Source organism: Leuresthes tenuis, unplaced genomic scaffold, assembly GCF_036924035.1.
Source record: "Leuresthes tenuis unplaced genomic scaffold, fLeuTen1.0.hap1 SCAF_20, whole genome shotgun sequence".
Lineage (NCBI taxonomy): Eukaryota > Metazoa > Chordata > Actinopteri > Atheriniformes > Atherinopsidae > Leuresthes > Leuresthes tenuis.
This window is the reverse complement of record NW_027325374.1, coordinates 888,155-1,013,214: the sequence shown is the minus strand read 5'-3', so window position 1 is coordinate 1,013,214 and position 125,060 is coordinate 888,155. Positions and strand designations below refer to the sequence as shown.

The following is a 125,060-nucleotide window of genomic DNA, read 5'->3' as shown; positions in this document are numbered from 1 at the left end:
TGGGCAGAAGCCGTCTAAATACAAATAATCAGGTTCTAAAGATACTTCTAAAGCTGCTGAACTTGATGATACATCAGTGATAATAGTGGGAAGGATTCCATTAATCTTCTCTCTGATAGAAACAGTTTTATTGATAAAGAATCTCATGAAATCATCACTGCTGAGAGTTAAAGGAATACATGGCTCAGCAGAGCTCGGACTCTTTGTCAGCCTGGCTACAGCGCTGAAGAGAAACCTGGGATTATTCTTTTTCTCTTCTTATATGTTCTTAGAGTATGATTAAGGCAGTGAGTAGGTCTGTGAACACTTTGAGAAAATCCAATAGAGTCTAATATAGAATTAAAGTTGATATTTTCAGCATCTACATGAATATTAAAGTCACCCACTACAATGACTTTATCTGTACTCGGCACTAACTGGGATAAAAACTCTGAGAATTCAGACAGAAACTCAGAAAAATAGAGTTTACAACATAAAAATGAACACAAACATGTTCACCACATTAAAAACAGTGTAAATAATCAAAGTGAACAGGATTAAGAATTAAGAACAGTGTTTTCCTCAGTCTGTGCTTCAGAGAATGTGACTGTGAGGGGATAGTTTCACTCGTTTCATCTCTGTCCAACTCAAACTTTCCCTTCTTATATTTGCTGTGTTTCTGCAGGAGATAGTCTGCATCTTCACAACGGAATGAAATTCTCCACCTTCGACAAAGACCAGGACATCTGGCCTGGAAACTGTGCCAAGTCATTCCTGGGGGGATGGTGGTATTGGAAGTGTCACAATGCAAACCCCACCGGAGTTTATCGCTGGGGGGCTGATAAGACCCTCTTTGCTGTTGGAGTGGAGTGGAAACACTGGAAGGGACATGACTATTCCCTGAAGGCCATCAGCATGAAGATCCGTCCTGTGAAGTAACTCTGCAGGACAAACTAACAGAACATCAGCACAGGTTGATCTGTCTGTTCTCTCATCTATCATGTAACCCAACACAATCTTTGGAATTAAAGCATCAATCAAAACTTCACATGAACATTTCCAGCTTCAATAAAAGTCAAATGTTGAGTGTGAACAAAGTTTTCTGTTTGGAAAATACTGCTCTGTGAGATCTTTAAGATGTGATGGAGCTCGGTCATTAAGAGCTTTATATGTGAGGAGAAGAATCTTAGATTCTATCCTGAATCTAACAGGGAGCCAATGAAGAGAAGCTAAAGCTGGAGAAACATGATCTCTGCTGTTAGATCTCATCAGAACTCTGGCTGCAGGGTTTTGGATCAGCTGGAGGCTTTTCAGAGAATCTGTGGGACAGAACAATAATAAGGAATTACAGTAGTTCAGTCCTGAAGGAACAGATGCATGGAGCATGAGTACAGCTGAGTCTTTAAGACAGGCTTGTAGTCTGACCAACCTGTTGGTTTCATCTGGTTTCATAGATAAGTACAGCTGAGTATCATCAGCATAACAATGGAACTTTATGCCCTGCTGTCTGATAATGTTACCTAATGGAAGCATGTATAAAGTAAAAAGAATCGGTCCAAGCACAGAACCCTGAGGAACTCCATGACTTACTCTGGTGTGTGAGGAAGATTCTTCATTTACAAGAACAAACTGGAATCTATCAGATAAATATGACTTAAAGGGTAACTCCGGTATTTTAGACCTTGACCTTATTTCTGGCATGAAATACGTTCATCTACTCACCGAGAAAAGTTTGGCGAAAGTCGGCGTCCTTTGAAAGCTATTTAGAAAACTCGCAAACGGCGTATATCCACATAACGGAGGTAATGGGGCAGGGACCATGCAATAAGGCATTATCTGTCTTTATTTCACCAATACTTTAAGAAGAATGAATGAACGAACGTGTGCTATAGCTCTGTTAGCTCATAGCTGCTGTTATGTGGCTATGTGAAAAGGTATTTAGAGACCTTTGGAGGTGCAGGTGCTCAGAGTCAAAAAAAAAAAACGGTGCACAGGGAGCAAATTCCCTCTATAAACGTACATGCAGGAAAAACACTGCAACTCACAGAGTAAAATCATACATCTCTCCAATGCCCAAGACAAAAGAAAAATAGAAAATGAGACCAGGAGACAGGTGAGAATGAGACCAGGACACAGGTGAGAATGAGACCAGGAGACAAGTGAGAATGAGACCAGGAGACAGGTGAGAAGGTGAGAATGAGACCAGGAAACAGGTGAGAATGAGACCAGGAGACAGGTGAGAATGAGACCAGGAAACAGGTGAGAATGAGACCAGGAGACAGGTGAGAATGGGACCAGGAGACAAGTGAGAATGAGACCAGGAGACAGGTGAGAATGAGACCAAGAGACAGGTGAGAATGAGACCAGGAGACAGGTGAGAATGAGACCAGGAAACAGGTGAGAATGAGACCAGGAGACAGGTGAGAATGGGACCAGGAGACAGGTGAGAATGAGACCAGGAGACAGGTGAGAATGAGACCAGGAGACAAGTGAGAATGAGACCAGGAGACAGGTGAGAAGGTGAGAATGAGACCAGGAAACAGGTGAGAATGAGACCAGGAGACAGGTGAGAATGAGACCAGGAAACAGGTGAGAATGAGACCAGGAGACAGGTGAGAATGGGACCAGGAGACAAGTGAGAATGAGACCAGGAGACAGGTGAGAATGAGACCAAGAGACAGGTGAGAATGAGACCAGGAGACAGGTGAGAATGAGACCAGGAAACAGGTGAGAATGAGACCAGGAGACAGGTGAGAATGGGACCAGGAGACAGGTGAGAATGGGACCAGGAGACAGGTGAGAATGGGACCAGGAGACAAGTGAGAATGAGACCAGGAAACAGGTGAGAATGAGACCAGGAGACAAGTGAGAATGGGACCAGGAGACAGGTGAGAATGGGACCAGGAGACAGGTGAGAATGAGACCAGGAGACAGGTGAGAATGAGACCAGGAGACAGGTGAGAATGAGACCAGGAGACAGGTGAGAATGAGACCAGGAGACAAGAATGAGACCAGGAGACGGGTGAGAATGAGACCAGGAGACAGGTGAGAATGAGACCAGGAGACGGGTGAGAATGAGACCAGGAGACAGGTGAGAGAATGAGACCAGGAGACAGGTGAGAGAATGAGACCAGGAGACAGGTGAGAATGAGACCAGGAGACAGGTGAGAATGAGACCAGGAGACAGGTGAGAGAATGAGACCAGGAGACAGGTGAGAATGAGACCAGGAGACAGGTGAGAATGAGACCAGGAGACAGGTGAGAATGAGACCAGGAGACGGGTGAGAATGAGACCAGGAGACATGTGAGAATGAGACCAGGAGACAGGTGAGAGAATGAGACCAGGAGACAGGTGAGAATGAGACCAGGAGACAGGTGAGAATGAGACCAGGAGACAGGTGAGAATGAGACCAGGAGACAGGTGAGAATGAGACCAGGAGACAGGTGAGAATGAGACCAGGAGACAAGAATGAGACCAGGAGACGGGTGAGAATGAGACCAGGAGACAGGTGAGAATGAGACCAGGACACAGGTGAGAATGAGACCAGGAGACAGGTGAGAATGAGACCAGGGGACAGGTGAGAATGAGACCAGGAGACAAGAATGAGACCAGGAGACGGGTGAGAATGAGACCAGGAGACATGTGAGAATGAGACCAGGAGACAGGTGAGAATGAGACCAGGAGACAGGTGAGAATGAGACCAGGAGACAGGTGAAAATGAGACCAGGACACAGGTGAGAATGAGACCAGGAGACAGGTGAGAATGAGACCAGGAGACAGGTGAAAATGAGACCAGGAGACAGGTGAGAATGAGACCAGGAGACAGGTGAGACTGAGACCAGGAGACAGGTGAGACTGAGACCAGGAGACAGGTGAGAATGAGACCAGGAGACAGGTGAGAATGAGACCAGGAGACAAGAATGAGACCAGGAGACGGGTGAGAATGAGACCAGGAGACAGGTGAGAATGAGACCAGGAGACAGGTGAAAATGAGACCAGGAGACGGGTGAGAATGAGACCAGGAGACAGGTGAGAATGAGACCAGGAGACAGGTGAGAATGAGACCAGGAGACAGGTGAGAATGAGACCAGGAGACAGGTGAAAATGAGACCAGGAGACAGGTGAGAATGAGACCAGGAGACAGGTGAAAATGAGACCAGGACACAGGTGAGAATGAGACCAGGAGACAGGTGAGAATGAGACCAGGAGACAGGTGAGAATGAGACCAGGAGACAGGTGAGAATGAGACCAGGAGACAGGTGAGAATGAGACCAGGAGACAGGTGAGAATGAGACCAGGAGACATGTGAGAATTAGACCAGGAGACAGGTGAGAATGAGACCAGGAGACAGGTGAGAATGAGACCAGGAGACAGGTGAGAATGAGACCAGGAGACAGGTGAGAATGAGACCAGGAGACATGTGAGAATGAGACCAGGAGACAGGTGAGAATGAGACCAGGAGACAGGTGAGAATGAGACCAGGAGACGGGTGAGAATGAGACCAGGAGACAAGTGAGAATGAGACCAGGAGACAAGTGAGAATGAGACCAGGAGACAGGTGAGAATGAGACCAGGAGACAGGTGAGAATGAGACCAGGAGACAGGTGAGAATGAGACCAGGAGACAGGTGAGAATGAGACCAGGAGACAGGTGAGAATGAGACCAGGAGACATGTGAGAATGAGACCAGGAGACAAGTGAGAATGAGACCAGGAGACAAGTGAGAATGAGACCAGGAGACAGGTGAGAATGAGACCAGGAGACAGGTGAGAATGAGACCAGGAGACAGGTGAGAATGAGACCAGGAGACAGGTGAGAATGAGACCAGGAGACAGGTGAGAATGAGACCAGGAGACAGGTGAGAATGAGACCAGGAGACATGTGAGAATGAGACCAGGAGACAAGTGAGAATGAGACCAGGAGACAGGTGAGAATGAGACCAGGAGACAGGTGAGAATGAGACCAGGAGACAGGTGAGAATGAGACCAGGAGACAGGTGAGAATGAGACCAGGAGACAGGTGAGAATGAGACCAGGAGACAGGTGAGAATGAGACCAGGAGACAAGTGAGAATGAGACCAGGAGACAAGTGAGAATGAGACCAGGAGACAGGTGAGAATGAGACCAGGAGACAGGTGAGAATGAGACCAGGACACAGGTGAGAATGAGACCAGGAGACAGGTGAGAATGAGACCAGGAGACAAGTGAGAATGAGACCAGGGACCAGTGGGATCATCTGACAGAGAACGGAACAAAAGGCAGCCCACATCCAAAGAAGAGCTTTGGGATGTCCTTCAAGAAGCCTGGAGAACTATTCCTGAAGACTCCTTAAAGAAATGACAGAAAGCTTGGACAGGTTCCACATACTGTGTCCCTTTTTGTTTTGTCTGAACATGTTTCAGTAAATCACTGAAATCAGGAAATATTTCCTGTTTTTATATGAAGAAATGAGGGGCGGTTCGAGGCTTTTGCACTGATGTAACTCATTATGATCCGTTGTTATTCCCTTCATTCCTCAGCCTCTTCACATCCCTGTCAGTGGGAACCTTCTTCACCTGAAGAACGAGTAAAGTTGCCTGAAACCACAGAAAGCTGCTCACTGAGTTATCATTTCTGCTGTTTCTCCTCCCTGCAGATAATTACTGCACATAAACAGCCTCCTTCCTGTTTGTACTTATCTCTCTGCTTCAAACATCAGATCCATCTTAACAGGAAACATCCCTCTGGAAAATACCTCCTGAGTCCTCACATTGTATCCTTCTCCTCTCCTCACTTCTCTCTGTTATTATCTCCCTCTTTCTTTCCTCTTTCCTTGGGTTTTCCACACTTTCCTTTTCCACTCTCCATCCCATTTATATTTTTGCTCCACTTCATCGAGCATTCTTCCTTACTTCCCTTCTTGTCTCCTTTTTCCTTTTTTGGCCTCCTTCTCTCCTCATGCCTCCTTTTCTGTCTCCCTTCCTTCTTTTATTCCCTTCCTTCCTCCTTGTTTCCTTCAGTATTTTAATCATTCCATTAACTCAGATCAGTCATAAAGTTCATTGTTTCCTCCTCTCTACATTCCTCTCATTTGTTTAATCCCTCTTTCCTTTCTCCTCCCCTCCTTCCCATTATGTGTAAACAGTTAAAAACACGCAGATGGACAGAGTTAAAAGAGTTTGGCCCTCCTTCCTCCCCGTGCACACATAATTGTCCCCTGGCGGCTGAGTGTGAGTCAGAACAGAATTGAGGCTCGGCCGCCTCCAGATGTGGGACTTCATGGGCGTCTGTGCGGTGAGTTAACCGCAGTGAAATGTGAGCCTGCTCCGGCCTGGCTGCCTGTATTTTGGGATGTTTTACATGGGGCCGGACAAAGACACGTTTCCAGGCGGGAGCCTAGCCTGAGCAGATGTTTCTGCCCTGGGAAAAGAAGAAGAAGAAGAAGAAGAAAGAGGAAGAGGAGAAGTAGCGACATTGTTTCTGCAGAGGAAGGAGCAGAGAGACGGTAAAGTTTTGCTGTTTGAAGCTGTGGAAGTGAAGAGCAGCTGGCTGCAGGAAAAGGAAGAAATGTTTGAAAAGCTGCTGGTTTTTGCATGAAACTCGCTGTCTGTGCCGACATGATGCTGACACGAACCGTGACTGACCGACTTTAACTCTCTCAGCGGGTAAACGTCACTTTTAAAGATTCATCTGCCACAACAGCAGCCACGTGCGGTCTGACTCCTCTGACACGTTCACATCCGCCTTTCTCTGTTTATTGATGACGTTTATGTTGAATATCGCTCACAAAGTATCTTTTTATATATCGACTAACTCCGGGAAACGTCAACTTCAATCCTCCATGTTAGAACTGCAGGTTACCATGACAACAGTATGTCTGCCTCTTTTTCACTAACTAACAAACTAAGCTAATGTTAACCCAGTAGCTCCATATCCAACGGATAACCTGACTAGTTCTCCTCAGCCAACAACTAACCGAGGTTATAACACCAAATAATCAACAAACATTTCCCAAACCAACTAATTTCACCCCCAAACCAGTGAATAACAGCTAAAATATGACTTTATGCCGCCAGCTAGTCACCTTGCTAACTTACTGTGATTGTTAACTATGTTACCTCTCAGTATATCTCATTTTAATTTCTTGGTTTCAGCTAGCAAACAAGCTAATTGAACCAGTGAGCAACTAGTTTAAAAAGAAAGCTTCTGTAACCAGTTAGATAACCAACATATCTATGTAACTAGATATGCTAGTTAGTTAACTAAACCAGCTAATGTGGCAGGTAACCACTATCTGAGGTCAGCTCACTGACAGCATGTCACCCTGGAGTTAGTTAACAATTAACCAATGAAAAGATGTGATAACCAGGTTAGCGACCACTGAACAACTTAAGAGGATATTGTTGCCCCACAACTAACTAACTCAAATAACTACCAGCTAACTTATTAGGGGATAACCACCCAGCCAAAAGGCATGCGATAGATACTGTAAGTTTTAATGTAATGCTAACCAAGATAATTCAGTTTAATTAACTTTGCTCATGTTGGGTTAGTTAGGATTAATCAAGAAGTCGTGCTTTTTAGCTTAAAACGAACTTTTAGTGGAACTGAGGCAACATTGAGTTGAGAGTAGCTGTGTGATGTGGGCTCTGGACACATGAACTCCCCCCGGGTCACAGCAGGGCTTTCTGTGTCCTCTGATCTTCACAGATATGGCTGAAGATGTCTGTGGATTCTGATAACTCCTATGTGCTGCTGTCATCACGAGACTCCAGGACTTCCTGCATCTTCCAGACCGCCGATGAGAAAGATGAAATCCCGGGACTGGGAGACGAGAGGTAATTGGACCGTGAGTTGTGTAGAAGGGGGGCATAAAGAATCAGATGTACCATGAGTCTGTTGTCTCCTCTGTCTGCTCCCGCCCGCCTCCCCCCCCTGCAGCGTTCTGGAGATGCTGAGCTACTCCAAGTTCTCCGACCTGGAGACATGGCTGTGTATGCCGTCCTCTCTGCTCCTGCCCAGGTCTCTGGACTTCACCCACACATCCTCCTCTTCCTCCAACCTGTCCTCCTCGCATGCATCCAACCACTCCTCCAACTCGCCGCCTTCCTCCCGCCGCTCCACCTGCAGCGAGCCGGGCGAGACCAGCGCGCTCCTCAGGTAAAGCCTCAGCATTGTAGTCTCAGATGGATTCGCATGATGGTGCAAACTCAGTTATTCTCTCCTTACTTTCATTTAGTTGAATGTGTCATTTGAACTGGAAGGAAAAGCTCGTGTTCATCTTATTGATCGGGACCGGGTGGTAATGTCTCTGAAGGTTACAAAGCAGAATATCTATTGATTGATGGAGTAATTAAGATAGCTGTATCAATAATCCATCACCGGGTTCCAACTGTCAATTATTTTCTGCTTTTACGTGATTGTAAATGGAAAATCTTTTGGTTTTTCTTTGACTTTTGGTTGTTGGTCATTTTGTTCTTTCTTTAGACATTCAATCTAAACTATAAATCATTATATCAATAAATGGATTAATGATGATATAGTCTGACCTGTAACCCATAACCTTTGATGGTCTGCCCATGTCACGTTTAGTTGAATTTAATCCTTATTTTTGTTTTTATCGTATATTTCCGGGCGATGAAACAATTAGATGGTGATTAGATTTCCGTTGGATGCATCCTAACCAGAGGAACCACCTCAGCTGACTCCTTCCTATGTGGAGGAGCAGCTCTACTCTGAGCTCCCTCTGGATGGTGGAGCTCCTCCTCCTCCTCCTTCTGATCCAATCAGTCAGATCACTGAAAGTTCAGACTCGCTTCACGGTGACAAATAAAGAAAGAAATAAGTTGTTTTAAATGCTGCAGCTTGTTTTAAACCTTAAATAAAACAGATCGAACTCATGACTTCATGGGGATGTTCGGAGCTCTTTTAGCTGCATAAAGATCCTTTAATTCCCCGAAGGATTCGTGATGATGATGAGAATTTGATGTTCAGAAATACATGATGAGGCTGTGATGGTTACAGGAAGTAAACACCGACCTCTGATCTGCTTCTAATTTAAAAACAATAATCTCCAGTTACATCTTTCCCACGATGAACATTTCAGTCGCTGAACTTCCCTCCTCATTTCTGTTTTTTTATAATAAACCGTCCATCACTGGACAGGAAAAGCATAAAATCCCCATCAAATTACATCCGTTTCCTTTTCAATTCTTATTCATGTAGTTTTGAATCAGTTGTTGATGATGTTGTGGCAGCTTTGTTGAAACTTCAGCTCTGTGACTCGTCAGAAGCAGCCAGAGGTGCGAGGCTTTGGGATGGGACCGCCTCTGTAGAGTCTGGTCAGAAGCAGCCAGAGGTGCGAGGCTTTGGGATGGGACCGCCTCTCTAGAGTCTGGTCAGAAGCAGCCAGAGGTGCGAGGCTTTGGGATGCGACCGCCTCTGTAGAGTCTGGTCAGAAGCAGCCAGAGGTGCGAGGCTTTGGGATGCGACCGCCTCTGTAGAGTCTGGTCAGAAGCAGCCAGAGGTGCGAGGCTTTGGGATGCGACCGCCTCTGTAGAGTCTGGTCAGAAGCAGCCAGAGGTGCGAGGCTTTGGGATGCGACCGCCTCTGTAGAGTCTGGTCAGAAGCAGCGAGGCTTTGGGGTGCGACCGCCTCTGTAGAGTCTGGTCAGAAGCAGCTAGAGGTGCGAGGCTTTGGGATGGGACCGCCTCTGTAGAGTCTGGTCAGAAGCAGCCAGAGGAGCGAGGCTTTGGGATGGGACCGCCTCTGTAGAGTCTGGTCAGAAGCAGCTAGAGGTGCGAGGCTTTGGGATGGGACCGCCTCTGTAGAGTCTGGTCAGAAGCAGCCAGAGGAGCGAGGCTTTGGGATGCGACCGCCTCTGTAGAGTCTGGTCAGAAGCAGCCAGAGGAGCGAGGCTTTGGGATGCGACCGCCTCTGTAGAGTCTGGTCAGAAGCAGCCAGAGGTGCGAGGCTTTGGGATGGGACCGCCTCTCTAGAGTCTGGTCAGAAGCAGCTAGAGGTGCGAGGCTTTGGGATGGGACCGCCTCTGTAGAGTCTGGTCAGAAGCAGCTGGAGGTGCGAGGCTTTGGGATGGGACCGCCTCTCTAGAGTCTGGTCAGAAGCAGCCAGAGGTGCGAGGCTTTGGGATGCGACCGCCTCTGTAGAGTCTGGTCAGAAGCAGCCAGAGGTGCGAGGCTTTGGGATGGGACCGCCTCTCTAGAGTCTGGTCAGAAGCAGCCAGAGGTGCGAGGCTTTGGGATGGGACCGCCTCTCTAGAGTCTGGTCAGAAGCAGCCAGAGGTGCGAGGCTTTGGGATGCGACCGCCTCTGTAGAGTCTGGTCAGAAGCAGCCAGAGGTGCGAGGCTTTGGGGTGGGACCGCCTCTGTGGAGTCTGGTCAGACTGAAGGTGATGGCTCCGATGGCCCCGTCTTTGTAGTAATGACTGGCTCCAGGAGCTGCTGCTGGAGCATTGTTCCCCGGTGGTTTTTGCTCGTAAAGAATTCGTCTGGCACCATGGTGATGGCAGTTATGTAGGCAGAGATAAGCCAAGGAGCAGCAGGGAGGAAACGCTGGTGTTTAGACATGTGGGGGAATGTGCTGGTAATATAAGGAAGTGCAGTCATTATGATTATGTATGTTATAGCCGGAGGGCTCTGCAGACAGCCTATAGGAACACATCTCTGCTGTGACCTGAGCATCAGACCCACCCTGGTTCTGTTGAACGTTTCCTTTGTTGAATGAAAACAACTTTATTTCACAGAAATCACATTGAATCAGCTGAAACTCACACAGAGCCATATGAGGAACAAACACATGAAACTTCATGCTGTCTTAAGCTCATTTAACTGAAGATAAACTGGATTTATTATAGAACATTTCTCAGTTCATCAGTCGTGTTTCCTTCCTGCTGTTTTAATGCACATTTTCAGTTCCAGCATTAAAAGAAACAGAAAACTAGAGAGAAACTTGTGGTCGTACACATTTAGGTGCTGCCCTGACTGTTCATGGGACGCCATGACAGTCAGGAAGCCCCGCCTCCTGATGCATGAAAGTCCACGAAGGTGGGGTCTATATCCACGATAAAATTCGACCAGAACTCTGAATTTATCTCACCTGACATCTTAAATCTGTTTATCTGCTGGCTGTGCAGAGCTTGAGTCTGATAGGACAGTTTTATTAGAATAAGTTGGAATAAACAGCTAATAATAAACTGTGTGCTGCAGAAATGAGCAACTTTAACTTTAATGTAAAAACAAACTGAAGCTGCAGATTCACAGTCTCAGGAGAGGCCTGGAAGATGAAGCTGTGTTAACTTTAAACACAGTGAATAACGGCACATTTGGTGCATGAGACGGGAAGGTCAGACATCCAATGACGCATCATTTAGGAAAGAAAATGTGCAACCGGAAAATACAGCAACAAAGAAAAACGAATGATAAAATAATGAGAGAAATGTACCCAGATCTTCTGGTTCTAGTCTCACAGTCATGCTGTTAATTAGAAGTGAAATGAACAATGAAATAGTTCCACGGGCCCCTTCCCTCTTATTCTGTGTAACGAAGTTCCACTGCAGGGGATTTCCTGTCTTAATGTGACTCTGGCAGCTTTTTGTTAGAGTTGAGTTTTATCTGTCTGTGGATCTTAGTTCTGATCCCTAGCCCCGCCTCCTGATGCATGAAAGTCCACGAAGGTTCAGTTGGATTATTGCAAACTGAAATAATGACACCTGTCTGTTTCTCCGTCCCTTCACTGCAGACTTTGTATTTTACGTCGGAAACGCCACTGATTTATCGCTGAGTTTTCTGCTCTGCAGGTCATCAGAAAGAGAATCCAGCTTCCTCTCAGCTGCAGGGAAGGACGTGACGTTCCTGTCCACACCCCTCCTGCCCATCCTCTCCTCCACCCCTGCCTCACAGCTGAGCTCAAAGACCGCGGCGGGAGACTCCGCCTCCCAGAGCGGCGTCAGCATCAGGAAACGGCGGCGACTCGCTGGCAGTCCTGGAGGACTCCACTGGAACGCTGCAGGTGAGAACGTTCTGGGAAGTCTTTCCATAAGCATTACATCAGGGAGCAGATGCAAACACATGTATGTTCAACAAGTATCTATGAAGGGAGATCTCAGTGTGTGCAGGTGGAAGGCTCCGCCCATCCCAGGGAGTTCCCCAGGGATCTGACCTGGGGTCACTTCTCATTTTGAACATCAGCAGATATTCAAGCTCCACTTTTCCTCTGATAATACTCTTTTGTGTCCACACCTCATCAGGCTCTCAGATAATCAGGGCAGCCGACTTTGTGCTGGTCAGCACATCTGGCTACAGATGTTTAGGTTCATTGTTCCTACTCTGAATTATGTTTGAATGTTTGAAGTTTTTTATTTTGATTTGAACATACAAACTTACATAATTTCCAAAGAAAAGGCTTTCAGGGTCTTATCCGACCATCTTCTGCTGCAGCATCACTCAGTGAAAGCTGTTCTGGAGCCAAATAAAGACAGAAAGTTTATAGAATCTACAGCAACAGCTTCTGGAGCTTCTCCAAGCAGCAGGTTACCTGCTGCCAGGTGAGGGTGTCAGGATTGGGTATAAAAGCAGCTTCCACCAAAGGTTCAGCCTCTCCAACAAGGATGGGTCGTGGCTCACCGCTTTGGGCCAAACTCCATCAGAGAATCATCAATAAGTTCAGGAAATATTCCTCAGAGTCAGACTGTAAAGAACTTTGGTCTTTCAGCATCTACAGAGCAGGATATTGGGAACAGATTCAGGGAGTCTGGGGAAGTCTCAGTGTGGAAAGGCCAAGGACAGAAAGCCCTGCTGGATGAGCTCGGAGCCCTCAGGCAGCACTGCAGGAGAAAGCGTCAGGCCACCATGATCCATACAGCCACATGGGCTCAGGAGGAGCTGGGAAAAGCATTTCCACTCAACACAGTCCACGGCTGCATCCAGAAATGTGAGCTGAAGCTGCATCACACCAGGAGGAAGCCATATATCAGCTCTGAGCAGAACCACGGCCCAGTTCTCTGGACTCCAGCTCATCTCAGAGGGACAGAAAGACAGTGGACACGTGTTCTGTGGGCAGATGAGTCCACGTTTCAGCTGCTTCTGGGAAAAACTGCTGAGAAAGAGCATCCAGCTGTTCTCAGAGGAAGGTTTAAAGCCAGCGTCTGTGATGGTCTGGGGCTGCAGCAGAGTCCAGGGCATGGAGGGCTTCATCTGGGTGAAGGTACCACTGATGCACAGCTGGATGTTGGAGTTCTGCAGAGACAGATGCTGCCATCAAGGTGCCGTCTTTTCCCGGGAGGTCCGTGGTTATTTCAGCAGGACGATGCCAGACCTCATTCTGCAGGACTTCCAGCAGCTTCAGACACACAGAGTGTGTGAGCTCGGCTGCTGCCTGCAGTCCACATCTGTCTGCTGCTGCAGATGTTGGAGCATCATGAAGAGGAGAACCAGACAACCAGGGACTGCTGAGCAGCTGGAATCTGGGATTCAGCAGGAATGGACTCAGATTCCTGTGAAAAACTCAGTTCAAAGCATTAAAAAGAGTCATTAAAGGAAGCTGAAGGAGGGAAACATGAGTCTGGAGCAGCTTTTGCTGAGTGGTTCTGCTGCAGGTTCTGGATCTGGTTCTGAACACTGAAGCTGGTCGGTGAAAACTCTGAAGTTCTTGTTGACCTTTTAAAAAACTTTCCATCAGTTTGTGTGTCTGCGTCGGAACAATCGTCACATTTTAAATAATTTAAATCAGTTTTTATTCAAGAAACAAAATCAGAAGAAGAAAACGTTCAAAAATATGAGTCAGAAAGTCAGAAGCTGAAGTAAAACAGCAGAATATCTGAAAAAGATTAGATTATTTTCATGATTCATGGCAGATTTTTACGAGCCTCCATCAGAACAAAGAGAAGCAGAGACGGGCCATCGGTCCGATCAGTGATCAGTGATCAATGAGCAGAGCAGCTGGAATCTGGGATTCAGCAGGAATGGACTCAGATTCCTGTGAAAAACTCAGTTCAAAGCATTAAAAAGAGTCATTAAAGGAAGCTGAAGGAGGGAAACATGAGTCTGGAGCAGCTTTCACTGAGTGGTGCTGCTGCAGGTTCTGGTTCTGGTTCAGTTTTTAAATACAAAGAAGTTAGTCAGAGAAGATGCTGAGAATCACTTCTTTGTGTCTGTTAAATGAGTTCCCTGAACGTGACTCAGGGATATTTGATCCAAAGAATCTGGAACGGGCTGTTTTGGATGTTTTTGAGTCGGACTCAGCACCACTTAGCTTAACGTGGACCTAACCTTAACCTTAACCTGAGATCCAGACTTATAAGAGTTTACCTGCAGAACGACAGCGTTGCATGAGTCCGTCTGTGTGACCCGAGGCTGCAGGTGGAGGTGAGAGGACGGCGTGAAGCTGTGGACGTGATTTCCTGTCAGGAATGTGTCTGACTGTTTATTCTGAGCTTCACTTCCTGTGGGAGTCTCTGTTCTTTGGCTCCACCCTTCTGGAGAGCGATAACGAGCTTCCTGTTGAGCACATCGCAGCAGAACATCCGTCAGGTGTTCGCCGCGGTTCAGCCTTTAAGTTCGTGTGAGAGCAGGCTTTGTTTTCCCCCTCAGACTGTTCTGTTTGGATTATTTTCAGACGTCTGATGGAGGTAAATCTTCCCGACTCAGCGCTGAGGCCGTTTTACCCCTCTGGGGTTTTCAGTCAGTAGTTCAGCCTCAGTGGGATGAATGCATGAACCCAGATTATAGAAGCAGGCTGTTGATCCTTTTCAGTGTGTGTGTTTGAATCTCTTCATTATTTAGCTCAGATTCTCTCTCTCAGGTCTGTTGGTTGCTTCACATGATGCAGAATCAGTATCAGTTTCAATCAGACTGGGTGTAGTTTAACTTCTGACCACCAGAGGGAGCCGAGACTCCAGCTGCCAGCCCTGAGCGCACACAGGACAGAATAATTCCTGTTTCATCAGGTGTACAAACCTGTTTGACCAGCAGAACTTGTGCTGACAGTCTGCATGAAACCTCTGAGGCAGATTTAACCGACCACTTGCTCTTTCAGCTCGCTGCATGTTGATAACGCCTCTCAGGATCAACTCAGAGCAGCAGGTGGCAGAAACTCAGAGCACAGTGTTCACACTGAGACGATAGAACCTGTAATAGTGGTCATGGATGGAAGGTTCTGAGGCTGTTTCTGCATCTGAGAACAATCCTGATTGGATTTGTTGGCATTAAAAGTGTCATCGTTATCGGAGAGATCCCTGGACTGAGCCCTGAGGAACGCCTTCATTACTCTGAGGTGAACCACCTCAGAGCAGGTTTCTGATGAGTTTCAGGGCTGTTTGTTCTGGACTCTGCATGAAGACAAACAGCAGCTTCCTCTGTTTCTGTCCTCATGTAGTTTTAATGCAGCAGCTCAGGTCGGCGGTAACCTGACACACAGAGAAACCTGACACCAGCCCACCTGGTGCAGGGTTCTGAGACCCCGCTGTGTGCTTTTATAGTCCAACACCCAGCAGAGCGCGACAAAATGAACCGTCAGGCAAACAACTCAACAAATGTTTCTGTAATCTGCAGTTTAATGGACATTCAACAGCGTTGAGCTGCCATTAAAGCAGCTAATCATGGTCATTAAAATGAGAAGGAAACCTGTGACTCAGCGTGAAGCATCAGGTTTTAATGGAGGCTGCAGAATAAGACCGATGAGAAGCATCAGGTTTTAATGGAGGCTGCAGAAACAATGCAGAATAAGACTGATGAGAAGCATCAGGTTTTAATGGAGGCTGCAGAAACAATGCAGAATAAGACCGAAGAGAAGCATCAGGTTTTAATGGAGGCTGCAGAAACAATGCAGAATAAGACCGAAGAGAAGCATCAGGTTTTAATGGAGGCTGCAGAAACAATGCAGAATAAGACCGAAGAGAAGCATCAGGTTTTAATGAGGCTGCAGAAACGATGCAGAATAAGACTGATGAGAAGCATCAGGTTTTAATGAGGGCTGCAGAAACGATGCAGAATAAGACTGAAGAGAAGCATCAGGTTTTAATGAGGCTGCAGAATAAGACTGAAGAGAAGCATCAGGTTTTAATGAGGCTGCAGAATAAGACTGAAGAGAAGCATCAGGTTTTAATGAGGCTGCAGAATAAGACTGATGAGAAGCATCAGGTTTTAATGGAGGCTGCAGAAACGATGCAGAATAAGACCGATGAGAAGCATCAGGTTTTAATGGAGGCTGCAGAAACGATGCAGAATAAGACTGAAGAGAAGCATCAGGTTTTAATGGAGGCTGCAGAAACAATGCAGAATAAGACTGATGAGAAGCATCAGGTTTTAATGGAGGCTGCAGAATAAGACTGAAGAGAAGCATTTCAGCTGCCCTGTAGAAGCTGAATATTAGGATAAAATGTTCAGGTGTGAGTAACAGCAGGCTGTCTCCGGTTTCTCTTGTCCAGGTTCGGTGCAGCGCGACTTCTGGTCACCTGATCTGTCTCCCGGCTCCAGGAGGAGTGCAGCAGGCGGAGGGGGCGGAGCCAGAGCAGCAGGTGGGGGTGTGAGGAGCCCCCCCCAGTGCGAGCGGGCGGCGCTGAGGAAGACGGTTTCAGTGGATGAGCAGCTGCTGCGTCCGGCGGGCGGAGAGCAGCACCACCTGAAGCTGCTGAGCCGGCTGGAGAGAGGACGCAAGAAGCTGCGCAACATCCACGTGAGTTTGTGCTCGTCCTCTGCAGGGCGCCAGGGTCGGCCCGCTGGGCGCCACACGGCTCCGTCCTGGAGCCCTCTGGCTTTAACTCTGGTTTAAGCAGCGCAGCAGACGCTCGGTGTGGACGGATGAAAGCGGGTTTGTGCTGGCAGAAGCTGACCTGGGAGCAGGTTCGTCTCTTCCTGTGATGAGCTGCAGCAGGAAGAGCGACTCGAGTGTTTGCTGTCGGTGGAGCAGCTGATGAGCTTTGTGTGGCTGCTGGATTAGAGGCCCGCTCCCCTCGATGTTAAACTGTGTGGGACCTGGCTGTTTGTCTTCAGCTCAACTCGTGTAACTTCTCCAGTTTCAGGCTCAGGTTGCAGCCACTCTCCCGTCTGTCAGATGGACGCATGACTCAGCTGAAATGAGGAAGGAGGGGCCGTGTGGAGCTCCTCAGGGCAGAGGCCAAACGGACCCCTGTCCTCTGCTGATCATGTTTACCCGGCTTAGTTAGAGCTGCCACAGCAGGAGGAGAGTCCCTGAATATCTGGCATTCAGAACAAGGTCTGGAAGCTTCCACATTCATCAGATCAGAACCAGAAAACTTTGTCCTGACAGAAAGTCGTCTTGGCTCCACAGCTGCAGGGGGGGGGACAGTTATTTATGCTTCCTGTTAACAGAGGACAGAAATAAAGAAAGTTAGCTTGTGCAATATCAGGCTGTCAGATATTTCTAAGTCTTACTGTGCAGGGTGAACAGGATCTGCTGTTTCCTTTGGCAGCTGCCAGGTGAAGGAAGCTCTGATTGTTCAAACTGAACCAGCATTCATTCTTTCTGCTGTTTGTATGAAGATAAAATGTGTTGGAACTCGACCTGAAACACCGAGCAGTACCACTGACGGCCACTAGGTGCTGCTCCAGAACATCTTTAATGTGAACTTCTTCCTGTGGGGGAAAACGTTTAAAGATCTTTGCTTTTCTGATGCGTTGCATGTGAACAGGTTCCAGAAACCTGCGGAAACACAGATTATTTATCCAGAAGAGCAGAACCGAACCAGAATCTGATCAGTTCACTCTCACAGAACCGTGAAACTAAACAATTCTTCCCTTTTAGAAACTCAAAGGGTCACAGAAAAAGCTGAAAGCAGCTCCATCAGTGGCTGCAGGAGTACCGCCCGGCCCGTTCTGGGTCATTATTAACTCATTAACTGTGCTGTTTGGCTTCAGCTTTTCACAGCAGCTGAGTGTGGAAGTTTCTGTTTTAGCTGTAATTTGGCTGAAGTTGATGAGAGGAGGAGGAAGAACAGGAAGGTGTCAGCCAGTATTAACTCGTGTTGCTGCTGGGTTAGGGTCAACCCTACCCCTGTAGGCAGAGAGGAGGTGAAGAGGGAGCAGCTCCTGTGGTGCTGAGCAGGGGAAAAGGTGACATGAGCCGGGGATTCGATTCAGGCTGCGTGATGGTAGAGATCAGCGCTGAATGGCGGCAAAAGTGTCTGAATTTACATTAAAAGCAACAAAATTTACATCTGAAAGTCCTTCAGTTAACTTTAAAACTGAGTGGTGAACAGGAAAGTTTTTGATTTAAAACACGAGTCGATGCTGAGCTAAAGATTCAGAAATAAGACCAGCAGAAGGTCTGAGATGAAACCAGTTAAAGCTTCAGAAACCAGTTAAAGCTTCAGGAACCAGTTAAAGCTTCAGGAACCAGTTAAAGCTCCAGAAACCAGTTAAAGCTTCAGAAACCAGTTAAAGCTTCAGAAACCAGTTAAAGCTTCAGGAACCAGTTAAAGCTTCAGAAACCAGTTAAAGCTTCAGAAACCAGTTAAAGGCTCAGAAACCAGTTAAAGGCTCAGGAACCAGTTAAAGCTTCAGAAACCAGTTAAAGCTTCAGGAACCAGTTAAAGCTTCAGGAACCAGTTAAAGCTTCAGGAACCAGTTAAAGCTTCAGAAACCAGTTAAAGCTTCAGGAACCAGTTAAAGGCTCAGAAACCAGTTAAAGCTTCAGGAACCAGTTAAAGCTTCAGAAACCAGTTAAAGCTTCAGGAACCAGTTAAAGCTTCAGGAACCAGTTAAAGCTTCAGGAACCAGTTAAAGCTTCAGAAACCAGTTAAAGCTTCAGGAACCAGTTAAAGCTTCAGAAACCAGTTAAAGCTTCAGGAACCAGTTAAAGGCTCAGAAACCAGTTAAAGCTTCAGGAACCAGTTAAAGCTTCAGAAACCAGTTAAAGCTTCAGGAACCAGTTAAAGCTTCAGAAACCAGTTAAAGCTTCAGGAACCAGTTAAAGCTTCAGAAACCAGTTAAAGCTTCGGAAACCAGTTAAAGCTTCAGAAACCAGTTAAAGCTTCAGAAACCAGTTAAAGGTTCAGAAACCAGTTAAAGGTTCAGAAACCAGTTAAAGCTTCAGAAACCAGTTAAAGCTTCAGAAACCAGTTAAAGGCTCAGAAACCAGTTAAAGGCTCAGGAACCAGTTAAAGCTTCAGAAACCAGTTAAAGCTTCAGGAACCAGTTAAAGCTTCAGGAACCAGTTAAAGCTTCAGGAACCAGTTAAAGCTTCAGAAACCAGTTAAAGCTTCAGGAACCAGTTAAAGGCTCAGAAACCAGTTAAAGCTTCAGGAACCAGTTAAAGCTTCAGAAACCAGTTAAAGCTTCAGGAACCAGTTAAAGCTTCAGGAACCAGTTAAAGCTTCAGGAACCAGTTAAAGCTTCAGAAACCAGTTAAAGCTCCAGAAACCAGTTAAAGCTCCAGAAACCAGTTAAAGCTTCAGGAACCAGTTAAAGCTTCAGAAACCAGTTAAAGGTTCAGAAACCAGTTAAAGGTTCAGAAACCAGTTAAAGGTTCAGAAACCAGTTAAAGCTTCAGGAACCAGTTAAAGCTTCAGGAACCAGTTAAAGCTTCAGAAACCAGTTAAAGCTTCAGAAACCAGTTAAAGCTTCAGAAACCAGTTAAAGCTTCAGGAACCAGTTAAAGCTTCAGGAACCAGTTAAAGCTTCAGAAACCAGTTAAAGCTTCAGAAACCAGTTAAAGCTTCAGAAACCAGTTAAAGCTTCAGGAACCAGTTAAAGCTTCAGGAACCAGTTAAAGCTTCAGAAACCAGTTAAAGCTTCAGAAACCAGTTAAAGCTTCAGAAACCAGTTGAAGCTTCAGAAACCAGTTAAAGCTTCAGAAACCAGTTAAAGCTTCAGAAACCAGTTAAAGCTTCAGGAACCAGTTAAAGCTTCAGGAACCAGTTAAAGCTTCAGAAACCAGTTAAAGCTTCAGAAACCAGTTAAAGCTTCAGGAACCAGTTAAAGCTTCAGAAACCAGTTAAAGCTTCAGAAACCAGTTAAAGCTTCAGAAACCAGTTAAAGCTTCAGAAACCAGTTGAAGCTTCAGAAACCAGTTAAAGCTTCAGAAACCAGTTAAAGCTTCAGGAACCAGTTAAAGCTTCAGAAACCAGTTAAAGCTCCAGGAACCAGTTAAAGCTTCAGAAACCAGTTAAAGCTTCAGGAACCAGTTAAAGCTTCAGAAACCAGTTAAAGCTTCAGGAACCAGTTAAAGCTTCAGAAACCAGTTAAAGCTTCAGGAACCAGTTAAAGCTTCAGAAACCAGTTAAAGCTTCAGAAACCAGTTAAAGCTTCAGAAACCAGTTAAAGCTTCAGAAACCAGTTAAAGCTCCAGGAACCAGTTAAAGCTTCAGGAACCAGTTAAAGCTTCAGAAACCAGTTAAAGCTTCAGGAACCAGTTAAAGCTTCAGAAACCAGTTAAAGCTTCAGGAACCAGTTAAAGCTTCGGAAACCAGTTAAAGCTTCGGAAACCAGTTAAAGCTTCGGAAACCAGTTGAAGCTTCGGAAACCAGTTAAAGCTTCGGAAACCAGTTGAAGCTTCAGAAACCAGTTAAAGCTTCAGAAACCAGTTGAAGCTTCAGAAACCAGTTGAAGCTTCAGAAACCAGTTAAAGCTTCAGAAACCAGTTAAAGCTCCAGGAACCAGTTAAAGCTTCAGAAACCAGTTAAAGCTTCAGAAACCAGTTAAAGCTCCAGGAACCAGTTAAAGCTTCAGAAACCAGTTAAAGCTTCAGGAACCAGTTAAAGCTTCGGAAACCAGTTAAAGCTCCGGAAACCAGTTAAAGCTCCAGAAACCAGTTAAAGCTTCAGGAACCAGTTAAAGCTTCAGAAACCAGTTAAAGCTTCAGGAACCAGTTAAAGCTTCAGAAACCAGTTAAAGCTTCAGAAACCAGTTAAAGCTTCAGAAACCAGTTAAAGCTTCAGGAACCAGTTAAAGCTTCAGAAACCAGTTAAAGCTTCAGAAACCAGTTAAAGCTTCAGAAACCAGTTAAAGCTTCAGAAACCAGTTAAAGCTTCAGAAACCAGTTAAAGCTCCAGGAACCAGTTAAAGCTTCAGAAACCAGTTAAAGCTTCAGAAACCAGTTAAAGCTTCAGAAACCAGTTGAAGCTTCAGAAACCAGTTGAAGCTTCAGAAACCAGTTGAAGCTTCAGAAACCAGTTAAAGCTTCAGAAACCAGTTAAAGGTTCAGAAACCAGTTAAAGGTTCAGAAACCAGTTAAAGGTTCAGAAACCAGTTCAAGGTTCAGAAACCAGTTCAAGGTTCAGAAACCAGTTCAAGGTTCAGAAACCAGTTCAAGGTTCAGAAACCAGTTCAAGGTTCAGAAACCAGTTAAAGGTTCAGAAACCAGTTAAAGCTTCAGGAACCAGTTAAAGCTTCAGGAACCAGTTAAAGCTTCAGGAACCAGTTAAAGCTTCAGAAACCAGTTGAAGCTTCAGAAACCAGTTGAAGCTTCAGAAATCAGTTAAAGCTTCAGAAACCAGTTGAAGCTTCAGGAACCAGTTAAAGCTTCAGGAACCAGTTAAAGCTTCAGAAACCAGTTAAAGGTTCAGGAACCAGTTAAAGGCTCAGGAACCAGTTAAAGCTTCAGAAACCAGTTGAAGCTTCAGAAACCAGTTGAAGCTTCAGAAACCAGTTAAAGCTTCAGAAACCAGTTAAAGGTTCAGAAACCAGTTAAAGGTTCAGAAACCAGTTAAAGGTTCAGAAACCAGTTAAAGGTTCAGAAACCAGTTAAAGGTTCAGAAACCAGTTAAAGGTTCAGGAACCAGTTAAAGGTTCAGGAACCAGTTAAAGCTTCAGGAACCAGTTAAAGCTTCAGAAACCAGTTAAAGCTTCAGGAACCAGTTAAAGCTTCAGAAACCAGTTGAAGCTTCAGGAACCAGTTAAAGCTTCAGGAACCAGTTAAAGCTTCAGGAACCAGTTAAAGCTTCAGAAACCAGTTGAAGCTTCAGGAACCAGTTAAAGCTTCAGAAACCAGTTAAAGCTTCAGAAACCAGTTGAAGCTTCAGGAACCAGTTAAAGCTTCAGGAACCAGTTGAAGCTTCAGAAACCAGTTGAAGCTTCAGGAACCAGTTAAAGCTTCAGGAACCAGTTAAAGCTTCAGGAACCAGTTAAAGCTTCAGAAACCAGTTGAAGCTTCAGAAACCAGTTGAAGGCTCAGGAACCAGTTAAAGCTTCAGAAACCAGTTAAAGGTTCAGGAACCAGTTAAAGGTTCAGGAACCAGTTAAAGGTTCAGGAACCAGTTAAAGCTTCAGGAACCAGTTAAAGCTTCAGGAACCAGTTGAAGCTTCAGAAACCAGTTGAAGCTTCAGAAACCAGTTAAAGCTTCAGAAACCAGTTAAAGCTTCAGGAACCAGTTAAAGCTTCAGAAACCAGTTAAAGGCTCAGAAACCAGTTAAAGCTTCAGAAACCAGTTAAAGCTCCAGGAACCAGTTAAAGCTTCAGAAACCAGTTAAAGCTTCAGGAACCAGTTAAAGGTTCAGGAACCAGTTAAAGCTTCAGAAACCAGTTAAAGGCTCAGGAACCAGTTAAGGCTTCAGAAACCAGTTAAATCTTCAGGAACCAGTTAAAGCTTCAGAAACCAGTTAAAGGTTCAGGAACCAGTTAAAGCTTCAGAAACCAGTTAAAGGCTCAGGAACCAGTTAAGGCTTCAGAAACCAGTTAAATCTTCAGGAACCAGTTAAAGCTTCAGGAACCAGTTAAAGCTTCAGAAACCAGTTAAAGGCTCAGGAACCAGTTAAGGCTTCAGAAACCAGTTGAAGCTTCACTGATCAGTCGGCGCCGGACGGTGCTTCTGCAGCTTCTCACAGACAGAGTTGACCTGCTGCCTCAGGTGAACCCGAGGTTCTGCACCTGGCAGGTTCTGGCCGTGTAGGACCGGATCAGGCAGGACTGAGGGCAGCACCTCGGGCCCGAGGACCAGGACCGTTTCCGGCCCGCTATAAACAGGAAGTGAGTTGAACTCAGACCCATCTGGACGGTATCTGAGAGCGTTCCTCTCAGAGCGGGTCGCTCAGTTTCCCAGCTGATCCGCCTTCACTTCACCATCAGAATGTGATCAGAAGCGCTGCTCACCGGGCGCCACCGACACGTCTGGGACGCTCGCCGCGGCGACAGATTGCTGCTCAGCGTCAGATGAGGCTGCGCTGTGGGCGGCGCTGCTGCCTGTGGTGTCGGAGCTTTTTAAAGCACTGAGTGGGCTCTGGAGGAGATGACTGTTGGGGGTCAGATGTGTCACAGCGTCCGCTGATGCTGTTTCACGCCGAGGTTCTGGACGGGAGGCGAGTTTCCTGGTTCCTGGGGAGCGTTCTGACATTTAAAGCAGATGGATGTGAAGATTTAAACCAAATATGATCAGATTCAAGCATTAAAACCTGCAGGAAACAAAGGATTTAATGTTTGATGCGTTCAGACCACTGGAGTTATTCTGGTTCTGAAGTCTTCCAGAGGTTCTGAACATCACTCTCAGCAGCTCTTAATGTCCGTTTTATCAGACTTATGCAGCAGGAGGTGCAGCAGGAGGTGCAGCAGGAGGTGGTGCAGCAGGAGGTGCAGCAGGAGGTGGTGCAGCAGGTGGTGCAGCAGGAGGTGGTGCAGCAGGAGGTGGTGCAGCGGGAGGTGCAGCAGGAGGCTCCAGCAGGGGGCGCTGCCTCCTCCTCTGGCAGCAGGTGGTGCAGCAGGTGGTGCAGCAGGAGGTGGTGCAGCAGGAGGTGGTGCAGCAGGAGGTGCAGCAGGAGGTGGTGCAGCAGGTGGTGCAGCAGGAGGTGCAGCAGGAGGTGCAGCAGGAGGTGGTGCAGCGGGAGGTGCAGCAGGAGGCTCCAGCAGGGGGCGCTGCCTCCTCCTCTGGCAGCAGGTGGTGCAGCAGGTGGTGCAGCAGGAGGTGGTGCAGCAGGAGGTGGTGCAGCAGGAGGTGGTGCAGCAGGTGGTGCAGCAGGAGGTGCAGCAGGAGGTGGTGCAGCGGGAGGTGCAGCAGGAGGCTCCAGCAGGGGGCGCTGCCTCCTCCTCTGGCAGCAGGTGGTGCAGCAGGTGGTGCAGCAGGAGGTGGTGCAGCAGGAGGTGGTGCAGCAGGAGGTGGTGCAGCAGGAGGTGCAGCAGGAGGTGGTGCAGCAGGTGGTGGTGCAGCAGGTGGTGCAGCAGGAGGTGGTGCAGCAGGTGGTGCAGCAGGTGGTGCAGCAGGTGGTGGTGCAGCAGGAGGAGGTGCAGCGGGAGGTGCAGCAGGAGGTGGTGCAGCAGGAGGTGGTGCAGCAGGTGGTGCAGCAGGAGGTGGTGCAGCAGGTGGTGCAGCAGGTGGTGCAGCAGGAGGTGGTGCAGCAGGAGGAGGTGCAGCAGGAGGTGCAGCGGGAGATGCAGCGGGTGGTGCAGCGGGAGGTGCAGCAGGAGGTGCAGCAGGTGGTGCAGCGGGTGGTGCAGTGGGAGGTTCAGCAAGAGGCGCCGCCTCCTCCTCTGGCAGCAGGTGGTGCAGCAGGAGGTGCAGCAGGAGGTGCAGCAGGTGATGCAGCAGGTGGTGCAGCGGGTGGTGCAGCAGGAGGTGCAGCAGGTGGTGCAGCAGGAGGTGCAGCGGGTGGTGCAGTGGGAGGTTCAGCAAGAGGCGCCGCCTCCTCCTCTGGCAGCAGGTGGTGCAGCAGGAGGTGCAGCAGGAGGTGCAGCAGGTGATGCAGCAGGTGGTGCAGCGGGTGGTGCAGCAGGAGGTGCAGCAGGTGGTGCAGCAGGAGGTGCAGCGGGTGGTGCAGCAGGAGGTGCAGCAGGGGGCGCCGCCTCCTCCTCTGGCAGCAGGTGGTGCAGCAGCAGGTGGTGCAGCAGGTGGTGCAGCAGGAGGCTCCAGCAGGGGGCGCCGCCTCCTCCTCTGGCAGCAGGTGGTGCAGCAGGTGGTGCAGCAGGAGGCTCCAGCAGGGGGCGCCGCCTCCTCCTCTGGCAGCAGGTGGTGCAGCAGCAGGTGGTGCAGCAGGAGGTGCAGCAGGAGATGCAGCAGGTGGTGCAGCGGGTGGTGCAGCAGGAGGTGCAGCAGGTGGTGCAGCAGGAGGTGCAGCGGGTGGTGCAGCAGGTGGTGCAGCAGGGGGCGCCGCCTCCTCCTCTGGCAGCAGGTGGTGCAGCAGCAGGTGGTGCAGCAGCAGGTGGTGCAGCAGTAGGCTCCAGCAGGGGGCGCCGCCTCCTCCTCTGGCAGCAGGTGGTGCAGCAGCAGGTGGTGCAGCAGCAGGTGGTGCAGCAGGTGGTGCAGCAGGAGGCTCCAGCAGGGGGCGCCGCCTCCTCCTCTGGCAGCAGGTGGTGCAGCAGCAGGTGGTGCAGCAGGAGGTGCAGCAGGAGGTGCAGCAGGAGATGCAGCAGGTGGTGCAGCGGGAGGCTCCAGCAGGGGGCGCCGCCTCCTCCTCTGGCAGCAGGTGGTGCAGCAGCAGGTGGTGCAGCAGGAGGTGCAGCAGGTGGTGCAGCAGGAGGTGCAGCAGGAGGTGCAGCAGGAGGTGCAGCAGGTGGTGCAGCAGGAGGTGCAGCAGGAGGTGCAGCAGGTGGTGCAGCAGGAGGTGCAGCAGGAGGTGCAGCAGGTGGTGCAGCAGGAGGTGCAGCAGGAGGTGCAGCAGGTGGTGCAGCAGGAGGTGCAGCAGGTGGTGCAGCAGGAGGTGCAGCGGGTGGTGCAGTGGGAGGTTCAGCAAGAGGCTCCAGCAGGGGGCGCCGCCTCCTCCTCTGGCAGCAGGCTGGGAGCGGAGCCCAAAGCTGTGTCTGAACATGCAGGTGGTTCCTCTGGACATTGTGACCCGGGTCGTCCTCCTGGAGTCGGCTGGTTCTGAGCCCGCTTCTTCTGAGGCGCTGGGATGGCGGCTCTGTTCCTGCTGCAGGGATGTTTCTTGGTTTCATGCTTTTATCGTCGTCCCGGTGATTGTGACAGTAAAGATAAGATCTGATTAATGAACAATACGGGTCCAGTTCCAAGCATTTCAGTCCACGTTCTGGGAAATTAGGCCCGACCCGACCTGTTTTTCCTTCTCAGCACATCCAGACGTTACACCTGTGGGGGGGTGAAGATTAACCAGATTTAAATCTGCCTCAAACCAGATCAGAGGGGGGGGGCACCTGGCTGCAGGTACCGAGCTCAGACCCAGAGGTTAGAGTGGCGGCGTCAAACATCTGGACAACATCTGGCTTCTGCAGTGAAAGTCAGGAGCTCGCCAGGCGTGAACCCTCAGGGCGAGTTACCGGCGGTTCTACTCGCCACATGTGTGGCGCCGCAGCCTGATGACGGACGGTTCGGCCGACCCTGGAGCTGATGGCGTCCAGCACAGCATCCGTGCATGTGTTCTGTGAGCTGCTCGCCATCTCTGTATGCAAACATTGACACAGTGGCGTCCTCCACGGGGAAAATCGCATCAGGGCACAAGTCAAGCGAGTGTTTCTGAACATCCATTAAGCTGCTCTGCTCCAGCGTGAAATATTAGCTCCATAAATCCAGCCGCCGCCTTATTAAGCTTCAGCCCTTAAAACACGGCGTGGAGCGCCTCCCCGCCGCCGCCCCCGCCTGAGGAGTGTGTGTCTGCATGAAATGAGAAGCCTGCATAAAGTTTCCTCCTGTTTTACTGCTGCTCTGCACGTGCACGCACACATGCACGCCCTCGCCGTGTTTCCGGGTTTTACTCCATGTTTTAGTTGGAGACGTCTTCCTTTTAGGTTTGTGTGAAACTCTCCACAGAAGCTGAACTTCTGGGAGCTGATTTCCTTCATTTCATCGTCTGGAGTCGGCTGCGTTTCCCTGAAAATGCAGCTTAGCAGCAACAGAGAAGCTCTGATGTGCATCTGAGTCCTCAGGAAAGCAAAGATCAGCTGTTAGACCCATCATCCTGCTCCAGAGGTCTGGTCTGCAGGAAGGACACATTCACCCGAACTTTATTGTCATCGTATGAAATCCATCTGGAGAAGCTGCTCCTCGTGGTGCACAGCAGCAGCACTGCTCATAAATGCTGAAGTAATGAAAGAAAACATCCATAAAAACACATAAAAGATGGAGTCTTTAGTGCAAATCAGGTCTGCAACCAGCAGCAGGAAGGAGAAGATCCTCTGCATGAAGTTCAGAAACCGTGAGTCTGGATGGACCGATGGCAGCAGCTCGGGTTCATGTCCAGGGTGGGTGGAGAGGAGGAGGTGGAGCAGAAGCTCCTGCGGGTGGTTCCTCCCCAGCAGCTCCTGCGGGTGGTTCCTCCCCAGCAGCTCCTGCAGGTGGTTCCTCCCCTGCAGCTCCTGCATGTGGTTCCTCCCCTGCAGCTCCTGCAGGTGGTTCCTCCCCTGCAGCTCCTGCGGGTGGTTCCTCCCCAGCAGCTCCTGCGGGTGGTTCCTCCCCAGCAGCTCCTGCAGGTGGTTCCTCCCCTGCAGCTCCTGCAGGTGGTTCCTCCCCTGCAGCTCCTGCAGGTGGTTCCTCCCCTGCAGCTCCTGCGGGTGGTTCCTCCCCAGCAGCTCCTGCAGGTGGTTCCTCCCCTGCAGCTCCTGCAGGTGGTTCCTCCCCAGCAGCTCCTGCAGGTGGTTCCTCCCCTGCAGCTCCTGCAGGTGGTTCCTCCCCTGCAGCTCCTGCAGGTGGTTCCTCCCCTGCAGCTCCTGCGGGTGGTTCCTCCCCTGCAGCTCCTGCGGGTGGTTCCTCCCCTGCAGCTCCTGCAGGTGGTTCCTCCCCACCTGCAGGTGGTTCCTCCCCTGCAGCTCCTGCAGGTGGTTCCTCCCCAGCAGCTCCTGCAGGTGTTCCTCCCCTGCAGCCTGAGGAAATGGACCCGCTGTTGGGCCTGATTCCTTTGGTGCTGATGGAGATGTTGTCTGACAGGTGCAGCCTGGGTACAGGAGAGCGTTTTCCTGCCTTTAAAGGCTGAAGTTTCCCTCCTCCACAGCTCCTACAAACATGCAGCTGCCAGCTTATCGGGTTCCTTATGGAGGGGTCGTTCGGTTTTACAGCAGCTGTTACTGAGGAGGTCCTCATGATGCTGAAGGTCAGCAGCAGCTCCAAACCTCAGAGGTTTCACCCTCCTCCTCAGTCTGAGAGGACCTGGAGGTTTCCTCTCCGTCAGTCTGACTCTGGAGCTGCATCAGCTCAATGCTAACGCCATTCAGCTTGTCAGCTGGCGGCCGGTGCCAGGAGAGCTGGCGCTGCCCCCCCCTGCCTCTTGGCCAGGCCATGAATGCTGGCATTGCTGCGCTAATTAACCGGAGCGCCGGCCTCTGACCCGCCTCAGAATAAAGCCTTGTTCAAATTAGCAAGGTGAGGGGGGGGCAGTCTGGTGTGGGGAGAACAGAGTTATATCAGGTTATATCAGGTTATATCAGGTTATATCAGGTTATATCAGTTTAAATGAGCTTTCCAGGCAGATTACAATATAAACACCACTGAATGAGCTCAGATTACAGCTACTGAGGCTTCATTTTACAAACATTTCACATTAATTCCATCATCTCTCCTCTGGTTGGGGCCTAAAAACAAACTTTATCTGAGCTGCGACTTCAGGCTGGCTGCGAGTTTAGTTTGTAAATGTAGTCAACTGAGAAGATGCCACTTTAATTTGGATTTTAATCACTTAAATAAACCTGGAGGAAGATCCAGAAGGAGAGAAAGAAGCTCCAGCAGCACACGGATACCAGCCAAAAGGAAGAAGAAGAAGAAGAAGAAGCCCTGTTTGAACGCAGCTCCACCTGCCCTGGAAGCAGGTTCCACGGTCGCTTCAGACGAGCTGGAGTCTCCTGACTCTGAATCAGCTGAGCTCTGGATCCAGTGTCACACGCCTTTAATTAAAACCAGAGGGTCCGTCACGCCGCTGTCTCCCAGCTGAGCGCGGACATGAAAGTGTCCTTTCAAGACAGCAGAAGAAGAAGGAGCTGCACGTGTTGACATTCAGGCTGAAAGAGGCTGGATTCAGTCCGGTCAGCAGAGATGAGAGGCTTTGTTCTGGGCCCAGAGCACTGACCCGGTGATGAAGGCTCAGAAACAAACACAGATTGGATCAGGGCAGAGGCGATCTGCAGCATCTGGCTGAAAAACAAACAGCTGGAAGGTTTGGTTCTGATCCAACACCAGCAGGTACCACCAGTGAATAAAACTTAAATCTTTACTTTAATCCCAATGTGACCGTAGAGAAAATCCTACAGAAACAAATGAACAAAAAGGGATTTAAAACATGGTTTTTGGGCTTTATGTCCCTGACAGGACTCCATACTTCCATCTGCACAGCTCAAAGGATCCAGTTTACTCAGGTTTATCGGTTCTAATGGAACTGGAACAGAGTTCGTTTGAGCGTGCACGTACCAAACTGCACCAGTGTGTGTGTTCACATGCACTCTGTCAATGTTTCAGCTCACAGCAGCGGACTGTGTTCAAAGCCAGGGTTCACTTAGTTTTACACTCACTGCTGCTGAAGCTGCTGGATCAGGGGTTCACTTAGTTTCTCACTGCTGCTGAAGCTGCTGGATCAGGGGTTCACTTAGTTTCTCACTCACTGCTGCTGAAGCTGCTGGATCAGGGGTTCACTTAGTTTCTCACTGCTGCTGAAGCTGCTGGATCAGGGGTTCACTTAGTTTCTCACTCACTGCTGCTGCAAGCTGCTGGATCAGGGGTTCACTTAGTTTTACACTCTGCTGCTGAAGCTGCTGGATCAGGGGTTCACTTAGTTTTACACTCTGCTGCTGAAGCTGCTGGATCAGGGGTTCACTTAGTTTCTGACAGCAGCTCAGATCTCCTGTTCTGAGGCCCCAGCAGCAGCCTCCCTGCTGGGCTCCAGGTGAAGAGGGGAGACGCCTCAGAGAGCCGGCGGCAGCGTTTCTCTCACAGCATCCTCGCCAGTTGTCAAGGCGACAGAATATTTTCCCACCCTCAGTCTCTTCCTCTCCTCACAGCATCCATCAGGCCTGACAGAACCGAGCAAACGCTTAATTTCCTCCGTGGGAACATCACACAACAGGAAGCCAGCGTCTTCTGCTCAGCTGTTAGTGTGGCAGCCAATCAGAGCGCAGCTTCCACAGCTCGCCAAGCGCTCAAGAAGCGCTCCGAGTAAAACAAAAAGCAGCAAACAAACCGTATGAACTGTGGCAGAAATCCCTCCTTCAGACGTGGAGGCGGAGCAAACATCACGCTTTGCTGTTCCTCAGCTCTAAAAGTCCGAGGCTCTGTGGTCACATGGAGCTGATTTAAAGTTTAAAGGCACATCTGTTGCTTCTTTTTCAGCCACGGCTTCATGTGTTTATAATAACCTGCTCTGATTGGTCTGTTCCTCCTGAGCTGTGAGGGACTGAAGCTCTCTTTCTGTCTCGTTTTTCCTCAGTTTGTGACCCCAGAGCTGAGGAATCGGACTCAGTTTTCTCTGCTTTGTGTCTCAGTTTTATGAGAAAACTGCACTTCTTCTTCTCTGCTGCCGCTGGTGTATTTAGCTGTGATGCAAACACTGTGGACAGTTTACCGATAGCTCTGCATCCATCCATGAGTCTGGACTGACACTGATGTTGTACAGAGACAGAGGAGGACTGGCGTCACTCAGTGATTAAAGAGGTGATCTTTGTACTGATACCGTGGAGCCGTTGTTTTAGCCTTAAAGAGGTTTATTCTGAGGTTGCGTTCCCTCGTCCATGTGGATATATCTGATAAATGAGCCGAGATCCATCTGAAACCATGGGAACAGTTGGGTATCATCTGCATAACGGCCTGAGGAGGCGGTGTTTATCAGAAAGAAAAGGGGTCCCTGGGTGGAGCTTTGGGGCATCCCTGTAAGAACGATCTGGGGTTCGTGATGCTTTAGAAGAACCGGATCGGATCGAATGTTTCAGGATGTTTTAAACCTTGAGTGCTGTGGTTTCTGAGCATTATTGGTGACCTTTCAGGTGTGAAATGATCTGTTCCCTCACCTAACAGGGCGGCGGTTTCCCCCCATGAAGACTCTTTCTGCAGCTCATCTGTTTTCCTTCGGTGGTGTAATGATTCTGATCCTTTCCTCCACAGGGCCTGGGAACCTCTGGACCGTATGACAGCAGGAAAAAGTGAGTCAAGTCTGTTTTTACGCCTTCAGCATCTCACAGTTTCCCTGAAATGATCCTGTTGTCCTGCACTTTTATTCATTCTTTCTCTTTAGGAGCCCTGAAATAATAAGTCATGATTTAATAAAACCAACTCCTCTGTATTTTTCTGAGGGAAAAATCCAACAAACCAGATTAAATCGCTGCTGTTATTGCTTTCCATTCCCACTGACTGAAATTAGATTGAGCGGATATTCTTAGCAGAGGACAGAGAGCTGGACTGAGATGTGAAAAAGGCTTTCGGCCACCGGGGAGCATGACAGCAGCTCGGTTGGTTATCAGTTACAGAAGATGAGTCTGCTGAGAGGAGACAGAAAAGGACTGAACAGGTTGAACGTGTCCAACCGAGGAGCTCTGATGGATGAGAATCATTCTGTTAAACCAGGATGAGTACGAGTGGAAGAATCTGCTCTTTGTCTTGTTCTGAAACGCTTTGATGAGCTTTTGATGGTTAACGGGCTCCACAGAGGAGCTAATAATGATTCTTATTAAAAGCAGGTAATGAGATCTTGATGTTGATTCGGTGGTTTCTGTCCGAGTCTCTGAGGTTCTCAGACTCTCAGACTTATTTTAACCTGCTTCCACAGCTCAGAAATAGAAGTCTGAGCTTTCTCAGGTGTTTTCTTGTTGCTTCCTGCCTCACAGGTCTTGCCCAAGGACCCAAGGTAGAACCTTTCATGCAGGGGATTTGAACTCAGGTCACCCACATGGAAGATGGAAATCATACCTCTACACTATCCAGCCCCAGAGGTGGTGCGAGCGCCCGATGATGCCGTCTCTGGTCGAGGTTTACGGGGTACAGCCGGGCCGGGCCCCCCGCTGGGATCCTGCAGCCGGGCCGAGCCCCCCGCTGGGATCCTGCAGCCGGGCCGGGCCCCCCGCTGGGATCCTGCAGCCGGGCCCCCCCGCTGGGATCCTGCAGCCGGGCCGGGCCCCCCGCTGGGATCCTGCAGCCGGGCCCCCCCGCTGGGATCCTGCAGCCGGGCCGAGCCCCCCGCTGGGATCCTGCAGCCGGGCCCCCCCGCTGGGATCCTGCAGCCGGGCCGAGCCCCCCGCTGGGATCCTGCAGCCGGGCCCCCCCGCTGGGATCCTGCAGCCGGGCCGAGCCCCCCGCTGGGATCCTGCAGCCGGGCCCCCCCGCTGGGATCCTGCAGCCGGGCCGGGCCCCCCGCTGGGATCCTGCAGCCGGGCCCCCCCGCTGGGATCCTGCAGCCGGGCCGAGCCCCCCGCTGGGATCCTGCAGCCGGGCCCCCCCCGCTGGGGTCCTGCAGCCGGGCCCCCCCCGCTGGGATCCTGCAGCCGGGCCGGGCCCCCCGCTGGGATCCTGCAGCCGGGCCGGGACCCCCGCTGGGATCCTGCAGCCGGGCCCCCCCCGCTGGGGTCCTGCAGCCGGGCCCCCCCGCTGGGATCCTGCAGCCGGGCCCCCCCGCTGGGATCCTGCAGCCGGGCCAGGCCCCCCGCTGGGATCCTGCAGCCGGGCCCCCCCGCTGGGATCCTGCAGGAAGAGGGTGGCGTTCGTGTGGAAGGATAACCGATGTTTTCCTTTTCGTTGGTGCTTATCGATGTGATGCTGAGTTTGAGCTGAGGTGAGAGACTGAATGTTTCTGCACCCTGAGCATCTAAAGCTGAGCCGTTTTCCTGAGAAAAGGCAGCTTTGTGAGAGATAATCACAGTAATTACTGTGACACGTCAGGAAACATCCGACAGGATTCAAACCAACACACAGTTCCCCCGTGAACGCGAGCTGAGGTGAGTCAGGAGGACGAACGCCGTGACTCCAGACTCCAGAACATTCTGTTACTCCCACGTCTCTAACGCTGCTCGGTAATTCCATGAATGTGGTTTCCACGAAGCGAGCGGCATCAGACTTCACCTCGTGGGGTTAGTTGAGCTGTGAGAGTGCGCCGCTCAAAGCAAGCGCTGCGCACACACCGACCGACAGACATTTAGGGGCCCAAGGTAGCTATTAAGAGTAATGGCCTCTGGCTGCCGGTCGCCATGGCAACAGAGAGGAGGAAAGAAAGGCAGGTTCAGCGCAGCTGATGAACAGAGGAGAAAGTGCACATCTGTGTCCTGCGAGGACAAAAGATGCTCCGTGTTAACATGGCCGATGTGAGGCCCTGAGCTGAGAATGATCAGCTGAAAGCAGCAGTTCAGCCTTTGTCTCGTCTCCATGGGGAAGATCTTCATTAAGACACATCTGCTGCAGCTCATAACCCTCTGTTTCCATCCAGCTGTTTGTCAGAAACACTTAGAGCTCAAATAATCAGGTTAGAGCCAGTTTCTGAACATGTAGGGTCCAGAAACAGCTCCCAGAGGGTCATGTTATGCTGCTGGTCCTCATAGAACTGATCAGCCTCATTTCTTTATAATTTAAATAAAAACAGGAACCAGAGATTCACTGAAACATGTTAAACCTGAACATAAACCCAGAATCTGAGGCAGAAACAGAGTTTTTCTCAGTTCTCAGCAGCTTTAAAGTGAATCTCTGGTCTGAGCTCCTTTATTCTCCAACACAGCCTGAACCCTCTGAGACAAGCTTTCTGTCATTTCTTTAAGGAGTCTTCAGGAATAGTTCTCCAGGCTTCTTGAAGGACATCCCAAAGCTCTTCTTTGGATGTGGGCTGCCTTTTCTTCTGGATCAGGACTCTGGATCAGGACTGGATCAGAACTGGATCAGGACTGGATCAGGACTGGATCTGGACTCTGGATCAGAACTGGATCAGAACTGGATCAGGACTGGATCAGGACTGGATCAGAACTGGATCAGGACTGGATCTGGAGTCTGGATCAGGGCTCTGGATCAGAACTGGAACAGGACTGGATCTGGACTCTGGATCAGAACTGGATCAGGACTGGATCTGGACTCTGGATCAGAACTGGATCAGGACTGGATCTGGAGTCTGGATCAGGACTCTGGATCAGGACTGGATCAGGGCTCTGGATCAGAACTGGAACAGGACTGGATCAGGACTGGATCTGGACTCTGGATCAGAACTGGATCAGGACTGGATCTGGACTCTGGATCAGGACTGGATCAGAACTGGATCAGGGCTCTGGATCAGGACTGGATCAGGACTCTGGAACAGGACTGGATCAGGACTGGATCTGGACTCTGGATCAGAACTGGATCTGGAGTCTGGATCAGGACTGGATCAGGACTGGATCTGGAGTCTGGATCAGGACAATCGAAGGATAAATTCTGAGGATTTTCTGCTCAGAAGCTGGTCTGAGTTCAGGGTGTTCTAATGTGAGAACATGCAGTTCTTTTTCACCACTTCTTCAGATTTCAGTTCTATTTTTAACGGTCCACATAACCTTGAGAGTTTGCTCAGTGCAGACATCAGTGAAGCTTACACAACCGGCGCTGAATGAAGCAACTTTCCCCTCGAACAGAAACGGGCTTCTGTTCAGAAACGGGCTTCTGTTCAGAAACGGGCTTCTGTTCAGAAACGGGCTTCTGTTCAGAAACGGGCTTCTGTTCAGAAACGGGCTTCTGTTCAGAAACGGGTTTCTGTTCAGAAACGGGCTTCTGTTCAGAAACGGGCTTCTGTTCAGAAACGGGCTGCTGTTCAGAAACGGGCTTCTGTTCAGAAACGGGCTTCTGTTCAGAAACGGGCTTCTGTTCAGAAACGGGCTTCTGTTCAGAAACGGGCTTCTGTTCAGAAACGGGCTTCTGTTCAGAAACGGGCTTCAGTTCAGAAACGGGCTTCTGTTCAGAAACGGGCTTCTGTTCAGAAACGGGCTGCTGTTCAGAAACGGGCTTCTGTTCAGTAACGGGCTGCTGTTCAGAAACAGGCTTCTGTTCAGAAACGGGCTGCTGTTCAGAAACGGGCTTCTGTTCAGAAACGGGCTTCTGTTCAGAAACAGGCTTCTGTTCAGAAACGGGCTTCGGTTCAGAAACGGGCTTCTGTTCAGAAACGGGCTTCTGTTGCACAGCACGCATCAGACTGTCCTGTTGGAGTCGTTTAAACGCATGAAACAATGAGTCCTGAGCAGCGTCAGTCGTGACTGAGAGCTTTGAGTCAGAGGCTCATTAGAGGATCTCTGTCTCAGCTTCGCTCCCACTCTCTGTGCAGCTTTCCAGCGAGTTGCACCTCATCTTTTCTTCCTCACGACGCTCCGGCATCACCAGGGAAATGGAAGCTGTCCCATCTGTGGAGGCTTCTCCGTCATCTCTGACCCTGTCATTAGCCACAATGACTCACATTCTGAGGGGTCAGAGGTCACCGGTGTCCAGCTTGGGCTCCTTCACCCACTGAAATCCTTTGGTACTCAGATTTTATTCATTAGTTTTACAGGGTTAGAGAACACGCAAGGTGTCACAGTGCAGCTGCTGACAGATGTTTCCGGGCAATAAGCGTGTTTCTGTGGCGTATCGCTGCTGGTTTCTGTTCCAGCGCAGAGCGCCTCGAGTCCCGTAAGGCAGAGAAACTTCAGCTCTCTGATGATATCGAGCCAACTGTCAGCTGTTTACAGGTTTCTGTCTGTCGGGTCTGGTGAATCACGTGGGAAAAGTGTGGGAGGAGTGCAGCAATAAGCACCAATACCTTAAAGAACGTGGTCTCTGAACACTTCAATGATTTTCTCTGTGGACAAACCGGAGATCCTCAGAAGGTCAGATCAGCTGCAGCTTCTGTTGATCTGAGTTCAGCAAGAAAATGTCGGTAAAAAGGCTCAAACTGTAGGTGGGAACAGCTAAACAAAGGAAGTCAGAACAGCTGCCGACACAAACTGAAAGATCTGTCTGCAGCTGTCACCTTCAGGTTCATCCTCCCTGCATGAACACTTTCACAGATCTGTTCTTCTTCTGCTCTGTTTGAGCTGAGCTGTGCACAGGAAGTGGGGAGATCTCTCCTCCTCAGCGTTTGACTCATTTCTCTGACAGTCCCAGCAGGCTGCTGGTGACATGTTAGCAGGAACAACGCTTCCAGCCACAGCTCCTGGATCGGTTTGTTCCAGTCTTTGTCTCGTCTCCCGCCCACACGCCGTCTCAGGTGCCAAACTCTCCAAAAGGCCTGAAGGTGTCTTCATGTGAGACCAGAACAAGGATTCTGGTTCTGTGCTGCTCTGAAGAAGCTGTCAGGACATGAAGGTCGGCCGCTCCTGATCAGACTCACATGCAGCTGATAAATCAGGTGTTGAGATGAGTTCAGGGTCTCGGTTCTGTTGTCAGGAGGTGAAGCAGCCTGGAGACGAACAGAGTTCATATCATCACGGCTCGTAAGTCACATTTTAATTAGACGAACCTTTCAAAGGTGTGTTTATGGTTGTAAATCAGCCTTTAAAGCTGAAAATGAACAAGAAAACGCAGCAGTTCTGACTAAAGTGAGCCGGATCTGCTCCAGATTTCAACATTTTGAGCGTCAGGAAATTCATCTTCGTTGCTTTTTGTGTTTTTGATCAACACACAACCAGAGAGTTGATTCACGAAGAGAGTTTTCTTTAACCTGCTGGATCAACTGTTCAGTAAAAATCTCCGTCTTCTCGCTCTGATTTCCACCTTATTCTGGGATAGAATCAGAGCTGAATGGACCTGCTGAGGATGAGGGTTCAGAGCTGTGAGCATCCAACGGGATCCAACGGGTGGATCCGACAGGTGGATCCAACGGATGGATCTGACAGGAGATCCGACGAGTGGATCTGACAGGAGATCCGACGGGGGGATCTGACAGGAGATCCAACGGGAGGATCCAACGGATGGATCTGACAGGAGATCCAACGGGAGGATCTGACAGGAGATCCGACGGATGGATCCGACAGGAGATCCAACGGGTGGATCTGACACGAGATCCAACAGGAGGATCCGACGGATGGATCTGACAGGAGATCCAACGGGTGGATCCAACGGATGGATCCGACAGGAGATCCAACGGGAGGATCCAACGGATGGATCCGACAGGAGATCCAACGGATGGATCTGACAGGAGATCCTACGGGTGGATCCGATGGGAGATCCTACAGGTGGATCCAACGGATGGATCCGACAGGAGATCCAACGGATGGATCTGACAGGAGATCCTACGGGTGGATCTGACAGGAGATCCTACGGGTGGATCCAACGGATGGATCTGACAGGAGATCCTACGGGTGGATCTGACAGGAGATCCTACGGGTGGATCCAACGGATGGATCTGACAGGAGATCCAACGGATGGATCTGACAGGAGATCCTACGGGTGGATCCAACGGATGGATCTGACAGGAGATCCTACGGGTGGATCTGACAGGAGATCCAACGGGTGGATCCGACAGGAGATCCGACGGGTGGATCTGACAGGAGATCCTACGGGTGGATCCAACGGATGGATCTGACAGGAGATCCTACGGGTGGATCTGACAGGAGATCCAACAGGTGGATCCGACAGGAGATCCAACGGATGGATCCGACAGGAGATCCAACAGGTGGATCTGACAGGAGATCCAACGGATGGATCCGACAGGAGATCCAACGGATGGATCTGACAGGAGATCCTACGGGTGGATCCAACGGATGGACCTGACAGGAGATCCTACGGGTGGATCTGACAGGAGATCCAACGGGTGGATCCGACAGGAGATCCGACGGGTGGATCCGACACGAGATCCTACGGGTGGATCTGACAGGAGATCCGACGGGTGGATCCAACGGGTGGATCCGACAGGAGATCCGACGGGTGGATCCGACACGAGATCCGACGGGTGGATCTGACAGGAGATCCAACGGGAGGATCTGACAGGAGATCCGACGGGTGGATCCGACACGAGATCCGACGGGTGGATCCGACACGAGATCCGACGGGTGGATCTGACAGGAGATCCGTGGTGCTGTGAGACTGAGGCAGGATGCTGGTCTCAGTGTTTGAGCTCCTCAGTGGAAACTGAATAAAATCTGATCTGACATGTGTTGTTGCTGACGGTGCGTTTAAGGACCACCACCAGTTTGTGGCCTTCGCCCTGCAGCATGGCGCTGATTGGCCAGCGCGGCGCCCTGCGAGCTGAGGCAGTCTGCAGATACAGCCTCTCTGTGATTGATGCCAGTCATTCCCTCGCTGTGGGGGAAACTCCCACACATAGAAACTGCTTCACAACGCACTGAGCGCTCTATTAAAGCTCTCTAAACTGCCGAGTCGTGACAGCACTCACACAACCCACAGCAGGACCTGATGTGCAGAGATCCACTCTGAGGATCCACTCTGAGTCACTGTCAGCGGTAACGACCTGCAGCCTGGACATGACTCACAGGAGCTGCTGCAGCCGCTTTACTCCACCCATCCATCCACCCTGAGCCCCACGGCTTCATCTGAAATCTGCAGCTTTACCTGAACAGAAAGAAGAAGAATGCTCTGAGCTCTCTGACGCTGAGCTGTGGTCAGAGGCCTGCAGCAAGTCAGTTTTTAAGAACTCGATAATCAGATAGGAAATACTTCTGCAATAATAACTGTTTAAAAGAGAAAGAATGTCATTCTGAACCAGCTTTTGCATTCAGCCACAGGTGACTTTCCTCCTCCTGATACTGATAACAGGACTATGGAGCAGCAGCTCTCTGGCTGGTGTCCAGCTGCAGCTGAATGAGGGCAGCTGGACTTCTTCTTTTGGATCTGGAAGACGTTTCATCTCTCATCTGAAAGGCTCAGACCAGGGTCTTTATCCAAGCTGTGAATTGTTGTGAAACTGCCTCGAAGGACTGCTGCTCTGCAGGTGCTGGGAAGCTGATACCTGAGACCACCTCCTCTGTTCTCTGTCCAGCATGAGGACTTTCCTCAGTGTCCCTGTTCCTTCAGATGGAGGCGCACAGCTTCTTCCCTTTTTATTCCAGTTATTGTGCTTTTTACCCCTGATGTTTGAGTCCGTGAAGGCACTGAGAATGAAATATCAAACTGGATCTGCAGGATCCGAGTCCTGGTTCTGTCCTGAGGTGTGTTCAGATGCTCTGACCTTCTCAAATGGAGCTTCAGAAACCCTTATGATGCAGTGAGAAGGTACCCAGACACCCCCTGCAGGTTGGGACTCACTCTGGAGCCCGGCCTGGGCTCAGCTGGGCTTCGTGGAACCCAACCTGCACAGGAGGGGCTGTGATGGTCTGGTGCAGCTTGAAATCAGCAGCAGTCTGAGATGAACGTGGCTTTTTATCGCCATGGAAAGTCACTTCTCTGGTATCTGAGGTGAGGTTCAGGACCTCTAACCCGGAGCATGAAGGCAGATTTGCTGGAGAAGAACCTGTGCCCTGGTGCAGTTTTACAAACATGTAAACATTATTTATGACCTAATCAGAAAGGGCCGATCCTGGTTATTTAATCCTAAATGAATAAAGAGTCTCCGCCATTAGGGTAAAAAAGCATTTTAAAGCATTTTCTGTCATATAAAACACCCATTTCCATGAGATTCTACGTCAGCTGGCTCTTTTACAAGCAGTTCTTTCTGTTGCAGAACTTTTCCCAACCTGTTTGCCTTCACACCGTCACAGTGTTGAAACAACCTCCCTCAACATTTAACTCCCATGGAAACAGTTCAGGGAGGAAGAACAGCTTCTGTTTATTTTTATCGTGCCGGTTTCCTTCGCCTCGCGCTGAGATGTGTTGACTGTGGTGCCGAGCAGGAGATGTGGAGGCGGGACCGGCTTCATTCAACTCTGCTCAGTTTGTTCCAGAAAAAAAACTTCTACATGTTCGTCACACAGCTTCAGTTGGAAGGTAGTTTGGTGTCTTCTTTTGTCTGTATGAGGATGACGGAAGCTTCCAGGAGGACATGATAAATTATACGCTCATTTATCAAAGTGGAAGCTGTCAGCAGGATTTATTCATTCACCCTGACAGTTTGGATCCAGCTGTCTTCCAGGTGTATTTGGTTAAAAAGATAAGATAGTTCTCATTTGTTTTGGACTGAGATGACACCAAGCGGTTTATTAAAACTTAAGTTGGAGAAACAACTGAGCTGAGTGACTGATCAGGTTTTAAAGAGAAGTAAAACTGGATGTCATCTGCATATAACTGGATGCTGATATTATGAACGTGTCCAAGTGGTAACATGGAGAAAAGAAAAGTTTCCATATTGTGTAAAACTCCTTCCTGCTCCTGGGAGCATATATGAGGGCGTCTGAGGTCACCAGCAGGTGTAAAACTCCCCCAAAACCTCCTCTGCTGAGCCCCGCCCCCTCTGCTAAGCCCCGCCCACTCACATCCACCCTGCTGGACGGATGAAGCCAGCTTCTGGTGGAAATGTTCTGCTGTCAGCTGCACTGAGGAGCATGCATCTTCCATCCAGCAGCAGCCTCAGAGGATATAAGAGCCCAGTGGATAAACTATATCTGAGGCTAATGTTCCAGCAGAGTTAGCTAAAGACTGTGAATGTGCAGCAAACACTTTTCATCCCACTGTTTTAACAACTTGGTCCAGTTCAACGCTGGACTGAAGGAACTGAGCCACAAAGAGGATCAGTTCCAGCTCTCAGAGCCTGAACTTCAGAGCAGGGAAATGGAAGCATCTGAGAAATAACTCCTCATGGTTTATTTACTGATTTATTTCTTCCTTTAGCAGCAGCTAACGCTAACAGCTTAGCTAATGAAATAACTCCTCATGGTTTATTTACTGATTTATTTCTTCCTTTAGCAGCAGCTAACGCTAACAGCTTAGCTAATGAAATAACTCCTCATGGTTTATTTACTGATTTATTTCCTCCTTTAGCAGCAGCTAACGCTAACAGCTTAGCTAATGAAGATGACGTACACCAACTTTTAAGGAGTTACTGCTGTTCCTTTCTGAAAGATGAACATTATTGTTCCCACATTACTTTGTTAGCTGAAGCTAACGCTAACAGTTTAGCTAATGAAGATGACGTACACCAACTTCTAAGGAGTTACTGCTGTTCCTTTCTGAAAGATGAACATTATTGTTCCCACATTACTTTGTTAGCTGAAGCTAACGCTAACAGTTTAGCTAATGAAGATGACGTACACCAACTTCTAAGGAGTTACTGCTGTTCCTTTCTGAAAGATGAACATTATTGTTCCCACATTACTTTGTTAGCTGAAGCTTTCTAGCTGAACGGTTCCGTTCTGTAACTCAGACAACCTGCAGCTGTGTTTAAGATGTGTTTCCAACACAACACCGGTCCTCTCCTCACTCTCGCTGTGCTAACATTACATTATCGGCGTGTTTCTGATAAAGATGGAGGTCTGCAGGTACAGTTGGTTTGAAGTCTCTGTTTGCTGTGTCTCTTTGTGGAAGCCTTCCTCACTCTGTTCCTGCAGTCTCTCTGATGGATTTATGTGTTGATGCAGCCTGTTTCATTTCCATTGAGGCTCCTCTGATCGTGTGCTGTAGGTTCACATGTGAAATTATCTCATCGTGTTCATAATAAAGGCTTCACACACGATGGGAGCCGAGCTGGTTCCAGCAGATGAAGATGACTCTTCTGTTTGGTGCTGCAGTGAAAGATGAAAACATCTGTAAATATTTAGATGAGGACATACAAGAGGCTTCTTCCTCTCTCTGTCCCTCACCTCCTCCTCTTCACCTGTTGCTTTCTGTGGGAGCCATGGAAACAGTACGGTCCTGAGGCAGCTCTGAGCCAATGAGCAGCAGCCTCAGCAGAGGTTGGCAGGATGCCGGAGCATTCATTGTTTCAGATGTTTTAATGACTGTTTGTTGGCTGCTGCAGGCGCCTGTCACAGCTGCACATTCACACAGACAAACCAGGCTCAACAGTTGGAAACCTCAGAGATTTTTCTGATTCAGCGTCACACACAGATCCAAACAACTCAAAGTCTCCAATGAAAAGTCCTGAATAAGATCCTCATAGTGAAACACACGAGGGAGACGCCATGTTGCATCATCCGTCAGCAGAAACAGTCCTCAACAAATCCACCGACTCTCCCTTTCTGTCTTAGTCGGCTCCTGTTTCAGCTCCTGAAATCTGCAGCAAATGTTCTTTGAGGGCTTCGGGTTTTTGGATTTAGACTGAAACATGACCCGAGTGCTTCTTTATCCAAAAGCCTGCATGAAACCTCCTCAGAGCATTGATCCAGACACTGTTTTACAGGCAAAAACGCATTAGATCGATGTCTTTTTCAGGGAAGGATGCAGAGAATGGATCTGTGGAGGGAAAGGTCACATCAGAGTGCTTTCAGTTTGATCATCTGTGACGTTTAATGACCCACATCACGAGTGTTTTAGAAATAGTTCTCACTGGACTGCTTCAGCGGGTCCGTTTTGGTTTGTGTGAACTGCTCCTTTAGTGCTCAGCAGGGTCAAAGGTCGCTGGTTTTCCACCTTCGCTGCAGAGGAGTGAGGAGCAGGTGGAGAACTGAAGGCTTCCCCCGAAAATTTCAACAAGTCCTGAGACGGTGAGCTCTGTGGGAGCCAAAAAAATCCAGTTTGTATAGTAAAAGGGAGTCAGAACAGGTGATAGGAGAAGCCAACGGGTCCAGGAGGGAAACCCAGACATCCCCTCCCCAGTGGCACCTTCACACCCACAGAGGAAGACTGGAGTGAACGGGTCTGGGTCTGAATCCCAGAACTGACCAGTGTTTTAGGAGAGAACAGCATCATCACTTTCCCGTAGAAGGCCGGCGCGGCAGCTTCAGGAAGTGGCAGCTTCAGGAAGTGGCAGCTTCAGGAAGTGGCAGCTTCAGGAAGTGGCAGCTTCAGGAAGTGGCAGCTTCAGGAAGTGGCAGCTTCAGGAAGTGGCATCTTCAGGAAGTGGCATCTACGGGAAGTGGCATCTTCGGGAAGTGGCAGCTTCAGGAAGTGGCAGCTTCAGGGAGTGGCAGCTTCAGGGAGTGGCATCTTCGGGAAGTGGCATCTTCGGGAAGTGGCATCTTCGGGAAGTGGCATCTTCGGGAAGTAGCAGCTTCAGGTAGTGGCATCTTCAGGAGGTGGCATCTTCAGGAAGTGGCAGCTTCAGGAAGTGGCATCTTCGGGAAGTGGCATCTTCGGGAAGTAGCAGCTTCGGGAAGTGGCAGCTTCAGGGAGTGACATCTTCAGGAAGTGGCATCTTCGGGAAGTGGCATCTTCAGGAAGTGGCATCTTGAGAGCACAAACTCCTGACGAGGTTTCCATGGAAGCAAACCGTGAGCATCTGTGCAGCAATCTGGTGTGGAAACGTGGAGAGACTGGAGCCTAAAAGGCCAGATGAGCCACAGCTGCAGGCCATGAGTGCATCAAGGTGCCTTGGCCAGCAGCCACAGAAGCAGACGAACAACACAAAGCAGCGCAGACATCCTGAGGTGTTCCCAGGCCAGATGTACGATCCCTGCAGCGAGTTCTGGGTCTGCCCGGGTCAGTGTTACCTGTACAACCGAAGCAGGAGCTGTGTCCACAGCCTTTGCACGAGCTTGAGCTGGTTTACGGAGCGTGTTGGACTCCACCAGGGCTCCTGTTTGTGGTTCCCATGGACAGGATCTGGAGGTGCAGTCAGGGAGAGGAATGGAAAACAAGGAATCTCGCTCATGCATCTGAAACATATTCTCTTTATTTCTTATTACCGATCAGACTCTCTGAGAGACTCGGCTCATGAACCATCATGGACCAAACCAAAGAAACACAGATCAGATGTAACCGAGCACAACGGCGTGTTCTCTCCTGAGTGGCAGACATTAAGAGACAGATTAGACTTTAATCTGCTGCTGTGGTTTCCTGCGGCTCACACATTTTACCCTCTGCTATTGACACAATCATCATTACGGCGACACCGTGGGCAGAGCTAAATGTGGAGCAACACTCACTTCCTGTGTGCAGCACACCAAGCAGCTGCTGTGACAGATAAGGACAACAAAAGGGGCTCGAAACAGGTTTCTGTCCTCTTCCTGCTCTTTGTCTGAACTCCACTGAGAAAGGAACACGCTGCTCTGCTGCCTCTCATCCCCGAATCAGCTGATGGATCAGGAATAAAACACTGCAGCTGTGCTTTAAATGCTGCAGACGCAACACAGAAAAACATGTTTACACTCATTTGGAAGAATATCCCGAGAAGCAGTTAATCCAACATAAAGTCATCATTAAATAAGACGGAACACAATATACGGTCTCCATCCTTGTTCAGTCTTTTTCTAACCGTGCTGCCATGACCTTTAACCTTTAACATGCTAGCTGAGGCCTGTAGAGTCTGAGATGTAGCTCTGGGCTTTTTCACCTTGGGGTGAACTTTAACCTTTAACATGCTAACTGAGGCCTGTAGAGTCTGAGATGTAGCTCTGGGCTTTTTCACCTTGGGGTGACCTTTAACCTTTAACATGCTAACTGAGGCCTGTAGAGTCTGAGATGTAGCTCTGGGCTTTTTCACCTTGGGGTGAACTTTAACCTTTAACATGCTAACTGAGGCCTGTAGAGTCTGAGATGTAGCTCTGGGCTTCTTCACCTTGGGGTGAACTTTAACCTTTAACATGCTAACTGAGGCCTGTAGAGTCTGAGATGTAGCTCTGGGCTTTTTCACCTTGAGGTGACCTTTAACCTTTAACATGCTAACTGAGGCCTGTAGAGTCTGAGATGTAGCTCTGGGCTTCTTCACCTTGGGGTGACCTTTAACCTTTAGCATGCTAACTGAGGCCTGTAGAGTCTGAGATGTAGCTCTGGGCTTTTTCACCTTGGGGTGACCTTTAACCTTTAACATGCTAACTGAGGCCTGTAGAGTCTGAGATGTAGCTCTGGGCTTTTTCACCTTGGGGTGACCTTTAACCTTTAACATGCTAACTGAGGCCTGTAGAGTCTGAGATGTAGCTCTGGGCTTCTTCACCTTGGGGTGACCTTTAACCTTTAACATGCTAACTGAGGCCTGTAGAGTCTGAGATGTAGCTCTGGGCTTCTTCACCTTGGGGTGAACTTGCTGGGACGTCCACTCCTGGGAAGATTGACAGCTGTCCTGAATGTTTTCCACTTGTGAATAATCTTTCTCTCTGTAGAATGATGGACTCCAGATAGTCTGGAAATGGCCTTATAACCCTTCCCAGACTGATGGGCAGCAGCAGCTGCTTCTCTGAGATCATTGCTGGTGTCTTTCCTCCTTGGCATCATGTTAAACTGACAGAACTCCTGCTTTTATAGAGCTGCTCACACTGACTGAGGATCAGTTAATCAGAGCATTGATCAGTTAATCAGAGCATTGATCAGTTAATCAGAGCATTGATCAGCAGCTCCTGGCTGCTACTCTTAGTTCCTGTGGAAGCAGTGAGGGTTCACTTAGTTTTCTCAGAAACACGACGCTCCGCAGCTCAACTGCCGGTGAACTGCAGAGCAACGCGTTCCCTCGACGCAGAACTTCGAATGCTCAATGAAGACCTCATTGAGGAGTAAAAACTAAGCGTGCAGGAAACACACCTTAAACACAGCTGCAGGTTGTCTGAGTTACAGAACGGAACCGTTCAGCTAGAAAGCTTCAGCTAACAAAGTAATGTGGGAACAATAATGTTCATCTTTCAGAAAGGAACAGCAGGAACTCCTTAGAAGTTGGTGTACGTCATCTTCATTAGCTAAGCTGTTAGCGTTAGCTTCAGCTAACACAGTAATGTGGGAACAATAATGTTCATCTTTCAGAAAGGAACAGCAATAACTCCTTAGAAGTTGGTGTATGTCATCTTCATTAGCTAAGCTGTTAGCGTTAGCTTCAGCTAACAAAGTAATGTGGGAACAATAATGTTCATCTTTCAGAAAGGAGCAGCAGTAACTCCTTAGAAGTTGGTGTACGTCATCTTCATTAGCTAAGCTGTTAGCGTTAGCTTCAGTTAACCAAGTAATGTGGGAACAATAATGTTCATCTTTCAGAAAGGAACAGCAGTAACTCCTTAGAAGTTGGCGTACGTCATCTTCATTAGCTAAGCTGTTAGCGTTAGCTTCAGTTAACCAAGTAATGTGGGAACAATAATGTTCATCTTTCAGAAAGGAACAGCAGTAACTCCTTAGAAGTTGGTGTACGTCATCTTCATTAGCTAAGCTGTTAGCGTTAGCTTCAGCTAACCAAGTAATGTGGGAACAATAATGTTCATCTTTCAGAAAGGAGCAGCAGTAACTCCTTAGAAGTTGCTGTACGTCATCTTCATTAGCTAAGCTGTTAGCATTAGCTTCAGCTAACAAAGTAATGTGGGAACAATAATGTTCATCTTTCAGGAAGGAACAGCAGTAACTCCTTAGAAGTTGCTGTACGTCATCTTCATTAGCTAAGCTGTTAGCATTAGCTTCAGCTAACAAAGTAATGTGGGAACAATAATGTTCATCTTTCAGAAAGGAACAGCAGTAACTCCTTAGAAGCTGGTGTACGTCATCTTCATTAGCTAAGCTGTTAGCGTTAGCTTCAGCTAACACAGTAATGTGGGAACAATGATGTTCATCTTTCAGAAAGGAGCAGCAGTAACTCCTTAGAAATTGGTGTACGTCATCTTCATTAGCTAAGCTGTTAGCGTTAGCTTCAGTTAACCAAGTAATGTGGGAACAATGATGTTCATCTTTCAGAAAGGAGCAGCAGTAACTCCTTAGAAGTTGGTGTACGTTCATTAGCTAAGCTGTTAGCGTTAGCTGCTGCTAAAGGAAGAAATAAATCAGTAAATAAACCATGAGGAGTTATTTCTGTAAAAAGGGATTTTTACAGAATATGTCCCTTTAAGTTAAGGCATGACCGTGTAACTCCATGTTTAATTCATGTTGTTCTCCAGCTCAGAACAACGTCTGAGGGCTTCGATAAGAGTGTAACGCCCTTCAGCCAGTTGCTGCTCCACCTACCTCTACCCTAACCCTGTTCTGGTGACGGGAGAATGAACTTTACAAGCTCTGGAACAAGAACTGTTCTGGTGAGATAATGACATTAGAAGTTTTCATCAGCCGAGCCTCCAGTCGACTGGAATTAGCTGTGAAGCAGCTTTTCTGTGTGTCTTTTATCTGTTTAAAACCGTTATTAAGCAATGATGGCATCAAGCATTCATCCTGTCAGAATTAATGGAAAATATAAATAGCTTCAATCTTTTTTAAATTAACCGTGTGGAACTAAATGAATAAAATCTTTGCAAATTACTTTTGGGAAAAGATGATTTCCTCTGGCAGAAAAACAAATGAAAAACCTTTTCTCTGACACTTCTTCTCCGTCGAGCCAAATCAGAGCTTAAAATGAGAAATTATCTTCAAATTATCTCCATTTTGTTGTTTCCTGTTGCTTCTGCCTCCTCCAAATGTGAGAGTAAGCTGATATTTTGGGTCATTTTAAAGAGTTTCAGACAGACTGTTAATGTTTTAATTAGGTTGTGGCAGCAGCCAGGTACAGATGCAGGTGTAAAACATGCATAAAACACGTGAGAATGAGTCGATCACATGTGATTCAGGCGCTGCTTTCTCAGTGTGGTGACTTAAAGGATCCATTTTCATCACTTTCTCTGCTTTTCTGACTGTGATTCATGTATTTTTGCTGCTCAAACCAAACTGAAGAGTCTTTTCCGTTCCGATCTGCACGACATTTCTCCGTCTCGGGTGATTTTTGCTGCAGCGACTCGGCTTCCTGCCGAGCTTCAGCCTCACCTCCTCACACCGGCGGCCCCTTTTGTTCGCTGCGCCCCTCCTCCATCACATTTACACACGAGCACACACTCATCTATTCACTCCCCTCAAACATCCCTGTGTCATCATGTCTCCTCCCCTTCCTCATTCCCACTTACTCGCTCCCAGTGTGTGTGTCGGTGTGTGTGTTTCCACTCGTGTGCGTGCCGATGCGCTGGCGGTGAACAGGTGTTCCCTGCGCTCAGCCGCAGCTCCGCGTCCGGCGGCAGACACACGGCTCTAAGCCCAGGACGGAGCCTCACAGCTGGGGGAGGCAGCAGTCCCCCTCCAGAGATGCTCCAGAGCTCCAGAGAAGCAGGCAGGAGGCATCGGAGACTGAAGCCAGCAGAGGAGGCTCGCAGGCTGGGACAGATCTGCTGCTGCTGCTGCTGAAGAAGAAGTTGTTGAACAGCTCTGATGGGACTTCGGCTCGGCTCTGACGGGTGTCTCCTGTGAGTCCTGCTTTCTGGGTTCTGCTCCAGGATCAGATCCAGGTGAGCTGGATCCAGCCTAATCTGAGCTGGACGTCTTCTCCTGGCTGCAGTCCTGCATCTGTGTGTGGAACGCAGTCAGGGACGGTGTCGTGTGTCTCTGGTGATCTGAGGAAATCTGAAGATTCCTCTCTGTTTCCAGGTGGTTTTTAGTGACTGTGTAGGTGGAGGGAAGCTGGCAGAACTCGGGGAACATCGTCTTCTTGTTCCTTCTGACAGCTTTCCTGTGGTTCACTGATGGTTTCTGTGTTTGTGCGTCAGGTCGGACAGTAAGATCTACCGCCTGGCCCAGAGGTGGAACCAGCGGGCAGCAGGAGATGCTCTGATCGGCGAGCTGAAGCCCCTGTGTCACACGGGAACCCCTCGATCCTCTCTCAGCCTGGACAGGTGACCACACACACACTTACAGCTGCTGTGCATGAGCACCTGGATGACTTGCTCTTAACAGTCACAGGGTTGAGGGGGAGGGACTGCTCACTGCTTTTCAGCCAATGGGACGCGGACATCTGGTCGTCTGGTGAAGCTCATTTTCTGCTGTTAGCGTTGAGTCTTCTGATGTTTTTATTCTCATTAAACCGTTAAAAATGTGGCGTCTGGTGAGACAACCGCGGCTAAATGTTCTGGTTGTTGTTATCAGTTCAGTTTAAGACGAAACATCCTGGTAAAACTCCAGATTCAGCCCTGGTTTCTTTCTGTTCTGTCCAACGAATGGAAACGTGACCAGCGTCTGACCGACTGAATTCTGTTGCTTCAGCAGATTCAGAAAGACATTCAAATTGCTTACAAATACACATATTAGCCACGGTGTCACAACATAAGAGCCAAAATCCAACTTTTCCTGAGCTCTAACCAGCTGCTTTGAGCTTGGAGCTAACCGTGAGCTTGGAGCTAACCGTGAGCTTGGAGCTAACCGTGAGCTTGGAGCTAACCCTGAGCTTGGAGCTAACCCTGAGCTCGGAGCTAACCCTGAGCTTCGAGCTAACCGTGAGCTTGGAGCTAACCCTGAGCTTCGAGCTAACCGTGAGCTTCGAGCTAACCCTGAGCTTCGAGCTAACCGTGAGCTTCGAGCTAACCCTGAGCTCCTCTAACCTGCTGCGGTTACTCTGAGCTCCTCTAACCTGCTGCGGTTACTCTGAGCTCCTCTAACCTGCTGCGGTTACTCTGAGCTCCTCTAACCTGCTGCGGTTACTCTGAGCTCCTCTAACCTGCTGCGGTTACTCTGAGCTCCTCTAACCTGCTGCGGTTACTCTGAGCTCCTCTAACCTGCTGCGGTTACTCTGAACGTTACATTAGCTGATCGCCAAAAACAGGCAGAAGACCAAAACCTTTACAGACAGGTGATGGTATCTGCCCCGGGGGCTCCAGTTGTCCGGCATGGGGGCGGCTGCAGCACAGTTTGGGCCTGAGAGAAGAGCTGATTTAATGAAAAACTGCCTGCAAAGGTTCTGCAGCACGATGATGGTCCTGAACTCACGGTGACCTTCTGAGGCGAAGCTGTTTCCTGTCTCTGCCTGTCGACACAAACATGGACAGATGTCACATAAAGCAGCTGAGAAACCACGCAGGAACAGACTGTTCGCTGCTGCTCAAAGTGTTTACAAGCTGCTGATGGCTGCTGATACCTGCGTAACTAAGGGTAACGGTAAGCTCAACTCCTGTGTAAGTTCAATCAATAATTAATTACCTCTGAGCCTTTTGGGAATCGGGTCAACTTTCCCTCGCTGAGCTTCCACAGAAACAGAGAAGCTTGGGGTGCCTAAACTTTTGCATATCATAGGTGTGACGAACAGATGTGGAACTGAAGCTGAGGGGTTAACTACGATTCCCAAGATGCATCAGGCTCCAGTGTCCAATCAGAACCTATTGAAACAGATTTTTCTGCTGTGTCTAAATCCTCGATGTGAAGAAAAGCCTGAACCACGTTCCAGGTGAACGCCAATAATATCGTGTAATTCAGCTGATAAGCTGTGTTAGCCGGTACCAGACCGGTACCAGACCGGTACCAGCCCGGTGCCGAAGGTCCTGAAAGAACCAGCAGGCTGTCTGTCAGCATGTCGACAGCAAACACTGGACCTCCCACAGGAGGAAGCTGGAGGCACAGAAGAACAATGTGAGGGATGTGTGGACCGGACTGAAGGAGATCACAGGGTGTGGCCTGGACAGAACCAGTGGACAGAACCAGTGGACAGAACCAGTGGACAGAACCAGTGGACAGAACCAGTGGACAGAACCAGTGGACAGAACCTGGACAGAACCAGTGGACAGAACCTGGACAGAACCAGTGGATAGAACCAGTGGACAGAACCAGTGGACAGAACCTGGACAGAACCAGTGGATAGAACCAGTGGACAGAACCTGGACAGAACCAGTGGATAGAACCAGTGGACAGAACCAGTGGACAGAACCTGGACAGAACTCGACTGCTCCTTCACCAGGTGTAGCTCACAGCTCTGCCTCTCTAACCTGACCCCACCTCTGGGCTCTGTTCTGTCTGGGTTCTGTTCTGTCTGGGTTCTGTTCTGTCCGGGTTCTGTTCTGTCCGGGTTCTGTTCTTCCTGGGTTCTGTTCTGTCCGGGTTCTGTTCTGTCGACGCAGTGGAGGACAGCACATACCTGAGGGTTTTTTTTTTTCTCATCTTTTTATTCTTTGTAACGTTACAAAGTGGTGAAAGATTTTCAGATCAGAAAAAGCTTCCTTTTTTCACCGAGCCGCATGTTGACCTCCGGTTGACCTCCGGTTGACCTCAGGTTGACCTCAGGTTGACCTCCGGTTGACCTCAGGTTGACCTCAGGTTGACCTCAGCTTGGCACGTTTGAGTTAATTCTGCTCATTTTTCACAGCACATCAGTGCGACACCCGGCTCACAGGGACCTGATGCATGTGTCCTTCACCGAAGAAAGTAACACAATAAAATCTATTTATACAGAACCGTTCTGGAATAAAAAGCTCTCTGGACTGTGAGAACAGAAAAGTCTTAAAATCTGTGTTCAACCGGAAGCAGACTCCCAGGGTTTCAGGGCTGTAATCAGGGCCGTTTGGGGTGCAGACTCTCAGGGTTTCAGGGCTGTAATCAGGGCTGTTTGGGGTGCAGACTCCCAGGGTTTCAGGGCTGTAATCGGGGCTGTTTGGGGTGCAGACTCCCAGGGTTTCAGGGCTGTAATCAGGGCTGTTTGGGGTGCAGACTCCCAGGGTTTCAGGGCTGTAATCAGGGCCGTTTGGGGTGCAGACTCTCAGGGTTTCAGGGCTGTAATCAGGGCCGTTTGGGGTGCAGACTCCCAGGGTTTCAGGGCTGTAATCGGGGCTGTTTGGGGTGCAGACTCCCAGGGTTTCAGGGCTGTAATCAGGGCTGTTTGGGGTGCAGACTCCCAGGGTTTCAGGGCTGTAATCAGGGCTGTTTGGGGTGCAGACTCTCAGGGTTTCAGGGCTGTAATCAGGGCCGTTTGGGGTGCAGACTCTCAGGGTTTCAGGGCTGTAATCAGGGCTGTTTGGGGTGCAGACTCTCAGGGTTTCAGGGCTGTAATCAGGGCTGTTTGGGGTGCATACTCCCAGGGTTTCAGGGCTGTAATCAGGGCCGTTTGGGGTGCAGACTCTCAGGGTTTCAGGGCTGTAATCGGGGCTGTTTGGGGTGCAGACTCCCAGGGTTTCAGGGCTGTAATCAGGGCTGTTTGGGGTGCAGACTCCCAAGGTTTCAGGGCTGTAATGGGGGCTGTTTGGGGTGCAGACTCCCAGGGTTTCAGGGCTGTAATCAGGGCTGTTTGGGGTGCAGACTCCCAGGGTTTCAGGGCTGTAATCAGGGCTGTTTGGGGTGCAGACTCCCAGGGTTTCAGGGCCGTTTGGGGTGCAGACTCCCAGGGTTTCAGGGCTGTAATCAGGGCTGTTTGGGGTGCAGATAAACTGCTGTTATCTGAGCTGCTGCAGGCGGATTCATGTCTGACCTGCAGAGGATTTATTCAGGGCTCAGTTCTTTTTTAGTTAAAAAAGTCTAAATCACTCTGAATTCTGCCTCTGAAACATGAGGGAAGAGTCTTTTATGTCTAAAAGAAACTCAACCAAAGAGTCTTTTTCTTCTTTGTGTTGCTGATATCAGAAAACTACAAACTATCTTTAATTATTACCAGTAATGCAGCTACTGTGGCAGAGAAGGAAATAAAGTTATTTCTATTCTGAGCTCAGTAAAGCTTGTTCGAACAAGATGGCCGTTCTGCTCAAACAGTTTTTAACACTTTGTTAAAGCTGTAAATATGTTTTAATGAACCGTTTTAATTTAGATGAGCAGCTGTTCACATTCACAGTCAGTAAATAATCTCATTTTCCTCTTTAAATGCATGAAAACAGGAGCTGCACAGGTCCAAATATGCAAATGAGTCTCCGTTTAAAGAGTTCTTACAGCTGCTGGTGGACAGGAACCAAGGATCATAAAAGTCTGAGATGGTGCATCTTCTCAGTCAGCTGAGCCAAAGGGAAACATTCAGGTCAAAGAGTCAGAAACAGAGGACAGAAAAGCCAAAGAAACCAAAGAAACAGAGAGCTAAGAAACCAGCTGAAGGAGCAACACGAACCAGTAACATCTAAAGAGATAAAAGCGGCTGAAGAGCAGCAGCCATGAACTGTGGATGGAACTGAGACTCAGAGAAGAATCTCCAAGGAAACGATGCTGGAACTTTGGTTTGGTCCAAGGAAAAGCGTCAAAATGAGCGGAGAAGCAGTTCCTGTCAGTCAGTCCTGGTGCACGCCCTGCAGTTGGCCTGCTGGAGCCCCCCCACACCTGCTGGACCCCCCCCACGCCTGCTGGAGCCCCCCCCACGCCTGCTGGACCCCCCCCCACACCTGCTGGACCCCCCCCACGCCTGCTGGAGCCCCCCCACACCTGCTGGAGCCCCCCCACACCTGCTGGAGCCCCCCTACGCCTGCTGGACCCCCCCCTACACCTGCTGGAGCCCCCCCACGCCTGCCTGGGATTGTTAGCCATCCAGAAGCCCGTTTAGCCTTTGGATGCCTAGTTTCAGCCCTGTGGCCTGATTTAAAAGCCTCATGGTGAGCTTCTGATCCAGTTCCAGGACAGCTGCTGGTGTAAGACAGGGCAGGTCCTGGGTTTTCCTGTAAGTCATCTCAGTAGAGATCAAAATAATCTCTTTGGCCATGATTGTGAAAGCCTGACTGCAGCCAGCGTTAGGAAGTGAAACGCTGACAGGATGTCTCAGAAAGTCGATGGATGCGCTGCTGCAGAGTCTGTGGACCTCTGCTTTGTTTCAGGTTTACAGGGTTGTAGCATTGATGTTTGGATCAATGCGTACACCGAAACCAATTATGTTAAAAACCAGTTAAACACACACACAGCTGCTCATGTTGAGCTTCAGGCTCACTGCGCTCTTTACATTCTGACAGCCAAAGAGTTTCAGTGTTACTGTGGCATTAAAGATGAGCTGCAGACCTGCGATCTGTAACTCACAAAAACACTTTGAGGCACCGTTTACTGTCCAGGAAACCAACAATACAGTCAGTGCTCCTGCTGCAAAACTGTGCTCCCAAATGACAGAGTCAAAGCTCAGAGAATGGGACTCAGTGTCCTTCATCATATCTGAAGCAGAGCAAACTGTTTGATGCAGCCCACACCGTCTCGCTGCTCTGCGTTCTCTGACGGAGAAAAGAAACTCTGGTTTAAAACCTGAGTGAAGTAAAGTCTGACAGAACTTTCTGAAGCAGCGGCACAGAGTGAGACAGCATCAGATCGCTGTAACGTTAATGTTCCTCCACTCAGACGTGGCTGGCAGCGTGATGGATGGAGTCAGCGATCTTCTTAGCCTCAGTGTTCTGACGACAGAAAAACATCATTTTACTGTGTGAAACATTGTTGGCTGGAAGCTGCTGAGAATGTCACTTTTCTCCATGTTAAAGCCTATCGATCCGCCAGCATCTCTGTTACATAACAGCCACAGAGAGACTGAGTTTTCTTTATCTTTTGAATTTCCCTGAACACTGAAAAAAAGCAGTTTCCAGCAGAGCATCTCGCTGAAGGAACTCGTCCTCCTGAGGAAATACTCTCTGCTTCTACAGAGCCTCGGTATTCCAGGACCGGCCCAGCTGGTGGTCTCAGTGGACATTTAGATATTTGTAGGTCTCCACCACCTCGGTGTCCACAATCTGGATCCCAGACTGAAGAGGGTCCAGTCCTGTGAACACCATCTGTTGGCAGTGTTCAGGAGCAGATAGTTCTGCAGCTGACCCACATCGTCCGAACCCCCCAGAACGGAGCCAGACTTGGAGTTGAACAGTCTGCTGTGTACATTTGTGCATATTGATAAATGAACATTTATTCTATGAAGTAACAGCTGCTGGCGTCAAAGCAGGAAGGAAAGATGACATTAATAAGCTGATCAGTGTCACTTTGTGTGTTTCATCAGCTGTGTTGCAGCTTTAATATTCAGATATGTGAGAAAAACAGTCGGCTTTAATTAATTTATCTCTTCTGGGCTCGAGAAAGTAAAAAAGCTGGTTTTAGTTGTCCTGTGATTTCAGTAAAATATAAAAACAAGCTTTAATCAGTCAGCATGAGCGTTCCCTGCTAAAAAGATGCTTCTGAGTGGAAGTTAAACACTTTAATTGCTCTTTGACTCGCAGTCGCAAAGCGACTCCTTTGGTTTTATTTCTAAGTGAAATGATTGGTCAGGAGGCGGAGCTTATACAGGTTCGCCTCTTACCTGAGAGCCGAACCTGCTCTGGAACGAGTTAAAGCTGCTGTCCGACATTCTGAGGTGAAACTAAATCAAAAGCTGTTATTATGACTCTGTTTACATGAAGGATTTATCCTCCTTCCTCTCTTTTCCCCGCTGGACCTCCAGACGTCTCCCAGGTGTTATGACCCAGCAGATGCAGAACCTGCAGTTGGCCCAGACCAGGAAGTGCCCCGGTGGGCCGGCCTCCCCCAGCGCCGCCAAGCGCCTCTACCGCAACCTGTCGGAGAAGCTGCGAGGAAGCACCTCCTCCTTCGAAGATGCCTACTTCTTCGGAAAGACGGACCGCCTCCGCAAAACCTCGGTGAGTTCACTCGGGTGGAGTTGTTGATTCCATCTGATGGAGCCCAAATATTCACAATAACAAGAGCACCACAGCTGCTGAGTGACATGCAAATGTGACGGAGAGAGTATGGTATTAAGGGGACAGCACACTCCTGGGTGAACACTGATCTTGGTCATAGATTTAAATATATATGGTTGGTTCTGATTTCCTGGAGGCTACCTGTGAGGTACCACAGGGCTCCAGGCTGGGCCCTAAACTGTTTGTACTGAACATAAAGGAGTCTTAAGATGTCATAGATTTAAATATATATGGTTGGTTCTGATTTCCTGGAGGTTACCTGTGAGGTACCACAGGGCTCCAGGCTGGGCCCTAAACTGTTTGTACTGAACATAAAGGAGTCTTAAGATGTCATAGATTTAAATATATATGGTTGGTTCTGATTTCCTGGAGGTTACCTGTGAGGTACCACAGGGCTCCAGGCTGGGCCCTAAAGTGTTTGTACTGAACATAAAGGAGTCTTAAGATGTCATAGATTTAAATATATATGGTTGGTTCTGATTTCCTGGAGGTTACCTGTGAGGTACCACAGGGCTCCAGGCTGGGCCCTAAACTGTTTGTACTGAACATAAAGGAGTCTTAAGATGTCATAGATTTAAATATATATGGTTGGTTCTGATTTCCTGGAGGTTACCTGTGAGGTACCACAGGGCTCCAGGCTGGGCCCTAAACTGTTTGTACTGAACATAAAGGAGTCTTAAGATGTCATAGATTTAAATATATATGGTTGGTTCTGATTTCCTGGAGGTTACCTGTGAGGTACCACAGGGCTCCGTGCTGGGCCCTAAACTGTTTGTACTGAACATAAAGGAGTCTTAAGATGTCATAGATTTAAATATATATGGTTGGTTCTGATTTCCTGAAGGCTACCTGTGAGGTACCACAGGGCTCCGTGCTGGGCCCTAAACTGTTTGTACTGAACATAAAGGAGTCTTAAGATGTCATAGATTTAAATATATATGGTTGGTTCTGATTTCCTGGAGGTTACCTGTGAGGTACCACAGGGCTCCGTGCTGGGCCCTAAACTGTTTGTACTGAACATAAAGGAGTCTTAAGATGTCATAGATTTAAATATATATGGTTGGTTCTGATTTCCTGGAGGTTACCTGTGAGGTACCACAGGGCTCCGTGCTGGGCCCTAAACTGTTTGTACTGAACATAAAGGAGTCTTAAGATGTCATAGATTTAAATATATATGGTTGGTTCTGATTTCCTGGAGGTTACCTGTGAGGTACCACAGGGCTCCGTGCTGGGCCCTAAACTGTTTGTACTGAACATAAAGGAGTCTAAGGTGTTAAAGTTATCTTTATTTGCTGATGACACTCACTTATATTGCTCTAATAAAAGTTTGGGACATCTTCTGAGTACAGTGTACAATTCATAATATTTAGTAAAAAAATAAGGTCAAAATGATGATGAATGAGGCTGATATAGAAAGAATGCATGAAACCTGATGTTTGGGCGACACTCGATGTCACGACTGTCATCGGCAGGTTCCAGCTGATCGCCAAACAGACTTTAAAAAGAACTAAGGTGTCTTTGTCTTCTGTGGATCAGTTGAATAAATGTCCAATATTAAAGCCACAGAAAAACAAAGACGGAAGGATTTACTTTCAATTTTCAACAATAGTTTCTAAGCTAATGTTTGTCCACCCTGCAAAGTCATTCTCTGAGTTCTTGGCTGTGTTTTTCCTCATTCGTCCTTTAAAGGCTTTTAGATTCACATCATTTTGAAGATGTTCAGGTCAGTGACTGAGGACCAAAAACAGGAACCTCATCAGGTGGGGTAGCGCTGGCCTTGAGGCTCGCTCAGGATCATTATCCCTGAGCTGCGGCTCAGGTCCAAACTATCATCTCTGTAAATACACATTTCAGCCAGTTCTGCTCCACACGGTTCTGTAAAATCATCAGTCCTCAGGACATGTTTCAGCGCTCATTTACAAACTAATGAGGCACAACTTGTTCTGAGGAGCAGGAGATGTTTGCTCTTATTGATGCAGGCGAGTCTGCTCAGCTGAACAGAACCAACAGTCTGATGAGTCAGCCTCAGGGCTTTTATTTGCTCTCTTTTCTTGGTGTTTCATAACACAACTTCCCGATAGCGACCCTTCTTCTTCTCAGAGCCCTCTCATCCTTTGTGAGCCGGGAAAGGCTTCTTTAACGTCCTTACATTGTACAGATCGTGTCGGTACAATCACATCTGAACAATACTCTGTGTCCCGATCTGATTTTTGGGTTAACTGTAGCAGCAGAATGAACCCAGTGATGAGCTTCACTGCGTCCAGGTGAGGCTAAGAATCCCATCATTATTCCTTCATCACATCTCGGCTCCAGAGACCTGGACTTCTGGGTTTAAGCCTTCAGGCTTTAAGCCTTCAGGCTAATATTCAGAACTGTGTTTAGGTCAGTTTTCACTGATTGTTCTGATGTTCTGTTTGAGTTTATCAGGCAGGTTTGTCACTCCCAACTGACACATTTTAACTTACTCCCCAGAAAGTTTGCTTAACGAATAAATATAAAATTATTTTTTGTTATTCTTAATCTAATATTAAATACATTAATAATCTAATACATTAAACAAAGTTTCTTTTTCCCTGTTTTTTGTCCCCTTTAATGTCAGAGAGCCGTTAACTCCAGAGCGGCTTAACTTCTGCATCTGCTGCTAGCTTACAGCTAACTTACAGCTAACTGCCAATTTACAGCTAACTGTCAATTTACAGCTAACTGCCAACTTACAGCTAACTGCTAACTTACAGCTAACTGCTAATTTACAGCTAACTGCTAACACAGCAAACTGCTAACTTACAGCTAACTGCTAATTTACAGCTAACTGCTAACACAGCAAACTGCTAACTTACAGCTAACTGTCAATTTACAGCTAACTGCCAACTGCTAACTTACTGCAAACTGCTAACTTCCAGCTAACTGCTAACTTACAGGTAGCTGCTAACTTACTGCTAGCTGCTAACTTACTGCTAGCTGCTAACTTATAGCTAACTGCTAACTTATAGCTAACTGCTAACTTACAGCTAACTGCTAACTTACTGCTAACTCACAGCTAACTGCTAACTTACAGCTAACTGCTAACTTACAGCTAACTGCGAATTTACAGCGAACTGCTAACTTACAGCTAACTGCTAATTTACAGCTAACTGCCAACTTACAGCTAACTTACAACTAACTGCTAACTTACAGCTAACTGCTAACTTACAGCTAACTGCTAACTCACAGCTAACTTACAGCTAACTGCTACCTCACAGCTAACTGCTAACTTACAGCTGACTGCTAACCTGTTTCCCTCTGGGATCAGTAACTATCTGTATCTATAGAGCTGGAGTGTTTCTGACTGCAGGAACAGCTTCATTCTGTCTGTGTTTCTGCATTAAATCACAGCAGCTGGCCAGCTGTTGATGAGGTAACGCAGGTAAACACACCTGAACCCTCCTCAGCAGCATGGCAGCGTGTCCTCAGCCAGTGCTCAGAAACTAACCCTCCAGCAGCGTCCTGTTGAAGCCTCGATGCTCGAACCTCTCTGGGAGCTCTTTGGCTCCAGTTCAGACTGATGTAGAGAACCAGAGGAAGTGACTCTCTGGCTGAACCAAACGCAGTGACTGATGTTAAGTATGTCAGGAAAACTTAATGTTTTGTCTGTGGAGGAGACGCTTGGTTGGACGTCGCTGGGAATCCTGTGAGCCGTCTGAGACGGAGGGATCGATAAAGATCTGGTTTGCTGCTTCGCTGATTGAATTAAAAGTGATTTCTCCAGATCCTGAACTCTCATTTGTCACATCTCTTATTGGATCTGAGCTGCCGCCGCAGGCTGTTTGCCTTGTTCACGGATTGTTGGAAGGCTTTCTCTGTGAGGCAGCTCATCACGTCCTTCCTGCTGCTCTGTGGAACATTTGGTCGCTGAGACGGATGACGGGTCAAACTGTGGGCGTCAGAAGCCTTCCAGAGCGCTCTGTCCGGCCCGCTGACATTTACAGAGCAGAGATGCAGGCGGGAGGAGGAGACCGACAGCAGGTCGATAGGCAGCACTTCATATTCAGTTCTGACATTTTACTCCGACAGTGTTCAGACTCTTAGATTCCAACACCATCGACTGAACTCCTCCTGCAGCAGAACTATGAGCCCAGAGTCCAGAGTCAGAACCTGCTGCTGCAGCAGAACTATGAGCCCAGAGTCCAGAGTCAGAACCTGCTGCAGCAGGAGGATGAGCCCAGAGTCCAGAGTCAGAACCCGCTGCTGCAGCAGGACCATGAGCCCAGAGTCCAGAGTCAGAACCCGCTGCTGCAGCAGGACCATGAGCCCAGAGCCCAGAGTCAGAACCCGCTGCTGCAGCAGGACCATGAGCCCAGAGTCCAGAGTCAGAACCTGCTGCTGCAGCAGAACTATGAGCCCAGAGTCCAGAGTCAGAACCCTGAAGGTTTTCCTTAAAATCTGCTGAACAAACAGGTCTTCAACCCTTAAAATGTTCCCTTTAAAGTTTCCTTACCTCTGTCCGATGATGATGGACCCAAACAACCAACACTCAGAAACTCATCAGATTCTGCCAAATGAATCTTAATTTGGTGGATTAATGAATGATGAGGGAATTATTTCATATAGATTTATTGTCTATAGTCTTTCCAGATCCAGTCGAGACAAACAATCAATGAATATCTGATGTTTCTGAGTGAACTCTTTGGGCTCAAAGACTGGATGGATGGATGGATGTTAGGGTGGATGGATGATGGATGTTAGGGTGGATGTTAGGGTGGATGGATGGATATTAGGGTGGATGTTTGGATGGATGGATGATGGATGTTAGGGTGGATGTTAGGGTGGATGGATGATGGATGTTAGGGTGGATATTAGGGTGGATGGATGGATATTAGGGTGGATGTTTGGATGGATGGATGATGGATGTTAGGGTGGATGGATGGATGGATGTTAGGGTGGATGTTAGGGTGGATGGATGGATATTAGGGTGGATGTTTGGATGGATGGATGATGGATGTTAGGGTGGATGTTAGGGTGGATGGATGATGGATGTTAGGGTGGATGTTAGGGTGGATGGATGGATATTAGGGTGGATGTTTGGATGGATGGATGATGGATGTTAGGGTGGATGGATGGATGTTAGGATGGATGTTAGGGTGGATGTTAGGGTGGATGTTAGGGTGGATGGATGTTAGGGTGGATGTTAGGGTGGATGGATGGATATTAGGGTGGATGTTTGGATGGATGGATGATGGATGTTAGGGTGGATGGATGGATGTTAGGATGGATGTTAGGGTGGATGTTAGGGTGGATGTTAGGGTGGATGGATGTTAGGGTGGATGTTAGGGTGGATGTTAGGGTGGATGTGTCCAGGAGCTGAACACTGAACAGAACCAGTTCTGTGCTGGAACATAAAGAAATAAACTTTTTTCATTTCTATCTGAAACGTGGAAAAATCAGTTTATCGGAGTTTAAACCACATGAATTTCTCTGAAGCGCTGAAAGAATTCAGGTGTGACAGGCGGGAGGCGCCTGCATGGCGGTGTCATGCGACCCAGGTGGTAAACGTGCGCTCTCCCTTTCAGACGATGCAGGGCAGCGAGTGCATCTTCGAGGCGGTGGAGCAGCAGGACCTGGACGCCGTGCAGATCCTCCTCTATCAGTTCTCAGCCGAGGAGCTGGACCTGAACACCCCCAACAGCCAGGGCCTGACGCCGCTCGATATCGCCATCATGACCAACAACACGCCCATCGCCAAGCTGCTGCTGAAGGCCGGCGGGAAGGAGAGTCCGCACTGTGAGTTCCAGTGTGTTCACATGTTGGTGCTGATTTTATTCTGTAGTTTAGACCAACCAGGAGGCCGTGTTACCCTCTTTTAGTTTTCTCTTCCCTCTGCTCTCTGAAACAACTCATCTGAACAACGAGGAATCCAGAAAAAGGTGAAATCAGTTCAGTCAGGGCAGAAGGTCAGAGGTTGGAAGCTTTCCCAGTCAGCATCAGGAGCTGATGTGGTAAAGAGTAGTTGTTCTGGTAGTAATGTTGCTACCTGAAGTTCTACTGTGTAACCGTCAGGTTTTTGTCAGCTCTGGTTCTGATCAGCATTGATTGGAACACAATCTCTCTGACGGTGGCCATGACCAGAACAGCTCCCTTTTACCACGGTTAAACTAATGATGATTCCTCCTGATGGTAAGGAACCATGTTTCAGTTACTGGTACCGGCAGCAAACGGACCTGCTGGCAGGGCAGGACTCCTTCATGATCTTATTTGATGGTTGAAGTTTCTGCCAAAGAACTGATGGTGTTCTAAGCTAAACCTGAACATCAGAAGAAGTTTAGGAACTGGGTCTAAGTCAGGAAAAGGTTTAGGTGTAGAAGCAGGTTTAGTTTCAGGTTACTGATCAGGGAGAACTTTCTGTCCTCATAAATGTTCAGTCTGTGTGGTTCTGGGTCTCTGGCCCCTCCTCATCCTCCAGTACCAAACAGTTCTTCACTTTATGGTGAGCCGGGCCTCCCTTCAACAGCTTTAACAAGGTTTGTCGTTTAATGGTTTAACTTTTCCAATGATGCATGTGACGTCGGGGCAATTACAGCTCAGTGATTTATTGTGCTGCGGCCCCCCAGGCCCCAGGGGCCCCCGGGCCAGCATCACGGGCAGCGGTACAATCCCATTTAAACACTTTAAACAAACAGAGCTGCCATTTTCCCTCCAGGGGCCTGCGACTCTGTTTGTGTCATTCCTCAAGTGTCAGGAATGTGTGTCCGTGTGTTAATGCGCCACAAGAAGCCTAGAGCGTGCGCTTTAAGTCCACGAAGCCTAGAGCGTGCGCTTTAAGTCCACGAAGCCTAGAGCGTGCGCTTTAAGTCCACGAAGCCTAAGCCTAGAGCGTGCGCTTTAAGTCCACGAAGCCTAGAGCGTGCGCTTTAAATCCACTAAGCCTAGAGCGTGCGCTTTAAGTCCACGAAGCCTAAGCCTAGAGCGTGCGCTTTAAATCCACGAAGCCTAGAGCGTGCGCTTTAAGTCCACTAAGCATAGAGCGTGCGCTTTAAATCCACGAAGCCTAGAGCGTGCGCTTTAAGTCCACGAAGCCTAGAGCGTGCGCTTTAAATCCACGAAGCCTAGAGCGTGCGCTTTAAGTCCACGGAGCCTAGAGCGTGCGCTTTAAGTCCACGGAGCCTAGAGCGTGCGCTTTAAATCCACGAAGCCTAGAGCGTGCGCTTTAAGTCCACGAAGCCTAGAGCGTGCGCTTTAAGTCCACGAAGCCTAGAGTGTGCGCTTTAAGTCCACGAAGCCTAGAGCGTGCGCTTTAAGTCCACGAAGCCTAGAGTGTGCGCTTTAAGTCCACGAAGCCTAGAGCGTGCGCTTTAAGTCCACGAAGCCTAGAGTGTGCGCTTTAAGTCCACAAAGCCTAGAGCGTGCGCTTTAAGTCCACGAAGCCTAGAGCGTGCGCTTTAAGTCCACGAAGCCTAGAGCGTGCGCTTTAAGTCCACGAAGCCTAGAGCGTGCGCTTTAAGTCCACGAAGCCTAGAGCGTGCGCTTTAAGTCCATGAAGCCTAGAGGGTGCGCTTTAAGTCCACGAAGCATAGAGTGTGCGCTTTAAGTCCACGAAGCCTAGAGTGTGCGCTTTAAGTCCACGAAGCCTAGAGCGTGCGCTTTAAGTCCACGAAGCCTAGAGCGTGCGCTTTAAGTCCACGAAGCCTAGAGCGTGCGCTTTAAGTCCACGAAGCCTAGAGCGTGCGCCTTAAGTCCACGAAGCCTAGAGCGTGCGCTTTAAGTCCACGAAGCCTAGAGTGTGCGCTTTAAGTCCACGAAGCCTAGAGCGTGCGCTTTAAGTCCACGAAGCCTAGAGCGTGCGCCTTAAGTCCACGAAGCCTAGAGTGTGCGCTTTAAGTCCACGAAGCCTAGAGCGTGCGCTTTAAGTCCACGAAGCCTAGAGTGTGCGCTTTAAGTCCACGAAGCCTAGAGCGTGCGCTTTAAGTCCACGAAGCCTAGAGCGTGCGCTTTAAGTCCACGAAGCCTAGAGCGTGCGCTTTAAGTCCACGAAGCCTAGAGCGTGCGCTTTAAGTCCACGAAGCCTAGAGCGTGCGCTTTAAGTCCACGAAGCCTAGAGCGTGCGCTTTAAGTCCACGAAGCCTAGAGCGTGCGCTTTAAGTCCACGAAGCCTAGAGCGTGCGCTTTAAGTCCACGAAGCCTAGAGCGTGCGCTTTAAGTCCACGAAGCCTAGAGCGTGCGCTTTAAGTCCACGTGTGGACCACATGTTTATGTTTAAACTTTTATCCAAAGCGACCCTACTGGAGGTAGCACCTTTCATGCAAGGGATTTGGACCCAGGCCACCTCGACACCATCCAGTCCCCACATGGAAAGGTAGAAATCTTACCTCGACACCATCCAGTCCCCACATGGAGGGTGACGGTGTGCTTCTGTGTTGCAGTTGTGAGTGTGGAGAGTCGTGAGGCTCACCTCAGCTCTCTGGTGATGGAGGCGGAGCGGCGGGCGGCTGACTTGGCGGCTCAGGCTCAGAGGGAAGGCCTGTCGCTGGAGGCCTGCCACAAGGACAAGCAGCTGAGGGCCTGGGAGTGGAGGAGCAAGCTGTACAAGCGCATGAGGACGGGCTTCCAGCACGCCCGTGAGTTCAGTTTGGGAATTCAGAGATTTAATGAAACCTTGATGAACTTTTATCAGGTTCAGTTTGTTTGTTTAAACGGCACCTCAGTGAAACATTTTACAGGTCTTTAAATCTGAGAGCAGGAGGACCAACCTCACTGGGAAGATGGATGGATGGATGGATGGATGGATGGATGGATTGAGGATGGATGATGGATGGATGGATGGATGGATGGATGGATGGATGATGGATGATGGGTGGATGGATGATGATGGATGGATGGATGATGGATGGATGGATGGATGATGGATGGATGGATGGATGGATGAGTGAATGGATGGATGGATGGATGGATGATGGATGATGGGTGGATGGATGATGATGGATGGATGGATGATGGATGGATGGATGGATGATGGATGGATGGATGGATGGATGAGTGAATGGATGGATGATGGATGGATGATGGATGGATGGATGGATGGAGGATGGATGATGGATGGATGGATGGATGGATGAGTGAATGGATGGATGGATGATGGATGATGGATGAGTGGATGGATCGATGGATGGATGATGGATGGATGGATGGATGGATGGATGGATGGATGAGTGAATGGATGGATGATTGATGGATGATGGATGATGGATGGATGGATGGATGGATGATGGATGGATGGATGGATGGATGAGTGAATGGATGGATGATGGATGGATGATGGATGGATGGATGGATGGAGGATGGATGATGGATGGATGGATGGATGGATGGATGATGGATGGATGATGGATGATGGATGGATGATGGATGGATGATGGATGATGGATGGATGGATGGATGGATGGATGGATGGATGATGGATGATGGGTGGATGGATGATGATGGATGGATGGATGATGGATGGATGGATGGATGATGGATGGATGGATGGATGGATGAGTGAATGGATGGATGATGGATGGATGATGGATGGATGGATGGATGGAGGATGGATGAGTGAATGGATGGATGATTGATGGATGATGGATGATGGATGGATGGATGGATGGATGATGGATGGATGGATGGATGGATGAGTGAATGGATGGATGATGGATGGATGGATGATGGATGGATGGATGGATGGATGATGGATGGATGGATGGATGGATGATGGATGGATGATGGATGGATGATGGATGGATGGATGGATGATGGATGGACGGATGATGGATTGATTGATTGATGGATTGATTGATGGATTGATTGATTGATTGATTGATTGGTTTTACATCCAGATCCATGCAAACAGCTGAAATGTCCGCCTCAGCTTCCTGTCTGTGCCCCTGCTCAGGTCCCCCGGAGGCCCCGTCCATGGTTCGCCTGAGCGTGAGCAGCAGCACCACGCTGACCGTCACCTTTCAGGAGCCGCAGTGTCTGAACTCTACGGTGGTGACAAAGTTCAGAGGTGAACACACCCGAGACGCCACAGAGTGGCTGATTCAGTAACGATGACACTTTCTGTGAGACAAGTTGAAGTGTATCGTAAAAGTAAAAGATGATATTATGTTAATATCTCATAGAAATGAGCCTCTGGTGTACAGAAGCTCATTTCCAACAATATGATGATTTAAAACTGGCCCTCAGCCAATCAGAGCAGAGGTAGAAGTCCTCACCTGTGCTGCCACCTCAGCCCTCTAAGCCTTTAATGTCATGTGACACCGCTGAAAGTCAGACAACATTTCCAACCAGCAGGGTTTAAGAAGTGATTTAAAACCAGGCTCTGCTTCTCTGAGCCTTATTCGTTCCAAAGCCCTAACAGCAAAGGTCACCTCTCCATTTGAGCCTCGACTCTTGGCCCCTGAGTATCTCGGGCTCATCTGAGCTCAATAGAATAGTTTTTCAACAGGTTAGAAACATTCCAGGGAGTTATATAACCGGGTATTTTCTTTATTCCGGGGCTTTTTACACACTCGGCGTAACAGAGCGTGTGTGCGGCGGCGAGATAGATGTAAACGGAGACAGGAAGTGACAGTTAGAGACAGCCGGGGGCTGCGAGCCGAGCGCTCAGAAGGTTAATGAGGATTTCATCACCTCATGAGGAACTATTGATTTGCAGTGAAAAGATAAGCTGTTTGCTGTGGACACCTGCCGGATAATTAACCCACGATTGTGTGTGTGTTCGCAGTGGAGTGGAGCTGCCTGAAGGATTTCTCGCTGCTTGCTGGTGAGATGGTGTTGGATAATCTGCAGAGCCTCAAGTGCACCATCGGCAGCCTCTCCACGGTAACCACAGCATCCGACTCCCTCCTCCTCCTCCTCCTCTCGTCACACATTAACACGCTTTTCTTCCACTTTAATGGAGTTTGTAGGAACTGAGCAAATATGGATGTTCCACGCCATCTGCTGCAGGCCAAAGCTCCACCTTTGGACTCTGCTGCAGGCCAAAGCTCCACCTTTGGACTCTGCTGCAGGCCAAAGCTCCACCTTTGGACTCTGCTGCAGGCCAAAGCTCCACCAAAGCTCCACCTTTGGACTCTGCCGCAGGCCAAAGCTCCACCTTTGGACTCTGCCGCAGGCCAAAGCTCCACCTTTGGACTCTGCCGCAGGCCAAAGCTCCACCAAAGCTCCACCTTTGGACTCTGCCGCAGGCCAAAGCTCCACCTTTGGACTCTGCCGCAGGCCAAAGCTCCACCTTTGGACTCTGCCGCAGGCCAAAGCTCCACCTTTGGACTCTGCTGCAGGCCAAAGCTCCACCAAAGCTCCACCTTTGGACTCTGCCGCAGGCCAAAGCTCCACCTTTGGACTCTGCTGCAGGCCAAAGCTCCACCTTTGGACTCTGCCGCAGGCCAAAGCTCCACCTTTGGACTCTGCTGCAGGCCAAAGCTCCACCAAAGCTCCACCTTTGGACTCTGCCGCAGGCCAAAGCTCCACCTTTGGACTCTGCCGCAGGCCAAAGCTCCACCAAAGCTCCACCTTTGGACTCTGCCGCAGGCCAAAGCTCCACCAAAGCTCCACCTTTGGACTCTGCCGCAGGCCAAAGCTCCACCTTTGGACTCTGCCGCAGGCCAAAGCTCCACCTTTGGACTCTGCCGCAGGCCAAAGCTCCACCTTTGGACTCTGCCGCAGGCCAAAGCTCCACCTTTGGACTCTGCCGCAGGCCAAAGCTCCACCTTTGGACTCTGCCGCAGGCCAAAGCTCCACCTTTGGACTCTGCCGCAGGCCAAAGCTCCACCAAAGCTCCACCTTTGGACTCTGCCGCAGGCCAAAGCTCCACCTTTGGACTCTGCCGCAGGCCAAAGCTCCACCTTTGGACTCTGCTGCAGGCCAAAGCTCCACCTTTGGACTCTGCCGCAGGCCAAAGCTCCACCTTTGGACTCTGCCGCAGGCCAAAGCTCCACCTTTGGACTCTGCTGCAGGCCAAAGCTCCACCTTTGGACTCTGCTGCAGGCCAAAGCTCCACCAAAGCTCCACCTTTGGACTCTGCCGCAGGCCAAAGCTCCACCTTTGGACTCTGCCGCAGGCCAAAGCTCCACCTTTGGACTCTGCCGCAGGCCAAAGCTCCACCTTTGGACTCTGCCGCAGGCCAAAGCTCCACCAAAGCTCCACCTTTGGACTCTGCCGCAGGCCAAAGCTCCACCTTTGGACTCTGCCGCAGGCCAAAGCTCCACCTTTGGACTCTGCTGCAGGCCAAAGCTCCACCTTTGGACTCTGCCGCAGGCCAAAGCTCCACCTTTGGACTCTGCCGCAGGCCAAAGCTCCACCTTTGGACTCTGCTGCAGGCCAAAGCTCCACCTTTGGACTCTGCTGCAGGCCAAAGCTCCACCAAAGCTCCACCTTTGGACTCTGCCGCAGGCCAAAGCTCCACCTTTGGACTCTGCCGCAGGCCAAAGCTCCACCTTTGGACTCTGCCGCAGGCCAAAGCTCCACCAAAGCTCCACCTTTGGACTCTGCCGCAGGCCAAAGCTCCACCAAAGCTCCACCTTTGGACTCTGCCGCAGGCCAAAGCTCCACCTTTGGACTCTGCCGCAGGCCAAAGCTCCACCTTTGGACTCTGCCGCAGGCCAAAGCTCCACCTTTGGACTCTGCCGCAGGCCAAAGCTCCACCTTTGGACTCTGCCGCAGGCCAAAGCTCCACCTTTGGACTCTGCCGCAGGCCAAAGCTCCACCAAAGCTCCACCTTTGGACTCTGCCGCAGGCCAAAGCTCCACCAAAGCTCCACCTTTGGACTCTGCTGCAGGCCAAAGCTCCACCTTTGGACTCTGCCGCAGGCCAAAGCTCCACCTTTGGACTCTGCCGCAGGCCAAAGCTCCACCTTTGGACTCTGCCGCAGGCCAAAGCTCCACCTTTGGACTCTGCCGCAGGCCAAAGCTCCACCTTTGGACTCTGCCGCAGGCCAAAGCTCCACCTTTGGACTCTGCCGCAGGCCAAAGCTCCACCTTTGGACTCTGCCGCAGGCCAAAGCTCCACCTTTGGACTCTGCCGCAGGCCAAAGCTCCACCAAAGCTCCACCTTTGGACTCTGCCGCAGGCCAAAGCTCCACCAAAGCTCCACCTTTGGACTCTGCTGCAGGCCAAAGCTCCACCTTTGGACTCTGCCGCAGGCCAAAGCTCCACCTTTGGACTCTGCCGCAGGCCAAAGCTCCACCTTTGGACTCTGCCGCAGGCCAAAGCTCCACCTTTGGACTCTGCCGCAGGCCAAAGCTCCACCTTTGGACTCTGCCGCAGGCCAAAGCTCCACCTTTGGACTCTGCCGCAGGCCAAAGCTCCACCTTTGGACTCTGCCGCAGGCCAAAGCTCCACCTTTGGACTCTGCCGCAGGCCAAAGCTCCACCTTTGGACTCTGCCGCAGGCCAAAGCTCCACCTTTGGACTCTGCCGCAGGCCAAAGCTCCACCTTTGGACTCTGCCGCAGGCCAAAGCTCCACCTTTGGATTCTGCCGCAGGCCAAAGCTCCACCTTTGGACTCTGCCGCAGGCCAAAGCTCCACCTTTGGACTCTGCCGCAGGCCAAAGCTCCACCTTTGGACTCTGCCGCAGGCCAAAGCTCCACCTTTGGACTCTGCCGCAGGCCAAAGCTCCACCTTTGGACTCTGCTGCAGGATGGAAATGGAAGAATCCGACGCCGCCTTTGTTTCACGATGAGATGCTCTGGAGAGCTTTAACAGAAATCTTTGCGTCAGCAGCATTTGTAAAAGCTTCTCTGACTGCGCTGCATCTGCTGTTTGCCATTTAGAGCTGCAGCCGCCCCTGAAAACATTCAGAAAAGAACACGCTGTCTGAATGGAAAGGGCGGGAGACGCTCTGTGGGCGAATAATGAGCCGAGCCAGAAAATGTCACATGTTGGCGTGCAGCAGCACTCATTTACATACGGTTTCATAGTGTCAGGGCTGAGTGTTTGGTTGTTTAAACACAGGGATTACTGAGGTGGGCCTGCAGGGCTCAGGGTTAGGGTCAGGGGTCACAGACGGAGAGGCGTGACACAGCAGAGACACTTCAGATAAATGGAAAGCAAAGATCCACCGAGTGATGCTCGGTGACTCAGAGGGAAAGAAAACTGCTGCCAACAACCAGAGTGTCCACATAAAGGAGCTCCTCGGTGACCACATAAAGGAGCTCCTCGGTGACCACAGAGAACACAAACGTTATTTCAGGTGCACGCTTTTCTTCATCGTTCGAACACTTTAGTACGTTTTGGTTACTCAGTTGGCAGATTTCTCTGTTTAGTGGCAGCTCTCCAAACACTTTGTTTACACAGGAAACAGGACGATGAATGAGTTTATGCTGCCGGTCCAAAAGTTTGAGGACACCACAAAACTACTCGCTTTGTATTTACGTCTGAGTCCCGCTCTGCAAGTTCACAGAGGATTTTTATTTTTCAGGGTCGGCTCTACTTCGTTCGAGTGTCGGCGTACAACATGAAGGGCTGGGGTCCGCCCACCTCCTCCCTCCCTCCATCTGCTGCTCCGTCAAGTAGGTTCACTTTTCTTCTCACTGTTTCACCCAAAACACTGAAGGACTTTAGGCTGCAACTCTCAAAGTCTCCAGTTTAAGGTTTTTATGCAGTGACTTCATTTCATCTACCTGTACACACATCAGGAAGGTGGAGACCAGGGTCAGGGAGTCAGAGAGACCGGGGTCAGGGAGTCAGAGAGACCAGGGGTCAGGGAGTCAGAGAGACCAGGGGTCAGGGAGTCAGAGAGACCGGGGTCAGGGAGTCAGAGACCAGGGGTCAGGGAGTCAGAGAGACCAGGGGTCAGGGAGTCAGAGAGACCGGGGTCAGGGAGTCAGAGAGACCGGGGTCAGGGAGTCAGAGACCAGGGGTCAGGGAGTCAGAGAGACCGGGGTCAGGGAGTCAGAGAGACCGGGGGTCAGGGAGTCAGAGATCAGGGGTCAGGGAGTCAGAGAGACCAGGGAGTCAGAGAGTCAGAGAGACCGGGGGTCAGGGAGTCAGAGACCAGGGGTCAGGGAGTCAGAGAGACCAGGGTCAGGGAGTCAGAGAGACCGGGGTCAGGGAGTCAGAGAGACCGGGGTCAGGGAGTCAGAGACCAGGGGTCAGGGAGTCAGAGAGACCGGGGTCAGGGAGTCAGAGAGACCGGGGGTCAGGGAGTCAGAGATCAGGGGTCAGGGAGTCAGAGACCAGGGGTCAGGGAGTCAGAGAGACCAGGGTCAGGGAGTCAGAGAGACCAGGGGTCAAGGAGTCAGAGAGACCAGGGAGTCAGAGAGTCAGAGAGACCGGGGGTCAGGGAGTCAGAGACCAGGGGTCAGGGAGTCAGAGACCAGGGGTCAGGGAGTCAGAGAGACCAAGGGTCAGGGAGTCAGAGAGACCGGGGTCAGGGAGTCAGAGAGACCGGGGTCAGGGAGTCAGAGAGACCAGGGTCAGGGAGTCAGAGAGACCAGGGGTCAAGGAGTCAGAGAGACCAGGGTAAGGGAGTCAGAGACCAGGGGTCAGGGAGTCAGAGAGACCAGGGTCAGGGAGTCAGAGAGACCAGGGGTCAAGGAGTCAGAGAGACCAGGGGTCAGGGAGTCAGAGAGACCAGGGGTCAAGGAGTCAGAGAGACCAGGGTAAGGGAGTCAGAGAGACCAGGGGTCAGGAAGTCAGAGAGACCAGGGGTCAGGGAGTCAGAGAGACCGGAGTCAGAGAGACCGGGGTCAGGGAGTCAGAGACCAGGGGTCAGGGAGTCAGAGAGACCAGGGTCAGGGAGTCAGAGAGACCAGGGGTCAAGGAGTCAGAGAGACCAGGGAGTCAGAGAGTCAGAGAGACCGGGGGTCAGGGAGTCAGAGACCAGGGGTCAGGGAGTCAGAGAGCAGGGGTCAGGGAGTCAGAGAGACCAAGGGTCAGGGAGTCAGAGAGACCGGGGTCAGGGAGTCAGAGAGACCGGGGTCAGGGAGTCAGAGAGACCAGGGTCAGGGAGTCAGAGAGACCAGGGGTCAAGGAGTCAGAGAGACCAGGGTAAGGGAGTCAGAGACCAGGGGTCAGGGAGTCAGAGAGACCAGGGTCAGGGAGTCAGAGAGACCAGGGGTCAAGGAGTCAGAGAGACCAGGGGTCAGGGAGTCAGAGAGACCAGGGGTCAAGGAGTCAGAGAGACCAGGGTAAGGGAGTCAGAGAGACCAGGGGTCAGGAAGTCAGAGAGACCAGGGGTCAGGGAGTCAGAGAGACCGGAGTCAGAGAGACCGGGGTCAGGGAGTCAGAGAGACCAGTGGTCAGAGAGTCAGAGAGACCGGGGTCAGGGAGTCAGAGAGACCGTGGGTCAGGGAGTCAGAGACCAGGGGTCAGGGAGTCAGAGAGACCGGGGTCAGGGAGTCAGAGAGACCAGGGTAAGGGAGTCAGAGAGACCAGGGGTCAGGAAGTCAGAGAGACCAGGGGTCAGGGAGTCAGAGAGACCAGTGGTCAGAGAGTCAGAGAGACCGGGGTCAGGGAGTCAGAGAGACCGGGGGTCAGGGAGTCAGAGAGACCGGGGTCAGGGAGTCAGAGAGACCGTGGGTCAGGGAGTCAGAGACCAGGGGTCAGGGAGTCAGAGAGACCGGGGGTCAGGGAGTCAGAGAGACCAGGGTAAGGGAGTCAGAGAGACCAGGGGTCAGGAAGTCAGAGAGACCAGGGGTCAGGGAGTCAGAGAGACCAGTGGTCAGAGAGTCAGAGAGACCGGGGTCAGGGAGTCAGAGAGACCGGGGGTCAGGGAGTCAGAGAGACCGGGGTCAGGGAGTCAGAGAGACCAGGGGTCAGGGAGTCAGAGAGACCGGGGTCAGGGAGTCAGAGAGACCGGGGTCAGGGAGTCAGAGAGACCAGGGGTCAGGGAGTCAGAGAGACCAGGGGTCAGGGAGTCAGAGAGACCGGGGTCAGGGAGTCAGAGAGACCGGGGTCAGGGAGTCAGAGAGACCAGTGGTCAGAGAGTCAGAGAGACCGGGGTCAGGGAGTCAGAGAGACCGGGGGTCAGGGAGTCAGAGAGACCGGGGTCAGGGAGTCAGAGACCAGGGGTCAAGGAGTCAGAGAGACCAGGGGTCAAGGAGTCAGAGAGACCAGGGGTCAAGGAGTCAGAGAGACCAGTGGTCAGAGAGTCAGAGAGACCGGGGTCAGGGAGTCAGAGAGACCAGTGGTCAGAGAGTCAGAGACCAGGGGTCAGGGAGTCAGAGAGACCAGGGGTCAAGGAGTCAGAGAGACCAGGGGTCAAGGAGTCAGAGAGACCGGGGTCAGGGAGTCAGAGAGACCAGGGGTCAAGGAGTCAGAGAGACCGGGGTCAGGGAGTCAGAGAGACCAGGGGTCAAGGAGTCAGAGAGACCGGGGTCAGGGAGTCAGAGAGACCAGGGGTCAGGGAGTCAGAGAGACCGGGGTGTTATCGGTCATTATTTTTGTTATATTTTATTTATGTTTTGTTTATATTGCGGCAGACAGATGTGTTTATCATTTCATTATCTTTAGGATAAATTCCTAAACACATCCTGAAGGTTAGCCTGCAGGGTCCAGCGGTAAAAACAGCTGCTGTGCAACACGATGCAGACACCATCGTTCCAACTGAATCCACTTCAGCTGGACTTTAACTTCTTTGACATCATCACAGCGAAGACCAGAACCAACCAGAGGAAAACTCTGGGACCGGTCCCAGTTCCTCATGAAGCAGATTAGCTGCTGATCGGTTGCTCCAGTGGGCTGTTTCAGTAGCATATTCAGCACTTTATGGGCATGTTAACTTTAATATTTAATCTTAAATTAAATGTACCTTCCACCTTCAAAGAGAAAAGGGAGATAAATGCTGGAGAAACTGCGACCTTCATGATCAGGTCGACTTTTTCCTTCCTTCTGTCCTTTTTCTTTAAATTTTCCCTTGTTTCTTAGATACTTATTATGTTTGCATCTCGATCCTTGACCTCTGACCTCCTCTGCTCTGTCCCTGAACATTTGAACAATAAGACCCACCTTTAGGATAAGGTCAGTGTGGCGCGTCTTATTGGTCCAGAGATCACGTGTTTGGATTTCAGACTCACTGCTGGGAAATGATGGAAACGAGTTCTTGTTCCCATCATCCCTCTGACAGATGAAGGGTGGGTGGGTTAAACGGTCCTCAGAAACCTGGATCAGGTGCTCAGGTAGCATCCAGATGCACCATGAAGCTGCGCTGAACACAGCGAGCATCAGCTGTGAATCATGAAAGGTTCTGAGGTCCTCGGGATGGGAACATCGGTTTAACTCTCCGTCACGACTCTTTTCTTTCCGAGTGCTTCAGCCTTGAGCTTTGTGTGTTTGTGTGTGTGCCGGCAGCAGAGTGTGTGGGTGTGTGTTTAAATAAGCAGAGAGAAAGCACGACTGCACCTCTGTTAACCCGCAGCTCTTCCACAGATTCCTGTTGTCACACACTTTTCTGTAAATTACGTTTCTTTCTGCCGTGTCGGCGCCTTCACGGCCACCAAAGTGCTGTCCTCAGAGAGAGGTGCATTCTGGGTGGTTTGTGTGTTGTGACGGTTCACTCAGATATTCCTCCCCCACCAGCCTGTTACACAACAAGGTCAGAGCTGGGTTTCATGAAAGCTCAGGGGCTTATTCTGGTGGGCAGAACCAGAACACAACCACAGTGGAATAAAGCCGTCCTGGCTGCTCATCTCAGGGTGTGTTTACCTGCTGACCTGAGAGAGAAAACCTCAGACTGCAGGAGAGATTCTGTGGTTCTGGAGTCGCTTTCGTGTTATCGGGTCCCTGCAGAACCATGGATGGATGGATGGATGGAGGGATAGAGGGATGGATGGAGGATGAAATGATGGATGGATGGATGGATGGATGATGGATGGATGATGGATGGATGGAGGATGAAATGATGGATGGACTGATGATGGATGGATGGATGGATGGAGGATGAAATGATGGATGGATGGATGGATGGATGATGGATGGATGATGGATGGATGGATGGATGGATGGATGGATGGATGGATGGATGGAGGATGAAATGATGGATGATGGATGGATGGATGGATGGATGGATAAACAGATGGATGGATGGATGGATGGATAAACAGATGGATGGATGGATGGATGGATGGATGGATGGAAGGATGATGGATGGATGATGGATGGATGGATGGAAGGATGGATGGATGGATGGATGGATGGATGGATGGATGGAGGATGAAATGATGGATGATGGATGGATGGATGAACAGATGGATGGATGGATGGGTGGATGGATGGATGGATGGATGGAAGGATGATGGATGGATGATGGATGGATGGAAGGATGGATGGATGGATGGATGGATGGATGGATGGATGGAAGGATGGAAGGATGGATGGATGGATGATGGATGGATGATGGATGGATGGATGGATGGATGGATGATGGATGGATGGATGGATGATGGATGAAATGATGGATGATGGATGGATGGATGGATGGATGGATAAACAGATGGATGGATGGATGGATGGATAAACAGATGGATGGATGGATGGATGGATGGATGGATGGAAGGATGATGGATGGATGATGGATGGATGGATGGAAGGATGGATGGATGGATGGATGGATGGATGGATGGAGGATGAAATGATGGATGATGGATGGATGGATGAACAGATGGATGGATGGATGGATGGGTGGATGGATGGATGGATGGATGGAAGGATGATGGATGGATGATGGATGGATGGAAGGATGGATGGATGGATGGAAGGATGGATGGATGGATGATGGATGGATGATGGATGGATGGATGGATGGATGGATGATGGATGGATGGATGGATGATGGATGAAATGATGGATGGATGGAAGGATGGATGGATGGATGGATGGATGGATGGAAGGATGGATGGATGGATGGATGGATGGAGGATGAAAATGATGGATGGAGGATGGATGGAGGATGGATGGATGATGGATGGATGGATGGATGGATGATGGATGGATGAAATGATGGATGGAGGATGGATGGATGAAATGATGGATGGAGGATGGATGGATGGATGATGGATGGATGGATGATGGATGGATGGATGATGGATGGATGGATGATGGATGGATGGATGGATGATGGATGGATGGATGATGGATGGATGGATGGATGATGGATGGATGGATGGATGAAATGATGGATGGATGATGGATGGATGGATGATGGATGGAGGATGGATGGATGGATGAAATGATGGATGGATGGATGGATGAAATGATGGATGGATGATGGATGGACTGCTGATGGATGGGGTGACAGTGGTTCTTTCTTCCGTTCCAGATTGGAGGGAGAGCGAGGGCAGGGAGCCCAGGAGGCGGGGCCACATCGAGGCCATGGAGCGTCTGCTGCAGCAGGTCCGAGCCACGCACCAACACTACTGCTGCGGAGGTGAGTGAAACGTTCAGGAGTGGAGGAAGGAGTGTTTGTTTCGCCATGCAAACAGGTTCCTGAACACAGACTCAAGATATGAAACCTGCAGGAACAAACTGATGCTAAACCATGTCCCGGCCTCAGAGGACATCAACCAGAGGATCTAACTGCTTTCTCTGGAAGAAGCACAAAGAGTTCATCCACAGCAAACACCAGACTGATGAGTTTCAGAGTGGCCCTCAGAGATATTCGCTCTACAGTTAACCAGAAGGGCTCCACTTCTGCTTCAGGACCAGCGCCTGATCCATTTATACGGACCAGTTTTCCAGCACAGAACCACATCCTCACGTCTCTTTAAACGCCTCTTCAGCCCAGGCTGTGAGCAGCAGAGTTCTCTTTTTTTCATGCTGCCAAAAACATTTTGCCTCGTAACATTAGACCAATGAAATGAACGATAAATCAAACATGGACATAAACCCAGAATCTGAGGCAGAAACAGAGTTTTTTCTCAGTTCTCAGCAGCTTTAAAGTGAATCTCTGGTCTGAGCTCCTTTATTCTCCAACACAGCCTGAACCCTCTGAGACGAGCTTTCTGTCATTTCTTTAAGGAGTCTTCAGGAATAGTTCTCCAGGCTTCTTGAAGGACATCCCAAAGCTCTTCTTTGGATGTGGGCTGCCTTTTGTTCCGTTCTCTGTCAGATGATCCCACACTGCTTCAATAATGTTGAGGTCCGGGCTCTGGGGAGGATTCATCCCTCCATAAGACCTGTTGCCACTGATTTTCAGTCCACTTCTTGTGTCATTTGGCACAGCTCAGCCTTTTCTCCCTGTTTCCCTTCCTTAAGAACGGCTTCTTGACAGCCACCCTTCCATGGAGACCATTTCTGATGAGGCTTGGGCCAACAGTAGATGGATCAGCTGAAGGTCCAGATGCATCTCTCAGGTCCTGTCAGGTCACAGCTGGATTTTTTCCTCTTTCTTAAGGACATCACTTTCAGATCCTGTTCATCTGCTGTAGATAGTTTTTTAGGCCTGACACTTCTTCTTTTGTCCTCCACTTGTCCAGTTTCCTCAAATGTTTTAAGGACACACTGCACACCATGCTGAGATATGCCAAGTTTTCAGCTAATAGCTCTTTGGGAATCACCTTGTTGCTGCAGAAATCCTATTTTCTGTCTGTCAAACTGTGTTTTCTTTGCTGTTTTTCATAGATGCAGCTAAAGAAATGGGAACAAAAGATGAGCTCACTGCAGTAAAAAGCTTCTCTCCCACTGATGCTTCAGCTGTAACGGTCTCATCCTGTTTCATAACGTATCTCTCAGAGAACAGAGCTCCTCTTTATCACTGTTTCCTCTCTGGCGCCCTCTGCTGAGTGGACATCTTTAGTTTCCTGTTCCTTACACCTGAAATACAAATATGACGTTTGAAATATGAGTGGAAAAAGCCAACATTAATCTTCATTTAAAAGTATTTAAAAACTTCCAGTTGTCGTTTATCTTCAGTTTAGCCACTCGGCATCGGTTTAAGGAGAAGAAGAAGGAGGTTCTGCTTTGTATTCATGTGCAGCAGCTGAACTGTCAGCTTCATGTCTGAACTGCTGCCTCTGGAACAGTCTTATTAACAGAAGATAAACTCCAACATATGATCAGAGGACTCTGACGGATCGTGTTATTCACAGCTCTGTCCAAACTCTCCTCCTCTGGGGTTTTTCTTACCAGCAGCAGCTCAGCGTTTGTGTCACCATGTCTGAACCAAGTGGAGAGAAAAAGCTCTTCATAACACGGCTGTTCAGTAAGAGGAAACAATGGGAGAAAAGGGGACTGGAGTGTTCAGCCTTTTCTGTCCATCACTGCTGCTGACTGAACGATCATTAAAGGAAATGTGTGCGACTGACTGAATAAGCTGATGAAGACGATTCTGACATATTAGGCCTTTTTTACACCATTTGACACAATTTTCTGAGGTTTTATTGAGACGTTTGAGACAGACTTTGGTCTGAATACCTGTTGCTATGAGCACAGCGGCTCTTTGTTCACCATCTGTTTCCAGGCTCAGCTCCACCCACTCTGTGAGGTCAGCAGCTGCTGTCGCTGTGAGTTAGCAGTTAGCTGTGAGTTAGCAGTTAGCTGTGAGTTAGCAGTTAGCTGTGAGTTAGCAGTTAGCCGTAAGGTAGCAGTTAGCTGTAAGTTAGCAGTTAGTTGTGAGTTAGCAGTTAGCTGTAAGTTAGCAGTTAGTTGTAAGTTAGTTGTGAGTTAGCAGTTAGCTGTAAGTTAGCAGTTAGCTGTGAGTTAGCAGTTAGCTGTGAGTTGGCAGTTAGCTGTAAGTTAGCAGTTAGTTGTGAGTTAGCAGTTAGCTGTAAGTTAGCAGTTAGTTGTAAGTTAGTTGTGAGTTAGCAGTTAGCTGTAAGTTAGCAGTTAGCTGTGAGTTAGCAGTTAGCTGTGAGTTGGCAGTTAGCTGTAAGTTAGCAGTTAGCTGTGAGTTGGCAGTTAGCTGTAAGTTAGCAGTTAGCTGTGAGTTGGCAGTTAGCTGTAAGTTAGCAGTTAGCTGTGAGTTAGCAGTTAGCTGTAAGTTAACAGTTAGCTGTAAGTTAGCAGTTAGCTGTGAGTTAGCAGTTAGCTGTGAGTTAGCAGTTAGCTGTAAGTTAGCAGTTAGTTGTGAGTTAGCAGTTAGCTGTAAGTTAGCAGTTAGCCGTAAGTTAGCAGTTAGCTGTAAGTTAGCAGTTAGCCGTAAGTTAGCAGTTAGCTGTAAATTAGCAGTTAGCTGTAAGTAAGCAGTTAGTTGTAAGTTAGCAGTTAGCTGTAAGTTAGCAGTTAGCCGTAAGGTAGCAGTTAGCCGTAAGTTAGCAGTTAGCCGTAAATTAGCAGTTAGCTGTAAGTTAGCAGTTAGCTGTAAGGTAGCAGTTAGCTGTGAGTTAGCAGTTTGCTGTAAGTTAGCAGTTAGCTGTGAGTTAGCAGTTTGCTGTAAATTAGCAGTTAGCTGTAAGTTAGCAGTTAGCTGTAAGTTAGCAGCAGATGCTAGCAAACGATGCTTTCTCATCAGCAGTGATGGACCAAGCCGGAGATGTGCACAGCGTAACTCGTAGTAATGCATCTGAACCGTTAATTACTGCGATTAAACATTTTAGATATATTAACCTCATTAAACAGTTGTACCTGGAGACCTCCATCTTTATCAGAAACATGCCGATAATGTAACGTTAGCACAGCGAGATCGAATCACGGCGTGAAGGCAAGTTGTTTAGTTGTGACGGTGAGTCCGTGTCCAACAAAGCAAGTTAATATTTGAAGAAATGATCGGAACTCACGGCAGGTTTTTGTAGGATTTCTGCAGGAGTCAGTTGAGGCTGTTGAATTTACATTTTATGCTCAATTAGTCATTACTCCAGCTGTAAAGTACACCCACCACACGTGTCTCTGTGGGGTGTATATTTATACTATTTATTCTCAGAGAACCAAAATAAATGTGTGAAATTAATCAGTGTGGGCACAAAGAGCCACTATGGAGCAGGGGGCTGGTGTAGCAGCCGGGATATCTTAATTTATGACGTGTGTTTCCATCACTTCAGAGGACATTACATTAATTAACGCCGGTCTGTGTGCTGTCTGCTGGAGCTTTACTTCATGATGAGTCGCCTCTTGTGCAGAAAACGGAGGCAGGTCCAGTTACAGCCTCACACTGTGAGTCCCCACAGCTTCATTAATACCAGTTCTCTCACACAGCGTCAATGGGATGGTTGTTTTCTCTCTGTCACCATCAACAGTTCAGCCATTAATCATCCTCTCATGATATTTAGAGACTTTAGTTATTAAAAAGCATCACATCATGTTTGTTGGACCATTTTAAGTCTTAGATTTATATCAGAATGTTGGAAAATAGAGAAGATGAATTCTGAGAAATGTTATTCCCACATTTACTTTGACTTTTATCTAACTTCAGTCAGTCTGAACTCAACATGTTTCCTGTTCAGCTTCATTTAATCTGTGAACAAACATCATTTCTACACCTCAGACCTGCAGCATCCCATAAAGTCAGTGAACCTTTTCCCACTTTGTTTCCTTCTGCCAACACTTAAAGCCGTTCTGACTCTGAGGAAACCAGGTGATGCAGAGTTCCAGCTGTTATTTTGTCCCATTCCTCCTTAAACAGGTCTTAAGGTGTGCAGCAGGGCGGGGGGGTGGTTGTTTCTCTGCTGGGGACAGGTCAGGACTGCAGGCAGCCGGTCCAGCACCCGTACCTCTTCTTCCTCAGCCAGGCCTTTGGAATGTGGCAGAATGTGGTTTTCCATGGTCTGCTTGAACAATGCTGGGACGTCCCAGGAAAAGATGTGGCCTTGAAGGCAGCATATGTTGCTGTAAAATCTCAGTGAGCTTTTCTGCATTAATGCTGCCGTCACAGAAGTGGAAATGAGCTTTGCCCCCTGATCCAACCCCATACCATCACAGAGCCTGGCTGCAGGGACTGGCTGCTGACAGCAGGCTGGATGCTGCTTTTGCTCTTTGCTCCATTTCTTCCAACAAAGATGTGGAATACTGATGGGTCTGACCACAGCACACGTTTCCACCGTGTGACGGTCCATCCCAGACGCCTCCGAGCCCAGAGAAGTGGACGAGGTTAACATCAGGCTTCTTTCCTGCACAGTAAAGCTTGTGAATGGAACTCTGTATTGTGGTGCTTGACAAAGGTTTCCACAGTAATCCCTTGTCCATGTGCTTCTATCAGCTGCTGATGAATGACGGTTCTTGATGCAGCGTCTGAGGGGTCAGAGGTCACGGGGTCCAGCTTAGGCTTGCTCCCTCGTCCTTTACACTGAAACTCCTCCAGGTTCCCTGAATGCTTTAATGATATTCTGCTCTGTAGAGGCAGAAATATGCAGATCCCTTCCAGTCTTTCTCTGAGGAACTTTGTTTTAAACACAAACTTTCTTGATGCAGCGCCGCCTGACATCAGTCTGTTGACTCCCTGACGAAGGCGAGGAGGCTGAAATGTGTTGGAGTTTTAGAAGTTACCATGAAAATAAAGGCACTTTAAATTTGACATCCAAAGAAAACCTTGAATGAATATCAGGATGAATCCAGTTTGCTTTTGTTCCAACATTTCAACCATTTGTCTCTAATTTCGACCAAATAAATGCGTATTTACTGTTTGCCTTTGGCGGGAACTCTGTCTGCTGGTGCTTTGCTGTTAGACTCAATAAGCTTCTCTGTGATCGCTGAGTACTTCCAGCTTGTCTTTAAATTGATATTTTCCTGACTCTCTCCCGTTGGCTTGTTGTCACATTTGCATCTGAAAACTTCATCAGTTCAATCAGGAGACGCAGCAGCAGCTGAGATGGAGCCGAACCTGAGATAAAAACCTCCTCCCGGCGCTCCTTTCCCTCCGTCAGATGGCGAGGTGGCCGCCTCATTACTCACCTCCATCCCATTTCTTTATTTATGCAGCGCCGCACAGGAGCTCTGGTCATATTATCCACTTGTCAGACGCAGTCAGAGACTGTTTAAAGACGGCGGCAGCCTGAACCTGCCTCTGAAATAACCAGCCGAGCGTGAACACGGCTCCCGTTCAGGCTTCTGATGCCTCATGCTTCAGAGCGATGACAGAAGAAATGTGGATTAGAGCCACCAACATCAGTCCTGAGGAGAAGCACGCAGGTTTAAAGCGATCAAACGGGCAGTTTTTACCTCTTACAGAACACAAAGAGCCGCTTCACATAGAAGAAGAAAAAGCCTCCAACAACCCTCAGAGGAGGTCAGTCTGAGAAGTTCCTGCACATCAGCATCTGTTGAATCCAGATTAGGATTAAAGGGAAAAGTCCTCAGAAAGTCCGCTTCTCTTCCTGTCGTCGGGGGTTCTGTTGTGTTAGTAATTGGGTCGATAATCTGTTTTATCCCCGGAGAGAACGGGCTTCACATGAAAACCACACGTCTGCCAACCTCTCGGCCCTGAACGGCGTTCCTCTGGGAGGAATGGCAGCTTCAGCTGGCTCCACGTCTGTTTATTCGCTGGTAATTACGTGACGCTTAATTAGCCCGAGTCAAAAGGGGCGCTGCGGTCTGGAGATTGGCATCGCTGAGCAGCCGAGGCCAGAGGCAGCGGCAGATAGACGCTGGAGGAATGAAGGAGATAACATTCAGTCTGACTGGCAGCGTGGGAGACAGACCCGAACCTGCTGACCCTGTTCAGAGCCACAGGGAGGCTGAGCTGGATCCCATCCAAGAGTTAAGGAGGGGAGGAGAAACACCTCCTCTCAGGTGATCCCACTCAGGCCCAGGCATGAGGCCTGGGAACCCGCTGAGCTTAAACTGTTCGGGATTCCTGCTGGAAACTGTGTGAGCTCACAGCTTCTCTTCTTCTTCTGGTCTGCAGACACCTCGAAGCTGCAGAACCCCAGCAGGAAGCAGTCGGTCTCCAGAAGCCTCAAACACCTCTTCAACTCCTCCAACAAGTTTGTGAAGACACTGAAAAGGTTTGTGTGGCGCTCACCTTTCATGAAGAGATGAGTTGGCAGAAAATCTTCATAGGAGGCATGATTTAACTTCACTTGTTTAGCTTCTGAGCAGCTGTTCTCCTGTTTTAGGGAACCTTTCAGTTACCTTTTAAAGACAGTGGAAGTGATAAAGGAAGCTGTCTGTGTGTCATGCTGTTGTTAAACCCTGTGGTGCTATTGCAGGGGGATCTACCTGGCTGCTGTGTTCTACCTGAAGGACAGTTTACTGGTGACGGCCGAGGACCAGATCCCCATCGTGGAGGTGGACGACTCCTACAGCAGCTCCCTCATGCAGGATTTCCTCTGGTTCACAAAGGTTCACATGATCCTCACTTTCACCTGATCTCAAACACACCTGAAAGCCTTCAGCTCCACCATATTATAATAAAATAAATAGTACTTATTAATCCCTGAAGTAATTGATGCAGTTAAGAGGATTAATTATGGGATGTTTCAGGGTCACCTGAGCCATGAAAAAGGAAAGTTTCAGCCTGATCTTAAAGGTAGAGAGGGTGTCTGCTTCCTGAAGCCAAACTGGCAGCTGGTTCCACAGAGAGGGGCCTGATAACTGAAGGCTCTGCCTCCCATTCTGCTTTTAGGGGCCTGATAACTGAAGGCTCTGCCTCCCATTCTGCTTTTAGGGGCCTGATAACTGAAGGCTCTGCCTCCCATTCTGCTTTTAGGGGCCTGATAACTGAAGGCTCTGCCTCCCATTCTGCTTTTAGGGGCCTGATAACTGAAGGCTCTGCCTCCCATTCTGCTTTTAGGGGCCTGATAACTGAAGGCTCTGCCTCCCATTCTGCTTTTAGGGCCCTGATAACTGAAGGCTCTGCCTCCCATTCTGCTTTTAGGGGCCTGATAACTGAAGGCTCTGCCTCCCATTCTGCTTTTAGGGGCCTGATAACTGAAGGCTCTGCCTCCCATTCTGCTTTTAGGGGCCTGATAACTGAAGGCTCTGCCTCCCATTCTGCTTTTAGGGGCCTGATAACTGAAGGCTCTGCCTCCCATTCTGCTTTTAGGGGCCTGATAACTGAAGGCTCTGCCTCCCATTCTGCTTTTAGGGGCCTGATAACTGAAGGCTCTGCCTCCCATTTTGCTTTTAGGGGCCTGATAACTGAAGGCTCTGCCTCCCATTCTGCTTTTAGGGGCCTGATAACTGAAGGCTCTGCCTCCCATTCTGCTTTTAGGGGCCTGATAACTGAAGGCTCTGCCTCCCATTCTGCTTTTAGGGGCCTGATAACTGAAGGCTCTGCCTCCCATTCTGCTTTTAGGGGCCTGATAACTGAAGGCTCTGCCTCCCATTCTGCTTTTAGGGGCCTGATAACTGAAGGCTCTGCCTCCCATTCTGCTTTTAGGGGCCTGATAACTGAAGGCTCTGCCTCCCATTCTGCTTTTAGGGGCCTGATAACTGAAGGCTCTGCCTCCCATTCTGCTTTTAGGGGCCTGATAACTGAAGGCTCTGCCTCCCATTCTGCTTTTAGGGGCCTGATAACTGAAGGCTCTGCCTCCCATTCTGCTTTTAGGGCCCTGATAACTGAAGGCTCTGCCTCCCATTCTGCTTTTAGGGGCCTGATAACTGAAGGCTCTGCCTCCCATTCTGCTTTTAGGGCCCTGATAACTGAAGGCTCTGCCTCCCATTCTGCTTTTAGGGGCCTGATAACTGAAGGCTCTGCCTCCCATTCTGCTTTTAGGGGCCTGATAACTGAAGGCTCTGCCTCCCAGTCTGCTTTTAGGGGCCTGATAACTGAAGGCTCTGCCTCCCATTCTGCTTTTAGGGGCCTGATAACTGAAGGCTCTGCCTCCCATTCTGCTTTTAGGGGCCTGATAACTGAAGGCTCTGCCTCCCATTCTGCTTTTAGGGGCCTGATAACTGAAGGCTCTGCCTCCCATTCTGCTTTTAGAAACTCTGGGAACCACAAGGAAACCTGCAGCCTGAGAGCAAAGTGCTCTGTTGGGGAAATATCCAGCTGTGAGATCTTTAAGATGTGATGGAGCTCGGTCATTAAGAGCTTTATATGTGAGGAGAAGAATCTTAGATTCTATTCTGAATCTAACAGGGAGCCAATGAAGAGAAGCTAAAACTGGAGAAACATGATCTCTGCTGTTAGATCTCAGCAGAACTCTGGCTGCAGGGTTTTGGATCAGCTGGAGGCTTTTCAGAGAATCTGTGGGACAGAACAATAATAAAGAATTACAGTAGTTCAGTCCTGAAGGAACAGATGCATGAACTAGTTTCTCTGCATCACCCTGAGACAGGATGGTCCTGATTTTAATGATATTACGAAGGTGAAAGAAGGCAGAAACCTATTTGATATCAAAGGACAGATCCTGGTCAGAAATAACTCCAAGGTTCCTCACTGTAGAACTAGAAGCCAAGGAAATACCATCTAGAGTAACTATATAACTAGACAATTTCTCCCTGAAGCGCTCAGGTCCAAAGAGAACAACTTCAGTTTGTTTAGAAGCAGACAGTTCTGAGTCATCCAGGTCTTTATGTCTTTAAGACAGGCTTGTAGTCTGACCAACCTGTAGGTTTCATCTGGTTTCATAGATAAGTACAGCTGAGTATCATCAGCATAACAATGGAACTTTATGCCATGCTGTCTGATAATGTTACCTAATGGAAGCATGTAGAAAGTAAAAAGAATCGGTCCAAACACAGAACCCTGAGGAACTCCATGACTTACTCTGGTGTGTGAGGAAGATTCTTCATTTACAAGAACAAACTGGAATCTATCAGATAAATATGAGTTAAACTGAAATAATAATCTAACGTGCATAAAATGCATGTGTGTGCACAGCTGTCCTGTATGTGGGAGGACGTCCGGTGGCTCAGACAGAGCATGTCCGTCTCCATGTCCTCATCGTCCACGCTGCAGGTCCGACACAAGATGCTGACCGCCGCCAGCCAGCTGCAGGTCAGACCTCCGCTCACTGTAGTGAATAAAGAAGATGGTTTTCACATTTCTTCTGTCATGTAACCGGCTGTGTTCTCCCTCAGAGCCTCCTGGGGACTCACAACCTGGGACGGGTCCACTACGAGCCCATCAAGGATCGCCATGGCAACGTGCTGCTGGTGACGATCCGCGACACGGAGAGCCAGCACTCGCTGTTCAGTGGGAAGTGGATGCAGGTGACCAAGCTGCAGAGCCAGAGGAAGTCTCTGTCCACGCCTGAGGAGCCGTACGCGCTCGACATCCTCATCATCACCATACAGGTGAGGAAGGACGCCGTTCGTTCAAAGCTCAGCCCGCGTTTCATCGTTATTTCCCGGAGTGAAGTTCTGCTGCGTCTGTTTCCAAAGTCGGACAGAGTTCCAAAAACAAGATGGTTTCCGTGGTGTTGGCATTTAGAGACACGGGTCGGAATGAAGGATGCAGCTCTGAGATTATTACTCACAGCTCTGATCAAACTTTTTGTGGCATACCTCAGGGCTCAAACCTCGGCCCCTTTCTGTTCTCTGTTTACGTGCTGCTGCTCCAGCTTTTAACATCACAATGTGCACGAACTTTGTTACGCTGATGACACTCAGCTGTACACGCAGATAAAACCCACAGAGCCTCTTTCTGACTTTAAATCTGTGAAAGTCAGAGGTCTTTCTGTTTGGATCCATCAGTCCTGTTGGTTCTGATCAGATGATATCAGGCAGGCTGCAGGAATGTGGTGTATATAGCTTTAAATACTTCAGACTTAGTGACCTGGTATGCTCTGCCTGAGCACTGAGGATCCACAATAACTGCCCTGCTCACTGTTCCCAGATCAGTCAGTGACTAAGAGACATGAAGCCTTTTCTGTCAGAGTCTGTAGTTACCTTACCCCTGAAAACTGTCCTCTTTGATAGGGTCTGATACATTCATCACACATTTAATTAGGGTGTTTCCTTCTTGTAAAGCAGTTTGTAACATTCAGAAACAGAAATGATGTCATTATTATTGCTGATTATAACAGTAATAACTATAAATGCAGTGGGATCAGGGGTTTAAAAACATAATGAGTTACACCTTGTCCTGGTCTGCAGGACATCCTGGCGTACCAGCGGCGCAGCACCCACCGCCTGGCCCCCGGCCTCTACCTGGGCTACCTGAAGCTCAGCAGCTCCGTGGACCAGATCAAAGTCCTGGTGTCCCAGCGGACCCCCAACATGCTCTGCCACGCCCGCATCCGAGACAACGCCAACGTGTCCAGGTCCTCACTCACTGAATAATATGTTAGAAACACACATTCACCTGAGGGCTGAACGGGAAGACTGGGGTCACAGAGAAGTCACGGCGGCTCCTAACTCATATGAGGCGTTCGCCTGACAAATATCACATCTGTAAAAACTGATATCTGTGAAGAGTTGATTGGGTTAGGGGCTGAAACCTTTATTTAACAGACATAAGCCAACAGAAATGATCTTATCTGACCATCTTCTGCTGCAGCAACACTCAGTGAAAGTTGTTCTGGAGCCAAAGAAAGACAAAGTTTGTAGAATAATCCAGATAATCAATCATAGGATACATCTTTAAATGGACTTAAACTGGTCGGCAGCAAGGGGCCCAGAACAGAACCTGAAGGCAAAGGTCCAGATGATGAAACAAAGCTGTCTGCTGATGGGCAGCTTTACCCATGATGCACCTGGACACCCTGCTGAACGTGTGTGTGTTCCTTCAGGGAGGAGTGGGACTGGATGCAGACGCTGGCAGCCGCAGGAGAAAGGGACCGCAGCAGCGAGGACGGCGAGGAGCTGGAGCCCCGGGCAGAAAGCCACGCCCCTTTATTATACTACGAGCTGCAGACGGCCATAAAGTCCCTGCTGAAGCACATGAACCTACCTCTACACCAGGTACACTCACCTGCAGCTCACTCACCTGCACAAAGCTGCTTCTCTGGGTTTTATCAGGAGATTCTCCTCATTTCTCAGCAGCAGCACCCCCTACCTGTGAATCTGCAGCATCTGTGAAACCGGTTCAAACTCCACCCACTGAGGTGGTGGAAGAGTCACCGGGCGCTCACACCAAAACCGTCTTTAGCGGCCGAGGGGGCCAGCTGCCATTAATTTTCAATGTAAGCCGGCGTTGATGAGCGTCGATTAGCATCGATTAGCATCGTATGGTGTCGATTAGCATTGATTAGCATCGAATGGTGTCGATTAGCATCGAATAGTGTCGACGCGCGTCGATTAGCATCGAATAGTGTCGATGAGCGTCGATTAGCATCGAATGGTGTCGATTAGCATCGATTATTATCGATTAGCATCGATTAGCATCGATTAGCATCGATTAGCATCAATTAGCATCGAATGGTGTCAATTAGCGTCGAATGGTGTCAATTAGCGTCGATTAGCATCGATTAGCATCGATTACCATCGAATGGTGTCGATGAGCGTCGATTAGCATCGAATGGCGTCGATGAGCGTCGATTAGCATCGAATGGTGTCGATTAGCATCGAATGACGTCGATTAGCATCGAATGGTGTCGATTAGCATCAAATGGTGTCGATGAGCGTCGAATGATGTCGATGAGCGTCGATTAGCATCGAATGGTGTTGATTAGCATCGAATGATGTCGATTAGTATCGAATGATGTCGATGAGCGTCGAATGATGTCGATGAGCGTCGATTAGCATCGAATGGTGTCGATTAGCATAGAATGGTGTCGATTAGCATCGAATGGTGTTGATTAGCATTGAATGATGTCGATGAGTATCGAATGGTGTCGATGAGCGTCGAATGATGTCGATGAGCGTCGATTAGCATCGAATGGTGTTGATTAGCATCGAATGATGTCGATGAGTATCGAATGGTGTCGATGAGCGTCGAATGGTGTTGATTAGCATCGAATGGTGTTGATTAGCATCGAATGGTGTCGATGAGCGTCGAATGGTGTCAATTAGCATCGAATGGTGTCGATGAGCGTCGATTAGCATTGAATGGTGTCGATTCGCATCGAATGACGTCGATCAGCGTCGATTAGCATCGAATGGTGTCGATTAGCATCGAATGGTGTCGATTAGTATCGAATGGTGTCGATGAGCGTCGATTAGCATCGAATGGCGTCGATGAGCGTCGATTAGCATCGAATGGTGTCGATTATTATCGATTAGCATCGATTAGCATCGATTAGCATCGAATGGTGTCAATTAGCATCGAATGGTGTCAATTAGCGTCGATTAGCATCGATTACCATCGATTACCATCGAATGGTGTCGATGAGCGTCGATTAGCATCGAATGGCGTCGATGAGCGTCGATTAGCATCGAATGGTGTCGATTAGCATCGAATGACGTCGATTAGCATCGAATGGTGTCGATTAGTATTGAATGATGTCGATGAGCGTCGAATGATGTCGATGAGCGTCGATGAGCGTCGAATGATGTCGATGAGCGTCGATTAGCATCGAATGGTGTCGATTAGCATCGAATGGTGTCGATGAGTATCGAATGGTGTCGATGAGCGTCGAATGATGTCGATGAGCGTCGATTAGCATCGAATGGTGTTGATTAGCATCGAATGATGTCGATGAGTATCGAATGGTGTCGATGAGCGTCGAATGGTGTTGATTAGCATCGAATGGTGTAGATGAGCGTCGAATGGTGTCAATTAGCATCGAATGGTGTCGATGAGCGTCGATTAGCATTGAATGGTGTCGATTAGCATCGAATGACGTCGATCAGCGTCGATTAGCATCGAATGGTGTCGATTAGCATCGAATGGTGTCGATTAGTATCGAATGGTGTCGATGAGCGTCGATTAGCATCGAATGGCGTCGATGAGCGTCGATTAGCATCGAATGGCGTCGATGAGCGTCGATTAGCATCGAATGGTGTTGATTAGCATCGAATGGTGTCGATGAGCGTCGAATGGTGTCAATTAGCATCGAATGGTGTCGATGAGCGTCGATTAGCATCGAATGGTGTCGATTAGCATCGAATGACGTCGATGAGCGTCGATTAGCATCGAATGACGTCGATGAGCGTCGAATGGTGTTGATGAGCGTCGAATGGTGTTGATTAGCATCGAATGGTGTTGATGAGCGTCGAATGGTGTTGATTAGCATCGAATGGTGTCGATTAGCATCGAATGGTGTTGATGAGCGTCGAATGGTGTTGATGAGCGTCGAATGGTGTTGATTAGCTTCGAATGGTGTTGATGAGCGTCGAATGGTGTCGATTAGCATCGAATGGTGTTGATGAGCGTCGAATGGTGTCGATTAGCTTCGAATGGTGTCGATGAGCGTCGAATGGTGTCGATGAGCATCGATTAGCGTCGATTAGCATCGATTAGCATAGAATAGTGTCGATGCGCGTCGATTAGCATCGAATGGTGTCGATTAGCATCGAATGGTGTTGATGAGCGTCGGATGGTGTTGATTAGCATCGAATGGTGTCGATGAGCGTCGATTAGCATCGATGAGCGTCGATTAGCATCGATTAGCATCGAATAGTGTCGATGCGCGTCGATTAGCATCGAATGGTGTCGATTAGCATCGAATTGTGTCGATTAGCGTCGATGAGCGTCGATTAGCATCGAATGGGGTCGATGAGCGTCGAATGATGTCGATGAGCGTCGAATGATGTCGATGAGCGTCGATTAGCATCGAATGGTGTCGATGAACGTCGATTAGCATCGAATGGCGTCGATGAGCGTTGATTAGCATCGAATGGGGTCGATGAGCGTCGAATGATGTCGATGAGCGTCGAATGGTGTCGATTAGCGTCGAATGGTGTTGATTAGCATCGAATGGTGTCGATGAGCGTCGAATGGTGTCAATTAGCATCGAATGGTGTCGATGAGCGTCGATTAGCATCGAATGGTGTCGATTAGCATCGAATGACGTCGATGAGCGTCGATTAGCATCGAATGACGTCGATGAGCGTCGGAATGGTGTTGATGAGCGTCGAATGGTGTTGATTAGCATCGAATGGTGTTGATGAGCGTCGAATGGTGTTGATTAGCATCGAATGGTGTCGATTAGCATCGAATGGTGTTGATGAGCGTCGAATGGTGTCGATTAGCATCGAATGGTGTTGATGAGCGTCGAATGGTGTCGATTAGCTTTGAATGGTGTCGATGAGCGTCGAATGGTGTCGATGACCGTCGATTAGCGTCGATTAGCATCGATTAGCATAGAATAGTGTCGATGCGCGTAGATTAGCATCGAATGGTGTCGATTAGCATCGAATGGTGTTGATGAGCGTCGGATGGTGTTGATTAGCATCGAATGGTGTCGATGAGCGTCGATTAGCATCGATGAGCGTCGATTAGCATCGATTAGCATCGAATAGTGTCGATGCGCGTCGATTAGCATCGAATGGTGTCGATTAGCATCGAATTGCGTCGATTAGCATCGATTAGCATAGAATAGTGTCGATGCGCATCGATTAGCATAGAATAGTGTCGATGAGCGTCGAATGATGTCGATGAGCGTCGAATGGTGTCGATGAGCGTCGAATGATGTCGTCGAGCGTCGAATGATGTCGTCGAGCGTCGAATGGTGTCAATTAGCATTGAATGGTGTCGATGAGCGTCGATTAGCATCGATTAGCATCGAATGGTGTTGATTAGCATCGAATGATGTCGATTAGCATCGAATGGGATCGATGAGCGTCGAATAGTGTCGATGCGCGTCGATTAGCATCGAATGATGTCGATTAGCATCCAATGATGTCGATTAGCATCGAATGGGATCGATGAGCGGCGCATTGTGAGCTTTCAAAGTTGAGAGAGGCTCAATTTTATGCAAATGAGCAGCGACGTGATACAGCCGATCTAGATTCCGAAGGCGGAGAAAAGGGCAGAGCGAGAGTAAAGAGCATGAAGGAGAAACTTATTGCAGGAACCTGTATGCCTGCTATTTGAAAGCCCCGCCCCTTCAGCCGCTTTGGCTGCTTCGGCAGCAGAGGCGGCGGGTTGTGAGCGCCCGGTTGGAGCTCTCAGAGCTTCAGTCAGAGGCAGAGAGTAAATAGAGAGTTAGGATGGACAAACAGCAGCTTTCAGCAGGTTTTATGTGACTCTAACATGAGCGTCGTTAATGTTTCATGGAGCGTGTCGGCGCTGTGTCACGTTTCTGCTCCTGGTTTATGTTATCCTGTGTGTGTGTGTGCGCGCGTGCACGTATGTGTGTGTGTGTGTGCACGTGTGTGCGTGCGCAGGCCCGTCACTTCCGTCTCTACAGCCAGGAGGTGGTGGAGCTCGGTCACGGCGTCTCCTTCCTGCTGCTGCTGCCGGCGGCTGATGATGTTTGCTCCGCCCCCGGACAGTCCAACCCCTACACCCCGCTGTCGGGGTTCCTCCACCTGCCCCTGCAGATGTTCGAGCTCGGTAACAACACACACATCAGGCATTTTCACAGGTTTATATCAGTTTTTATTTGATTTTTCCCTGTAAATAAACCAGGATCATCCTGATTTTTAGCGAGGTCACCAACAGGAAGTGGGCCTCTGAGCTGTCCGTGGTGCTGAACCTTCAGAAACTTTATTGATCCTGGAGGAAGCTGTTTGAGACGTTAGAATAGATTTCAGATGGCAGAACTGGACCCACCTGAGCTTCATCTGGACTCCAGCTGACTGGTTCTGCCTGGTTCTGACTGGTTCTGCCTGGTTCTGTCGGTCGGTTGACATTCAAACCAATCTATAAAGGACAAAGCGTGAGGCGCCTCCAGCTCGCCACTGAGCAACAAACCCATAGTTGAGACGTTTGACTGGTCGTCTGGATCCGGGCCCAGACCGGGCCCAGACCGGGCTGTGTAGCTGCAGCGCCAGCATCATTACATCAGCCTGCAGGCTCCAGCAGGACGGCCCAAAATAACAGCCACACTCAGGCAGGCTGAGTCTGTGCAGCACCTCCTCCTCCAGGTTCTGTTTGATGAGAGCTCAGCTGCCTGTGATTTAAAAAAAGCGCAGAGGAAGTCCATTTACTGCTAATTATGCGGTAAATAATAATGAGGTCACTGCAGCCAGCTGACTGGGACCTGATCTGGTCCTGAAGCAGCCTCCATGACAGTCTGAGCAGCAAAGATGTTCAGAGGAGCTCCAGTTTGTGTTAAAACAATGTTCCTCAGAGAAAGACTGGAAGGGATCTGCATATTTCTGCCTCTACAGAGCAGAATATCATTAAAGCATTCAGGGAATCTGGTCCTTTCTGATGGAGAAGCAGATTCTCTTTTCCTCACTGAGGACAACTTTCTTCATGTTGTTGTTTCTGTCGCATCTTTGAGGTGTTTTTACCAGATTTAACCTGGAAAACCAACACTTTTACCGTGCTTTTAAGTCAAAGTGGACCTCTGGTCAGGATTATATCGGCCTTCTGTTCTCTCATTAATCTCTTAATGATTCCAGTTTTCAGTTTCTGCCTCTCTGCTCCTCCCTCAGTCCACTTCTGCACCTACAAAGAGAAGTTCATCAATCTGTACTGCCGCCTGTCTTCTGTCCTGGACCTGGACGCCCTCATTACCCAGCAGGCACTGCGGGAGGCCATCACTGACAGCGAGGTGACCACGGCCAAACACCGGCATCAGCTCATCCTGGACTACATCCAGGTGGGTCCACGCTCGGGTGGGAACGCTCCTTTCGGTTTTAAGGCTCTGAACTGTTGTGAATCTGATTTTTAATCTTTAATTTTTAACATTTATGATATCATAACAGAAGTAAAACTGCCAGAGTTCTCAGCAGAAGTTCTTCCAGCAGCTTCCAAACCAGCTCAGAAATGTGTGTTTTCACAGGAAAAAGCTCAGGAAGATGCAGAGAAAGACTCAGAAAGCTGCTGCCTGCAGGGATTTATGCACCAAATATCACTGAAGAAGTGACAATAATAACAAAGAAATATCTGTTATTTTCATGAAAGTCCTGCTCTTTAAAACTCTGCTGCGTTTGGTGACATTTCTCAGGAAGTGAAGATGTTTAATAGAAGTTTAAACGTCCTTTAAAATATGTAAATAACGTTGCTGTTGATTGACAGTTGATGTATTTATGAGACGAGCCTTTTTGTCTCCCCGTTAAAAGTTCAGATTAGCTTCAGTTGAATTCAGTTTATTCATCTGGTCACAACAAAACAAAACTAAAGACAAAGTAAAGTTCAGGTGAGATGAATTACAGTCCAGTCTAAACCGGCTTTAACCCCTTCATGGATGGTCGGGTTTTAGGGACGAATGCAGGCCTGGAAACATCCTCCTGGTCCAGGTCGGGACGTCATGGTACCGACCCGATCCAGAACTGAACCAAGTCACATGTGGACAGAAACCTCCAGTAACTCTGTTTCATTTAATCCTTTTAACCAGTGGTTTCACACAGACAGTTCTTACTGTCACCACCAGGGGGCGCTTCTCTGCCCCGTCACACTGACGTTTCCTCTAAAAACCATCATTTATTCTGTGGTTTACTGTTTGTTTGACAGGCAGAACGCTCTCAGTTTGGTGTCAGATCCTTTTGCCCCTTCACTAATAACTGTTAAATATTTTCCTTCACTAATAACTGTTAAATATTTTCCTTCACTAATAACTGTTAAATATTTTCCTTCACTAATAACTGTTAAATATTTTCCTTCACTAATAACTGTTAAATATTTTCCTTCACTAATAACTGTTAAATATTTTCCTTCACTAATAACTGTTAAATATTTTCCTTCACTAATAACTGTTAAATATTTTCCTCGTAGCACAAAAATGAGCTTATTTTAAGCCTGTTAAAGGAGCAGTGTGTGATAATTCTGGTGATTTATTAACAGAAATGGAATATAATACATGTGACTAGATTTCGCCTTTTTATTTCCACGCAGAGGAAGGACACCACCTGCCTCGCCATATTGAATACGGTGGCCTAGAAGGGACAAAGGGTGGCGCAAGCCGCTACTTTGCAGACAAACAAACTGTTGAAAACTTTATGCACCAAAAGTACGAAGCAGCTTTGTTATCTGGACAGAAATGATACAGAGATCAGCTGATTTCAATCAAAGTGTAACTGATACTAAGAGGCTTTGAAGATGATGTCAGATACGAGGTGTTTCCTGCTGATGCTATCCCTCCTTCAGCCTTACAGTAGCTAATATTAGCTTCATTACCACACAGGAAACACTAATATAATGCAGAACAGGGAGCAGCAACATTCACTGTAAGGAATGTTTTCACAGAATATCAAACCAAACGTATCTATTTATCATTTTATCTCTAAAAGTGAACCTGAGAAGGTGGTTTCACTCCATGGAGAAGACATCGTGACACGTTTGAGTGATGGATGTGTTTGGTAGTGTGTGCAGGCCACCGTAGTGTTGCGTTCAATGCTCACTGGGAAATGACAGAATCTGATGACCAGCGGAACTTCTCCTTTAACTAGTTAAATATCATTAATTATCATGAAGTCTCTGGAAAATGTAAAAATGTCTCATTTTAAGTCCAGTTTATGACTTCTTTTCATGTTTTTATTCAGTATATTTCGACCAAAAATTCTTCATTCTCCCTGCAGAAACACACAGACCTGACCTTGTTCTGTTCCGTCACACTTCAGCTCTCAGCCTGGAAGACCTCACTCAGGGCCAAACGCGTCCAGGTTCAGCGAGTTGCGTCCTTGAGAAAAGCTCCTCCTTCCTCCTCCTTCCTCCTCAGTGAGACAAAAACAACCCTGATGTGTTCAGGTGCTTTTTGTCAGCTCATGACTCTGTTTCTGTCAGTATGCAGGACGGCTCGTGATGTCTAACATCTGTCAGTGACTCCTGAATCAGTTTCTGATCCCAGGGATGAAGGAAAAGTTGCAGCTTTAACAACAACAAAGTTCTTTAAGTCTTATCAAGTTTCAGTTAAAACTGAAAACCAGAAGTTTTACCCTGAGCTGGGCAGTCAGAGGCTTTTATCCAAAGCGACACTCATATCCCAACCTTTGGGGTCAGGATTCGAACCCGATCTCCATAATGAAAGTCTGAAATCTTAGCTCTGCACTATGCAGTCGCCTCTGATGGTCATTTTATCAGTTTTATTTTATCAATACGGTGATCAGCAGGACCTCTGATCAGATTTATCAGTTGAAGGCAACAATGCTGAGATGTTTCCCATAAACTGGGACCGCGTCTGGACGGGAAACACTCTGAATAACCTCAGTTTTGTCTCTGCTTTGCTTCACTGATTAGAAAAAATGTAACTCTGTCAAAAAGAAAGCTTCCAGAGCAGCAGACATGTTGGGCTGAATGTGACATTTACTGAAAATGATGCAAAAAGCAGTTTGACTGTTTCAGATTCAACAAGGAGCTGCTTCTGTCAGGTGGCGAGGAGTTAACCTCCTCAGAGTGGACGTTCAGGGCTTAGAAAGCAGAAATCACCGTTTGTATGTAATCAGCCAGGAATCCCAGCTGGGAGGGAACGTCACACAGGAAGTGATGCGCTGCCCTGGACACGCTGAGGTTAGCTGTAGCTGCAGAGCCTGAACCTGAAGCTGCTGTCAGTCTGATCAGCTGCAGACGGAAACTTCCTCAACTCATATTCAGCTCAAAGATGCGTGGATCTGAGGCGTTGTTCCGTGGCGTTGATCCGTGGCGTTGATCCGTGGCGTGGATCCGTGGCGTTGATCCGTAGCGTGGATCCGTGGCGTTGATCCGTGGCGTTGATCCGTGGCGTTGATCCGTAGCGTGGATCCGTGGCGTTGATCCGTGGCGTTGATCCGTGGCGTTGATCCGTGGCGTTGATCCGTGGCGTTGATCCGTGGCGTTGATCCGTGGCGTTGATCCGTGGCGTTGATCCGTGGCGTTGATCCGTGGCGTGGATCCGCGGCGTGGATCCGTGGCGTTGATCCGTGGCGTTGATCCGTGGCGTTGATCCGTGGCGTTGATCCGTGGCGTTGATCCGTGGCGTTGATCTGCGGCTTTGATCCGTGGCGTGGATCTGCGGCGTTGATCCGCGGCGTGGATCCGTGGCGTTGATCTGCGGCTTTGATCCGCGGCTTTGATCCGCAGCGTGGATCCGTGGCGTTGATCTGCGGCTTTGATCCGTGGCGTGGATCTGCGGCGTTGATCCGCGGCGTGGATCCGTGGCGTTGATCTGCGGCTTTGATCCGCGGCTTTGATCCTTGGCGTGGATCCTTGGCGTGGATCCGAGGCGTTGATCCGTGGCGTGGATAACTTCACGGTTATCTTTGGGTCTGAGGTGCAGCTCAAACATGTCAACAACAACCTAAAAGTGACACGAAACAACCAGAAACAAACAGAATAGAAGTCAAAGGGAGCAGTTTCCTGTTGAGGGACGGCGTCTGACTTGTTGTGGTCACATGGTGACGCTCCGGCTCTGATTGGTTGACAGAATCACGTGTTTTGTTGTTGGTAAACAGACGCACAGCCTCCTCTGTGGGTGGAACAGGGATCTGCTTCAGCCGAGTCAGTGTCTGCGTGCACATATGTGCACGTATGGCTGTCTTTGTGTCTTTGTGAGGACCGCTGCGACACCTTTGGGTCGAGGACGCTGACACGGGTCCTCTCTGAGACTTCAGAGCTTCTGGATTTAAAGATGGACATTAAAATCACACTTTCCTCCTGAAGCAAACACACACATTTCTATATTATACCACTGAGGTGAAACTGGGGGAGTATAATATTCCAGGTATCATTTGTTCTTGTTGTTTTGGTTCTTCAGCTGCTGAAACACATCAGTTGTTTCCCTTCAGATGCAGTGATCTGACGCATACAAAGTGGTCAAGAAACAGTTCCAGACCTGAATCTGATCCAGAACCTGTGGAGGGAACAAAGCCCTGAGAGGAAGCCCTCCTTCAGTACTGCTCAGCCTCGTGGGGGGAAGCCACAGTGCGACTGCTCCTGTTTTCTGTGTGAAAACTATAAGTTGTGTTGATTCAGCTCTTAAACTGTGAACAGTAATCTGTGCTGGACACAGAGTTATTATTCTACTGCGTATTTTATAGTTTTTATGGCAGCTTAAAGGGACGCCTCACCTCCAAATCTCAGAGCTCAGATATAGTTCAAGTGAATTGGGGAAGTTGCCACCAGGAGAGAGTCTCCAGGTCATGACCGGGCCAACACAGGATTATCCAATCAGAAGACCAGATTCCAATTCAAGATATACAAGAAATACATGAAGGAAACAGACCTGTTGTTTACATATAAAGCAACAGGTCAGTTTGGCTGAACCCTAAGATCCAGTAACAATGAATACACCAAGAAGCCAGATACAGATAAGAAAAGCAACATAATAAAATTGCACGGTAACCACGGTAACCGCGGTGCCAAATCGTACTATAAATTACTGCTAATTACTAACCGCTGCAACCGAACTGCACAGCTGCTGAAAGATTGGCTGTTTGCCTAATGGATCCGCCCATCTGTTCGCTGATTGGCTGCTTCTGACACCTGTTGGGTCTGTGTGTGACACCTGTTGCGTCTGTGTGTGACACCTGTTGGGTCTGTGTGTGACACCTGTCGGGTCTGTGTGTGACACCTGTCGGGTCTGTGTGTGACACCTGTTGTTGTTGTTGTGTGACACCTGTTGGGTCTGTGTGTGACACCTGTTGGGTCTGTGTGTGACACCTGTTGGGTCTGTGTGTGACACCTGTTGGGTCTGTGTGTGACACCTGTCGGGTCTGTGTGTGACACCTGTTGGGTCTGTGTGTGACACCTGTTGGGTCTGTGTGTGACACCTGTTGGGTCTGTGTGTGACACCTGTCGGGTCTGTGTGTGACACCTGTTGGGTCTGTGTGTGACACCTGTCGGGTCTGTGTGTGACACCTGTTGTTGTTGTTGTGTGACACCTGTTGGGTCTGTGTGTGACACCTGTTGGGTCTGTGTGTGACACCTGTTGGGTCTGTGTGTGACACCTGTTGGGTCTGTGTGTGACACCTGTCGGGTCTGTGTGTGACACCTGTCGGGTCTGTGTGTGACACCTGTCGGGTCTGTGTGTGACACCTGTTGTTGTTGTTGTGTGACACCTGTTGGGTCTGTGTGTGACACCTGTTGGGTCTGTGTGTGACACCTGTTGGGTCTGTGTGTGACACCTGTTGTTGTGTGTGACACCTGTTGGGTCTGTGTGTGACACCTGTTGGGTCTGTGTGTGACACCTGTTGGGTCTGTGTGTGACACCTGTTGGGTCTGTGTGTGACACCTGTTGTTGTTGTTGTGTGACACCTGTTGTTGTTGTTGTGTGACACCTGTTGGGTCTGTGTGTGACACCTGTTGGGTCTGTGTGTGACACCTGTTGAGTCTGTGTGTGACACCTGTTGGGTCTGTGTGTGACACCTGTTGGGTCTGTGTGTGACACCTGTTGTTGTTGTTGTGTGACACCTGTTGGGTCTGTGTGTGACACCTGTTGGGTCTGTGTGTGACACCTGTTGGGTCTGTGTGTGACACCTGTTGGGTCTGTGTGTGACACCTGTCGGGTCTGTGTGTGACACCTGTTGGGTCTGTGTGTGACACCTGTTGCGTCTGTGTGTGACACCTGTCGGGTCTGTGTGTGACACCTGTTGGGTCTGTGTGTGACACCTGTTGCGTCTGTGTGTGACACCTGTTGTTGTTGTTGTGTGACACCTGTTGGGTCTGTGTGAGACCTGTTGCGTCTGTGTGTGACACCTGTTGCGTCTGTGTGTGACACCTGTTGGGTCTGTGTGTGACACCTGTTGGGTCTGTGTGTGACACCTGTTGCGTCTGTGTGTGACACCTGTTGTTGTTGTTGTGTGACACCTGTTGGGTCTGTGTGTGACACCTGTTGGGTCTGTGTGTGACACCTGTTGCGTCTGCGTGTGACACCTGTTGGGTCTGTGTGTGACACCTGTTGTTGTGTGACACCTGTTGGGTCTGTGTGTGACACCTGTTGGGTCTGTGTGTGACACCTGTTGGGTCTGTGTGTGACACCTGTTGGGTCTGTGTGTGACACCTGTTGGGTCTGTGTGTGACACCTGTTGTTGTTTTTGTGTGTTTCTGCAGCAACTGGATGAAATGCGGCGTGATCTCCGCTGGATCACAGACGCCCTGCAGTACGCCCGCTACAAGCAGCCCCGCGGTGGCGTGCCCATCACCTGCCTGGTGGACGCCAACACTCCAGAGGGTGACTCCGGTCAGCAGAAGACGGACTCCACCTCCTCCACCATGGACTATCTGCCCACGCCTTCTCCGTCACCAGAGCTCCACCGGAGGAAAGCCATCAGTGGTGAGTGTGACCTCAAAGTTCATTTTCACAAATACCCAAAAGCCACCAAAAGCCTTCACCCTGACTTGGCTCTGACAGACTGTCTGCTCGGCTCCGATGAGGACGGCTCCTCCGAGGTGTTCCTGCCCACAGACAGCGACTACGACTCCAGTGACGCCCTGAGCCCCCGCGAGCTTGATCTGCTCTATTCTCCGGCCCCGGATCTATCCCAGCAGGCTTTGCACTCACTGGGCGGCAGCGCCCCTGATGTCCTGCAGATCCACGAGCTCAGGTGATTTCTAACATGTGTGTGTTTCCAACACAACACCGGTCCTCTCCTTACTCTCGCTGTGCTAACGTTACATTATCGGCATGTTTCTGATAAAGATGGAGGTCTCCAGGTACAACTGTTTAATGAGGTTAATTTATCCAAAATGTTTAAACGCAGTAATTAACGGTTCACATGCATTACTACGAGTTACGCTGTGCACATCTCCAGCTTGGTCCATTACTGTGGATGAGAAAGCATTGTTTGCTAGCATCTGCTGCTAACTTACAGCTAACTGCTAACTTGCAGCTAACTCCTAACTCACAGCTAACCGCTAACTTATAGCTAACTGCTAACTTACAGCTAACTGCTAACTTACAGCTAACTGCTAACTTACAGCTACCTGCTAACTTACAGCTAACTGCTAACTTATAGCAAACTTATAGCTAACTGCTAATTTACAGCTAACTGCTAGACTATTTCCCTCTGGGATTAACAGAGTAACTGTATCAATATGTTAGGGTATAACGAAATGGAAATTTTGATATCTCGATTATAGTGACCAAATTATCACGGTTAACAATATTTTCAATTGCTGTACTAATGTCCCACATACATTGAAATCATTTAATGAAATCTTGTGATTTTCTTGCAAACTAAAACATTAGAATCTTATCCAAATGAAATGTTCACATTAAAAAGATAAGCAACTGGCACAGAAAGACAGTTTATTATATAACTCGCTGTCAATATCGACTCACGTTTTTAACTCGCCATTATAAATATCCTCGTATGTTCTTCCTAATGTTAATGAACATGTTTACATTATTTTTAAAGCCGCCTTACATTGTGTCGGCTCCGCTCAGCTGCGGCTGCCTTCGGTTCCGTTTCATTTGGAGAGACTTAGCAACACAGCTGCTAGCAGGGCTAGCAGCTGCTCAGCTGGTAGCAGCTCAGCTAGTAGCTGCTCAGCTAGCAGCTGCTAAGTGTCTCAAACCAAAAACGGAAAATGTTATTGCATTTTAGGAAGATAGATACTGCTTGAAACTTTGGTGTACATCACTGACAAGTTAAAGTCTTCCTGAAGCCGACGTCCCTCACAGGATGTACTTGAACCAAATGTGAACGGAGCTGAGCGGTAAGGATTTCCTCGTATAGGTGTTCGCTCCCACGCTTCGCTCAGTTCTGCTCCCCAAAAGAATGTATTCCGCTCCGGTGAAATCGCTCAGATTTTAAAGAAGGAGCCGCTGATCCGCACTGCGTGTAGCGGGTTTGTTGCGTGACTCAGCGAACGATTATTGAAGTGTTGGCTAACAGTTTTGTTCATTGTTGAAGGCACAGGTGAATTCTGGGTGGATTTGTGCACGCCCCAGACTCTGGGTGGTGTCGGAGCGGAAGTGGAGATAAAAACTCGCTTCTCGCTCTGATTTGAACTGACATTGCATAAAATTTCACCCTGATTTGCCGTAATACCGGTAACCGTGACATCCCTACTATCCATAGAGCTGGAGTGTTTCTGACTGCAGGAACAGCTTCATTGTGTCTGTGTTTCTGCATTAAATCACTCAGCAGGTGTGTTGATGACAGGTAACGCAGGTAAACACACCTGAACCCTCCACAGCAGCATGGCGGCGTGTCCTCAGCCAGTGTTCAAACAGACAGAAACTGACCTTTCACCAGCGTCCTGCAGCTGCTGACCTCAGATTGACCTCAGGTTGACCTCAGATTGACCTCAGGTTGACCTCAGATTGACCTCAGGTTGACCTCAGATTGACCTCGGGTTGACCTCAGATTGACCTCAGATTGACCTCAGATTGACCTCAGGTTGACCTCAGATTGACCTCAGAGAAGGAACAGGTGGAGCATGTGATTAGTCTGCAGCCTAAAAGCAGGCAGAAGAATTGTGTTGTCATGATGTTGGTGCAGAACAGTTGATGGAGGACTCAGAGGCAACGGCGATCATTGAGGTTTCGGTTTAAAAAATAGAAACTAGGAACACAGAAAAGTTGCTGGAGAACAGATTGTAATTGATGAAGGAAGGAAAGATGAGACGAGTTTGTTTTTTCTGCATTTGGCAGACGCTTTTATCCAGAGCCACTTACAGGTAGGCAGGTAGGGTGGGGGGGTCTAAGGACCCCTACTGGAGGTAATACCTTTCATGCAGGGTGACAAACAGAATCAGAACCAATAACCGATCAGAGACAGGAGCATTGATCATGACTGCTGGGATCGTGCCGACAGGTAGTTTAACCAAAGTCTGTCTCAAGCATCTCAACAAGAAAAAACTGGTTCCTTTTCACTTAAACACCAGAAATACATTAAAGTTGGTGAAACTTTTACAAAAACTACCACAAAAAATCCTATTTTGACAGAAAGTTCTGTGTATTATGTAAATATATCAGTAAATATATGATATTATCAACATATTAACACAAAGACTCCATCCTGGAGATAAAAACTAAATAAATAAAGTAATCTGATTACTCCTGTCTGCTCTCAGGTACAGCATCTGCCCCCCCACAGACCTCCCCCTCTCCACAGCCCTGAAGCATCCTCTCCTGCCCTCCTCCCCCTCTCCATCCGCAGACCTCTCGGCCCCCAACCCGTCTCACCCCTCCTCTCGCTCCAGGACCCTCCCCACATCTCCGTCCCTCCCCCTGTCCCCAGCTCTGTCTGACACCACCAAGACTTTGGAGGGCCTCTCCCTGTCCACGGAGGGCTCGGCGCCCCTGAGGCCCCTCGCCAACCCCCCTGCCAAACGCAAGCTGCTCTCCAGGAGCCACCGCGGTCAGTATTTCAGCGGGCCCCAGCGCTGGCTCAGGGGCCACAGTGGAGAGAGTCTCACGGCATCCTTGTCTGAGGGTGTCTACACCAAGCAGGCGGACTCTGACCTGCCCCTGCCGGGGGACCTGCCCTCGCCGCAGGGCACCACCTATGTCAGCCACGCCTCCTGCGTCCTGGAGAGCCGCAAGGGCCGGCACCGGGAGCCCCGCCCCCACGTCCGCAGGATCTTTGTGGAGCCCTGCAAGGAGCTGTCGCCGGACCACGACAGGAGGGACTGGGAGGAGGAGGAGGGGGGCGAGAAGGTGGTGGCTGCAGGTGTGTCAGTGGTTGTGGCGGAGGCGGAGTCTGGAGAGGAAGGGGAGGAGCCAGAGGGAGCCACTGCCCAGGAGGTGGACTCAGATGAGCAAACCAACGCCCAGGTGTCAGAGATACTCAGCAGCACGCTGTAGGAAGCAGCTCAGACATGTAAGTGGCTTCAGACGTGGCAACCACCCCCAGTCAGGTGTGTCACCCTCAGTGTGAGTGTGCGGCGGTGTAATTATCTGCTGTCCTGATCCTCGGGTCAACAGGTCACTAACAGGCTGCTGCTGAGCTCATCTGTTCATTTGAATCAGGTTTGTGGAGCAGGACTGGAAAATACCTGACTGGAAGAGCAGGTGGTGGAATATTTGGGTCAAATATAACAGCGTGTGGCGTTCAATGGCAGCGCTGATCCAAATGTAACAGCGTGTGGCGTTGTATGGCAGCGCTGATCCAAATATAACAGCGTGTGGCGTTCAATGGCAGCGCTGATCCAAATGTAACAGCGTGTGGCGTTCAATGGCAGCGCTGATCCAAATATAACAGCGTGTGGCGTTGAATGGCAGCGCTGATCCAAATATAACAGCGTGTGGCGTTGAATGGCAGCGCTGATCCAAATGTAACAGCGTGTGGCGTTGAATGGCAGCGCTGATCCAAATGTAACAGCGTGTGGCGTTCAATGGCAGCGCTGATCCAAATATAACAGCGTGTGGCGTTCAATGGCAGCGTTGATCCAAATGTAACAGCGTGTGGCGTTCAATGGCAGCGCTGATCCAAATATAACAGCGTGTGGCGTTCAATGGCAGCGCTGATCCAAATATAACAGCGTGTGGCGTTCAATGGCAGCGCTGATCCAAATGTAACAGCGTGTGGCGTTCAATGGCAGCGCTGATCCAAATGTAACAGCGTGTGGCGTTCAATGGCAGCGCTGATCCAAATGTAACAGCGTGTGGTGTTCAATGGCAGCGCTGATCCAAATATAACAGCGTGTGGCGTTCAATGGCAGCGCTGATCCAAATATAACAGCGTGTGGCGTTCAATGGCAGCGCTGATCCAAATGTAACAGCGTGTGGCGTTCAATGGCAGTGCTGATCCAAATGTAACAGCGTGTGGCGTTCAATGGCAGCGCTGATCCAAATGTAACAGCGTGTGGCGTTCAATGGCAGCGCTGATCCAAATGTAACAGCGTGTGGCGTTCAATGGCAGCGCTGATCCAAATATAACAGCGTGTGGCGTTCAATGGCAGCGCTGATTCAAATGTAACAGCGTGTGGCGTTGAATGGCAGCGCTGATTCAAATGTAACAGCGTGTGGCGTTCAATGGCAGCGCTGATCCAGAGTGAGTGCGGCTGCCGAAGCTTAGCCACATTCCCGGCCCAAGTCTCCATTTTGTTTTGAGTCATGTCGGTTCCACATGAAAATGTAACTGAGCCAAAGGCAGCTCAGATTAGGCCCAAATGTTTCTTGTTTACAGAGAGCCGCGGGTACAGAACCGGTCCAGCAGAGTTTTAAAGCCCCACAGAATCTAATTTACACAGTTTTTATGTCCCCTGAACATCTGTCTGCCCCCCCCCTGAACAACTTACATGGATGGTGTCGTTAGTTGTATTTTAAATCCTTTAATTTCCTGTTAAACCACTTCTCAGAGGCCTCTGTTAACTGTGCTAACACTGGTATTAAGATGGTGGGCGGAGCCTAATCAGGCCACTGAAGCTGACCAATCAGAGCAGATTGTACTTTTCCTTTTGCAGGAGATTTGCAGAAAAGCTGGCGTCTCACCACCTTCTCTTCCTCTCTGTCTCCCCCCACAGAGACGACCGGTCAGCAGCCCCCCCGACCTCCACAGATTGTATAAGTTGCTGGTTCAACTCCGCCTCATAGCTCACGGCATCGACTGTTACACAGAAAAGATCAATGCAACAAGAAACCAGGCACTGCTTCTCCCACAAGGAACTTTGCACACGACTCCGTTTGTCGACCAAAAAAAGGTCAAAGTGGCTTAATTCGGTTCTCCCAGACGTGTTTTGGCCCCATCCTCAGCATGAAGTGAATGTACAGTTTGGTCCGTTTGTTCGTGGTCTCCTGTGGTGACTCTGAGCTGCCGTCAGTTGGCGGGAATCAGCTTGTGATCAGTTTAAATTAAAAGAATCTCTGTGTATTTTTCATTCCTTTGAATCTCAAACTCGTGAACCTCCTCACTAGAGTCCTTAAGACAGGAAGTATTTTTGTATTCTCACATCTAAAGATGGAATGTGGCCTGAGCTGTATTTTGTATTTTCTTGGCATGACGTAGTTTGTAGTCGTTGTTTTTCCTGTTTTTGGACTAAAGCTTTGCGTCCTCGGGGTCCAGCATGATGATGGGGTCCGGCGGGGTCCTCAGCCCGGCTCGTGTTGTGTTGACTTTCTGTCAGCTTCACCCTCGGTTACTGTAGTGTTTGTGTTTTATGTTCCGTTTTTTACTTCCAACATGCACCAAAAACAGTTTGATCAGTGCTGGAATGAGGAGGCAGCGGGGAACGTGCACACGTTCCTCACACGTATGCACAGTGTTTTAAAACTGCGTTTTTAATGTTTGCACATTGCAGTTATGGAATAAAAGCTAATTGAATATTTGATGCAACGGGGCATTAGCTGTGGCAGCTTCTATCATAAAAAACTGTAAAAAGGTCAGTTCAATGTCCTGGTTGGGGTTGAAATTAAAGTATTAACTTGCAGGTTTGTTCATGTTTGAATGTGTCACCCTTCAGCTTTACAGCCAGACATGCACTTAATGTATTCATGTTTCTGCAACAGGTGGCGCTATTTTTTGGACATTTCTGAGTTTGCTGAGATGAAAAAATAACCAAAATCATGTTTGTTGAGTTTGATTGACTCTATTAAAAGTTTACGAATAACTCTACCGACAGCTCTGAGCCCGGTGATGTCTCTGTGTTCAGAACTGCTCTGGGGGGGTTACAAAGAGGTCCGTGATAAACTGAGTCCAGCAGGGAAACCCAGACATCCCTCTCCCACTCTCCAGCTCCTCCTGGGGGATCCCAGGCCTCCTCAGGGCGTGCTGGATGTGGCTGGAAAATCTCCAAATGACTCCTCGCTACTGCTGACGAAGCCCCAGTCCTTCTGCCCATCTCCTGAAAGCCTTCAGTCACTGAGGCTTATAACACATTTATAACACATTTAAAAACACATTTATAACACATTTATAACACATTTATTTGTGATGCACTGTGTGAAGAATGATATGATTAACAGAATTAAATCCACAGAGAAAACAGCGAATCAGCAGAATCATTCACCAACCAAAGGTCCTGCTAAAAGGAAATGTTTCCGTGGGCCGACGTCCCATCGAGCCGTACCAGGGTTAGATGGAAACGTACCAGGGTTAGATGGAGCCGTACCAGGGTTAGATGGAAACGTACCAGGGTTAGATGGAAACGTACCAGGGTTAGATGGAACCGTACCAGGGTTAGATGGAAACGTACCAGGGTTAGATGGAAACGTACCAGGGTTAGATGGAGCCGTATGAGGGTCAGATGGAGCCGTACCAGGGCTAGATGGAGCCGTACCAGGGTTAGATGGAAACGTACCAGGGTTAGATGGAGCCGTACCAGGGTTAGATGGAAACGTACCAGGGTTAGATGGAAACGTACCAGGGTTAGATGGAGCCGTATGAGGGTCAGATGGAGCCGTACCAGGGCTAGATGGAGCCGTACCAGGGTTAGATGGAAACGTACCAGGGTTAGATGGAGCCGTATGAGGGTCAGATGGAGCCGTACCAGGGTTAGATGGAGCCGTACCAGGGTCAGATGGAGCCGTACCAGGGTTAGATGGAGCCGTACCAGGGTGAGATGGAGCCGTACCAGGGTCAGATGGAGCCGTACCAGGGTCAGATGGAGCCGTACCAGGGTCAGATGGAGCCGTACCAGGGTCAGATGGAGCCGTACCAGGGTCAGATGGAGCCGTACCAGGGTCAGATGGAGCCGTACCAGGGTCAGATGGAGCCGTACCAGGGTCAGATGGAGCCGTACCAGGGTCAGATGGAGCCGTACCAGGGTCAGATGGAGCCGTACCAGGGTCAGATGGAGCCGTACCAGGGTCAGATGGAGCCGTACCAGGGTCAGATGGAGCCGTACCAGGGTCAGATGGAGCCGTACCAGGGTTAGATGGAGCCGTACGAGGGTCAGATGGAGCCGTACCAGGGTCAGATGGAGCCGTACCAGGGTCAGATGGAGCCGTACCAGGGTCAGATGGAGCCGTACCAGGGTCAGATGGAGCCGTACCAGGGTTAGATGGAGCCGTACCAGGGTTAGATGGAGCAGTACCAGGGTCAGATGGAGCCGTACCAGGGCTAGATGGAGCCGTACCAGGGCTAGATGGAGCCGTACCAGGGTTAGATGGAGCCGTACCAGGGTCAGATGGAGCCGTACGAGGGTTAGATGGAGCCGTATGAGGGTCAGATGGAGCCGTACCAGGGTCAGATGGAGCCGTACCAGGGTTAGATGGAGCCGTACCAGGGCTAGATGGAGCCGTACCAGGGCTAGATGGAGCCGTACCAGGGTTAGATGGAGCCGTACCAGGGTCAGATGGAGCCGTACCAGGGTTAGATGGAGCCGTACCAGGGTCAGATGGAGCCGTACGAGGGTTAGATGGAGCCGTATGAGGGTCAGATGGAGCCGTACCAGAGTTAGATGGAGCCGTATGAGGGTCAGATGGAGCCGTACCAGGGTCAGATGGAGCCGTACCAGGGTCAGATGGAGCCGTACCAGGGTCAGATGGAGCCGTACGAGGGTTAGATGGAGCCGTACCAGAGTTAGATGGAGCCGTACCAGGGTCAGATGGAGCCGTACCAGGGTCAGATGGAGCCGTACCAGGGTCAGATGGAGCCGTACCAGGGTTAGATGGAGCCGTACCAGGGTCAGATGGAGCCGTACCAGGGTTAGATGGAGCCGTACGAGGGTTAGATGGAGCCGTACCAGGGTCAGATGGAGCCGTACCAGGGTCAGATGGAGCCGTACCAGGGTCAGATGGAGCCGTACCAGGGTCAGATGGAGCCGTACCAGGGTCAGATGGAGCCGTACCAGGGTCAGATGGAGCCGTACCAGGGTCAGATGGAGCCGTACCAGGGTCAGATGGAGCCGTACCAGGGTCAGATGGAGCCGTACCAGGGTCAGATGGAGCCGTACCAGGGTCAGATGGAGCCGTACCAGGGTCAGATGGAGCCGTACCAGGGTTAGATGGAGCCGTACCAGGGTCAGATGGAGCCGTACCAGGGTTAGATGGAGCCGTACCAGGGTCAGATGGAGCCGTACCAGGGTTAGATGGAGCCGTACCAGGGTCAGATGGAGCCGTACCAGGGTCAGATGGAGCCGTACCAGGGTTAGATGGAGCCGTACCAGGGTCAGATGGAGCCGTACCAGGGTTAGATGGAGCCGTACCAGGGTCAGATGGAGCCGTACCAGGGTCAGATGGAGCCGTACCAGGGTCAGATGGAGCCGTATGAGGGTCAGATGGAGCCGTACCAGGGTCAGATGGAGCCGTACCAGGGTCAGATGGAGCCGTACCAGGGTCAGATGGAGCCGTACCAGGGTCAGATGGAGCCGTACCAGGGTCAGATGGAGCCGTACCAGGGTCAGATGGAGCCGTACCAGGGTTAGATGGAGCCGTACCAGGGTCAGATGGAGCCGTACCAGGGTCAGATGGAGCCGTACCAGGGTCAGATGGAGCCGTACCAGGGTTAGATGGAGCCGTACCAGGGTCAGATGGAGCCGTACCAGGGTTAGATGGAGCCGTACGAGGGTTAGATGGAGCCGTACCAGGGTCAGATGGAGCCGTATGAGGGTCAGATGGAGCCGTACCAGGGTCAGATGGAGCCGTACCAGGGTCAGATGGAGCCGTACCAGGGTCAGATGGAGCCGTACCAGGGTCAGATGGAGCCGTAGGAGGGTCAGATGGAGCCGAATGAGGGTCAGATGGAGCCGTACCAGGGTTAGATGGAGCCGTAGGAGGGTCAGATGGAGCCGTACCAGGGTCAGATGGAGCCGTACCAGGGTTAGATGGAGCCGTACCAGGGTCAGATGGAGCCGTACCAGGGTCAGATGGAGCCGTAGGAGGGTCAGATGGAGCTGTACCAGGGTCAGATGGAGCCGTACCAGGGTCAGATGGAGCCGTACGAGGGTTAGATGGAGCCGTATGAGGGTCAGATGGAGCCGTACCAGGGTCAGATGGAGCCGTACCAGGGTCAGATGGAGCCGTACCAGGGTCAGATGGAGCCGTACCAGGGTTAGATGGAGCCGTACCAGGGTTAGGTGGTGAAGCTCACGCCGAGCTGAAGGAGGCCAGCCTGAAGGCCAGCGAGGAAAAATGGGTTTTTGAGTTTCTGAGCTTTTAAATGTGTTTAAAACTGGTTCAAACCAGATTCAGTCGGCTCAGCTGGAGGGTTTTAAAGGATTCAAGCAGCAGTTTATGCTCAAACGTTTGAATGTGAGACTAGAATAAAGTTAAACAAAGAATACATCTCACTGATCCTTCATCAGGCCTGATGATGGCTTCCATCTGCCGCCATCTTTCCTCACATTTACATCATATCTGAGCTTTAACTCTTTCAGCGTCTCTTCCACTGTTTTACTTTGGATTTAAAGTTTATCTGAGGGGAAAATGCTGGTTTCATTTGGTGGAACTTATTCTTTTCCTTCAGCGTCTTTATTGTGTGTTGAAGCTCCGAACCTGCTGTTGCAGCTCAGGCTGCAGCCGGACTCCTGAGCTGCATGTGCGGCTGTCGCAGGACGCCGTGTGGGAGGGTGTGAAACAGCTGGAATCTCACACCACTGCTGGCAGAGGATTGTCCCCCTGGAGTATTCAGAAGCAGGGCCCAAACCACAGGAACGCTGCTGAGGCTCGTCCCACAGTCCGATCCAGTGCTGCAGCCTGGAACCACGTCAGAGGGAGACGTGCACGAACTGGCTGTTCACCGGCCTCATCTCTTCCCCGGGTTAAAGAATATTTCTTCATATTTATTGATCTCCAAATATCCAGAGCCTGTTACGGAGCTTTAATTTTCACACGAGTAGCTCAAAGTCAAATATTAAAGGGAAAGTACACCCTGTCAGTCCTGAGGTCCGTGTTCCAGCTAAGAAGATCCTCTGGGATTTAAGGTAAATACAAAAATTACACCAACATCATTTACTTCACTCAAACTTCCAATAAGAAGCAGAGCTGTGAGTGTTTGTTTGGGTGGTGAGAAACAAACTGTACAGGAAGTGTTTTACATCGAAGCCGACACACGCCTTCATTCACTCTGCGGCAGCTTCATTTCGCGGCAGCTTCGCTCTGCGGCAGCTTCGCTCCGCGGCAGCTTCGCTCCGCGGCAGCTTCGCTCCGCGGCAGCTTCGCTCAGCGGCAGCTTCATTTCGCGGCAGCTTCATTTCGCGGCAGCTTTATTTCGCGGCAGCTTCATTTCGCGGCAGCTTCGCTCTGCGGCAGCTTCGCTCTGCGGCAGCTTCGCTCTGCGGCAGCTTCATTTTGCGGCAGCTTCATTTCGCGGCAGCTTTATTTCGCGGCAGCTTCATTTCGCGGCAGCTTCGCTCTGCGGCAGCTTTGCTCTTCGGCAGCTTCATTTTGCGGCAGCTTCATTTTGCGGCAGCTTTATTTCGCGGCAGCTTCATTTCGCGGCAGCTTCGCTCTGCGGCAGCTTTGCTCTTCGGCAGCTTCATTTTGCGGCAGCTTCATTTCGCGGCAGCTTCGCTCTGCGGCAGCTTTGCTCTTCGGCAGCTTCATTTTGCGGCAGCTTCATTTCGCGGCAGCTTCATTTCGCAGCAGCTTCGCTCAGCGGCAGCTTCGCTCAGCGGCAGCTTCATTTCGCGGCAGCTTCGCTCTGCGGCAGCTTTGCTCTTCGGCAGCTTCATTTCACGGCAGCTTCACTCTGCGGCAGCGGCAGCTTCGCTTTACGGCAGCTTGTTTTCTGTGCTCAGGACTCGGAAATGAAGCCAGCATCACCAGCAGATGATGCTCGAACCTTTTCAGATGACAGAACCGGTCGCTCCTCTCACTACGTCCTCTCTACAGGTTTCAGATGCTTTTATATCATCAGTTTAACTAAATGTGGTCATAAAATCGGTTCTAAATGTTTTCGTACTCTGATCAGAGTGTGGCTGCTAAAAACTGTCAGAGATGAACACGACGCCATGTTCAGAGGACAGCAATCACGTGCACTTATCATCAAAAGCCTCGTCCTGCCATCTCACTTTTCCCTAGTTTCCAGTGTTTTCCTCCTCTCTGCAGGACGCACAGATCCACATGTTCTGAATCCTTTCATTTTCCAGAGCAGGGCTGCGATACGGCCCAGCGCAGTGGATCAGTGCTTCTGCAGCTCTGAGCCTCCCGAGGTGTTCCCTCTGATGTTGGAATATAAAGAACTTAATCTTAATGGTGAATCAACGGGCCTCCCAGGATGAAGCACAAACAGTGACCCGGCCCGATAAAATGTTTGTTGTTTATGTCTTTTCCCCACAAGCAGCAGCTTTGATGCTGAGATGTCCGGGCCAATCTGGACGGTCCATTTGAGCGAGAAGGCTTCAAGGTGGCAGAGACGGGTCAAGCACACGATCACAGCCACGAAACGGGCTTGAGTTTCACCGTGCTCCTCCTCCAGCATCAGAACCATCGGTTTAACCTGACGTTTCCCACCTCATTCCATCCAATAGTTACCTCTGATGTCCTGAATGAATCCTGACGGAGCAGCAAAGTACGAATGTTGGTGTTTTTGTGGGAAGCTTGTGGTCAGAGGGCCTAACTGTGGTCCTGCTGGATGATGCAGTTATCAGGACATTAAAACCCGAAGCAGCTGACCGGTACCGAGCGGCTGAAAGGGCTGAATCTGGCGAAGGATGTTCAGCTGAGGTTTTCTCCCAGATCTTTACCAGATCCTGGCCGTCCGGTGTTCCCTGAGGGGTTCTGTGGGGGGGTCACATCTCTGCTTTCTGCAGATGATGTGGTTCTGTTGGCTTCTTCAGGCCGTGACCTCCTGGACCTGTTGGTTCTGACCCGCCCTCAGATGAGTGGAAGTTCTGGGTGGCCATGAGCTCTAAATAAAGAATTCCTCTTTTATAAATACAATTCATCTCACCAAATATAAACTGTTCCCACCTGAGCTCTGAGCCTCTGTTTCTGGGGATTAATATCGTGTCCACAGAGGACCGCTCCAGCGGCGCCGTTTCCAACTGCGAGAAAGCCCTCAGCGTGACCTCGGGTCCCCCGTGGCCCCTCATAGGCCCCTGATATGGAAGTGAAGGATAAAAGGCTCAAAGAGAGAGGAAGTCTTATCTGAGCATCGCCTCTCCGCCACGACTTCCTCTAAACACAGATATGACAGTTTAGCGGCGCCCGTCACACACTGTCACCACCAGAAAATTACCCACAATTCAGCAGGAGCCAGAGGCAGCAGCGGTCAGACTGCACCTTTCTGAGCTCATTCTGCATGAGAGGTCCAGTAAAAACAGGAAGTGGAGCATTTCCCTGCATCTTCTGCAGTTTTCCCTGCATCAGACCTTCCAGGCATCGCTCACAGCTCTGCGTGGTTCTGACCCGGAGTCGGTACTGGCTTCGTTTTTAAGTTCAAAGATGAAAACACATCATTAAACAGGGGAAAATGACATAGAATATATAACATGACGGTTAAATGTGAAGAAACTTTTCATAATTTGGTCGTCTTCATTGTCTGATTCCAGCTTCTAAGATTAAATAATCAGAAAAATCCTGCAGTGGCTTTTTAATGTTTGATTTACTGAAAATATGCCTGTTTTTCCACAACATTTACAGTTTTGATGGGTTCTGGTTTATTTCTCTGGTTTCAAACTGGCTGCAGCACATCTGGACACTTCTTCTTCTTCTTCTTCTTCTTCTTCTTCTTCTTCTTCTCCACAGTAACGGAGCGCATGGAAGCACCAGCACGGTGCTGCTGATGTTTAAACCATCTGAAGTAGAAAAGAGAAACTCTGGATACGACAACCTTCATCCTGGCTTTCTGATTGGCTCTAAAGAGAGAAGGTTTTACATCATAAACGCAGTTTGAGGCTGAATCTATCGGAGGATTTCTTCTGCAGCTCCGTGTAGTTTGTGGTGTTCCGCAGGGAAGGCTCCTGGTGCCTCACCTGTCTGTGAGGTGAGCACGCTGTGCACGTGTTGGTGCTGTCTGTGCACGTGAGCGTGCACGGCTGCTTGTCCCTGTGTTGGTCCAGCTGTTCTCTGATCGATAGACTTCAGCCGAACAGGGTGAAGCAGGTAAGGAAAATGGACTCACTGAAGATTTATTCTTCTTTATTCCAGTAGAAAACTATAGAAGATGACTTTTAGTTTTCATTCTCTCCAGATTCACCCTTTCATCTTGTTAAATTACCCAGAAACATTTCCCTGATGCCTCAGACTGTGTTGGCTGCTGCTGTCAGACTGTTTTCAGGCTGACTGACAGGAAACCTTCCCTGGAACAGACACTTTACACACGTCTGATGTGATCGCAGAGCAACGATAAGCAGGAAATGTGTCGGAATAATCCACAGTTCTCCCCCCAGGCCCTCTGGGGGGCTGTGGCAGCTGATGGGACGCCTCTGCAGACCCTAAAGTCCAGCCTCTGGCCTCATAATGAGCTGTTTCCTGAGAGGCGAGTAAAGGAGCGTGTGGCGGCGGCCGCCGGTCACAGGTCGCACCGTGCACTGCGGCTGCCTGTGGGCACGTTAACCCTCAGCAGCGACAACCAGCCCCCCCTCCAGGGACCGTCGGAGCCGCCTCAGTGGGTCCAGACCCGCACAGTCGGCCCTTTATCTCGGCTGCAGGAGCGTCCGACTCGAGCTGCGTTTTATCAGCCGCATTTTTCAGCCTTTTTTCCAACGTACACAAACATTCCAGCGTTTTTTTTGCCTTCTGGCTGCAGGAGTCTCGGCTCATTCGGCCAGTTGTGACCATGTAAGGATTTCTGTGATTCCAGCTTCATTTGAAAGCTACTGGAATGAATGAAAGCTGAGCAGCTGCTCCACTTTTATCCCCCTCAGAAACGACAGCGAACCCCGTTGAGTTGATGAAATGTTGTGGATTAAACTCGTGTTTTCTGCATGTGGAAATAAAACAGGAACGGCTGGATGAGCGCAGACAGCAGAGGGCTGATTGATGCCTCTGAGGAGGAGATGCTCCACATTTTCGGGCTCAGTGAGATGACGGAGATGGATCTGATGTGAAGGAGCTGCTGCAGCTGAAGTCCCAAATGAATCCGATTTAAAGCCAAATGTTCTGAGCAGACTTCAGAGTTTTATGAGAAACGGCAGGAAAGAGCCTGAAGAAGCCAACAGCAGCTCAGAAAACCGCTCAAGCTCCAAAATTAACCTCCGAATCGGATATTTTTGATCAAGTTTCAATAATAAAACACAATAAAACCCCAAAATATTAAAAACAATCACATAATTCCACACAATGGGTTTAGATGGGCTCAGATTTCAGCAGGATACCAACGTGTAAATGAGCAGAACTTATTTTAGGTCCATCTTCTGACTCCTTCTGTCTTCCTCCATCTCTTTTCTGTTAGATTTCTCCATTTTAAAACATCAGCACACCTCTCAGGATGCAGCTCCTCTGATCTGGCCTCATCGATGCCTTGTTTCACCACACTTTTTAGACTTTAGATCAGCCTGAAGTTCGTCTTTATCCAGCTGAAACAGTGAGGTCCGTCTCCTCAGTTCCACCACTGAAGTCCATGGATCCAGTGAAATGCTCCAGGCCTCCCTGGTTGCTGTCCAACTCCTCCGGTCGCATCATCCACCTGATGTGGAGCTGCTTTGGATCAAAGAAATAAACGTCACTTCACTTCCAGGTTCTTTTCACGGAGCTTCCGCACAAACTGCTGGTCCAGAAAGATGTCGCTTCTCTCCAAGAAGACCATTGAATCAGACTCAATATCTGCAGAAAACACAGAGAATGGACAGCAGGAGACCGGCAGAAGGTTCCATTTTCAGGTGAGGCCCGGTTCCATCTGTTTGGAACAAGGAACTTTATCAAAATGTTCTTCAAGAGAAACTTCTTCCAGTGATCCAGGAGCAAGTTGGTGTCAGCCTGGTTAAAGGTTAAAGTAACTATGGAGTGTTTGGATGGACCCTTTGGATCAGTGGCCTGAGTTCTGAGGACTCAGAACCGACTCAAACTCACCTCGTGTTCAGACGCTTTGTCTCGGGGCATCAGGAGGAAAGTAGAGCTCTAAATGTAATGCATGAACCTAACCAACCCATCCGGAGAAGGTAACTAGTGTTAACCAGAGAGAGGACAACAGGTCCCTGCTGACTGATGGACACAGTGGGAGGAAATATACTCTGATGACTGTAAAATAAGAGGTTTTACAGCTTTAAAAGTGCTTTAAAAGTGCTTTAAACAGCACAGATATAACCTGCAGCTGGTCCCATGATGGACTAAACCTGACCGCTCTGCTCAGGTTGAGGAAATCTTTAACAAACTGTTCAATATTTCATCAGCTTCACTGTTTCTTAAGTATTTGGAGAGTAAAGCTGTCAGATAAATGAAGTTTAAGGAGTTACTTTAGTGATGTGTGAAACTGTTCTATTTAAAGGAGAACATTTTCCAACCAGTCACCTCCTGCTGGTGCCATGGCTTTACCTGCAGTCACCATGGTTACGCTCACATTTCACACACAGACACTGTGATTAGAAACTGTAAAATGATCCAGAGACTTCTCACTTTGTTTTTAAACGGTCCAGCTCATGCTAAAGCTGTTCCAGTTAACGGCAGCTTTATCTTCATCTTCATCATCCACGCCATAATCATGTGCTTGTGCGTAAACTGCGCGTGTGTTTTCGCGGAATGAGGGGGGTGAGGGTGGGGTTCGGGTGACATCAGCGTCCTGCTGGATATTTGCGCGCAGTCAGAGTCGGAGGCGGTTCCTGGAGGACCAGAGGCAGCAGCGGCCGCCGGCGCGTCACCATGCGGGGCGCAGAGCTATCTGAGCGGGACCTGTTGACCGGAGAAGCCCGGTGCTGAGTCTGCGTCCACTCAGACCCGGACATGGACTGCCCCCCCTCTCCTGCTGCCTCTCATTTCTGTCTGAAAGTTTCTGAGAAGTTTTGGAGCGTCACGCGCCCGGTGCTGCGCGCGCTGCGCTCACACTTGGCTTTGACCCGGAGCTTTCTGTCGGTGCCTGACGGGATTCGCTGTGATTCTGGTGTGACCCGGAACCCGCGGAGGAGATGGGTTCCTCCTGCCGCCTCCTGCCTGTGTTCATGCTGGTTCTGTCTCTGGGCTTCAGGGTCGAGGAGGGCACGTGCCAACACCACCTCCTCATCCGTCCCATCCCCAGTGACAAACTGCCGGTGGACCCCCCAAAGGAGGACCCGGACCCGGCCCTGGACCCTAAGGAGAAGGACCTGAACGAGACGGAACTCAGGAGCGCTCTGGGCAGCCACCTCGACACGCGCTTCATGTCCGTGTCCCCTCCGGAGGACAAAAGCGCGGGGAACGAGGACGCGAACGACGCAGAGCTCCGACTGAAGCTGTCCGGAGCGATGCCCAAAGAGATCCGGGCCCTGGAGTTCGAGGTCCAGCACGGCAAGAAGCAGAAGCCGAGTAAGAAGCTGCGGAGACGGCTGCAGCTGTGGCTGTGGTCGTACGCGCTGTGCCCGGTTGTTTACGCGTGGAACGACCTGGGCAGCCGGTACTGGCCGCGCTACATGAAGACGGGCAGCTGCTACAATAAGCGCTCATGCTCGGTCCCGGAGGGGATGGTCTGCAAACCTGCCAAAGCAACTTATTTAACGATCCTGCGATGGCTCTGCCTGCAGAAAAAGGGGGGTCTGAAATGCTTTTGGATTCCCGTTCAGTATCCGGTTTTATCGGAGTGCAAATGCTCGTGTCCGAAACCGAGGGCCAATGTTCTGGCCCGGAATCAAACCTTTTTACCCTCAGAGCAGCGTCTGTCTGATCGGCTCAGCTGAGTGAGAAAAACTCTCTTCTGAGAACGAAGAATCACTTTCCTGCGAGATGAAAAGTTCAAATCAGGCGAATCTCGTTTCCAGCTCGGTTCGGTGTCTGAGATGGACTTTACTTTATGTTATTCCATGTTTAAAAGGAAGCTCGGTGTTATTCATATAATCAGATCTGTATGTATGAGAGAATCAAACTGCTCTAAAAGCAGAAAATCACTGATAAAAGGCTGAAGGTTGTTCATTCTTTCAGGAATATGTAAAACAGAAAGTTACAGCAGGTTAATGAAGGTTAACTCAGTCACCAAGCTGAAAATCAGTGGAGGTTTGTTCTTTTCGACCTGGATTAACCTCCAGAAGCTGAAATCAGGCCAAAACATCTCTTTCTTTGCATGTTTTACCACATTTTTTACGAGGTTTAGGGTGTAAAAATCATAAATATGCAGTAAAAAGTCTGTTCAGTTTCACAGTTCGTGTCCGAGAAGCAAAACTTGTTTTCTGAGTTTGGAATATTTAAAAGAATATTGTTTCTTTTGTTTTCAGTTTAAAATATGAGGGATGTTGGTGTCTTATTGATGTCATTAAAACGGACTAAATGTGAGTTCGTTGGCCCATTATTGGCTGATTCAAACAGTTCGGTTGTTTCTTCGTATTTTTTATTCTGTTCTGACTTTATTGGTATAAATGAATAAAACCTTGGTTTAAATCTTTGTTTTGTGAAATCAGTTTAAAAACACCTGTAGTTTTGTACAATAAATAAGTTTTATAAAAGTTTGTTGCACATTGTTCCTTTTATTGATGACATCCTTAAACAACTATGAATAAAACTTCCAAATTATGATCTTTTTCATGTTTTTTACTAATTTTATCCACATAAAATCCGTCCGAACGTCAGTAAAATGTCTTTGATCAGATCCTGATTCTTCAGTGTCTGAGTGGCCAAGAACTGCTGTTCATATCTGTTAGTTTCATCCAGAAATTATCAGTGAGGAGGAGGAACAGCAGCTCAGCATCTGTCACATCTGTCTCCTCCACAGCCAACAGGCTCATCAGAGTGTCTGACCCCCCCGGTTCACTTCATCAGGACTCAGAGAAACTCAGTCCTCATCACTGCTGACTCACTGGTTTCCAGTCTGACCCCCCCCTGAGCTCCATCTACCTGCAGCTTTTCCCCATCGACCCTCTCTGACCCGTCACTCTGAGGGAAACTTTCACCTCTGAACCGAAACATCTTCTCTTGTTAAATATTTTTGATTCATTTTCTCAAACATTTCCTGTTAGCTGCATGAGCTAACGGTCAAACACTTCCTGTTAGCTGCATGGGCTAATGGTCAAAATCTTCCTGTTAGCGGCATGAGCTAACAGCCGAACACTTCCTGTTAGCTGCATGAGCTAACGGTCAAACACTTCCTGTTAGCTGCATGGGCTAACGGTCAAACACTTCCTGTTAGCGGCATGAGCTAACGGTCAAACACTTCCTGTTAGCTGCATGAGCAAACGGTCAAACACTTCCTGTTAGCTGCATGGGCTAACGGCCAAACGCTTCCTGTTAGCTGCATGAGCTAACGGTCAAACACTTCCTGTTAGCTGCATGGGCTAACGGTCAAACACTTCCTGTTAGCTGCATGAGCTAACGGTCAAAGACTTCCTGTTAGCTGCATGAGCTAACGGCCACACACTTCCTGTTGGCTGCATGAGCTAACAGTCAAACACTTCCTGTTAGCTGCATGGGCTAACGGTCAAACACTTCCTGTTAGCTGCATGAGCTAACGGCGTGATTCAGCATGATAAAATTCAGTGATTCAGCATCTTCCCACATCTGATACAACATCCCAGAGATAATTCCTGAAGAAGAGCTCTCTCTCTCCTGGATATCCACCACAGTTGTTGTTTTTTATCCTACTTCTTCTACTGAATTAAAACCACTAACAGCGCAGCCTATACTGCCCCCATCTGGTGACACAACACAGCCCAGTTTATTAACCTCAAACCATCAATGGAAACGTGTCAGATTCAGGTTTTTTGCAGCTTTTTGGAGAATCCTCATGAAGCTCAGATGGTGAACTCACCTGAGACTTTTAAATCAGGCATTTTAAGAAGGAAGGAGCTGCTCTGACAGCTGAGGGTTATGTGGAGTTCAGAGGATTACAGAAACATAAGAAGACATTCACAGAAAAGCTTCTTCATGGAGCTCTGTGACATATTGAGTATTAAGTCTCCGGCCTGCCAGAAAAGGGTCGGATCAGGGAAGGATCGGGATGCTTTGATTGGTTTCCCTGCTGCAGGGTGAAAACAGCTGACCGTTTCATCTTTGGGTGATTTAACGTCTGACAGAACTCACTGATAAGGTGTTCCTGACTGGATCTGATTGGATCTGCAGCCACCAGGAGACTCTGGAGCCGTAAACAAAGGGTCAGCTGCACTCTTTAGAAATGAGTCATCCTCACAGATAATCACACGAAGCTGCTTTAAATGCATTAGATGAAACAAACAAGGTCAAACAACTTAGTTTTCATCAAATTAATTCATGAAGCACATCTAAACTCTGCTTGTTTTTCACTCATTTGTCCTATTTTTGGTTGTTTTCTGATGCAGAAAAGTGCAGAGAGCAAGAAAAACTGCAGACAAACTGACTTCATTCTGACTTTTAGTCGGGCTGCTGACCAAAAGGTAAGAACTGAACTGTTTCTACTGTTTTTATTGAACTTCTATCATCTGGTTCTGAAAGGTTTGAGCCTGAGTTTAATGCTCAGAGGGAGGCGTTCAGTTTCTTATCTTCAGCTCTGATGCAGGTCTTCATCTGTGAGTGTCTGGCACTGCCAAACTGTTAAAGTTTTCCTCTAAATGCTGTCAAATTCATCATCATCTGCTTTGCTTTTTGTATTTTCCTTTAACAATAAAGTTAGATAATGCTTGTTAACATCTCATAAATGGCTGTTTGGAGCTGCTGAGGATCCTCAAAACAATATGAAGAAAACAGAATTTCTTTTAACTGCCACATGAAGCACAACAAGCTACGAAATCCTCTTCAAGGACATCCTGACAAACAGCTCAATGAACTCAAGGACTCCAGAGTTTCTGAAGAATTCTTAAATCCTCCAAAAACACGAAGGAACCATTCTTCCACCTGAATAATGAAACCAAACAAAGGCTCAGCTGCTGTTTTAATGTTTAAAACCTTCAGATTCTCCTTCTTCTCTCCTGATGAGGAGCTGCAGATTCTGCTGGAGTTGCTCATAAAAAACCAACATCTTGTCTGCAGAAAGTCGAACACAAAGTAAAACAGGCAGAAGTTACTCCTGACGTGTCCTCAGAGGTCTTCAGAGCAGTTTTATCCGGTATTAATAACTCTCAGAAGGTCTGTGAAGCCTGAGTCCTGCAGGTTTGACAGGTTGGACGGGTGGGAGGACATCACACCGGTTTAAGGTTTTCACAGTGGTGCGAGGCTGGGTACAGCCTCCCCACATACCCCCCCACAGCCTGCCAGGAGCTGCTGTCTGAGGAGTTTCTCTTCAAACACAAAGGACTGTTTCATATCACCGCAGGAAGCAAAGAGAAGCCTGAAACCTGAACTGCCTCTGCTGAAGAATGGAAAAACAAACCTGCGGCTTTCACATCCAAAATTCAACTCAGTTTCTGCATAAACCTCAAAACACTCAAAGTCAGATAAAGTCCAGCTATATTCAGCTAAAATCCTGTTAGAATCCAGTTCACTTCAATGCAAACTTCTCCAGTTCTTTATGGTAAGATCATAAAAAGTAGTTCAGCTGAGGAAACCAAGCGATCACTTCGGATCTTCAGTCCTTTTGACAAATCAAACCCTGCAGAGCTCAGGTGCTGAAATGTAGCCACACCACACAGATGTGGGGGTTTCGATGCCCCAGAAAGAGACGGAAGCAGAGCTGAGAAAAGGAAGCTGTCAGGACCGTCTGATGAGGCTGATCGCAGGTATTTACACGTCTGCAGGCTGCGGTCAGAACGCCGACAGGAAGTTGTGTGACGACAGCCTGCTGGACTGAGCGCCAAGAGGGAGCCTCCTGCAGCCTCCTGCAGCCTCCTGCTGCCTCCCGCTGCCTCCTGCAGCCTCCTGCAGCCTCCTGCAGCCTCCTGCTGCCTCCTGCAGCCTCCTGCAGCCTCCTGCAGCCTCCCGCTGCCTCCCGCAGCCTCCCGCAGCCTCCTGCTGCCTCCTGCTGCCTCCTGCTGCCTCCTGCAGCCTCCTGCTGCCTCCTGCTGCCTCCTGCAGCCTCCTGCTGCCTCCTGCTGCCTCCTGCAGCCTCCTGCTGCCTCCTGCTGCCTCCTGCAGCCTCCTGCAGCCTCCTGCTACCTCCTGCTACCTCCTGCAGCGTCCAGCAGCCTCCTGCGGCCTCCTGCTGCCTCCTGCAGCCTCCTGCAGCCTCCTGCTGCCTCCTGCTGCCTCCTGCAGCCTCCTGCTGCCTCCTGCTGCCTCCTGCTGCCTCCTGCTGCCTCCTGCTGCCTCCTGCAGCCTCCGGCAGCCTCCTCTTGCCTCCTGCTGCCTCCTGCAGCCTCCTGCTGCCTCCTGCTGCCTCCTGCAGCCTCCTGCAGCCTCCTGCAGCCTCCTGCTGCCTCCTGCTGCCTCCTGCAGCCTCCTGCAGCCTCCTGCAGCCTCCTGCAGCCTCCTGCTGCCTCCTGCTGCCTCCTGCAGCCTCCTGCTGCCTCCTGCTGCCTCCTGCAGCCTCCTGCAGCCTCCTGCTGCCTCCTGCAGCCTCCTGCAGCCTCCTGCTGCCTCCTGCAGCCTCCTGCAGCCTCCCGCTGCCTCCTGCAGCCTCCTGCGGCCTCCTGCAGCCTCCTGCTGCCTCCTGCTGCCTCCTGCAGCCTCCTGCTGCCTCCTGCTGCCTCCTGCAGCCTCCTGCAGCCTCCTGCTGCCTCCTGCAGCCTCCTGCTGCCTCCTGCTGCCTCCTGCAGCCTCCTGCTGCCTCCTGCTGCCTCCTGCAGCCTCCTGCTGCCTCCTGCAGCCTCCTGCAGCCTCCTGCTGCCTCCTGCAGCCTCCTGCAGCCTCCTGCTGCCTCCTGCAGCCTCCTGCAGCCTCCCGCTGCCTCCTGCGGCCTCCTGCGGCCTCCTGCAGCCTCCTGCTGCCTCCTGCTGCCTCCTGCAGCCTCCTGCTGCCTCCTGCTGCCTCCTGCTGCCTCCTGCAGCCTCCTGCTGCCTCCTGCAGCCTCCTGCTGCCTCCTGCTGCCTCCTGCAGCCTCCTGCTGCCTCCTGCTGCCTCCTGCAGCCTCCTGCTGCCTCCTGCTGCCTCCTGCAGCCTCCTGCTGCCTCCTGCTGCCTCCTGCTGCCTCCTGCTGCCTCCTGCAGCCTCCTGCTGCCTCCTGCTGCCTCCTGCAGCCTCCTGCTGCCTCCTGCAGCCTCCTGCAGCCTCCTGCTGCCTCCTGCTGCCTCCTGCTGCCTCCTGCTGCCTCCTGCAGCCTCCTGCTGCCTCCTGCTGCCTCCTGCTGCCTCCTGCAGCCTCCTGCAGCATCCTGCAGCATCCTGCTGCCTCCTGCAGCCTCCTGCTGCCTCCTGCTGCCTCCTGCAGCCTCCTGCTGCCTCCTGCTGCCTCCTGCAGCCTCCTGCTGCCTCCTGCTGCCTCCTGCTGCCTCCTGCTGCCTCCTGCAGCCTCCTGCTGCCTCCTGCTGCCTCCTGCTGCCTCCTGCAGCCTCCTGCAGCATCCTGCAGCATCCTGCTGCCTCCTGCTGCCTCCTGCAGCCTCCTGCTGCCTCCTGCTGCCTCCTGCTGCCTCCTGCTGCCTCCTGCAGCCTCCTGCTGCCTCCTGCTGCCTCCTGCTGCCTCCTGCAGCCTCCTGCAGCATCCTGCAGCATCCTGCTGCCTCCTGCAGCCTCCTGCAGCCTCCTGCTGCCTCCTGCAGCCTCCTGCAGCCTCCTGCTGCCTCCTGCAGCCTCCTGCAGCCTCCCGCTGCCTCCTGCAGCCTCCTGCGGCCTCCTGCAGCCTCCTGCTGCCTCCTGCTGCCTCCTGCAGCCTCCTGCTGCCTCCTGCTGCCTCCTGCTGCCTCCTGCAGCCTCCTGCTGCCTCCTGCAGCCTCCTGCTGCCTCCTGCTGCCTCCTGCAGCCTCCTGCTGCCTCCTGCTGCCTCCTGCAGCCTCCTGCTGCCTCCTGCAGCCTCCTGCAGCCTCCTGCTGCCTCCTGCAGCCTCCTGCAGCCTCCTGCTGCCTCCTGCAGCCTCCTGCAGCCTCCCGCTGCCTCCTGCAGCCTCCTGCGGCCTCCTGCAGCCTCCTGCTGCCTCCTGCTGCCTCCTGCAGCCTCCTGCTGCCTCCTGCTGCCTCCTGCTGCCTCCTGCAGCCTCCTGCTGCCTCCTGCAGCCTCCTGCTGCCTCCTGCTGCCTCCTGCAGCCTCCTGCTGCCTCCTGCTGCCTCCTGCAGCCTCCTGCTGCCTCCTGCTGCCTCCTGCTGCCTCCTGCTGCCTCCTGCAGCCTCCTGCTGCCTCCTGCTGCCTCCTGCAGCCTCCTGCTGCCTCCTGCTGCCTCCTGCAGCCTCCTGCTGCCTCCTGCTGCCTCCTGCTGCCTCCTGCTGCCTCCTGCAGCCTCCTGCTGCCTCCTGCTGCCTCCTGCTGCCTCCTGCTGCCTCCTGCTGCCTCCTGCTGCCTCCTGCAGCCTCCTGCTGCCTCCTGCTGCCTCCTGCTGCCTCCTGCTGCCTCCTGCTGCCTCCTGCTGCCTCCTGCAGCCTCCTGCTGCCTCCTGCTGCCTCCTGCAGCCTCCTGCTGCCTCCTGCTGCCTCCTGCTGCCTCCTGCTGCCTCCTGCAGCCTCCTGCTGCCTCCTGCTGCCTCCTGCTGCCTCCTGCAGCCTCCTGCAGCATCCTGCAGCATCCTGCTGCCTCCTGCTGCCTCCTGCTGCCTCCTGCTGCCTCCTGCAGCCTCCTGCTGCCTCCTGCTGCCTCCTGCAGCCTCCTGCAGCCTCCTGCTGCCTCCCGCAGCCTCCTGCAGCCCAGACGGACGCACAGGCTGCAGTCAGGTGATCCCAGGCCGGCGTCACCATGCGTGGGGGGCAGAGTGTGTCTGCTGCTGCTCGGCCATTCATCTGCTTTTATGGCTACTTCTTAATAAACATGGGAAGAACATCTAACTGTGTATGGCTTTAAAAAGTTAATAAAATAATAATAGTTAATAAAAATAAACGAAGGCATACGTAAGTGTTGCATCTTCAGCATCCACTGAAGCTGGAGCTCCACCGCAGGGAAAAACCAGAGGAAACCATGAGCAGAGTGATGAGAAAACCCGTGTTTTTATGTTGTTTTCATCTCTTTTCTGCAGCTTAACTGATGCTCTTTATTGCTGACATCATCACGCCATGCCCTCTTCTTCTATGCCAGATTAGTGTCAGTCGCTGGAGAATTAGCTCCATCTGCTGCCCAACAAATGAACCGATTCTCAGACTCAGTTACCCCCAAATCAGAAAAAACTGCTGCAGGATGGAAAATCCAGATTTTAAGAACTGAAACATTAACTTTGATTTTTATTTAACTTCAGAACAGAAAAGGTAAAGAGACAAAAACAGGCAAACAAACACAACAGGACCAGGACTGACGAGATAAAGAAACGTTAAAGTGAATCTCTGGTCTGAGCTCCTTTATTCTCCAACACAGCCTGAACCCTCTGAGACAAGCTTTCTGTCATTTCTTTAAGGAGTCTTCAGGAATAGTTCTCCAGGCTTCTTGAAGGACATCCCAAAGCTCTTCTTTGGATGTGGGCTGCCTTTTGTTCCGTTCTCTGTCAGATGATCCCACACTGCTTCAATAATGTTGAGGTCCGGGCTCTGGGGAGGATTCATCCCTCCATAAGACCTGTTGCCACTGATTTTCAGTCCACTTCTTGTGTCATTTGGCACAGCTCAGCCTTTTCTCCCTGTTTCCCTTCCTTCAGAATATTTGCATCCATCGTCAGGAGTTGATTTGTTAAAACAAACAGCAGGAGGTGCTAATTCACCGGTTTGTCCGACTCGTGTAAGTTCACACCGGCAGATGGTGATAATAATAATAATAATAATAATAATATATTTTATTTATAGGATCCTTTAAAGAATCTCAAGGTCACTTTATATTATGAGCAGCCATTCAAAGCAACACTGTAAAGATAAAACACCATAAAACTGCTAAATAAAATAAGCTGATGTGGGGGCAGTGAGTCCTGAATGTGATCAGAGATGAAGGTCCAGAGTGGGGGGGCAAAGCGACTGAAACATCTGATTATAACAACAAAGGATCTTTTGCTCAAGCTTCATAAAAACCATCTAATATCAGCTCAAACAGCCACTAGAGGGCAGCACTGAGCGAGTTGTCGGTGGTTTTTTCTTGCTGTGGGGGGTGTTTCTGTGATTACACTCAGAGGTGAAGCTGCAGAGCGCCCGGGGGGGCTGTAATGTGCTGGCCTGGGTGGAGGTCTGGTGGGGGCTACACTGCCCCACACTGTTCAGACTGTTTATGCATACCAGCCTGCTGTGAGGGCCCCTCTGTCGCAGCCTGTTTACTGACTTATTTTGGGAAAATTCCACCTCTCTGCTCCGCCGAGGCCATAAATCACTGATTCTGCAGCTTCAGGGGATGATAGCTTCTGTCTCGTGCACACGCACGTGCACACAAACTCACGCACACGCAGTCAGGTTATTCCTAATGAACATCTACTCCCTGTGAGAATGACCTGAAGGCATGATTTATATGAGGTTTACTTTGTGCTGCAATGCGCTCAGTAATACATTCACTCACTTTATTCTCACAGTTACTGGATTAATGTCGTCCTTTGGTTTGTTCCTTTTATAACAGAAATATTCTGACAGTTTCCTCAGCTCTGAAT

General features: G+C 49.6%; 3 protein-coding genes across 6 annotated transcripts in view; all 3 read left to right on the top strand.

Moving 5' to 3' along the window:
- Positions 1–1,065, top strand: part of LOC140278543 (microfibril-associated glycoprotein 4-like) — a 5,731-nt gene extending 4,666 nt beyond the window's left edge. For both annotated transcript variants that reach the window (XM_072373577.1, XM_072373574.1), the window contains exon 6: positions 665–1,065. In XM_072373577.1, coding sequence (XP_072229678.1) covers positions 665–918 — 254 coding nt within the window. In that variant the 3' untranslated portion in view covers positions 919–1,065. The remainder of the gene's footprint in view (positions 1–664) is intronic.
- A 5,094-nt stretch (positions 1,066–6,159) lies between these two features.
- On the top strand, positions 6,160–105,124 carry ankfn1a (ankyrin repeat and fibronectin type III domain containing 1a). 3 transcript variants are annotated; one of them, XM_072374145.1, is made up of 27 exons: positions 6,160–6,462; positions 7,668–7,795; positions 7,899–8,117; positions 11,773–11,984; positions 16,399–16,646; positions 30,883–30,920; positions 48,198–48,323; positions 54,776–54,971; positions 60,578–60,788; positions 63,425–63,628; positions 64,933–65,046; positions 65,767–65,864; positions 69,459–69,549; positions 75,297–75,404; positions 81,750–81,849; positions 82,054–82,186; positions 84,672–84,788; positions 84,872–85,087; positions 85,889–86,055; positions 86,524–86,695; positions 91,004–91,172; positions 92,222–92,388; positions 98,751–98,973; positions 99,052–99,244; positions 101,721–101,751; positions 101,809–102,469; positions 104,115–105,124. In XM_072374145.1, the coding sequence occupies exons 2-26, from the start codon at positions 7,680–7,682 to the stop codon at positions 102,451–102,453; spliced, it is 4,314 nt and encodes a 1,437-aa protein (XP_072230246.1). In that variant the 5' UTR covers positions 6,160–6,462; positions 7,668–7,679; the 3' UTR covers positions 102,454–102,469; positions 104,115–105,124. The 3 variants fall into 3 exon arrangements, with proteins under 3 accessions (XP_072230246.1, XP_072230245.1, XP_072230244.1); XM_072374144.1 differs by having other exon boundaries at positions 63,425–63,619; positions 101,721–102,469; XM_072374143.1 differs by having other exon boundaries at positions 101,721–102,469.
- Positions 105,125–115,229: 10,105 nt separating this feature from the next.
- Positions 115,230–116,602, top strand: nog3 (noggin 3). Its single transcript, XM_072373332.1, has one exon. The coding sequence runs from the start codon at positions 115,533–115,535 to the stop codon at positions 116,274–116,276; it is 744 nt and encodes a 247-aa protein (XP_072229433.1). The 5' UTR covers positions 115,230–115,532; the 3' UTR covers positions 116,277–116,602.
- The last annotated feature ends 8,458 nt before the right edge of the window (positions 116,603–125,060 follow it).

Excerpts from the sequence above, each read along its gene's own strand:
- ankfn1a (XM_072374143.1), top strand. The coding sequence starts at position 7,680 with ATGTCTGTGGATTCTGATAACTCCTATGTGCTGCTGTCATCACGAGAC. Across the intron at positions 8,118-11,772 it reads GAGACCAGCGCGCTCCTCAG|GTCATCAGAAAGAGAATCCA; the intron begins GTAAAGCCTCAG and ends TCTGCTCTGCAG. Across the intron at positions 85,088-85,888 it reads TCCTCATCATCACCATACAG|GACATCCTGGCGTACCAGCG; the intron begins GTGAGGAAGGAC and ends CCTGGTCTGCAG.
- nog3 (XM_072373332.1), top strand. The coding sequence starts at position 115,533 with ATGGGTTCCTCCTGCCGCCTCCTGCCTGTGTTCATGCTGGTTCTGTCT.